This window comes from Macrotis lagotis, chromosome X (assembly GCF_037893015.1).
Source record: "Macrotis lagotis isolate mMagLag1 chromosome X, bilby.v1.9.chrom.fasta, whole genome shotgun sequence".
Lineage (NCBI taxonomy): Eukaryota > Metazoa > Chordata > Mammalia > Peramelemorphia > Peramelidae > Macrotis > Macrotis lagotis.
In genome coordinates, this window is record NC_133666.1 from 134,158,954 (window position 1) to 134,303,132 (window position 144,179).

Consider the following 144,179-nt stretch of genomic DNA (forward strand, 5'->3'; position numbering starts at 1 on the left):
CTTTGATCTTGAGTGAAACAATTATTGGAGAGTGAGAAAAGGATCTGAGAAGGTATAAGCAGGGACTTCAGGTCACAGTGGTCTGTGTTGGGGTTTTTTACCCAAATATGGAGCTAATCTTCTGTGGAATGTACTAGGCAGACAAACTGAGATCTGGGGAAGAGCTTAATTTAGAAAGGTCAAGGTTACCCATTGTGTCCTAGGTCATTGCTATTGTCTTGACCTTTTTTGATCCACTGGACTTCAATGACTGGAGAAGAGACTGAGGCTGAAGACTTTGTATAGCCCTACCTCACTTACATCCAATTTGTTAAAAAAAAAATAGGTATCATTGGTGCTCCTCAAGAATGAAGGACAAAGGGGTGGCTAGGTGGCATAGTGGATAAAGCACCGGCCCTGGAGTCAGGAGAACCTGCGTTCAAATCCGGCCTCAGACACTTAATAATTACCTTAGCCACTTAACCCCATTTGCCTTGCAAAAATTAAATAAATAAATAAATAAATAAAAAGAATAAAGGACAAGAAAATAATAGTTTTATCTAAATTAAATTATTCGGTGACATACCAATCAAACTGCCAAAGAGCTAAAAAAAATTTTACCTAGAGGAACAAAAGGTCAAAAATATCAAGGGAATTAATGAAAAAAAAATGCAAAGGAAGTTAACCTAGCCATACCAGATCTAAAACTATATTATAAAGTAGCTGTTATCAAAACTGTCTGGTACTGGCTAAGAAATAGAGTGGTGGATCAGAGGAATAGATTAGGTACAAAAGAAATGGTAGTAAATTACGATAGTAATCTACTGTTTGATAAATGCAAAGACTCCAATGTCTGAGATAAGAACTCACTATTTGAAAAAATAACTACTGAAAAAAACTAGAAAACAATATGGCAGAAACTAGACATAGACCAATATCTCACACCCTATACCAAGATAAGATCAAAATGAGTACAGGATTTAGACATAAAAGATGATATCATAAGTCAACTAGAAGAATAAGGAGTAGTTTATCTGTCAGATCTATGGAGGGGGAGGGGTTTACAATCAAAGAAGAGAGAGAGGATATGATAAAATGCAAAATGGATTATTTTGATTACATTATATTTAAAAGATTTTGTTTAAGTAAATAAAGGCAACCAAGATTAAAAGGAATGTAGAAAGATGGGAAATGATCTTCACAGGTAATGTTTCCGATAAAGGACCCATTTCTAAAATCTATGGAGAACTGAGTCCAATCTATAATAATACAAATCATTCCCCAACTGATAAATGGTCAAAGGCTATAAGCAGACACTTTCAGATAAAGAAATTAATCTATCTATGAGCATATGAAAAAATGCTCTAAATCATTATTGATTAGAGAAATATAAACTAAAAACAATTCTGATGTACCACCTCATACCTCTCAGATAAATTAAAATGACAAAAACTGATATTTGTTCTTTGTTCTCAAAAAATGCCATGACATCAGAGGCATATGAATTGAATTTGAGTGAGGGGGTGCTATGCTAACTTATCTCATTTTTCTCCTTTGGAGTCATCTAGGTCCAGTGGCCAGATATGGATCAGGACAACTTGGAGATGGTCCTAGTTGAGAGGCAATCAGGGTCAAATGACTTACCCAAAGTCACACAGCAGGAGTGTCAAGTGTCTGAGAGCAGATTTGAATTCAGTCCTCCTGACTCCAGAGCTGATGTTTATCAAATGCAAAACAAAAAAGGAAAATGATTAATATTGGAGGGGATATAAGAAAATTGGGACATTAATACATTTTTTTTAGGTTTTTGCAAGGCAAATTGGGTACTTTATTAAGTGTCTGAGGTCAGATTTGAACTCAGGTACTCTTGACTCCAGGGCCAGTGCACTATCCACTGTGCCACCTAGCCACCCCTACATTAATACATTCTTGAATGAGTTGTGAACTGATTCAACTATTCCGGAGAGCAATTAGGTACTCTGCCCAAAAGTTCATAAAACAGTGCATGACCTTTGATCCAGCAATACCACTATGAGAACTGTATCCCAAAGAGATAATTTAAAAAAGGGAAAGGACCCACTTGTACAAAAAGCATTTATATTAGCTCTTTTTATAGTGGCAAAGAATTAGAAAATTAGGGGATGCATATCCATTGCAGAAAGGCTGAACAAGTTATGGTATATGAATGTGAAGGAATTGTTCTGTAAGAAATCATGAGTGTGGAAACAATGTAAAGACTGACAAATTGCCTTCTGGGGGTGGGGGGGAGGGAAGTAAGATTGGGGGAAAATTGTAAAACTCAAAATAAATAAAATCTTTAATTTTAAAAAAATTAAAATTTAAAAAAGAAAATGCTGGGTTTTGAGGTTTTTATCTTTAAGATTGGCAATTAGATTTTTCTGAAGCTTATCAATGATTAATCACAGTCATCTTATAAAATGAATGAAAGTGATTTAACAGAAAGACAAATGATTGGGGAACAGCAGCACTGGAAACTCAATTCAAGTGAACTTACATACACAGGAAAACAAATCTGTTTTTTATGTTGCTTAGGTTTGAGTCCCATTAAATGCGAAGCTCATCAACATATTCATTCTTTAAATAAAAGAATTTCCCTATCTCAAAAAAAAAAGAAATCATGAGTGTCTAGAGTTAAGAAAAGTGAAAAGACTTGCATGAACTGATGCTGAGTGAAGTGAGCAGAGTGTACACATTATGATCAGTTGGGCCAGACTTAGCTCTTCTCAGTAGTTCAGTGACCAAGGACAATTCAAAAAGACTTGTGACAGAAAAGCCATTCACATCCAGAGAAAAACTATGGAGTCTGAATGCAGACTAAAACATACGATTTTCACTTTTTAGAGCTTATTCTGTCTCCCCCCCCTTTTTTCTCATTCCCCCCCCCTTAGTTCCAATTCTTTTTTCATAACATGACTAATATGGAAATATATTAAACAAGATTATGCATGTAAAACATATCAGATGGGATGCAAGGTGTATTCAAAGAAGAACTAGTACCTGTGGTGTGAGAGTTGCTTTCAACCTTTGATGTCCATCTGAGCCACCTAACTCTCACCTGTGGCTCCAAGAAGCCGCATCATCTTAGCAGGCAGGTTAAACAGGTTGCAGGTAACTCAGAGAATGTCAAATTAATCAGTGACTTGGGAGGGTATGAGGAGCAGTGTATACCCTAACCATAAGAAGTCTTCCACCAGTGGAATGGGTGGGTGAGAACACTTCAATTCAACTACCATTAAGGCAACTGAAGAAAGTGCTGTGGAGTCCTTAGAGCTTGGTTAGACATCCACTGCATTTAAAGTCATCACCAATTGTCTTGACTCTTGTCTTGTCACTGGACCATGATGACTTTGGAAGAGAGAGTAAGGATGAAAACTTCATGCAATTCTGGTTCACTTGAATCCAATTTACCCACAAATCAAAAGACATTTCGCATATAGAAACATGAGATTCATAAGTTTAGAATAAACACTCCAGATGTTCACTTGGATTAATTGTGCCCAACCTGTGGTAGATCATTCCAAGCTTGTATCTGATCAGCCACTGCAGGACACGCTGTAATTTGTTAATAACATAGTGATGTCATTTTAGTCTTCCTCAATAACAGGACAAGAACCGATCATATCAGATTACTAGCCATCTTGGGGAGGTGGGGGGAGGAAAAACAGGAAGGTAGAAAAAAGTAGAATTCAATAGCTTACAAAAAGACGAATATTGAAAACTCTGCATATGATTGAAAAAATAAAATAATGTTCAAAAAAAAGAATGAAGAACCAATAACAACAAAAAGGTAGAGTGGTATGGTACAGTAGGAAAAGCCTTGGTCTGAGTGAGTCTACCTGACTTCCTTCATGTCTCAGCTTGAAAAAGAATGAGAAAAAAGGCAGTTCAGTAAAATTAACCAACACATCAGTAGAATCCAACAATATTCAACCTACTTCTGCACAGAGGGGAACCCCACTTTTTCACTGGGATCAGGCCCATCAAGTTCCATCTTCTTCAAGAAGCTTTTCTCAGTCTTTATCTTGTTTGTAGATAGTTGTTTGCTTATTGTCTTCCCCCTACACTGTGAGCTCCTTAAGGGCAGAAACTGTTTTTGTCTTTCTTTGTTTCCCCCCATCACTTAGCTCAATGTCTGGCACATAGTTATGTGTCCATAGTTCTTAAAGAAGATCATGACATGGGGCGGCTAGGTGGCACAGTGGATAGATCACTGGCCTGGGAATCAGGAGTACCTGAGTTCAAATCCAGCCTCAGACACTTAATAATTACCTAGCCGTGTGGCCTTGGGCAAGCCACTTAACCCCATTGCCTTGCAAAAAAAAAAAAAAAAAAGAAGAAGATCATGATATCAGGGAGGTGATGTCATAGTAGTAAATGCTAGTTAACTGACTGACTGACTGTGGGACCTTAGGTAAATTCCTAGACTTCACTGGTTCTCAGTTTCCTTCTCTTGAGAAAACTGAAATATATAAGTTTCAAAGGTCTTTTCCAACACTAACATTCTGATTCTAGAGTTCTATGTATGTCTTCTCTTTTCTTCATCCTCCTTCATTAAACATGGACTTGAACTGGTTGAAAAGTTTTGAGTCCATTGATAAGAAGAAAGAAAGAGAAAGAAAGAAAGAGAAAGAAAGGAAGAAAGAAAGAAAGAAAGAAAGAAAGAAAGAAAGAAAGAAAGAAAGAAAGAAAAGAAAAGAAAGAAAGAAAAGAAAAGAAAGAAAGGAGGGAGATAGAGAGGGAGGAAGGAAAGAAGAGAAATGGGGAGGGAGGGAAGGAGAGAGAGGAGGAGAAAGGAAGGAAGGAAAAAAGAATGAATGAAAGAGAAAAAGCATGATAGCTAAATAATAAAATAGCTATCTATGAATGTGCTATACTCTTAAGAAATTATCTTTTTGAGTGATTCAGAGAAGGATGTGAAGACTTATGAATTGATGCATAGTTCAAGAAAACAGAAGCAAGAAAAATAATATACATATTATGTTTTATATATAGAGAAAACTATATATAATAAATGTATACATATATATATTGGAATCTGTATTTTTTTTTATCAAGCCTGACTCTAATGAGAAAATGTACTTCCCTTCTTTGCAGAAGTAGGAGACTATGTAGAGTGTAGAGTATGATGTTTTGGTTAGTTTTACTGTACTTTTTTTTCTTTTTTTATTCTGTTACAAGGGATGGCAACCTGAGAAAGGAAAGAAAAGGAATATATTTAGTAATGAAAGTGATGTTGTTTTTCAGTCCTTTTTCAATTGTGTCTCACTCTTTGTGACCCCAATTGGAGTATTTTTGGTGAAGATACTGTGCTTTTCCATTTCCTTCTCCAGTTCATTTTACAGGAGCTGAGGAACTGAGGCAGACAGTTTAAATGACTTGCCCAGTGTCACACAGCTACTAATGTTTGAGGCTGGATTTGAACTCAGGAAAATGAGTCTTTATAAACTACAAGAGGCACTCTCTCAATTGTGCCACAAAAGTAAGGTAAAAACATCTACTTATTTATCTATCTATGCATATGTGTATATACATATATATATATATATATATACATGTGTAAATAAATAATTTATATTAAATATCATATTGTGTTATATTTATCGACATTGATTATTAATATTAAATTATATTCAATAAATATAAATAAAAATTTCAGCCCTTGCTCAGGAGGAAAGAGGAAACCCCATTAATTCACTCAAGACCATAAAGTCAGTCAAAACTAATGTTTCTGAGTTCTCCTCCAAACCATGCCTGTATCTGAAATTATTAGAGTTATTAAAGAAGAGTAGGAAAGTATTCCAAGTGAGAAACATTCTAAATAAAGGTATAACCCTTCTAAACAATCCTGAGAAGTTGATGTTCTTATTATCCCCATTTTACTAATGGGGAATGAAACTCCGAAAGGTTAAGTGACTTGACCTTATAAATGTCTGAAGAAGGATTTGAACTCGGGTCTTCCTGACTCCAGGAAGTCCTCTGTGTCACCTAGGCCTTCTGGGTAAGATAGAGAAAATACAAATTCCTCTGTTGGCATTTGAAGCCATTATCTAACTGACTCAAATCTCTATTGCCAACTTATTTCTACTTACTGCCCAGCATATGTTCAATGTTCCAGTCAAACTGGGCTACTTACTGGTTAGCTTGGGCTGACCCCCCCCCCAGCCTAGAGGACTGTCCATTCTCATCTAAGCCTCTTAAATCTCTAAACTTCTTTAAGACTGTATATTAGATCCCTTCCCTTGTCAATGTTCTCTCTGCCTAGAGATCAATTTGTATTTCCTTTTTGTGTGTGTGTCTATGGAAATATGTGTGTGTGTGCATGTAATGTTTACGTGATGTTTGCTCCCATTAGAAGGCAAGCTCCCTGAGAGTAGGGACTACATGCTTTTGTCTTTGTAACCCCAGTCCTAGACCTGGCACATTATAGGTGATTAAGAAATACTTATTAAATTCAATTTAATAACTAGACTAGAAAAAAATGGAAATGGGTAGAGGTTGGGGGAAAGATGAAAACTATATTAGGACCTGTATCATCCCCAAATCCCCAGTAAATGCCCAAGGAAAGCTTGAAAGGCAACTAGAAGACTTTATAGATAGAATTCTTGGCCTGGACTTAGAAATCTGTTAGTCAGTCCTGTCTAACTCCTCCTGACCCCACTTGGGGGTTTTCCTGGTTGGTTATTTCCTTCTCCAGCTCATTTTACAGATAAGGAAGCTAAGACAAGCAAAATGAAGTGACTTGTCTAAGATCACACAGCTAGCAAGGATCTGAAACTGGGTTTGAACTAAAGAAGATGAGTCTTCTCAATTCCAGACTCAGCATTCTATCTCCTAAGTCACCTAGCCACCCTAAGGAAGTCAGGGAGACCTGAGTTCAACTGTTTCCTTTAGTTTCTTCATTTATAAAACACGGTTAATAAGAGCACCTACCTCCCAGGTTGTTGAGAGGGTCAAAGGTAAGGCAAATACTTATTGACATACCAGCATATAGTAGATGCTATATAAATATTAGCTATTATTATTAGCTATCACAAGCCAGACTAGTTAGAAGTTGAAAAGCATGGGGCAGCTAGGTGATGCAGTGGATAGAGCACCAGCCCTGGAGTCAGGAGTTCAAATCTGGCCTCAGACACTTAATTACCTAACTGTGGGACCTTGGGCAAGTCGCTTAACTCCATTGCCTTGCAAAAAACAAAAAACAAAAAAAAATTTAAAAAAAAGAAGTTGAAAATCTCAGTCAGAAAAGGAGACACAGCACCCAGGCAAGGCTTAATCATCTCTTCTCAAATTGCAGAAAGAGATAGAACCAGAACAAGATCTAGTCTTCCCAGTCCCCTACCTCGATGGCACAGTGGGAAACAGAAGCCTCAGTAAGAGAAAGGATCAGGGTGGCACCTGGGAAGCAAGACAATGGGATCTTCCAAAAGGTCTGCTACCAATACAAACAGCAACATCTGGACCCAGTCAGGCTCCTTGCCAGGGAAGGAGCCAGCTCTGCTTTGGATCTGGTACAGAAAAGGAGCCAAGGCCAAAATCCAAGATGAGTCACTGAGAACTGGATCCCAAACCTAGAAATTGCTGGGGTCTAATAGCAGCCACCCACATGAAAGAACAAGTAGGACCTGCCTGCTTCAGCCAACAGCTTGAAGAGAGACAGACAGATAGACAGAGACAGAGAGCAGAGTAGAAGCCCAGCACAAAATCCTGAGACTGAGGTTGGAGATGAGTAAGCAATTAGGAAATAAAAGGAGGACCAAGAAAACCAGGGAAGAATTTAGACTATTGACAATAAGATGACATGGTAGGTTTTGGGTTGTTTTTTTGTTTTGTTTTGTTTTGTTTTGCAAGGCAGTGGGATTAAGTAACTTGCCCGGGGTCTCACACAGCTAGTAAGTGTCAAAGTGTCTGAGTCTGGATTTGAAGTCAGGTCCAAAGCCGGTACTCTATTCACTGTTCCACCTAGCTGCCTCAGACATGGTAGATCCTTGAGAAGGAAGGGGACTTGATCAGATGTTCATGAAGAAAATGAATCTGATGGTCTATGAAAAATGAATTGAGTGTGGGAGTGAAAATGGAGAGACACTAATGGTGGAGAAGTTAGTAGGCAGGATGCCTTCCAGGGGGGAAATGATGAAGTCATGGACATGGGGGCAATCAAGAGAGTGAATTGAATAACTACTGATCCCCTCTAGGCATAATAATAATAAGGTTTGTCATTCATTTTCGAAGTATATTAGACACGAGTTAAAGGAATCCATCAATCTCAAATCAGATGTATCAATATGGATGTAAACCTTCAACTCTTCTGACTGATGGACACTGCTGGGATATAGAGAAGCAATACAAATGCAATCTTATGTTCTCCTGTGTGCAGGAATATTTTTATGGTAATATTTGTCAATCTGTCTACTCTCCCCACCTATTTTAAGTAGATGATTCTTGAGAAGAGAACCATCTTGCTCTCCTTATTCAGTGACTCTCCATCATACTCTAAATAGTCAAATACACTTAGGGAAGGAAGCTCTTGACAAGAATATGAGTATGATACTTCTGATAGCCTTAAATGTCTCCCTGCCACCTTTGGGACAAAGTCTAAACTCTTAGACTGGTAAAAGAGTGTACTTCCTCTTCCCTGTATCCTCAAAACCTCCATTAGCAAAAAAGAAAAAAAGAAAAAATCTAGTACTTGTCTCAGGGAGGAAAGAAAAGAAGAGAGGCAAAGAATTTGAAACTCAAAATTTAAAAAAAAAACTTTTCTAAATTGTTTTCACATGCAACTGGATTTTTTTTAATTTTTTAAAAATCTGGTACTAACCTAACTTTTCAGCCTTATCCCCCTTGCACAGCCAAATTAATCTGCCACATATATTTATTATTAGCTTTATCTTATATTTTCCTAGATTGGAAATCTGCCCTGCTTGAAATGCCTTTTTTTCCCCTCCCTTATTGGATTCCATCTATTTCCAAACCAAGTTCTTGTCTCATCTCTCCTATGATGTCATCCCTGCCCACTTCACATCTTTGTCCTCTCTTCCTCCTCTGAATTCCTCCTCTACTGTCTAAGTCACACATTTTGGCCTCTCCTGTACATTTATTTCTTTAAGTTAATGAGCATTTATTTTCTCTCCCTCCCACTCACCCATTCACTCCCATTGAGAAAGAAACAAAAGAAAAACAAAAATCCTTACAACAAATGTACAGTCAAGCAAAGCAAATTCCCCAATTGACTATGTCCAAAATTATGTGTATCCTTCAGCACCATGAGTCCATACCCTCTATATCAGAAGTTACACATAATTTCATCTTAGCAAGTTTTTTAGTGACTATGTTCAAGATACTATGACAAGGGACGGCTAGCTGGCGTAGTGGATAAAGCACCGGCCCTGGAGTCAGGAGTACCTGGGTTCAAATCCGGTCTCAGACACTTAATAATTACCTAGCTGTGTGGCCTTGGACAAGCCACTTAACCCCGTTTGCCTTGCAAAAAAAAAAAAACCTAAAAAAAAAGATACTATGACAGGCATTGTTCTTTCCTCAAGAATCTTATATTCTACTGGGTAGGGAACACAAATATTTATAAATGAATCCTGTACAATAAATGAATACTGGATAACATGGGGAGAGAGAGAGAGAGAGAGAGAGAGAGAGAGAGAGAGCATTAACTATACCTGTCTTGGATTGTTAGTTACCCTTTCTTGTATTATAAACATATTGTAGATCATAAATACTTAGAGGTGGGAAAGTCGATTTATCTTGGTATCTTCCCAGTGCTTTGCTCAATAAATGTTGATTGATTGGTAAATGATTATTGATAAATGGTTATAGATTATCCTCCTAATTGGCTGAGTATCCTTCAAAGTTTTCTTATCATCCAAGTACTCCTGAGCTAGACTCATCATCCCCACTCTTCCTGGGCCCACAACAACCTCCTTCTTTTCCTTCCCATCCTCTGCCATCTGCTCGGAATGGAGCCAAATGTGGATGGATAAGTATGGAGAAGGGACAGGCAGCACATTAGGTGGAAGGAGAGCCTGGCTCCTTTAGGCCAGATAATACCATAAATAATCAATCAATCTTAGCTTGATCCTTAAGTGCTTGATGTATCCTCCAACAAATTGAATCACCTCCTCTACCAGGAAGTTCTCTCTTGTAAATAAATGAGAACAGAAATGGCCCATATTGAAAAATAATGTTGTTAAAGCTGCTGATTAAGTTTTACACAAGCATATGAGAGCAAACTAAAAGGTTTTAGCTTTTTAATTTAAGAAATGAGGAATATGATATAATTTCAATTTGTGATGAGATAAGATGTTCTCGATATTGTGGTTTCAATTGGATTACATCCTAATGTACTTTATAAAGTGTCAGGCTAGCTGCAGATTAAGGTATGTGTGTAATATTCTTTATTAACAATTTAATGGACTGGCTTTCACTCTATCTATCTTAATCAGTGTTTCTAGCCCACCTGGGAGGCCTCGTTAGTGCAGAACCTTAAACTCCAACCTGATGAAAGAGGGAACAGAATGATCCATCAGTGTCAGGGATGAGAGGGGGGCATCATCAGTTGGGCCCAACACCCATGGTTACAACATCAACCTCCAGCTTCTGGCAACTGAGTTGGCCTCTCATAGAGTAAGGCTTCACAGGTTGGGTTCAAGGCCTCCCTTCATACTCATTCCCAGTCCTTCTTAGAGGATCATAGATTTAGAACTGAAAGGGACCTGAAAGATCATTGAGTACAGTATCCTCATCTTAGAGATAAGGAAACTGAGGACAAGGGAGGCTAAATGACTTGGTCGGGTGGTATAGCTAGTAAGTATATGAGGCAGAATTTGTGCTTTGTGGGAACATAGCAAAAGGGGAAAGAATGGGAATTGTAGATACAGTTCTTGGAGGGTAGTTGATTTTTAGAATGTATTGTCCTTCATTGGGGTCCTATTCAGGGTGCTAGAAGATGATAAAGAGTTTCAGTAGCTGAAGAAGGGCATAGTTCTAGAATTTGAAAGGACTCCAGAAGTTATCAAGTCTAACAACTTTATTTTCAGACAAGAAATTGAGACCCAGAGGGATTAAGTTGCTCAAGGTCCCACAGGAAGTACCCATCAGAAGCATGATCTGAATCCAGATCTAAAACTCTTACTTATATCAGAAGTAGCCCAGAGGACTGATAAAGAAATGTGCCACTTGGGGCAGCTAGGTGGCTGTAGAGTACCTGGGTTCAAATTCGGTCTCAGACACTTAATAATTACCTAGCTGTGTGGCCTTGGGCAAGCCACTTAACCCCATTTGCCTTGCAAAAACCTAAAAACAAACAAACAAACAAACAAAATAAATGTGCCACTCAGCTCCTGACAATGAGTTATGAATTCAAGATACAGTGCAAGTCACACATTTTTAAATATGGCCAATGTGGGAATTTGTTTTGTTTGGCTATGCATACTTTTACAAGAGTTTTTTTTCTTTCTTTTTTTAATGAAGGAAGAATTGGAAGAGGGATAAAATAAATGTTAGTTCATTGAAAAAATACAATAAAAAATTTAAATGATCTATGATATAAAGGCCTAGATTAATACAATTCAAAACAATAAGACAAAATCAAGCATGGCAAATTCTAACAGTCACGGTGTCAAGGGAGACAAGAAGCAACATAGTAACATAGCTCCTCATAAATTATTGTCTCAAAGTTTATGAGATCTTGTATTCTAGGTAGCTCAGAATAAAGGTTGCTCTTGGGTGCCCTATGATCTTGGGGTGGGAGTCATCAACTAATTAAGGTGTATTCTTATTTCCTTGAAGAGAAAAGCCTTACTAGGAAACCCAAGTGTTTTCATTGTTCTTGTCTGAAACCAAATGGGATGCTTCACAGAGTGATCCAGAATCATGGGGAGTCCCTAGCAGGCCAGATCCTTGGTTTTTTCCCTTTGAAGACTCTTCCCTGAAGGTTCTTTTCTGAGCATAAAGTCATAGCAGAATGTTTTCTCTCTCAATTTTTGAAAGTAGTTTTTGTTAGCATAGGTGTTAATTGTTCTTTAAACATCTGATAAAATTCATCTGTAAATCCATCTGGACCAAGTTTCTACCCTGTCCTTCCCCAATCCCTTTATACTAATTCAATTTTCTTTTCTGAAAATGGATTATATAAGAACCCTCTTTCATGTTGTTATAATTTGGTTATCTTATATTTTGTATTTACAGTAAATTTGTATTTAAAATTTTTAGAATTCTCCATTTCTTTTTAATTCTGTTTTGCTGGTATATAATTGTATACTATAAATGGAAATGGATCTCTGTAGGCAACATATTGGCATAGAAAATGACAAATTAATGTCATCTATTTAGTATTGCATTCTTATTTATTTTGTCAGACATTACTCAATTGCATTTTAATCTGGTTAATGTCTCACTAAGGAGGAATTCTGAACTGGACACCTCTGATCTGATGGGTAACATCTGAGGAAACATCTTATCCATGGATGGCTTGCCCAAGGTCACATGTGTGATATTTGGCAAATGGGGAATTTGAAATCTAATCCTCCAACACCATAACTAGAATTCTTTCCACTGTATCCTACTTCTCTTCTTCACTCAGGGTTCTCTGAACCCTGTAGTGTCAGAAGTAAGATTTGAACTGAGGTCCTTTGACTCCAGGGTAGGCTTTTTTCCCCCCAGTTTGAGGTAGAATCTAAAATTCCATAGAAATGGGAAATGTGTCACTGAAATAGAAGCAGAGTATGACAATGACTGATAGCAATAACTGATAGCTTTTATATAGGACTTTGCAGATGGGGAAATGAAGGTAGACAAAAGTTAAGTGTGACCTTGCCCACAGATAATAAGTGTCTGAGGCTATCTTTGAAGGCTGATTTTTCTGACTCTGGGTCCAATTGTACCTCCTAGTTGCCAACTGCACCACCTACCTGCCTACTGTGACATCATGAAATCCAAATCTTCATTTTTAGAGAGAAAGAAACAGATCCAGAAAGGTTGTTGATGATGTTGTTTGTCCTTCATTTTTTGAAAAGATCCAATGACATCATGGGTAATGTCTTGACTTTTGAGTTATGAGAGCTGAGCAAAGTGGACAGCTTCACTCTCTTTTGCAGAGATAGGACAAAAGCGATGAGTAGGATGGTTATGACTTGACTAAAGCCTTACCAGGTAATAAGCATGGGATTGGAGTTGGAACTGAAATTTGAACCTGGGACCTCCAGCTCTGATTCTCTCTCTCTCTCTCTCTCTCTCTCTCTCTCTCTCTCTCTCTCTCTCTCTCTCTCTCTCTCTTCTTTATATATATATATACATTATTTATGAATATATTAAAATGAGCGGATAAATGTATTTCTCTAAAGTACATAGTAGAGCAAAATATATAGGAGCAAGAAATGAAGGAAACCGTAGGAACATGAACATCAGAGTTTCAAATACAACAAATCCTATAACCCACAGAAAGGCCCAAAATATAAGCTGCAAAGAATTTTCCAAATCACAGGTATCATAATTAGTTATTTTGAAAATTACTGAAATTATTATGATCATCAAGCAGCAAGCCTCAGTTAAGTGCCTACAGTTTCTCAGAGCCATAGGTGAGAGTTTGTTGACAAGTGGACACCAAGAGTGGAACAATTTGTTCCAAAATCCATCAAGAAGGCTGAAGCAGGTGCTATGGAACCCTTAGCCAAGGTCATCATCTGCTGTTACCTGGGTCATTGCCACTCATCTTAATTAACCTTTATCTCACCCTTGAACTTCAATGATTCTGGAAGAGAGAGACTGATGACTGTACAATTCTGCCTCACTTAATTCCAGTTCACGTGCAAAACAAGACATCTCCTAATGTCATTGTTCCTCTTCAAAATGAAAGATGAGCAACATCAACAACACTACATGCTAGACACTGTGCTAAATGATAGGGATAAAAAGACAAAAAAAATTCCCTGCTCTCAAGAAATGTACATCTAATGGGAAAAATTACAATCAATTGAATTCAATTCAATAAACATTTATTATAGTAGGCAATTCGCTATTATGTGCTGAGTGCTGGAGGTTACAAAATAAGGTAAAAGACAGTCCCCACCCTTAGGAAGATTACAGTCTAACAACATAACTATGTTGTAATAGGTTTAATCATTGAGGGGAAAGCACTAGCTTGAAGGGACACCAGAAAAGGCTTTTTATAGAAAGTGGAATTTTAGCTGGCATAGAAGAAAGTTAGGGAAACCAATAGACAGAGATGAGGAAGAAGAGTAAACCAGGTATGCAAGATGATCAGTGAAAATGTCCAGACTAGAAACATGGAGTGTTGTGTTCTGGGAACAACAAAGAGGGGAGTGTGACTGGATCACACAGTAGAGTTGTAAGGTGTAAAGAAGACTAGGAGAGTAAGAAGAGACTGGGTTATTAAGGGATTTAAGAGTCTTCACCACTAACACATCAACAATCCACCCAACTCCATATGATAATAGCAATAAAGAATCATAACATTTTTTAGCCCTTTGATGATAGTAAAATATTTTATATACATGACTTACCTGATACTGAAAACAACCCAATGAAGAGATACATTAGTTTTCATTATTACAGATAAAAGAACTGAGGCTTAGAGAGTTTAAGTAATATGTCCATGCTCACACAGCTAATAAATATTGGAGACAATATTTCAACCCAGGTCTTTCTGATTCTAAGTCCAGTCTTCTTGTTTGTCAAACTGCCCTTAAATGGGAGGTAGCAGAGGAGAGCCAGATGGCTCAGTGGATAGAATAACTGGAGTCAGGAAGACCTAAGTTCAAATATGATCTTAGACACATAATAGCTATGTCACCCTGGGCAAGTCACTTAACCTCTATTTGCCTTAACCCAATGGAGAAAGAAATGACAAGCCACTCTGTTACCGTTGCCAAGAAAATCTCGTGCACAGTATGTTGTATGGGATCACAAAGAATTGGACACAACTAAATGACTAAACAACAGAGGATCGAGTTGTGGTTTAGTTGATAGAAGAGATAATGGTGGCAGCTTCTTTCCTGTGGCCAACGTTTAAACTCTGGTTCTTCACCCAGTGGTTGCTTAATAAGTGTTTGTTGATTGACTGTTCCTGACAAAGGAACCCAGGATGTAGTCACCCCAGCTGGCATATTAATTAACAAAGTAAAATGGCAGAGATAGGATATAGAAAAGAAAGTGAACAGATGTCCCAAGATGGAGCTAGGAAATGGCAATAATAACTCACATTTATATGACATTTTAACATTTACAAAACTCTTTGCTCACATAATCCTGTGAGGTGGGTAATGCAAATACCATTATCCCCATTTTACAAACGAAGAAATCAAGGTACAGAAAGATTTGGGTTTCTCTGTCTTGACTTTCTCCCTCCCATTAATTTGAAAAGGAGACAAAAAAAAAAGTCTCAGGGTTGTAAAAAATTGGGAAGACAGAGTTCAGACACACAGAGTTTTGGGCAGCTTGCTGGAAGGGTTTTTGTCTTTAACAAGAGATTCTTAACCTTATTAAGGATGGCAACCTGGTGAAGTCTATTGACTCCTCAAAATAATATTTTAAAATAATTGAAGAAATTGTTTAAATTTCAGTAAAAGGTTAATGAAAATAAAAATGGTATGTTTTTCCTATCCAGATTCACAGATACCCCCCCAAAAAAACTTACCCATGGATTCCTTCTGTCGAATCTCTGCTCTAAAACTAAATGTTCAAATACTAATCTGCACTTTAAATTTCAAAGAATTTCTGACCCTAAGTTATAGAGCATCTTCTGATATAACCCCTTACTCCTCCCAATTAAGAAGCAGAGCTTTAAAAAATGTTGAAAGCCAGTATAGGTTACTTAACTAGCTAGCTAGCTAGCTGACTGGCAGTACTATGTCCTGTAAATATAACTGCCCGGGGTCTGGAATCTCCTTTTGGAGAGGAAACACCTAATAAAGCCAAGTATCTGAGAATTGATAGACTCCCCTTATATGGAGAGAAAAAGAACCAAACCACTACAGGTTTTCTCCTAGTCCTTTGGATGAATTTGTGAAGATTCCATCTTTCAAAAACATTTGTAATATAAGCTTCTGGTCCTTTAACAAAAAGATAGATGTGAAACCACATTCTTCCTCTTGGGAAAAAGATTGCTCATCAACTAAGGATTCTAACTGAAGCCAGAAACTAGAAGCAGAAAGAAAATTTCAAAAGTCTAATTTCCAGGGATATATTGTCTGGCATGGTATTGCAGTGAACAGTGGACAAGTTCACCAGACTAACCATCAGTGAATCAAAAGAATTTAATGGACTATTGTGTCCTGCTACAGTCTGGGGATAAAAGTTCAAAGAATGAAACAATTCCTCCTCACAAGCAACAGATGGGGAAGGCTAGAATTAAGCAACAGCTACCAGATGGGTGACCTTGTTGTTTTAGGAAAGTTAGTAAATGTTAGGAAAGTTGTCCCTATTTACTTCTTACCTATAACCACTCTTCTTATTGATGGTAAATATTTATGGGATAATACTTCCCAAGTCAATAAAGGAAATGTTCTATTGCTTCTTTTCTTACAATTTTATTTCAATAAATATTTTATCTTTGAACTAACTGAATGATTAAAGTCAATTCTCTGGCTACTAACAGCTCAGTTCAAATTTGAGCCATTTTTGAGTAGACCTATGGAATACCTTGAATCGGAAGAAATTTGTCTTGGGAGGGCGGGGTCTCACATATGAATTGTGAGAAAAGGGGATTCCCCATGTGCTCCTGGGGGAATATTAATGAAATAATTTAACAGCAGAAGAATTTGAAGAATTCAGAGAAGTACAGGATTTGCATGCAGCTACGAAGAATAAAATTGTAGAGCCGGGAGACTAATATATGTACTATATTAATGTCAATGAAAACAATATCAAAAGCTATTTGAGGGGCGGCTAGGTGGTGCAGTGGATAAAGCACCGGCCTTGGAGTCAGGAGTACCTGGGTTCAAATCCGGCCTCAGACACTTAATAATTACCTAGCTGTGTGGCCTTGGGCAAGCCACTTAACCCCATTTGTCTTGCAAAAACCTAAAAAAAATATTTGAATTCAAATTAATTGTAATGTTAACCTTGAACACAAAGAACAAATGATAAAATAAATATACTTTTCTTCTCTTGGTAGAGAAGTGGGGGACTATAGGTATAGAATATGGAATACATTTGATCATATGGTGGTCAGTTTTGCTTAACTATTTTTCTTTGTTGCAAGGATAGGATTCAATGCAGGGGAAGTTGTATATTGAGAAATAACTATGATAAAATATTTTTAACAAGAGAGTGATGGTAGTGAATAAGCTATTAGAACCTTGTCCCAACCCCCCCACCCCAGTTACCACTTTCTAAATAGTCATTAGCCTTGAACTGAATTTACTAATCTCTTTTGGTCCTGCCCAGTCTACTACCCGGTCCCCAATTTCCTCTCTATTATCCACCCTTCCATTCAGGACCTACATAGTTCTCTCTGCCTCCCTCCCAGTTACTTTTTCATTCAGGACTTGTTGAAGTCCATGATTCTGGCAGCTTGTAGTTGGAAGAAACAGGCTCCTTTGAAATCCCCCAGTTCCCACCCTTTTGGTGCCCACCTCTCAGCTAAGGGGGTCTGGCCAGAAGGGGCTGCAGGTGCTTAGAAAGTGGGGGGGGAGTGCCCAAATGAAGTTGTTTGCGGCTTTTGCTGCCATCCCTGGAATTATTTACAGCTGCAGGCGGTATTAAACTATGTCGAGCAAGTGTCCTCATTTACATGCTAATTCATTTATACCCTCTGGATTGATTTCTCCAATTCATTTTCAACCCACTAACTCTTCTGATATGAATTATATTAACACCTCCAGAATGGCAGTGGGGGAACCCACTGGAGCTATAGTCTTCTTCCTGCCCTTCATGCTTTCCTACTTATTTCCCTTGTCTTCCCATCTGGAGAGCCCTTTCCTGGATCGCTTCTCTCCCAGGAGGCCCCTGGGACAAGTCTAAAATTATAATAACAGCTCACGTTTATATAACGCTTTAAGGTTTACAACCTGCTTTCCTCTCTAGAACCCTATGAAGCAGAGAACCACAAATATTTAGACCTCCATTTTACAGATGAGTAAGCTAAAGAATCAAAGGGTTAAGTGACTTACCCATATTTACTTAGGTAGTAAATGGAAGAACTGGAACTTGAACCCAGGACTTTTGACTCCCAGGACTTTTGACTCTTGCTCTAGAGCTCTTTTTGATAAACCTACACTGTCTCATAATAAATGACAAATATATACTAATGGGAAGCAGTGTGATATGGAAGAAACAATCAGACATTGGGAGACCTGGGTTCCAGTTCCCTGTCAGTCTCATTTTCCTCAGCTATCAACTAAGGAAACTTCATGTATGTTTATTGAAGGATTGTCGGAGGGGTTTATGTGGGATCCAGTAAAATAACTGTTAAATTTTCAGTGTGAGCATTCACACCTCAGAAATCAGCATACACTACCAATCAGGAATTGATTTATTGTTCTGTTGATTATCTAGATTTAAGAAAGTGATGGGAAAAAAATTAATAATTCAGGTTAAACTGAAAAGTATGTCCTTCCTACATTTTTTCTCCAAAGAACTGGTTGTTAAACATTTATCTACACATCCATGAATGGATGGGAGATTTATTACCAATTCATTACCTAGGTGGCAAAATGTAAGGATGATGAGGGCCATCAAGGCAGCATAGAATAGAGGCTAGAGAGCTGACCACAGAGTTTGGAAAACAGGAGTGGAACTCTAGAGTCAAAAGCCCTGACTTCAAATGCTACCAGGGATAGGATACTAGCCATATAATCTTGAGTAAGAAACTTGATAACTTCTCAGGTTTTCTTTCCTCATCTGTAGAATGAGGGGGTAAGAGTATTTAATCTATCAGTTCTAAATTTATGACCCCCTGAAACCTACTGGCTATGTGACCATAGGCAAATCACTTTACCTCTAGGTGTCTCTTTTAAGTCCCTGAGACTTATCTACAAAATGATATATAATGATGGTGTCCCCCATGTTTAGCATGGAGGTGTCTTTGTATGACTTGAAGGGAGGTAGAATAGACCCTTCCTCCAGCATTTGTTTGGCTACTCTGCTCTCCTCGGAGAGTACGGAATTCAGAAAACTGAGGTGCCAGACTAGAATTACATCTATCTTCTCCCTTAAATATTACTAATCTGGGAAATGTGATTTTCAGGTTCAAGCTAAACTTCTGATCTCTATTTCATTAATGGGGAAAGAGCAGGATCCTGATTTTAACTTCATATTTTTTTTAGGTTTTTTCCAAGGCAAATAGGGTTAAGTGGCTTGCCCAAGGCCACACAGCTAGGTCAATATTGAGTGTCTGAGATCGGATTTGAACCCAGGTACTCCTGACTCCAGGGCTGGTGCTTTATCCACTGCACCACCTAGCCACCCCAGGATCCTGATTTTAAATCCAAGATTTGACTCCCCATCAAATAGCAGTTCCATAATGAACACATGTAGCAAATAGCAAAGCAAACCATTGTTCAAGTTGATAGGAAAACAGTAATCAGAGAAAGTATCCATATGAGACTATATGCCAGACAATACAGAGTGAAGAAGCTCTCCCATTAGGAGTGAAGGTAACTCAGTTCAGCCAAGAGAGTCTCATATCTCACTCAAGGGGAACTTCCCTGAAGTCTCTAGAGTAGTAAGTTGGGGATAGAGACATAACAGAGACTGCCAGCTCCTCTCATTTTGGCTCCAACTCAGTCTTACTTTCCTTTCAACAACCTGAAGTAGGGATGGCATCATCTATCTTCTTTTTCAAAACTGGAAGCTAGACACTACCTAAGAGACTATAGAATATAAAGAGACTGAAAAGACTCGAAGACCACATTCATCTCTTCTCTTCTACTCTTACCCACTCAATCCTGACATTCAATCAGGAATACTTGTCTCCACCACTGAGGAGATTCCCATACCAATAGACTTGGGACTGAGGTTGCACATATACAGGTTAGGGATGTATATCAGTAATTGATATTCCTGCCTTATCCCATGATGATACCCTTCATATTCTCTGGAATTATTCCTACTTCAAAAACATAGCTACTTACAAACTCTAGAAGACTTTCCTAACAAATAGAGGGGTGAAGAACAGTAAGGCATCTTCATGAATCTGGGCTCCACCACCAAAAGCAAACCAGACCCTAAGATGAAAACAGATCAGGGTCAAAGCTTAGGCAGTTTAAAGATGTGGCTTTGATTCCCAGCACTGTTACTGTTTCCAGGTATGATCTTAGGTCAGTTACTTAAACATCTTTGGACCTCCATTCCCTCTTGCAAAAAAGAGAACTGATCCCACTCTAAATCTATGACCCAATGAGATTGGTATCCAAGACCCATTTCAGGAAATGAAGAAAAGAATGATCTGTACTCAGCCCAGGCACAGACTCCAAAGATCTGAAAATAGTGGTTAATGTTATGCTCTAATTCTGAAATTCAGATTTATTGGCCAAAGATCTTCCCATTCAATCTAATTCAATAGGCATTAATTAAGCTTTTACTGAATTTCAAGCACTGTGTTAGGTGAGAGAGATAGGTTATAGGTACTGGACTTATAATTTCATTCATATAGGGATCTCCTGGATGAAAAAAAAATGCTGGTGCTCACTTTTCTTTGTAATTTATAGTCTTAGAGAATAATTTAGAGCACTGAGAGACAAACTGAACAGTACCTTTGATTAATGAGTCTCAGATCAAAAGGGTCATAGGCAGGGAAATACTGGTAAGTGTTTAACAATCAGCTCTTAAAAAATGTATTCATGCCTTTTAAGTTTAATCTGCATAATCAAAATTTCCTCTGTAGCTTTCTTAAATCTAGACAGTCAACAGAACAATAAATCAAGCCCTGATTTGTAGCATTTGCTTATTTCTGAGTTATTCACACTGAAAATTTAACAAGCAGGTTGGATCTGGCTCTGGCACACCCTGATACAGGCTAAGGGTGTTGGGGAAAATATAGATAAACCAGTGTGATTCATCAGTCTTTCTACTAAGCAATTCCTGACCACACATAAAGCAAATTCATTGTTTCTTCCCTTGACTTTGGTAAGATTTACTCCTTAAAAAAGGAAAATGACAAATACCATGAGACTGCAGGGAAATAGGTATAGCAATGAATTGTTGTTTTAACTGTGAATTGGTTTGGCCATTCTGGAAAATAATGTGGAATTATACTCCAAAAGTTATTAAACTACATACCTTTTAATCTAGTGATAGCATTACTAAGTTCATGCCCCAAAGAAAGAGGAAAAAAGAATGCAAATATATTTATATCAACTCAACAACTGGGGGCAGGCTGAATAAACTATAGTTATTTAGTGATATCATACTACATGGTAAAAGGGAAATTTTCAAGGAAACTTGGACTCATATTAACTGATGCAAAGCAAAATGAGTTAATGAGGAAATGACCTAATGAGGAAAATAATTTTTATAATGACAATAGCAATAGCTATAAACAACTCTGAAAGTCTTAAGAACTCTGATCAATGCATTGACCAAATTTAACGTCAGAGGACTGATGATGAAGCATGACACTGCTACCTCTGGACAGATGGAGGATGGACTGCAGATGAAGAAGGAGACAATCATGTTTGGACAGTCAACATGAGAATTTGCTTTGTTTTGCATATTTTAACAAGAATTTTTTGTGATTGTACTTGAGTTTTTAGTTGTTTAGTTCTTTTTTAAATTTTTTAAATTTATTTTTAGAAAGATTTCATTTATTTTGAGTTTTATAATTTTTTCCCTAATCTTACTTCCCTCCCCCCACCCCCACAGAAGACAATTTGCCGGTCTTTACATTGTTTCCATGCTATACATTGATCCAAATTGAATGTGATGAGAGAGAAATCATATCCTTAAGGAAGAAATATAAAGTATAAAAGATAGCAAGATCAGATAATAAGATATCAGGTTTTTTTCCCCCCTAAATTAAAGGCAATAGTCCTTGGTCTTTGTTTGAACTCCACAGTTCTTTCTCTGAATACAGATGGTATTCTACATTGCAGACAGCCCAAAATCGTCCCTGATTGTTGCACTGATGGAATGAGCAAGTCCATCAAGGTTGATCATCACCCCCATGTTACTGTTAGGGTGTACAGTGTTTTTCTGGTTCTGTTCATCTCACTCAGCATCAGTTCATGCAAACCCCTCCAGGCTTCCCTGAATTCCCATCCCTCCTGGTTTCTAATAGAACAATAGTGTTCCATGACATACATATACCACAGTTTGTAAAGCCATTCCCCAATTGAAGGGCATTTACTTAATTTCCAATTCTTTGCCACCACAAACAGGGTTGCTATGAATATTTTTATACAAATGATGTTTTTATCCTTTTTGATCATCTCTTCAGGGGTATAGACCCAGTAGTGGTATTGTTGGATCAAAGAGTATGCACATTTTTGTTGCCTTTTGGGCACAATTCCAAATTGCTCTCCAGAAAAGTTGGATGAGTTCTCAGTTCCACCAATGTATCAGTGTACCAGATTTCCTACATTCCTTCCAACACTGATCATTGTCCTTTCTAGTCATATTGGCCAATCTGAGAGGTGTGAGGTGGTACCTCAGAGATGCTTTAATTTACATTTCTCTAATAAATAATGATTTAGAGCAATTTTTCAACAAGTATTTTTAAAAATTTTTTAGGGAAGAAAGAGGAAAGAAAGAAAGAAAGAAAGAAAGAAAGAAAGAAAGAAAGAAAGAAAGAAAGAAAGAAAGAAAGAAAGAAAGAAAGAAAGAAAGAAAGAAAGAAAGAAAGAAAGAGGAAGGAAGGAAGGAAGGGAAGAAGAAAGGAAGGAAGGAAGGAAAGAAGAAAGGAAGGAAGGAGGGAAGGGAGGAAGGAAGGAAGGAGGGAAAGAGGGAAGGAGGGAAGGTAGGGAGGGAGGAAGGAAGGAAGGAAGGAAGGAAGGAAGGAAGGAAGGAAGGAAGGGAAGGAAGGAGGGAGGGAGGGAGGGAGGGAGGGAAGGAGGGAGGGAGGGAGGAAGGAAGGAAGGGAAGGAGGGAAGGGAAGGAGGCAGGAAGTCAGGAAGGAAGAAGGAAAGAAGGGAGGAAAGGAAAGAAAGGAGTAAGGGAAGAAGGGAAGATAGGACAGAGTGATGGAAAAATATGATCTATGTATTTTTAAAAATAAATAAGTGAAGCAGGAAAAAAAAAGTTCCTCAGATTCTGGTTCCATTGACCCTGAATCCAGCCTTACCAGTTCAATGCTATTTGCTTCTGCCTGAGAAAGGTGTTAGAAGGTGGCATTGGGTATGGAATTTGATCGAGTCATTCAACTTTTACACTTTGGATGATTCCATTTTCACCTCCCTGGGACTAACTTAAAATTTCTTTAGGCTTATTTAGGCTTATTCTCTATGAACTTTGAAATCTGATTTACTACCATGAAGCACATTCCCTTCTTGGGCTCAGCAAACTCCATAGTTCATTTGTGGAGGCCTCAAGTACTTCACCTCCAAAGAACAATTCTCTTTTACCCATCTTTCTGGAGCTGGACCATGCCCACAAGTTTCATCAGCACCTTAAGAGAAGGGTCCTAATGGCTACTGTGGTTGGACTGGAAACAGGGTCTTTGGTCTATGGGGCACTTTGAATCCCAGGATGACCTGCCCAATGATGGCAATTGGTTAGTTTTGTGTTGAGGATGTTGAGGGTGACAGACCCCGTTCTCTATAAGGATAGCTCCTGGGATGGGGTCCTGGGAGGGTGGGATACCACTATACCAGGGGCTTTTGGTCTCAGGGTTCTTAACTGCCTCCACTATGATCTAAGAATAGGTGTTGGTCAAGGTGATTGTGGTGGTTTGAATTTCCTGGCACATGTTACTTCCTACCTCTCTCAGGTTTCCTTGCTATTTCAGTAAATGTTTATTAAATAAATGAATTGATGGGTCAATGAATCAATGAATGAAGAAAAAGAGTCAAACAAATGATAGTTGAGTTACTGATCCCTAGTCCCACATTTAGTGCTACGCTTTCACAGTTAATTACTTTTTTTTCCTTTGCCAGTCAGTAATCCGGTTTTCTCTAAGTGGGAGTCCTACTTGACCCCTGACATTTGAACAGACCCCATACATAGCTGGAGTAGAGAGCCACCTAAAAAGGATGATTTAAGAGTTGTGGAAAGGTCTTCCAGAATTCTTCCACCATGTTGACATGTTGCTTGAAATTAACAGCTGTTAAGCTTCTCCTTGGGATTGATGTCCTGGGTTTTATGAAGTCAAGATGCAGATGTATTGCCTATTGTAACACATAGTAATAACCCAATCATAATCAACAAGGACTCTTGGGGGCAACTAGGTGGTGCAGTGGATAGATCACCAGCTCTGAAGTCAGGAGGACCTGAGTTCAAATCCAGACTCAGACACTTAATTACCAGTGTGACCTTGGGCAAGTCATTTAACCTCATTGCCTTGCAAAAGATAAAAACAAAAAACAAAAAAAAAGAATTCTTGTTTTCATTTCCTGAGATGGGATGGTGTATAGAAGACAAGAGGTAGGCTTTGATGGGAGAAGGAAAGGAGAAAAATATCTGGGTGGATGAGGAATTTTATACCCTCCTCTTCTCCACACGAGTCTGAAAAAGACAAAGAAACAGAAAAGAATGAGAGATACTAGAAGAGTGAGAAAGGGAAGAAAAGATGTGGAGCATTGAGTAGAAAAGAAAGCCAAGAAAGACTCTAGGACATTAAAGACACAAATAAGCTAATTCTCAGTATTGCCTCAAGCACGCCTAAATCAGGTCCTCCCCGGGGCTGAATGGGGCAGATAGTGGAGAAAAAGGAAGGCTTCAAAACTACTTCAGAGTAGCTCCAAGGTCAGACACCTTCTACTTGGGGAACAAGAGACATTGGTGTCCTTAATGCCTTAGGACCAGGACCCCGGGTAGATGAACTCTGGGGTAGGAAGACCAGAAGCTGCATGATCAAAGTCTCCTTTTCTTTGTGTTCACAAAGAATCACTCTGAGAAGCCCCTGTTTATTCAGAGTCGTTAATGATCCGTCAGCAATTACCTCTGAGATTGTAATTAAAGGGAGCAGCAGCAGAGAGAAAGTGGGACTGAAAAGGGAGGGAGGGAAACCACCATGAAAGGAGAGTAAAAGAGATGCAAAAGAAAAAAGGAGTGATTGAGAGAGGAGAAAGCAGAAGCGGAGATAGGGAAAGCAGGAGGCAGAGACAGATGAATAGAGAATACTGGAGAGATTGAGGTGGTAAGAAATAAGACAGAGGGAGGGTAAGAAGAAAGATTAAAAGTCAGAAATTGAGTGGCACATTAGAAACAGATGGATAGAAATGCCAAAATAGAGGGATAGAAAGGGAAGAAGGAAAGAGGAAGAGAAGGGAAAGAGGAAACAAGGAAGAAAAAGAGAGAGGAACAGGTACATTGTATAGTTTGTGAGAAGGCCTAGAAGAATGGGATTGATTAGATGAAGTAGATATTTGATCTGGAGAAAACAGTCACTAAAAAATGGGGAGATAGGAGATTTAAGTTCTAGTCTCAATTCTGTCACTAATAGCTATGTATCTTTTACCCCTTTATGGGTCTCAGTTTTCTAATCTGTAAAATGAATAGGTTGGTTTTTATAATCTGTCAACTATATAATTTATAATCTATGTAATCTATAAAGCTACATTTCATGTATTCTACCTCACAAGATGAGAAATGTACTTTGGAAGTCTTAAAGAACTAGAGAAATGTGAGCTATTTTAATTATCACAGCTCTAATAGCTTAAGTAAATTCTTTCAAAGGTAAATCCAACCTGAACAGCTACAGGACAAAAACACATATTGGAAGGTTGTTTGTCTAAAAACATCAAGAGTAGAGACATCTTGGGCTGCTAGGTGGCACAGATGACAGAACACCAGCCCTGAAGTCAGGAGGACGTGAGTTCAAATTCAGTCTCAGACACTTGATACTCACTAGTTGTATGACCTTAGGCAAATCATTTAACCCCATTGCCTCTCCAAAAAAAAAAAAAAAAAAAAAAAGAGGAGAGGGCTTCTCCAGGAAAAGACTATAATGGTCAGAAAGTCACAGGGTGACAATCTTGGATAGAATAGAAATGGCCAATATCACCAGTGTTCAGACAGAATAACCCAGTCACTCAAGGGCTTTGAGGCTCCTAACACACTATCCTAAGACCTCAAAGAGGATCCTGATATCCATTGCTCTGAATCTCAAAAATCCAGGTGTGCTAAACCCCTGGAGGTGAAGACCAATTCAGGAACCCAAAAGATTCCTGCATATTCAATGATCCCATCCAAAAGCACAGCATGGAATAGATTTTTGGCCTGTCATAAAGACTCAGAGAAGTAAAGCTTGAGATTAACACAAACCAAGCTTATTGTAGAGCTTAGAGAGCCCCCAATGGATGGCTAATAACTCTGTAACAGAACAAGCAAAAGTTCAAAGGAAAATAGATTTTCCATAAAGGTTACATGAATATTTAGAAAAAATTAAGCAAGAATATATTTTTAAATTCTTCCTAAATTCAAATCTGGCCTCAGTCTAGTTGTGTGAACCTGGGCCAGTCACATAAGGAACTCTTTGCCTTAGTTCCTCATCTGTAAAATGAGCTGGAGAAGGAAATGGCAAAACATTTCAGTATTTTTGCCAAGAAAACCCCAAATGGAGTCATGAAGAGTTGGACATGACTGAAATAACGAAGCAATCCTATGCCAATGAAATCACAGGTCTAGACTAAAGAATTCTTTATGAGAATTTCCTTGATGAAAATATCATCCTTCATGAAAATATGAAAATCATACAAGTAGGTTTTCACATAATTGATTGAAAGTCAGATCATAGCCATATAGATCTATAGATGAAATGGACCTCAGGGACCATGTGGTCCAAGTTTCTCATTTTGAAGAAATCAAGACCTAGAAATGTTATACAATTTCCCATAGGAAGGTTTAAGAATCAGAAGCCAGATTTGAGAAACACAAGGAAAAAAACCAAATCAGTAAAGGATGCCAATATCCAGATTTGAGTTGTAGATGTATGGACAGTCCAGAATCTACATCTTGAAAGAAACTGTAGTTGGAGAAGAGTTGAAAAGAGTTGAAAACAGAATTAAATAGGAAGAGGAGAATGGGTTGGATTGCATTTGGGAAATCATACAAGATTCTCTTTGTTTCAAAGGCAACACAGCAATACCTATAGAATTTTTGAGAGTGAGAAACACAGAGAATGAACAAATATGAGTGACCCTCAATATGCAACATTGGAGGGAAGTGTCATCAATGAAATCACTCATTCTTTGAAGTGAAGAATTGTCAAATATTCTATGAATGTATTCTAATTGCTTAACTCATTAGTTTTTCAGAATCCAAATCACAAGAAAGTTAAAATAGCCAAAATTTTAAAAAAATTCTGCCAATACTAATTGTTATTTAAAATAATAGCAGCTCATATAAATAACTTATGGCTATATTTTTAAAACTTTATTAGCTCATTTTTATTTAGCTACATGAGGTAACTAATGCACATATAAAGTTATTTCAGTTTTATGAATGGAAAAAAATTGAGACTTAGAAAAGTTAGTCACTTGCCAAATACATTTAGCTGTTAAAAGATAGGACTCAAAACCAAAACCAGTGTAGTAGAAAAAGAACTGGATTTGGAGTGAAGAAGACCCAGGTTCAAATTCGAATTTAGACATTTATTTAGTGTGTGATTCTTTTTGTCTCATTTCTTCATCTGGGAAATGAGTGAGTTGGAGCAGCTGGTCTCTAAAGTCCCTTCCTGATGATCCTATGATCTCTAGATAACCAAAGTTGAATGTAAAAGTTCTGTGATGATAGCCTGAAGTGTCCATTCAATCAGCAAAGTTCTTAATAATAACTTTCATGTAGAGTTTATTGTTTTCCCACTGTGCTAAGTGTTTTATAATTATTATCTCATTATCTCACAACAAATCTGGGGGACGGGTGCCATTATAATCCCCACTTTACAGATGAGGCTTGAACTGGGACCTATTGTAAGTCAACCAAAGAGAGTCAGAGTGATTTGAGTTTAAGGCAAGGTCCTTAAAAAAGAAATCTAGCCCAGATGGTTTCAAAGAGAGTGTGAGGTACCTGGTGACTTTGCACAGTCCCTCCTCACTTAAATCCAATTCACTTGCAAGTCACATCACCTTCCTGTTGTCATGGTCCTCTTCAAAAATAAAGGACAAATAACAATGAAGGAACAGTGAACAAAAAGATGAGGAAATGGAAGTAAGCCAGAAGTCAAGTGACTTGCCAAGGGTCACACAGCTATTACATTTCTAAAATCAAATTTGAACTCAATTCTTCCTGATTCCAGGCCCAGAATTTTAACTACTGCACTGCCTAGCTGCCCCATCTTGATCTAGTTTTACTGTTGCATATTTTCTTGTCTTCTAATTATTTGAAAAAAAAAATCCATGTTCAACAGAAGTTACAGAAAATGACTCTCAATTAACCAGAATATTTAACTAATCACATCCTCCTATTCCCTGACCCTCCTAGAAAAATTGGAATTGCTGGATATTTGTTTTAAAAATAGATTTCAATAAAAGTGCTGAATAGAATGGACAGATAGGAATTTGGAGAACTGAATTTAATTCTGAGTTTATAGCTTGCTTCATATAGTAGTAATAGCAAGCATTTATATAATACTTTAAAGTTTACAAAGCACTTTACAAATATAATTTCATTTTATCTTCACAATAACTCCAGGTGCAATTATTATTCTCTTTTTATGTATGAAGAAACTGAGGAAGACAGAGGCTTAAGTGGATTGCCCAGGAAGTGCTAGTAATTATCAACACTTCTTGATTCACATTCAGGGTTCTAGTCACTGTTGTCTAAGCTTCCCAAGAGCCTGGCACTGTAGTTGGTAAATAGTAGATATTTTATAAATGCTTGCTGAATTGTATTGAATTGAATTTACAACAACTGAGCACTAGGTTAAGCAGTAAAAAACAGGAAGCGCTTTAAAATTTAAAGACAGAACAGAGACTTTAGCCATGAGACAATGTTATCTAAAAAAGGTAGGATTTAAGTATATAATCCCCCTACTTGGAATAAACTTTCTTCTTATCTCTGCCCATGACACTCTTCTCTTTCTTCAATAATAAAAATAATAACTCACATTTATACATCGATTTAATGTTTACTATCCACATTGTTTCCCCACCTTAATAAAAGGCTAATATTACTTGCCTTCTAGGTTTACAAAACTTCCTCCTTGGGAGAGCTTTTATTGGAGACTACAGGACAGGTCTTAAACCCACAACAGCTAAAGAGCTGGACAATTTCAGAAAAATGTTCACACATTTCATCTATATCTTTTCTACTAATCAGTTTGGCTGAGTTGAATAGATGTTGTGCCCTCCTAACAAGAGCTAGGCTAGGTCTTGAAAGGGAACAAGAAACTGGATTAGTCACAGTCCAGGGTTCCCATCTAGATCCCAGGTTTTATGATTACAAGAAACAAATGGAGAGTAAGAGATATACTACTCTTCACAAAGATGACACTCCTAATTCATCATCAACAGAATGTGAACTTTGAAAGTTCTTCTAATAGCTGTGATAGGTTGAATAATCCAGACCATCTCATCTAGTCCACCATGTATCTAAGGGTGCATTTGCCTGATATTAGAGATTTCTTATAAGAATAGCTTATTATCATTATATTGCTTTCTATTACTTATATAGGGTTTAGAGACACAATGTTACCAGACTTGGATTCTGGAAGACCTGGTTTCAAGTCCCACATAAGACAAATATACTAGCAACTTTCTAAGACTTTAAATTGCAAAATAATTGAAGATTTGCATTGGTAGGTGTTTCCTTCTGATGAAATCACAGCTCCAGACAACCCATCTGGTTAGCTAGGAAGTCAGTTACCTTCATATACATGGATTACCTCACAACAACCTGTGAGGTGAGTGCTAAAAGTATTAATTTAATTTTACAGATGAGAAAACTTGGAGATTAAATGACTTGTGTAGGAGATGAGGGGTGGGGGTGGGGTGGTGAAAAGAAAAAGAGAAAGAAAGAGAAAAAAAGAGAGCAAGAGAGAGGAAGGAGAGGAAGGGAGAAACAGGACAGAGAAACAAATACAGAAGATGGGTGGAGTGAGGGTGGAAAGAGAGAGAGAAAGAGAGAGAAGAGAGAAGAGAAGAGAAAAACACAGAAAGAAAAAGAGCAAGATAGAGGAAGGAGAGTGAGAGATAGAGAAGAAGAAGAAGAAGAAGAAGAAGAAGGAGAAGAAGAAGAAGAAGAAGAAGAAGAAGACAGTGAAAGAGAGGAAAGCAAGGGAGAGAAACAGAAAACAGACAGAGAATTTTGATATGTGATTTCATTCATGAGGGAAATTTTGAATAGGAAAAGCACCCACTATATGTATGTCATGGAACACTATTGTTCTATTAGAAACCAGGAGGGAGGGGAATTCAGGGAAGTCTGGAGGGATTTGCATGAGCTGATGCTGAGTGAGATGAGCAGAGCCAGAAAAACATTGTATACCCTAACAGCAATATGGGGGTGATGATCAATCTTGATGGACTTGATCATTCCATCAGTGCAACAATCAGGGACAATTCTGGACTATCTCCAATGGAGAATATTATCTTTATCCAGAGAAAGAACTGTGGAGTTTGAACAAATACCAGGGACTATTACCTTTAATTTAGAAAAAAAACTGATATTTTATTGTCTGATCTTGCTATCTCTTATACTTTATGTTTCTTCCTTAAGGATATGATTTCTCTCTCATCACATTCAATTTGGATCAATGTATACCATGGAAACAATGTAAATTGCCTTCTGTGGGGATGGGGGGAGGGAAGTAAGATTGGGGGGGGAACTCAAAATAAATAAAATCTTTTAAAAAAAAGAAAGAAAAAGAAAAGCACCCCCAATCTAGCATGTCTTCGTCATAAACATCTTTTTGCTATCTTCTTATTGGGATGTCCAGAAAGATGAAAGTCCCCCATATTTTAGTTGGACTCTTCCTTCCTCAATCATCTTTCTCTAGGAAGTGACCATATTAACACAACTATAGCTTCAGGAAAAAGTGACTTAATCAAGTACCCTATTGTTTCCATTGACCATCCCACTGACTTCCCAGTTCAAAAAGTCCATTCCTAGTTTCTACTCACCTAGATGTGCTCTGTTCCTGATTATAATATAAAGTAATTGAGGTCAGGTACAGAGCACATCTACCAGTCAAGGTCTGGTACACAGTATGCATTTGATATTTTTTGTTATTCATCACTTATTCATTCATTCCAATGACCACACAGTAATTGGTGGAAACTAGATTTGAACCTAAGGATTCTGTCTACAAATCCAATGGTAAGCAAAACATACTAGTCCATCTGGGAGAGAAGAGTAGGTCCCTCATCAGGTACTATTAACCATAATAATGAATCAAGCTTCTCAACACAGCAAAGGAAAAAGGGAATAATTAGCACTGTAGTGCCATAAGAGAATGAAAGAGACATTGCTTGAGACAGGGCATAATTCCCACATATCTACTGCTTCCATCATAGTGTTTTCCACGAACTTTGCTGGGCAGCTCTCTCACTATGTAGGCAATGGAAAGAACTCTAAAGTTGGAGTCAGAAGACCTGGGTTCAGATCCTTTCTCTGTTGCTTCCCACCTTACATAAGTTTTCTGATCCTCAGTATCTTTATCTGTAAAATGACAAGGTTGTAAGAATTATAATGAGCCATCAACTTATTTATCTTTTGAGACATAACTCAAGACCCACTTCCTCCAACATACTTTGGCCAACTCTTCTAATTCCTACTGGTTTCCTCCAGCTGTGAGGTCCATCAGTACTAGAACTTCTAGCAGATTTTGTCCTATATAGTATTGTTGCTTGGTGTGTGCTTCATCCCCCTTTAGACCATAATGTTCTTTAAAGACAGAGACTATCTATTCTCCTCTTGTATCTCCCAATGTCTAGTTCAGTGACTTGTACCTATTAGACAATCAGCTATTGATTAATTGATGCCTCCAAGGCAAGAGGAGGAGAGATATAGCTGCCCAGAGTGTCCCCAACTATGACCTCGGGTAGAATCTGAAATAGGGATCTGAACTCATCTTGATTCCAAATTCAGGGTTCCATCTATTATGGAACAAGGTCTTCCAGAACAGTCTCTGGACTCTAGTTTCTGGCTCTCTTTCTCCCATACCTATCTTTGTCCAGGACAAATTCAGAGAAACTCAATCAAATTAAGAGTAAACAAAATATAGGGCACAGGATTCTTGGGTTCCAACTAGGAGTTTTGTCATTTTGTCACCAAAAAATCACATATTGACACTTGTCTGGTATTGCAGGAGCAACACGTTGCCTCACTGAAATGGGAGGGAACCATATCCATAAGACCAAGGACTCCCATAGCATCGAGGCCTTCACCAGAAGTCCTGTTTCCTATCAAATCAGACCAGTTCTTCCAGTTCTGGGAAAAAAAAAACAGTGAGAAGAATATCTTGGCACAATATTCTCCTCACCATAATAAACATAATGTGCAAATCATGTCATCATTCACTTGATGCCATGGTCTTCTCCGATTTCATTGAAGACATTAAATTTCAGAAGTCCAAGATACCATATGGATCATTTAGGTTAGTCCAACTCTCCCCATTTGACAGATAGGGAAAGAGAGGAAAAGTGATATGAGTAAAATCACACAGCAAGTTGACAGCTGAATTTAGTTTTTGCATGGGGGTAAATATTGTTGGAGTATATATTGTTGGAAGGACTTACAGAGAAATTTGCCTATTTCTATTTCTGACCAAGTCCTACCAGGACCTGTGCCAGAGACTAGAATATGAGTTGCCAGAGGTTCTGAAGCACTAATTCTTAACTCAGCTGCTGAATGATCATTCATTCAATCAATACACATATGTGGTTCACATTTATTACCCATACATAAGCTCTTTGTGGACAGTGACTATTTATTTTTGTCCCAAGTACCAGGCTCATAGGTCAAGTGTAACGCACCCACCCTGTGAGGAGCACTATTCTAGATGCTGGGGAATCAAAAACAAAAAATCCCTTCTGGGCAGCTGGGAGACAAAGGGATAGAATCTTGGCCTTGGAATCAGGAAGACTCACGTATATGAGTTCAAATCCAGTCTTAGGTACTTGCTAGTTGTGTGACCTTGAACAAGTCACTTAACCCTATTTGACTCCGTTTCCTTATTTATAAAATCAGAGAAAAAAGAAAATGGAAAACCACTCCAGAATCTTTGTCTAAAAACCCCAAATGGAGTCACAAAGAATCGTGTACAAATGCAATGACAACCCTGCCCTGAGCAGGGGGGTGGTATGTCACTTGTTCACAGATAGGTACAGGTCAAGTGAATTTGAAGAGGAGAGAGCATCAATGACAGTTGGGTATGAGGGAAGTCTTCATGGAGGTAGTGGTCCTTGACCTGGAAAAGAGATAAGGAAGGAAAGCATTCTGGAAATGATGACAACTGTTCATTATTGGCCTGTTTGTCTGAATATATTCTTCTAAGACTGTGTGTGCCCATAGATACAATATAGAGAATGGAGGCAGTGATGCAATGATGTGACTCTTTGTCCCATTGATCAGAACTTAGTTAAATGTTGTGCTTCTACAGGTAGTACAGAGCCCTAGAACTGGGGTCAGGATGATCTGAATTCAAATCCCACTTATGGACACTATGTGACCCTGAGCAAGTTCTTAATCTTTCCTAGACTCAGTTTCCTTAACTATAAAATGCAGATAATAATAGCATTTACCTCCCACAGTCATTGGGAGGAGCAATGAAATATTTTTAACACTCTTGGTGAAGGGCCTGGTAGCATTTAATTGTTTCTTCCCTCCTCCTACTGTGTGCTCTGCAAACAGAAAGAGAATATTCACGTTTACTGAATGGAATTATCTGTCTCTTCTAGACCTGTAACCTTATCTTTTCAAATCTTTTTGTACCTATACTTCCCAGACCTCCCACAAAGCACTATTTTGGCATCTCTCTTATATTCTATTTTGTATTAAAGTTATTTATATGTGTATCCTAGCCTCCCTGCTGGACTTTAAGTGCCATGAAGACAGGCATTTATATAAACTTTGTGTCTCCCCCAGTCTACCACAGTGCTCCATACAAAGAAGGTGCTTCATTAATATGTGTTTAATTTAATTAAGGAAATTGATTTAAGCCCCAGCTCTGTTTGTTCCCCTCCTCCAGATGGGAACAGATGGTATAGCAAAAAGGATGCTGCATTTTGGAGTCCTCAGACCTGAATTTGAAACCATCTCTGTCCTTTTAGTATTCTATGTGACTTTGGGCATATCACAGACTTTCTCCTTTTATAATATGGGGAGGTTGAACTGGATGGCTCCTAAGGTCTTTCCAAAATCTATGACCTAGCTAAGTCTAGCCCATGCCTCTGATTCCCTTGGTCCTGTGTCTTTGTACTTAATGTATTTGTTGTCATCGATCAATTCTTTCAGTCATGTTCTGACTCTTTATGACTCCATAAGGGGTTTTCTTAACAACAATTCTAGATTAGTTTCCCATTTCCTCCTCCAAGTAATTTTGCAGATGAGGAAACTGAGGTAAACAGGGTAAAGTGATCTGCCCAGGGTCACAGGGCTAGAAAGTGTCTGAGGCTGCACTTGAACTCAGGTCTTCCTTGGCCTTCAATCCAATGCACCACCTAGCTTCCATACTTAATTCCTCCTCTGTTATTCCATGTATCACTTTACAAGTTTTCCTTTGTTGTTTCTGTTCTTTTCTTGTTCAGATTGTAAACTCCTTGAGGGTCAAGAGTCCTCTTAGAGTTCCCCCAATCAGTTAATGACCATACTGTTGACGCTAGGAACTCAACAACTTGTGAGGGACAAGATGGAATGTTTTCCTAGCATTCTTAATCAATGAAATATTTGCGAAGTTCTTAGTAAAGGACCTAGTACACAGTAGGCAATTAATTAATGTTTGTTTCTTCCTTTCTATAGTGCCTCCTACTGTGTGCTCTGCAAACAGAAAGTGGATAATACATGCTTGCCAAATGGCATTATCCTCTAAAGTTGACCCCATTCCCAGTCTCCTGGAGCAAGAAGTCTTGCAACCAGTACTCACCATAAGGTTACCCTAGAGTTATTGGCATCCTGGGTTACAAGAATATATGTATCTATACATATATATGCATATATATACACATATATGTATATATATATACCTATAGTACATTACTTTTGGGGAGGTTTCTATCTATCTGGTACCCCAGATCAGGCCTCTAGTACACATCTACTTGCCCTGAGCTCAGTACCCATAATGCGCTTCGCATGCTCAGCTGGGGCTTGCAACTAGAATGTCCCATGGGGCCAGGAAGGGAGCGGGAGGGAATCAAACACAACGCACAGCTGGGCAGGCTGGGCTACTGGATTGCTTCCCAGCAAGCTGGATTAATTAAACCACCAGGCTTCAAGTTTGGGAAAGAGAGCTCTACTTCCACCTGGTGATGAAAAGACAGCACTACAATAATAATTATTATTGCTATAATCACATGGCCCTATCTCTTTAAGATTTACATCTTCCTGTCTTCCCTGAGAGTCAAAGTATAATTAACTTCATTTAATAGTTGGAAACTAAAGATCAGAAAGTTGAAGTGATTTGCCTATGGGTACACAGCTAGTAGGAATCCAAGCTGGGACAGATTCATAAAGCATAGGACCAAAGATTTAGAGATGAAAGGTATTTTTGAAGTCATAGAATTCAACCCTCTCATTTTCCAGATGAAGAAACTAAGGCAATGGTATAACCAAGGGTCAACAGCTATTAAGTGTCTGAGGCAGAATTTGAGTCTTCTTGACTTTAAGGATGCTAGAAAAGACAGTGGATAGAGTTCAAGGCTTGAAGTCTAGACAACTCATCTTTCTGAGTTCAAATCTGGCACCAGACACTTACTAACTGTGTGATCCTGGGCAAGCCACAGCCCTTTTTACCCCTGTTTTCTCATCTGTAAAATGAGATGGAGAAGGAAATGATAAAAACACTGCAATATCTTTACCAAGATAACTTTGTGGAGTCCCACAGAGTCAGACACAACTGAACAATAATTCTTGACTCTAGGTCCACTGTTCTAACCATCTAGCTATCTTCCAGATGAATCTATGGACTCCAGGTCCAATACTTTTTATAGCACCACTCTGTGTTTCTGTGTCTCTCCAGAATCCTACATTCTTCCTTGGAATGAATTATGAAAGCAGGGGTGGACACCTCAACCTGTCCCTCAAAGTACAAAATGAGCTTACCCCAAAACACACAGAGAATAAATTGCAAAGTCAAGGCTTAAACCCCAATCTTTTGATTCCAAAGCCATTCTTTCTCTGCCATTCTCTCCTGGCCAGGCATTCTAATATGAAGAGTCATTCTTAGTCTGTGAACTGCACAGACTCCAGGTTAATATCAGAGCAGACAGGAGTAGCTTCATGACAGATAGAACCTCTGTCTTAAATGGTATCAAACAGGGCAAAGCAGCCCTCCTTTTTTTTATTATTAACAATCTAGTACTAGGTATTAGAGCAACTGATGCATGTCCTCCTGCCATAACAAACAGGAAGACAAGAATCCTCCTTTATGCTGATGAAATGACTTTATTGTCTTAAATTAGGAGTGGTTTTCAAGGAACAGTTGGAAACGCTGACTATCCCTATCAGAATAATAATTTGCTACTTGTGCTTCCAAGTAGCAAATTATTATTCTGGCTAGGATAGTCAACAGATTTATAACCATCACCACCACCACCATCACCCAGATAATAACCAGCATCCCTGATATATTATAGAGTTCACTATAGTTTCTCACAGTACTCTCAAGTACATTATCTTATCCACTTCACTACCTTGACTTTGTGTTGGTTGTTGTTGTTGATGATGAGCCATTTCAGTATCCAATGCTTCATGACCCCATGGACCATGGGGTTTTCACAGTTAAAAAAAAACTGGAGTGTTTTGTCATTTCCTTCTCCAATAGAAGGCAAACAGAGGTTAGGTGGGTTAGAAAGGTATTATTGTGCCCACTTGAGATGAGGAAACTGCAGCTCAGAAAGATTCAATGATTTGACTGTGGGTCACACAACTAGTAGATGACAAGATGAGGATTATAGGGATTATAGGATTTATAATTGGGAGAGACCTTTTCTTTATCCCAACCCTCTCTTTTTTACAGAGGAGGAAACTGAGGTCCAGAGAGGTTAATTGATTTTTTTCCTAGACCACAAAGTCAGATTTAATATTAGGTCATTTCAAATTTTTTTTGCAAGGCAAATGGGGTTAAGTGGCTTGCCCAAGGCCACACAGATAGGTAATTATTAAGTGTCTGAGACTGGATTTGAACCCAGGTACTCCTGACTCCAAGGCCGGTGCTTTATCCACTACGTCACCTAGCCGCCCAGGTCATTTCAACTTAACATGACTGTTTCATCTCAAAGTCTTCTGACTTCCATTAATTACACCAAACCTATATTATACACTTTACTGAGAAGGCATTTGCATGTAATTTCATTGGTTCAGAGAACTCAGGATGAGCTTTAGGGAGCTCTATCAATGGACATCAGCAACTGTTTTGCAAATCATAGTTTGAAAGGGTTGTGGGGGGAACTGATGGGTTAAGTGATTTGCCCAAGGTCACACAACCAGAATTTGTCAGAGGTAGATTTTGGCTCTGAAGATGACTCACTATCCACTACACTACAATGCCTCTCCCTCTGAAATTTCGTGATCAGTGCTAAATATTGTCTTCCAAAAGATCAATTCACTCAACCAGAGGCAAATTTTGTGGCCAACTCCTCTTGAGTCTATCAGGATACTTTTTCTTGATTACCAGATTGATTACTAGAGGCTATCCATCTAGAGCCACAATAAGGCATCTAATTGGCAATACTAGCCCCAAGAACATTCAAGTTAAAGTCATCTCTTCCACGTTACTCTGGGGAGAACTTTAAAGACTCAGTCTCAGTAGAGCTGGCACTTAAGAAAAGTCAAATTGCTTTGCTAAAAAACAAACAAAAAATCCAATGTTGACTCCAAACAGAACCCCATACTGATCATGGCCAGGATGCACTATCCAGGTGAGAACAGAAGTCTGGCTTTTTAACTTTCACAACTAAACTTTCACAAAATCAACTTTGCCAACCCTCACACCTGTTTCCTAACTTTATGGCATTGAATTTAGCCAGAACTACAGATTATAGAATCAGAACCATAAAATTGTCAGACTGGAAGAAGACTTTGAGATCCTCTAGGGAATGGCAGGGAAGGGAATATAGTGGAAAGAACAATAGACAAGGACTGTGTTACAGCCTGCAACAGCCCAGTTAAGGTGAAACAGTGAATAATAGCATGCTGGCCTTGGAATCAGGAGGATGAGAGTTCGAATCCAACCTCAGACACTTAACATGTACTAGCTGTGTGACCTTGAGCATGTCCCTTATCCCTGACTGCCTCACATCCAAGACCATCTCCAGTCATCCTGATCCATATCTAGCCATTGAACTCAGATGACTCTGGAGGAGAAAGTGAGGTTAGTGATTTAACACAGCATCCCCTCACTCAAATCCAATTCATGTGCTTGTTATGGCTTCACCTCCCTGATGTCTTCGTCATCATCATCATCCCCCCATCATTCCCAAGTGCCACTAGAATCAGATTAAAATATAGTAGAGAAGTAATCTGCAAAATAAAGAAGACTATAATAAAGTTGTTGGTGGATGTTGTTGTTGCTGTTGTTATTCAGTTATGTCTAACTCTTCATGACCTTGTGGCATACAAGGTACTCCCAATCTGATGTTTTCATCTTCTGATATCACATCTTTTAGCATTTTAACACTATCCATTGAGTTTTCTTTGCAAAGATACTAGAATGGCTTGTCATATCTCTCCAACTCTTTTTACAGATGAGGAAATCAAGGAAACAGGGTGAAATGACTTATCCAGAGTCACACAGCTAGTATCTGAGGTTACACTTGAACCCAGGATGATGAGTCTTCCTGATTCCAGGTTCAGTGCTCTATCTACTGTGCCACAGAGGTGCCCTATAGTTGACAAAGCTAGATGTCAAATCCAGGGCATCCGACCCCCCAATTCAGTGTTCATTCCACCATGCCACCCTGTTTATTGGTACTCCAGGAAAAAGGAAGCTCTTTTAGAGTTTTGGAATTTGATTATGAATTGCCAATCTAATATCTGCCCAAATCTCAAGACATAACAGCAGCAACAATAACAGTCCTTAGATAGTATTTTAAGGTTTGCTAATCACTTTACATGTTATATTCTTTGATCTTCACAACAGCCCTGGGAGGTAAATGTTATTATTATGTCCACTTTGCAGATGAGGAAATTGAGGTCAAGAGAATTTAAATAATTATAAAAATAATTACTAGTATTTATAGTTATTATAGCTATAATAATAGCACATTAAGGTTTGCAAATCACTTTACATATACATATTACACACACTTATGTGTATATTTGCATATTGTCTGTATCAATCCTCTGTCTTTGTCTCTAACTCTATGTTGTTTTTCAGTCCCTGTCTCTTCATTTGTAAAAATGCAGATAATAGCACCTACCATCTAGGTTTACTGGGGATCAAAAGAAATATATGTGTTTGTGTATATATATATATACTTATTTTATTAATTTATTAATAAATATAAAAATAAATTATATCTATCCTTTTTCTATTTTACACTAGTTTAAAATATGTGTTTTTAAAATTAATTATATTCACATATATAATATCATTATTTGATCTGCATTTTACATGTGAGGAGACGGAGACAGAAAACACACAGGGACAGAAGGACAAAGATAGGGACAGATAAATAGAAACAAAAAGATAGACAGACAAATAGAGATACAGACACAGACTAAGAGACAGAGATACAGAGAAAATGAGATAGACAAACAAGGACCTAGGTTTTGGTTAGTTTACTTTATTGAAGTCCCACTAAAACCAAGATTTGAGCTTAGCTGACCCCAGAGTTTCGGTCTTTATGTAAGGGTGAGCCAGGTGACACATTACAAGGGCACTGCCAGTATTTTTTTCATCCAACCTTCCTTTGGCAATTGTAAGAAATATTCCTAAGAGGTGTGATTTGGGCTAGGTCAAGGATGGGTTAGTGTGCACAATGCACACTTTTTTATATAAGTGGTGGCCACAGGATAACTTAAAATGCCAGAAATTAGGGCTTGTAATTAGTTATGCCACTTCAGAACTAGCTGGAAAGAGTATAGGGGTATTATTTTCTATTGTGGCATAGTGAAAATCATGCTATATTTGACGTTAGAAGACCCAAATTCAAATGCTAATTCTGCTACTTACTGTGTAATCTTTGACAAGTTACTGAACTTCTTTGAGACTTAGTTGGTCATCTGTAAAATGGGAAGGGGGTTGCCCTAGGCAGTTACAAAGGTTCCCACCAGTTCCATAGCTATGATCCATGATGGTCTATGAACTATTTTATCATTTAATAAATATTTCTAGACTTGTCTCTTGTAATCATCGGTCCCTTGAAATTAGAACTCTAGTGATGACTGATTTACTGGACTAATACACCTTCACTTTAAAGATGAGGAAACTGAGACCAAGAAAATGTTAAGTAATTTGTCCAGGGTCACCCAGATATATAGCAAAGCCAGGTTCTCTGACTCCAAGTCCAACACTCTTAACATCCCACATCTCTGTCTATCCCTGCTCATTTCTGGGTAAACAAAGAAACTAAAACCTCTGAACTATAGGCTCTCAGGACCTCCCCAGAAATGCCTTCCCTGGGTAACAATGCAATGGAAGTAGGGAGAATAGCACCTCTTACCTTTTGCGAAACCAGAACTGAAGACATAGTTCCATTGTTAGTTCTTGCCCTTCATTATGAATCTAGTCAACTGGCCTTAGGAATGTTTAACCCAGTGGATACACTTGCCTGTTCTCTCCCTTCTAAAAATGAAACAAATGTAACTGTTATTCTCCTTTCCTCCCAAGTTCGCAGGAACTCTGAGAGCTGAATCCCATCCTAGCTGTCATGATCAACTCATTCCAGGTACCTAGAAGCTTCTGTTCCCTTTAGATGGACCCTGTTCTATTTTTCTCCCAGGATTTTCTGGTCTGGATTTTATCTAGCAGCAGTTTCTGTCTTCTTGGAAGAAGGCAGGGCATAAATCTTAAACAAATTAACTAATCTTGCAGGGGGTGGAGGGTGGAACAGTAGGGAACAACTTGGGAAAGGACTGGTGAGATCCATAACCCTGATCCCTTGATGCCTCATTCCTTGGCAACATGGTGAAGGTAAATACTAGCATGGTATTATTTTCCTGGAGAGACCTGGGGGAATGTAACTAGACCCTAGCATCCTCTCCCCTCCAAATAGCACCAGTTACTACCACTGTGGGAACCTGAGATCTGTTTTATCCTCACATTTTAACAATGCTTGCTATATTTCCAAAAACACTTTCACATCCATCATACCTCATATTATTCTCTCACTAATCTGAAATGCTCACAATTTCATAGAAACTTAGGAGAAGATAGGTTTGATGACTTTTTCAAGGTTATATCATTAAACTTACAAGATATTAGATCTTCTGATTCATAGGTTTCATCGTGGTAGGGGTAAAGGAAGTGTAGAAAAGGGAGAGAGAAAAGAGAGGAAACTGAATCTGGATCAGTTTGTTTTTATTATGATGATCTCATAGAAGACCTCACTTAAAGGCAAGAGGGCTTGACCTTCTCTGGCCCTGGAGTCCAGCTTCTACTTGCCTCCCCAGAGTAAACTGACCACAGAGTTCCCCCCTCTCCTAAGGAGTCAGAATTTGGAGTCTTCTGTCTCTCAGTCCCTTCCTTCCCATTGTGGGAGGAGACAAGCTTGTCACTCTCTGACAAGTGCCGGATTCCACATTCTCTCTTGTCCTCTCCATTCTAGGAAGTGGGGGAGGCTTCCAGAATGGATGAAGTTGGGAAATGGAGACACAGAATCATCCCATCTGCTTTGGCTGGGTCCTTGGAGAGTGGGAGCCATCATGCTGATGTTTTGCTCTTATTCTTCTGCTTCCAAATTCTGAATGAACGGGACTTGGGCTTCTTCTTCTCTGCTCCATCCTTCTGGAGGTCTGCAGGGAAGAGAAACATAGCTGAATCCTTGGCTAGCCAGACTATCGACTATCACCTACAAGAGCAGAAATACATGGAAAGGCAGTTGTCTAAGTATATGCCCATTTTATAGGACATGAGTCCAATGTGCTCATTTTATAGATGAGGAAGGAAGACTGAAGCCTAAAGAAGGAACATCCAAGTCATATAGATACCCAAGTCTTCTGGCCCCAAATCTAGCCTCGAGTTCTCCATCCTCTGAACCTCACATTCTCTCCAATATTTTACTCATCTTTGAATTGGAGATAATAAATGCACCTACCTCCCAAAATTGCCCTTACGATGAAAGCAGACAAGGGGTGTACAGTTATATATCAAATGCTATATAATCAGGGATAAATGACTTGGCCAGGGTCACACAGCTAATAAGTCACTATTAATTGTTCATTTTAAATTATCCAAATCCTTCAAAGATCATTTTTTTAAAAAATCTTCTTTCCCTCATTACTATCTCTTCATCTCTCTCACCATAAATGTTGCTTAATGCATTCAATCAGGTTTTATTATTATATGTATAATATATTATATATATATATATATTATATATATATATATATAAGTCTAACATGATTGGATTTTTTTTCATGTTACACTAGTTTTACCTTCTTAACTGAACAATAAGGACTTTGGGTTTTTCCTTGTCTGTTTTTACCAGGGTCTAACAGGGCTTTGAATACATAAGGCCATAGTCAACTTTTGTACATTTGACATGATTCTCTATCTTTTCCTTCTGGACACTTCTCAGGGTTTTCATCTCCTGGTTCTAATCACTTACCTTTCTGACGATTTCTTCTTTCTCAGGTTCCTTAATAGGACCATCATCTATTTCACACTCCCCAACCTTGAACACTCCTCATATTTCTGTCCTAGATTCCCTTCTCTCTTCTCCCTCTACAGTCTTTATTGGTAACTTCATCAACATACAAAGGTTGAACTATCATGTCTATGCAAATGATTCCCAAATCCATATATCCAGCCCCAGTCTCTCCCCTGAGTCTCAGGCCCACATCACAAACTACAAATTGGGCATTTTAAAACAGATGTTCTGAAGTCATGTTAAACTCAACATGTCAAAAACAACTCAGGCATCATCTTTTGTACAGAGCCTTTTCTGCTTCCCCTCAGCTGTGAGTTCTCTCTCTCTCCCTTTAAATGACCTTGCATATGTTTGCACAAATGTTTGTATATGTTTGTGTTTATTCATTCATTTGTGTTCTATATATTTTTATATGTATTTGTTGTCTCCTCCATTAGAATTTAAGCTCCTAGAGGGAAAAGATTGCTTTATTCTTTGTACTTGTGTCTCCAGTACCTTGTACAATGCCTTCATGATGTTCAATTATTCAATCCTTTTTCAGGCATATCTGACTTTTCATGCCCCCTTCTTTGGGGTTTTCTTGGCAGAGATACTGGAATAATTTATCATTTCTACATCACTAAAAACAAAATCAGCCCTAATCTGATTTCAATTACATTAAATTAAAAAGGGTTTGCACAGACAAAAGCACTGTAACCAAGATCAAAAGAAATGCAGTAAACTGGGAAACAATCTTTACAACTAATGTTTCTGACAAAGGACTCATTTCTAAAATATACAGAGAACTGAGTCACATTTTAAAAAAACCATTCCCCAATTGACAAATGGTCAAAGGATGTAAAAAGGTAATTTACAGATGGAGAGATCAAAGCAATCCATAGTCATAAGAAAAATTGCTCTAAATCATTGCTTATTAGAGAAATGCAAATTAAATTTTCTCTGAGGTACCACTTCACACCTCTCAGACTGGTCAATATGACCAGAAAGGATAATGAGCATTGTTGGAAGGAATGTGGGAAATCTGGGACACTATTACATTATTGGTGGAGCTGTGAACTCATCCAACCTTTCTGGAAAGAAATTTGGAACTACACCCAAAGGGCAAAAAAATGTGCATACCCTTTGATCCAGCAATACCACTACTTGGTCTATACCCTGAAGAGATGATGAAAAAGGGTAAAGACATCACTTGTACAAAAATATTCATAACAGCCCTGCTTGTGGTGGCAAAGAATTGGAAATCAAGTAAATGCCCTTCAATTGGAGAATGCCTTTACAAACTGTGGTATATGTATGTCACAGAACACTATTGTTCTATTAGAAACCAGGAGGGATGGGAATTCAGGGAAACCTGGAAGGATTGGCATGAACTGATGCTGAGTGAGATGAGCAGAACCAGAAAAACACTGTACACACCAACAGCAACATGGACTTGCTCATTCCATCAGAACAACAATCAGGGACAATTTGGGACTCTCTGCAATGGTGAATACCTTCTATATCCAGAGAAAGAACTGTAGAGTTTGAACAAAGACCAAGGACTATTACCTTTAATTTAGGAAAAAACCTGATATCTTATTGTCTGATCTTGCTATCTCTTATACTTTATGTTTCTTCCTTAAGGATATGATTTCTCTCTCATCACATTCAATAGTATATACCATGTAAAGACTGACAAATTGCCTTCTGTGGGGAGTGGGGGAGGGAAGTATGATCAGGAGAAAAATTGTAAAACTCAAAATAAATAAAATCTTTATAAAAAAAATACTTTACCATTTCCTTCTCTAGCTCTAGGAAACTGAAGCAAACAAGGGTAAATGACTTGCCCAGGATCATGCAACTTGTAAGTGTCTGAGGTCAAATTTGAACTCAGGAAGATTAGTCTTCCTCACTCCAGGTCCAGTGTCCTATCCAATGTGTCACCTAACTGACTTTCTAATGCAAAAAAGGAAGGGTCCCTCAATTTCTGAATTCAATACAGTAATAGATTTGGAAACAATAAATAGAAAAGAAATTTTTTTTTGTTTTTTTGTTGGTTTTTTTTTTTTTTTGCAAGGCAATAGGGTTAAGTGGCTTGACCAAGGCCACACAGCCAGGTAATTATTAAGTGTCTGAGGCTGAATTTTAACTCAGGTACTCCAGGGCCGGTGTTCTATCCACTGCGCCACCTAGCTGCCCTGAAAAGAAATTCTTTTTGGAAAATACCCTAAAATTCAGACTAGGAATGTAAAAATAGAAAAGATAGCTGCTATTTTCTCTTGATACGATCTTTATTGGTAGAATTCTAAATTATTTTGTTACAATTACTAGTATGCTGAATTCAGTCTGGGGCTACAGAATAGAAAGAAGAATATAGGTGTCTAATAAGTACTTGTTGATTGATTTGCTGATTAACTGATTTTTTTTTTTTCCAGTGGTTAGAGGGCTATATTAACAAAGCTAAAGTCAATTTGGATGCAAATTTTGACTGGATAGCTTCCCTATGCTTCTGGGTCCTCACTAACCAGGCCTAATCTGATCAAATGGTCTGTCAAGTAAACCAAGGAAGAGTGTATATGTGATTGTCTCAATGTATTTAGATTATGACAACTCTGGTTGAGGGAGAGAAAGGAGGTGTATAACCAAAATGGTGGCCTATATGCCTGACCAACATGGCAGATCAAGGGAAAGGCCCAGTCAATATTTTAGAGCTTTTGATATCCTTCCTTCCCATCTTTTCCAACAGGTTGTTCTCATCAACACTCCATCTCCTCCTCTTCTTTCTCCTCCACTACCCCCACCCCTGTCTCCTTTACTGCTACCTTCTCCTTCCAAGTCTTCCTCCATCCTTTAAAAACTCTCCACAAATAGGGGCGGCTAGGTTGCTCAGTGGATAGAGCACCAGCCCTGGAGTCAGGAGTACCTGAGTTCAAATCCGGCCTCAGACACCTAATAATTACCTGGCTGTGTGACCTTGGGCAAGCCACTTAACCCCATTGCCTTGCAAAAAAAAAAAAACTAAAAAAAAACCTCTCCACAGAGCATACTATGACCATTAGCCATTATCCTCTCTCTCCTTCTAAATTCTCTTAGAAAAAGCATCTACCTTAAAGGACCTTTTCTTCTTACTCTCTTCTAAACTCTCTGATAACTGACTTCCATCCTCATCATTCAAGTGAAACTGCTTTCTCCAAAGTTACCAATCATTTCATAATCGCCAGATCTAGTAGTCTCTTCTCTAGTTTAACTTCTGTATTCAACACTGTTGTTCTCCCTGTGTTTGTGGATACTTTCTCTTCTCTGTGTCATATCATAACTGTTCTTTATTGATTGTCTCCTCCTACCTGTCTGACTGTTAGTTCTCAGTCTCTTTCACTAGGTCTTCAAATATATCATGCCTATTAGCTGTAGGGTCCCTCAAGGCTCTATTCTGGACCTTCCTCTCTACTTTCTTTATGCTCATTTACTGATCTCATCAGCTCCCATGGGTTTAATTATCATCTCTATGCAGATAATTTCTAGATCTATTTATCCACCCCTAGTTTCTATCCTGACCTCTAGTCCCACATCACTAACTGTCCTTTGTTCATTTCAAACTGATTGTCCCATAGGCATCTCAAACTCAACATGTACAAAGCAGAACTCATTATCTTTCCTTCAAAACCCTCCCCCCTTATGAACTTCTTTTTTACTTTCAAGAGAATCATCATTTCAAGAGAATCACCCTGATTCTCAATCTTGTATCAACTTCATCTCCTCTCTCTCTCTTACCCCACAAATCCAATCAGTTGCCAATTTCTTTCTTCTCAACATCTCTCACATATGTCTCCTTACCATTCATATAGATACCACCCTGGTCGGCTTCTCATTCAATCTTGCTTAGACTATTGCAATAGTCTTCTAATTGGGTCTCTCTGCCTAAAGTCTCTCTTTTACAATCTCTTTTCTACTCAGCAGAGTAATTTTCCTAAAGCGGAAGGCTCACCATGTCACCCCCCCGATCAGTAAACTCTCTCAGCAATCTGTTACCTACAGGTTGAAGTACAAGCACTTTCTTTCATGTTTTTTGATCTTCAGAAACTGGTTTTTCCCTACTTTTACACTCTTCTGTTTTATTCCTCTCTACACTCTCAACCATACATGCATATTGATCTTTTTACTGTTTCTCAGATATGACATTCTATACCTGCTTTCTTTAGATCTTTGCACTGGCTGTTCCTCCTGCTGAGAATGCTTTCTCCCAATTTCAGACTCTTGTAATCCTTGGTTTCCTTTAACACTCAGCCCAGTGGGGCAGCTAGGTGGCACAATGGATAGAGCACCGGCCCCAGAGTCAGGAGGACCTGAGTTCACTAAGACACTTAATAATTATCTAGCTGTGTGACCTTGGGTAAGTCACTTTACCCCATTGCCTTAAATAAAATTTTAAAAAAGACTCAGTCCAAGTACCATCTCCTCCAGGTCATTTTTTTTATTTATTTAAAGCAATGGGGTTAAGTGACTTGCCCAGAGTCACACAGCTAAGTAATTAAGTGTCTGAGGCCGGATTTGAATTCAGGTTCTCCTGACTCCAGGGTTAGTACTCTATCCACTGTGCCACCTAGCTTCCCCCTCTGGGTCATTTCTAATATCCCCCAGCTGCTAGTGACATCCCCTCTAAAACTTCATTCCATCTACTCAAATTTATTGCATGTTGATTTATATTTGTAGTTTTCCTCATTGAATGTAAGCTCCTTGAGGGTAGGGGCTATTTTGGCCTTTTCTTTGTATCTCTAGCTTTTAGTACTGGGTAAGTGCTTAATAAATCCTTCTTGATTGAATATTTGATAAAGATTATTATCTTGAACAAGGAAGTGGCATAAGGTATTCAAATTTCATCAACATTTTTGTGGTTCTACTTGATTAACCTACCCAAACTTAGAGGACTATTTCAGACTTCATTTCTTCCCACCCTCTAAACTGAAGTCACATTCTTAATGGACTTTAAAATGACCTTTGATTCACTTCCTCAGATCATCGTTTGGACCCCCCCCCCCAGTTAACCCCAAACTTTTCCCAAGAGGGATTTGCCTTCAGATCCTAATTACTGCCTTTTTGAATAGGGTAGGATGGTCTTAAACATGTATAGATTACCTAATTTCTGGATCATGTTTTGGATCACCTGGTCTTCCTCCTGCTCCCTGAAAAAAAGAAAGAAATGTTAAGGTAAAGGTTAAGTCCAAAATGCATCCTGGCAATGACAATTGTGGGACAGATTCCTTAGGTCTGGACATCACTCTGATACCCAGATCCACTTTATAAGATTACTGGACATCTGAAGCAGGAAGATACCAGCTCTAGACTTTTAACATCTACAATTGCTAGGAGTAGCCCTGGGTTAGAAGATTAGAATTGGTTAACTATACTTGCCAGTTTTAAAAAGATAAAAAGAAATTAAACCAAAACAAACAGGAAATACAGGCATACACACATAAAAACCCCTCCAACAATGCATTTACTGGCAGAAGAAACTAGCAACTCACAAATGACCCCCTTGGCCATTTTAAGAGAGGTCGGGGGCCAAGTGGTGCATTTTCCTCACAGTTAGTGCAAATCGGCTGATGTATTAGCTGACTATGTTTTTAAAGGAGTCTATGGAGAAATATTAAAACCAGAAGAAAAAAATCTTACCAAATTAACCTCTCACCCCTGATTCTCCCCTCCCCTTTCCCAGGAGACAAGGAACTAGAATTCTACAAAAACAGGGCTTCCAACCTTTCATAGAGACCTTAAGAGTCCTTCTTCATACAGGGGGAAGGGGGAAACTTGGGAAGAGGCTGAAAACAAGACAATCTACCTAGAAGAATGATTTCCTGTCTACCCATCTCCCTGCCCCCCAACCCAGACTGACCCCTGACTACTTCAAACAAGTTTTTCTCAATCCCTTTCTCACGGCCTGCCAATGGGTCTAGTTCTGTCATTCTCCCAGTTACCAAGGCTAGAAGCCTGGAAGTCTAGCAATGTGGTTCCTCCCTCCCTTCCCCAGTCAACAATCCTATCCTTTTCTTCTTTTTCAGCATATGGCAGCTGCATCCCTTCCCCCCCATTATTTGCAATTTGCTTCTGGCCCTCACTTCCCCTGAATATGAATTATTCTTGCAATAATCTTCATATTGGCTTGTTGCTTTTAATTCATCTAGCACATTGCAATCAGTTCATCTTCTCTAGCTTTCTTTGTCACTCACCTACTCAAAAGCATTACAAGGCTCCCTATTGCCCTTCCATTCAATCTAGCACTGTCCATGTGTGTTATCTATTTACAGATATGTATACACATTGATATCAGCAAGCTTTAAAGATTGCTTATTCATCTGTATGGTCACTGTTTTCTAAGGAAAAACAAGGTTTGGAAATCACTTCACTTCTTACACCTAGCTTTGTTACATGGACAAGCCAATTAATCTCTCCAAGCCTCAGTTTCCTCATCTGTATTATAGGACTATAGATTGTAGCATTTTCTTCACATGGATTTTATAAAGATCAGATGGAAAAACTATAATCTAAAGAATAGTGGATAGACCACTGACTTTTGAGACAGAGTACAGAACTTCAAATGACACTTGTGTCATTCAGGAAGACCTGAGTTCAAATCCAGCCTCAGATACTTACTAGTTGTAAGAGCCCAGACAAGTCACTTAACCTGTCTGTCTACTTCAGTTTCTTCAACCATAAAATGGTATTTATAATAGCCCCTACCTCATAGGGTTGTTGTGAAGATTAAATGAGATAATAGCAGACAGTAGTACCTAATTAACACTTATTCCCTCCCCTCTTTTTCCTGACACTTAAGACCTTTGTGGACTTATGCAAGTCACTTAACCTCCTTGAGCTTCAGTTTCCTCATCTAAATGTGGAGGACATTGATTTTATCTCTTCTACCTCTGCTTTGTGAACTTTATTATGCTATACATATTTCTATTTATCAGTTGTTTCTCTGGATGCAGAAAATATCTTTCTTCATATGTCCTTTTTGTAGTTACTTTGAGCATTTATAATAGTCAAAAATGATATATTCACCTAAAGTCATATAAATAAAAAGCCTGATAAATAGAAGTATATATATATATAGAGAATAATATTACACACACACACACACACACACACACACACACACACACACACAGATACCACTATTTGTTTCCAATTATAGCTATCTCTAGTGTGAGGGGGAGGATAAAAAATAAATTTGTTATACATAAGCTTATTATATATAAATAGAACAGCAAGTTGTACATAATAGATTTTCAGTTTCATATATAATCATTTTAAAAATTATACTGTTATGGAAATGCTTGTTTTATCCCATAAATTAAAAATAAAATATATGTTAAAAAGAGGAAAAACTTTAGTATTCCATATAAATGTTAGCTATTATAATTTAACCCTTATCCTATACAATCTTGTGTAGTCCTTAATCAATGTTGTTCTTGCTTTGTAATGCTTTTTAGGTATATTAATATTGCCACCCTTACTAGGGACAAAACTACAAGACTGAAATAGTTTTTATCCCCTTCTAGAAATAAAACTATTAGAACCCTCTTGAGGTCAGGGCTATGTCATTTGATATGTGCATTTTGCAGGGTCTTGAGATCTCCTCTTCTCTAAGTCCACCCTTGAGGTCTCATTGAATCGTGAAGGCAATCATAGGACTTATATTAGTGGAATACCAGCTGTGCCTGATGACTAGGCAGCTATTCTCTCTTAGGGGATCAGCCCTACCAAGTTTCCAAGACCAGCTTGGAAATGGTGTTTTGAATTCTTTAGTCCAAGCAGTTCTCAGAAACTATATTATAAAGAGATTATAATCTGCTTCAGTGGAGGGAATACAGGAAGATAAAATCTCAAAAGATAAAAGATAAAATCCTTGGGGAAGCTAGGTGGTGCAGTGAATAGAGCACAGGCCCTAGAGTCAGGAGTACCTGAGTTCAAATCCAACCTTAGACACTTGTGTGTCACTGTGTGACCTTGGACAAGTCACTTAATCCCGTTGCTTTGCAAAAACAAAAACAAAAAGATAAAACCCTTGAAGTAATGATATAACATCCTCAGGGTCCAGGACATCTAAAATAAGTACTTTTTTATTTGTTGACTTGAGTTAGAATCAAGTACCTTGCCTAAAGAATAGGGTTGGTAGTAATGCTCATCCCAGTCCTTGCCTGCACAGTTGAAAACATCTCTGGGTATTGTTGTTGTCCTTTTATTTGTTCAGTTATACCTGACTCTTCCTGATCTCATTTGGGGTTTTCTTGACAAAGATACTAGAGTGATTTGTCATTTCCTTTTCCAGTTCATTTTACACATGAGGAAACTGAGGGAAACAGAGTAAAATGACTTGCCCAAAAATAAGCCAATAAATGTCTGAGGTCAGATTTGAATTCAGGAAAACAAGTCCTAACTCCAAGCCCAGCACTGTGTCATCCAGGATCTTGAAATTGTCAGGCTAAGCTCCTATTTTCCCCAAAGCCCTTAATCACTCAGTGTCAACTCCCCACACTACCAGTCTCATAAAAGGGGACCATAATGGAACTTGGCTAAAAGCTTACCCTATCTTAACTTTGATTTCCCCATCTGTAAAATATGGATAATTGTTCATATTGTCACATTCTTTATTGGAGCTGGGGGAAATTGAAGGGATGAGTGAAACCACAATCAGAAATAACTTTGGAAAGACTGAGATAGATATAAGGGATGAAAGATATGAAGAATCCTTGTTTTCCCACCCTGCCTCTTGCCCCATTTCATTACCCAGGTCCCCTACCCCAGACTAGATTGTCCAAATCTCCCCTTTTTGTTCCCAGTCCCCTCCTATCATTCACCTTGCCCACCCCATCCTAACCTGATACGATCTTCGTCCAGACAGTCCACGATGTCACTGCGATCATTCACCGTGTTCACATACTGTTCCAGAAGCTCCTGCTCCCTTTTTTTCTCCTTTGGTGTCTTCAATGCCTCTGTAGGTTTAAAACAGCAGTGGTCCTACCTATTCTGTGTTTCCCAAAGCGAGTAAGCTATTCTTTATCAAGTGGTTAATCCCTACTTCTCCTGCAGGTGGCAGCATCTCTTCTCTCTGGTGGTAGCATGGAAGCCAAGAAACTGGGACTCTATGACAAGACATGTTTCCAAAGCCACAGAATCACAGAATCTTAAGTGTTAGAAGGAACCCCAAAGGCTATCTAATTCAAACCTCTATTGCTGGCAAGATTAAGACCTCTTGACTCTGGAATTGAGGGTATTTTAAATGCTTTTAGCTAAGTAATAGACACTTCAGAATGGTGTAGAGCATGGGTATACAACCTTTTAGCTCTTCTTGGCTGCATAGCCCAACAAAAAACTTATCAAGGGATACATATAGAATTTAATATTTATTTATGACTACAATGTAACCCATGAGTATAATTTTAAAAATATAATAACACACAAATAGACTTGAGGGGCTCAATGTGGCCTTTGGGCTGTGGGTTAGACACACCTGAGGAAAGGACACAGGGCAATGGAGAATACCATCTGCATACAGAGAAAGAATTATGGACTTTGAACAAAGACCAAAGACTATTACTGTCAAATTAGAAAAAAAAAGCATTATATTATGCAATATTACTATCTCATACTTTATTTTTCTTCCTTAAGGATATGATTTCTCTGTCATCACATTCAACTAAAATCAATGTATAACATGGAATCAATGTAAGGACTAACAGAATGCCTTCTGTGGGGGTGGATGGGGGGAGGGAAGCAAGAATGGGGGAAAAATTGTAAAACTCAAAATAAATAAACTCTTTCTTTAAAAAAAAAAAGGACACAGGATAAGTTGATAAGTCACTCCATCTCTCTAGACCTCGGTTTCATCATCTGTAAAATAAGGGGCCTGGGATATACTCTTCAAGGTTCCTTCCAGCTTTAAACCTTATGATTTAGATGCTAAGGTGAGAAGACTCAAGACCGGGAGCAGCAACTGAGTAGCCTAGGGAAGATGTGAGGGTGATGGAATAGCTATCTTTATGAATTTTCAGGGCTACTATATAGAAAAGGGATCTGCTCCTCAAAAACAGAACTAATAATAATGGGTAGAAGCTGTATAGAGACAGACTTAGGTTTGATGGAAGGAAGAACTTTTAAAATTGAGTTATCCCAAGTGGAATAGAAATACTGGATCCTCCCTCATTGATGGTCTTCAGACAGACCCTGGATAACCTCTTCTCTTCAGATACTGGAGGCTGGTTCACTATTAGGTTGGATGGAGATTATATAGCATTTGGGGTCCCTTCTAACTCCCTAAGATGTTGTAATTCTTCAATTCCATTCTAGCCTCTTCTGCTCCCTGATGGGAACATTGATGTCAAGTAACTGGGAGTCAAGACAACCTTCCAAAACCGATCTCTGTTTCTATGAATTCTGGCATTGTCTTTTTATATTCATTTTTTAATGTAAGCAGTTTTGTTTTTACATCACCTCCACCTCTAGATATCCTTCTCCCTCATCTGAGAGAACCATGCCTTGTAACAAAAGAAAAAAGATTAAAAAAAGAGGAGAGCACTTCAATTGACTTATTTCACATCTCTGTGTTTCTTAGGAGGATCCTTTGAGCAATGATGCCCAGATTTCACATGAGCAGATATCCTTCTCCCTTTCTTTAACTGGGGCAGTGAGGAAGCTAAAAGACTTGGTCATCTACTTACCAGGTTTTTCCAATAAGTGGCGAAGTTCACCAGCAATATCAAGCTGCATCTCCTCCAGACGCTGCTCCTTAGCTCTGGAAAAATTCAGCAAAGAAACAAGTTTCACAGCTGAGTTCTGAGTGACCTGAGCCTTATCTTTCCCACTCAACTCAGGGTTAAAGTCACCAGGGGATCCTGTTCTCTCAGGATGTCTTCCCCAATTACAGTCCAGTTCCAGGTCGCTCTTTCATTAGAAAAGACTGGGCTAAGAGGAGGATCCTGCTCAACCCTCCAACCCCAAGTGTATAAAGGAACAAGCAGAGGGTTATATGCCACCACCCCCACTCAATCAGCCATCAGGTGGGGGGGGCGGGGGGGGGGCAGTAATGAGTTAAAGATTCATCAGATCATACTCACTTGTACATCAGTTCTGACTCCTGCCTCAATAGCAGCTGCTTCTCATGGATGAGTTTGAACCATTCTACCATGAGAGCATCTTCAGAGTCATCTAGACAACAAGAGGAGAACAAGAATAATCTTAGATCAATATGGTCTGGTGAACCCTAAATACCATAGGTAACCAAGCAGGACTCCACTTGGGTGCAACTAAATGTTTCCACTGTTCCCTGCCACCTCAAATAGTGTGAACCTCTCCTGTTCACCTAATTAAAACAGATATCTAAAATCCCTTGGTGTAGTCCACAAACAATACAGCAGACTCCTCAGTCAAGGCAGCTTTCTTCTACCCCATATTGCAATATGGTCCTTCAAAGCTTCTGAACAACAGAAGCCCCTCCCTTTGCCCAAACCTTGTTTTCCTTAAGGGAAAGAATCAGAGTTGAGCATCAGAAGATGGAACCTGAGATGAAAATTGACAGAAACTGAAGCAGGGGACAGATTTCAAGGTCCAAGTAAAGAGTGAGGAGAGGGAACCAGAGAGAAAAACCAACGGTTCTTAGAGTATTAAACATTGGTCCCCAAACCACAAAGAATAATCCAAATGGAGTTAGAAAAGAAATTAGAACCCAAAGCTTGAGTCACAAGTCAGAACAAGGGTAACTAGAGAAAGTATCAAGCCACGGATCAGCCCTTCTCAGCTACTCCTCACAAGAAGAGTGACTAGACCAGTCCCCTTCCCAGCAGGTAGATGTGGTTAGCAGGTAGCTAACCAATTTCCAGCCAAGAAAGCATTCCTGGAAGCAGCCCATCCCTGACCCTACCCAACCTGAATCCATTCTCTTCTCACTTGAACTTGGAGCACTCCTGCTAACTTACCTCCCTCAGCTTCCCGAAGCTTGCTCTCTAGGTCTATGCCTTTCAGTTCTAAAGAGTCCAGTTCTCTCTCAATGCCCTGAATCTTCTTCTGGATCTCTTCCTCTGACATATAGTCAGGGTGGTTCTAAGAGGCCGAAACAGAGAAGAGGAAAGTGATGAGAAGGGAAGAGATGAGAAAGTATAATTAGACTTGGAGTCAGGATGATCTTGGTTCATTCAGCTCCTGCCTCTGACACTTGCTAACTGAAGTGACTTACTCCAGGGTAAATCACTTAAATCTCTCTAAGCCTCAGTTTACCCATCTATAAAAGGAGGAAATTGGATATGATGGCTTATAAAGTGCTTTTAAGTTCTAAATCTATGATCCTATGACCATTGCTTTCTCCCCTTCCCCCACACTGCCCCTTACCATTCATATCCTGAATAATCTTAAACGTGGATGGGATTCACATTTATAAATGCTTAATTCCTAATGTGAAAAAAATAATGTCAAGCCCCATCCTTTCCCTATAATAATGGTTCTTTCCATTTGCCCTTCATTATCCTCCTCTCTACCCCCCCCACCCTAAATTTTCCCCTGATTCTCAATTTCTTTTGCTAACAATTTCTCTTTTCAAACATACCTGGACTAAAGATTTCACCTCCTTGTTCGATGAGATGGGGAAGCTTGTTTCTGAAAAGGAAGCAAAACCTTTAATACAGTGAGACTTGGGCTCTTATCTCCTGATGCTGGGAATTTCAATGACTGTCCCCCATGTCTGGAATTCTCTCCCTCCTTAGCTACATCTCCTTGCTTCTCTGGCTTCCTTCAACTCCCAGCAAACATCTTCCAAAACTCATAGGGTACAAATAGACCCCTTGTAGCCTATGTCACATTCATTCCCTCCCCCCCTTACCTTAATTGCTTATTGACTCAACCAACCCCTCAGGTCCTGACTATAATCTTTGATATTCTTTGTTTAGGGTCTGAGCCCTCTCAATGAGCAAACAAGACCACAAAAATACTCCATACATGTCACAAGATTTCCATGCCTACAAACATCAAATGACTCATGAAATTTTTCTTTGGGCTATTTCCCTTGGGGGAAAACCAAAAAGCTGTGGGTGGGAAGATAGGAAAAGTATTAGAAAGATTGAGGAAGGGGAATGGAAGGAGGAAAGGAGGGTTTGAACCCCCACTACAGGCAGAGAATGCCTCAAGCTGACCTGGCTTGTTGAGTCGAACAGGTTTCTCTGGAGGGATGGTTTCTTCCCACTTTGGCTCAGGCTTCATCCAGTTGTCAGAAGTATCCAGGTTGGATGGTATCAAGAGCTTCTTCCGGCCTACTGATGAAACAGTTGAAGCTATATAGAGAAAGAAGAGATGGACAGACAGGGACTGATGAGGACCAAGTGGATTCGTAGTCCATTTAGGCCCACATCATCCTTAGTTTTCATTTTTTTTTTAGGTTTTTTTTGCAAGACAAATGGGGCTAAGTGGCTTGCCCAAGGCCACACAGCTAGGTAAATATTAAGTATCTGAGATTGAATTTGAACCCAGGTACTGCTGACTCCAGGGCCAGTGCTTTATCCACTGTGCCACCTAGCCACCCCCTTAGTTTTCATTTTTAAAATGAATCTTAACTCATAAACCCACTGGAATTCATCTTCCTTCATTCCTCAATCACACAGATTTTTTTAACCTTTTTCTCTTAGTTATAATCACCAATCCACCCCAAACCTAAACCAAAGACCCAAAGAAATAGAACAGAAAAGAACTCTAAACCCTAAGAATTAGTGCTTGTTGAACTGAATGGAATTTTTTTCAATGGTAGAGATGGTTTTGCATTTAAACATTCATACTCTCACCTAGGCTCCCTAAGGTTGAATGGTATATACTCCTAACAAAGTTAGCAGATATCATGAAACTTTGGTGCAAAAACAGTCAGTTATGAGAAACGAATTTGGATCTCAGTTGTGCCAACCTGTCAAGTACCTGAGCTCAAATCTGGCTTCAGATACTTTTTTATTGATTTTTTATTTTTCCAAATATATGTTTTGAAAGTTTTTTTAACATTCATTCAAATACCTATGTATATTTTTAAATCACAAAATTTTCTTCTACCCTTCCTTCCCAACCCCCCCCCCCCAGCAGCTAATAGGTTAATATTGTACATGCACATTTGTGTTAAGCATATTTACAGATTGGCCATTTTTGGTATGAAGAATAAGGATTAAGGGAAAGAAATACATAAAAGATTTTTTAAAAAGTGAATGTAGTTTGGTTCTGTTTTTCTTCCTCTGGATGGGGATAGCATTGTCCATAGCTGATCTAATACAATTGTCCTAGCTCTCTGAACTGAAATTCATTGCCACTACAAAAAAGAGCTGCTATGAATATTTTGGAACATGTGGAATTCTTTCCCATTTTTTATGATTTCTTCTGGATGTAGACCTAGAATTGGAATTGTTGGATCAAAGGGTATGAACTATTTTATTGCTCTTTGGGCATAGTTCCATATTGCTCTCCAGAATGGTTGGATCCGTTCACAACTCCACCAGCAATGCATCAATGTCCCAGTCCTCCCACAACCTCTCCAACACTGATCATTTTCCCTTTTTTCTCATCTTGGCCAATCTGATAGGTGTAAAATGATACCTCAAAATTGTTTTAATTTGCAACTCTCTAATCAATAATGATTTGGAGCATTTTTTTCATATGATTATTTTTAGCTTTCAATTTCTTCATTGGAAAACTGTCTATTCATATCCTTTGACCATTTATCAGTTGAGGAATGACTTTTAACCTTATAAATTTGGTGCAGTTCTCTATATATTTAAGAAATGAGACTTTTATCAGACTTGCTAGTTATGTAGATTGTTTCCCAGTTTTCTGTTTTCCTTCTAATTTTGGCAGCATTGATTTTATTAGTGAAAAAACTTTTTAATTTAATATAGTCAAAATCATTCATTTAGCAGTTCATAACATTCATTTAGCAGTTCATAACATACTCTTCTTGTTTGGTCATAAATTCATCCCCTTTCCATAAATCAGATAGAGAATTTTTGGTTTATTAATTTATCTATGGTTCCCCTTTATGTCTAAGTTCTGTTCCCATTTCAACCATATTTTGGTATAGGGTGTGAGATGTGGATCTATGCCTAGTTTTTGACATACTATTTTCCATTTTCTCATCAATTTTTGTCAAATAGTGAATTCTTATCCCAGAAACTAATGTCTTTGGGTTTGTCAAACAGTAGATTATGAAGTCATTTACTACTGTTTCTTTTGAAACTATCTTAATCCACTGATCCATTACTCTATTTCTTAACCAGGACCAAGCAGTTTTGATGACTGCCACTTTACAGTATAGTTTTACATCTGGTAGAGCTTAGGCTATCTTCCTTTAATTTTTTTCCCATCAGTTCCCTTGCTATTCTTGACCTTTTGTTGCCCCAGATGAATTTTGTTATTATTTTTTCTAGCTTGGTAAAATAATTATTTGGTAGATTGATTGGTATGGCATAGAATAAGTAATTTAATTTGGGTAGAATTGCCATTTTTATTATATTAGCTCAACCTAACCATGAGCAATTGACATTTTTTCAATTATTTAGATCTGACTTTATTTGAGTGAGCAGTGCTTTATAATTGTGTTCATACAGTTTCTACATTTGACTTGGGAGGTAGATTCCCAAATATTTAATGTTGCCTACAACTACTTTACATGGAATTTCTCTTACTATCTCTTGCTCTTGGACTTTACTGTTCATATGTAGAAATGCTGATAATTTATGTAGCTACTTTGCTAAATTTGTTATTTGTTTCAAGGAGGTTTTTAGATGATTTTCTTGGGTTCTCTAAGTATGCCATCATATCATCTGCAAAGAGTGAAAGCTTTGCTTCCTCATTGCCAGTTCTGGTTCCTTCAATTTCTTTTTCTTCATTTATTGCTAGAGCTAACAGTTCTAAAACTATACTGAATAGTAATAGTGATCCTTGTTTCACCCTTATTGGAAATGTTCCAAGTTTATCCCTATTACATATAATATTTGTTGATGGCTTTTTAGATAGATACTACTTATTATTTTAAGGAAAACTCCATTTATTCCTAAACTTTCTAATGTTTTTAATAGGAATGGATGCTGTATTTTTATCAAAGATTTTTTCAGCATCTATTGAGATAACCATAAGATTCCTATTGGTTTTTGAATTGATATGTTCAATTATGTTGAATGTTTTCATAATATTGAACCATCCCTGCCTATCTGGTATAAATTCTTCCTGATCATGGTGTATTATTCTAGTAATAACTTGCTGTAATTTTTATTTCAGATTTTTACATCAATGTTCATTAGGGAGAGTGCTCTATAATTTTCTTTGTTTTGATTCTTCCTGATTTAGGTATCAGTATCATGTTGGTAGTATCATAAAAGGAATTTGGTAGAACTTCTCCTGTTTTTTAAATAGTTTATATGGAATAGGAATGAATTGTTCCTTAAATCTTTGGTAGAATTCACTTGTAAATCCAACTAGACCTGGAGGCTTTTTCTTAAGGAATTTATTGAAGGTTTCTTCAATTTCTTTTTCCTCTTCTTTAATCTGGGCATTTGTATTTTTGTAAACATTCATCCATTTTATTCAGGTTATCAAACTTATTGGCATACAGTTGGGCAAAGTAGCTACAAATTATATCTTTAATTTCCTCCTCATTGGTAGTTAGTTCACCTTTTCATTGCAATTTAGTTGTCCTCTTTCTTTTTTTTATCTGGTTTATCTATTTTATTGGCTTTTTTTCATAAAACCAACTCTTAGTTTTATTTATTAGATCAATGGTTTTCTTGCTTTCAATTTTATTAATCTCTCCCTTAATTTTCAGAATTTTTAATCTGGCATTTAATTGGGGATCTTTAATTTGTTCTTTTTCTAACTTTTTTGGTTGCATACCCAATTCACTGCTCTCCTCTTTTTCTATTTTAATCATATAAGCATTTAGAGATACAAAGTTTCCCCTCAAAATTCACCTTGGTTGCATTCTAAAAAATTTTGGTATAATACCTCATCATTATCATTTTCTCGGATATAATTATTATTTCTACAATTTGTTGTTTGATTCATTCATTATTTAAAATTAAGTAATTTAGCTTCTAATTAGTTTTTCATTTCTCTTTCCATGACTCTTTATTACATGTAATTTTTATTGCATCATGGTCTGAGAAGTATGCATTTATTATTTCTGCCTTTCTGCATTTGATTAAGAGCCATGTAATGCCAAGAAAAGTGTATATTCCTTTCTATCCCCATTAAATTTTCTCCAGAGGTCTATTACTCCCCTTCCTAGCTTCCTTCTTGCTTATTTTGTGGTTAGATTTATCTAGTTCTATCTAGTTCTGAGAGAGGGAGTTTGAGGTCCCCCATTATTAAGGTTTTGCTGTCTATGTCTCCTTGTAATTCACTCAACATTTCCTCTGGGAATTTGGCTACTATATCACTCGGTGTAGTTTCCTTTCTTATCCCTTTTAATGAGATCTGTTTTTGCTTTTGCTTTATTTGAGATCAGGATCACTATCCCTGGTTTTTTACTTCAGCTGAAGCATAGTATATTTTGCTTAATTCTTTTACCTTTACTCTTTGTATATCTCATTGCTTCAAATGTATTTCTTATAAACAACATATTGTAGGATTCTGATTTTTAATCCTTTCTGCTAATCACTTCCATTTGTTTAGGACAATTCATCCCATTCACATTTACAGTTAAGATTAGTAATTCTGTATTTCCCTCCATGCTATCTTCCTCCATTTATATTTTTCTCTTTCCATTCCTCTTATTCCTCCTCAAACAGTTTTATTCCCTTTCCCTTTTAACTTTTTTTTTAGGTTTTTGCAAGGCAAATGGGGTTAAGTGGCTTGTCCAAGGCCACACAGCTAGGTAATTATTAAGTGTCTGAGACCGGATTTGAACCCAGGTACTTCTGACTCCAGGGCTGGTGCTTTATCCACTAGCCACCTAGCCACCCTTAACTTTTCTTTTAAAATTTAACTTTCAGTTTATTTTCACTTATACCTTCACCTTCCCTTTTATCAGTCCCTTCTTCCTTTATCTTTCCCTTCCTCTGCCCTGCCCTTTCCTGTAGTGTAGGATTGATTTTTAAACCCAAGTGAGAATTTTATCCCCTCTCCAGCCTCAGACAATACTTACTAGCTATATGACCTTAGGCAAGCCACTTAACCCTAATGCCCCACAAAAAACAACACCAACAACAACAAAAGAATTATTATCTCATTTGATTGTTATTATCCAAATTTTACAGATGAAGAATGGAGGCAAGTAGTGGTTAAATGACTTGTTCATGATCTTACAGCTCATATCTGAGACTGGATTTGAACTGAGGTCTTCCTGTCTCCAAGTCTGGTGCTTTATCCATTGGAATTCAGGTCTCAACATTTTATCTCCAATGACACATTTACCTCTAACATGAAATGATTTGCCTGTTCACACAATTATGTTGGAGATGTCACTCAAATCCAGGCAATTTACCCCAAGGTAAGCTCTCTCTCTACTAAACCAAGGAACAGAGAATGTTCTTATATTTGAGAAGCAAAGCTAGAAGAAAAGAAGACTGCCATAAAATCTGTGGCAGCTACCCAAAGTTAACCCCTTTGTTCAGTCATGTCTGACTCCCCATAAGTTCATTTAGTTTTCTTGGCAAAGATACCAGAGTGGTTTGTTATTTCCTTCTCTGGTTTACTTTACAGATGAGGAAACTGAGGCAAGCAAGGTTAAGTGATTTGCCCAGGGTCATACAAGTGTCTCAGACCAGATTTGAATTCAAGAAAGTGAGTCTCCCTGACGCCAGGCCCAGAGCTCTATTCACTGCACCACTTAGCTGCCTAGAAGAAAGGAAGACTGCCATAAAGACCTGCCATAAACCTCCCAAAAGTCAAACTCTACCACCCCAAATACATTCTACTGGAAGATCAACCTATCTCCTCTAAATGTTTCTCTGGTGCCTTAATTTAGGATCATCCTGTATTTGGTTTTTTCTCAAGTCATCAAAGCAAGACCTAAATGCCCAGTCTAAAGAAGGAAGTGAGATACCTAAAAAGAAAACTAATCAGGGGGAAAGGATATGAAAAAAGCTGCAAAGCAGAGATATCAGTCCCAGCCACAAGTCTCTCTCTGCATGTTTTCATTAAGGAAGGCTTGAAATGAAAAGCATATTACACACAGAAATATACATGTACACACACATAAGAAGACACACAAACACAAGACATAAGAATTTAGGCACTAAAAAACCACACCTACAACAAAGGAGGACACAATAAAGATACATACAAACATATACACATTAAAACATGCACACATGTGAGGATGCAAAGACATAGAGATGAATGAATGAATTGAAAAGGCATAGAAAAATGTACATGGAGGGCTAGAACTATAAAATGATTGTATTACTTTTTCTAAAAAAATTATTCAAATATTTTCATAGCAGCATTATGTAATAATTGCAAAAAATATATAATAAAATGAAACAAAATTAGAAAAGAGCCTAAATGTCTGGAAAGAGGGGAAAAGTCCAATAAATTGTATTTTAATATAACATAATACTGTAATACAACTGAGATGAGAAAGTATGAGACATCAGAGAATTAGGGGAAGACATCAATGAAATAAAAAGTAAAACCAAAAGAATGGGATTTATAATTAACCATGGTCGCAGAATAGAAGATACAAAGGAAAAAGGGTTAGCTTTGAAGTTAGAGGGCCTGGATTCACAGCCTCTACTAACTAATTTGACCAAAGGAAAATCACTTTATCTCCTTTGGTCTTCCTTTCCCAATCTGTACAATAAGGAGGTTGGACTAGAGATAGCCTTGGGGAGAGTGTCTCTTGCAACTCTAGATCTATACTCCCATGAAAAATGAATGAGGGCCAGCTAGATGGTACAATAGATAGATCACTGACCCTGACACTGATCTCAGACATTTAATAATTACTTAAGTGTATGATCTTGGGCAAGTCACTTTAACCCTATTGTCTTGCAAAACAAAGAAAAAGAAAAAGAAAAAAAAGAAAAATGAATAAGAACAAACAGATGAAGAATCTTGATAGAAACTTTAAGATATATAATGTATCTAAATTAATTTAAATGTAAATAGTTATTAAACAAGTTTCTTGTACTAAAAGTCTTAATGTAGTTATAAGCTATTACAACTAATTCAAGCTATTAAAATTGCCCTATGCTTTTAGGGACACCCTGCCTAAACAAAGGCAGCTAAGTGACCCAATGAGATTCATCTTCATGAGTTCAAATCTGACCTCAGACACTTACTGGATGTGTGAGACTGAACAAGTCACTTATCTGCTTGCCTCAGTTTCCTCATCTGAAAATGAGCTGGAATAGGAAATAGCAAACCATTCCAGTATTGTTATCAAGAAAACCCCAAAAAGAGTCATGAAGAGTTGGACACAACAGAAAACAACTGTTCAACAAGACAAAGAAACAAAGAAACTTGCTTAATTTTTTTACATTTAAACTAGTTTAAGCATTAGTAGTTCAAAAAATTGCACTGAGATTTTTAGAACACCCAGAATTGTTGCCATTTTAATGTTGAGATTATTAATAAATTATTTGATTTTTTAAAAAGTAATCATTGTTGAAGGTTAATACTTTTTCAGCTGTTTTCATGAAAATATTTTATTTGTTCAAATCCTTAAAACAACACATGGAAAGACTGCATGACTTCAAAACATAAAAAAACCTCTCACATTAGTACATGTAGCAATGAAAGCACATTCACCAACATTAGAGGACAGAAAAAACATTCTAATGAGGGAGCACACACCTACTTACACACATACACACACAAATTAAAAAAACCTCTTACTCCTTCTAAAAAACACCTTCTCCCTTTAGTCACATTTGAGTTTTTCAAAGTTAAGAAATAACCTGAGACTCCTGTAACATAAGCTACTCCCCACAAGCCAGGGCCTGCCTCAGCTCTCAGGGCTTCCTCCAACCTCTCCCATGATAGACAGAATAGTACATAATAAACTCAAATTAAAAGTAACTTAAGGAAAGGTCTGTGTCAAACAGGGTCTTGTAAGCATACACATGGTGCCAGGCCAGAGACGTTCCTCCAAGTCGGATCATTTCAAGTATTATTTGCTCAACAGTGGTCCTTGATCATGCCAGCTCCTTGCCACTGAGTTGCCACAGAAAGAAGGCACTTAACAAATCTTTGAGTTATATCAACTGAGTTTTTACAACAGAGAGATGATGGGTTTATCCTGAGTCTCTCCAGGGATAGATGGCCCAATTTTGTGAGATACTACATCAAGATTGGGGTAATAAGTCCATAACCATGGACAGGTCACTTAATTTTCTGGGCCTCAGTTTCCTCATTCGTGAAATGTAGGCATTGAACAATATGGTCTCTAAGGCCCCTTTTAAACTCTGAATCTATTACTCTTTTATCTTTATAGCCAATTCCTTTTTATAAAGATTTTTTCTTTTGCAAGGCAAATGGGGTTAAGTGGCTTGCCCAAGGCCACACAGGTAATTATTAAGTGTCTGAGGTCAGATTTGAACTCAGGTACTCCTGACTACAGGGCCAGTACTCTATTCACTGTACCACCTAGCCACCCCTATAGCCAATTCCTTAATGATTAAAAACATTTTTCCTTTTTTAGCCTTTTCTCTACCAAACTACCTTGTAAAATAATGTGTGTGTGTGTGTGTGTGTGTGTGTATGTATAGCACCAACTACATGTCAGACCCTGCTCTACATACTTTATAATTATCTCATTAATTCTCACAACAACCCTAAGAGGTAGGAACTATTATCTCCATTTTCCAGGTGAAAGAAATGAGGCAAACAAGGAACTTTCCCAGGGTCACACCATTAGTAAATGTCTAGGGGCAGATTTGAATTCAGGTCTTCCTGACTCCAGGCCATTGCTCTCTCCTCTATTCCACTAGCCATCTGTCTGGAAGAAGGTAAGGCAAGGGGGATAAGAAAAAGTGATTCTGAACAAGGAAGTACATTTGCCTTTACAGGTCAGGGATCATTGGCAGGTCAACAGCAAGGAATGTCCCAAAATACTAGAGGAGAAGGCAAAAGAAATAGATAGCATCCTTCTACAATCCCCTCCAATAGATGCTGTCTCCTGGACCCCAGCAATATCAGACTAAATGATAAGCCCTATGATTGCCAAAGCCTGGCCTGACCCTAGGCACAGCTGGGAGGAACTTAGTTCATGTTGAGATTATGCCCACATCCATTTTTTCCCCTCTGATGAAAGGGAAAACTCAAAGGATATTTACCTTTGGGGTCAGGGGTTGGACTCTTGTTATTACTTGGAAAGGTGCTGGCTGAAGCAGGGGTTCTGTCCTTCAGGTCTGGGCTCAGGTTATGCCGGATACCTGCTGAGGAATTTTCCAAAGGCTTCTTGGGAATGACCAATCCCCTGGTCTCTACTGGAGCTGCTTTTTCTGGAACCCTGGAAGGATAAAATGAGATGAGAGTAGGAAAGAAGGGATATATATTCCTCCACCTCTCATTATTTTCATTCTCTTTCCCTCCTCTGTCTCTCTGTTTCTATCTTTGTCTCTCTCTCTCTCTCTCTCTCTCTCTCTCTCTCACACACACACACACACACACACGCACACACACACACACACACACACACACACACACACACACACACACAGCCCTGACCTTCCTACCTAGCAAGGAACATATCTCAATTTTTTTTTAGGTTTTTTCAAGGCAAATGGGGTTAAGTGGCTTGCCCAAGGCCACACAGCTAGGTAATTATTAAGCGTCTGAGACCAGATTTGAACCCAGGTACTCCTGACTCCAAGGCCAGTGCTTTATCTACTATACCACCTAGCTGCCCCTTATATCTCACTTTTCAATAGACCCATTCCCAAACCACTATGTGCAAATTAAAATTTTCTAATTTGATTACATTGCAAATGCACCACAAACCTGCTGTATGGGAGATGAATCTTTGGTAAAATGGTGAATCATTTTCTTTAACACATATAATCATCCCCTGATTCATTTGCTTTGTAAATCTATAACTTTGTATGAATTTATTAGGTATTCCTAAAGTGGAACTGTCCTGAAGCAGTTCCTAGTCCAATTATTACTATTAATAATGATGATAATATCTCTATAACATTTTGAGCATTTGTAAAGCTCAGGTACTTTTACAAATCACTTAATATTTATTACATATATGTATATAACACACACACACACACACACACACACACACACACACACACACATTTCTAAACCATTTTATCCATACTACAACCCTTAGAGGGAGGTACTATTATTGTTCCATTTTACTGGAGGAAATTGAAACTGAAAGTTAAATGATTTGCACAATCACACAGCTAAGAAGTTACTGAGTCTTCCTGATTCCAAGTCCCTACACTCCATGCCACTTGGATGCCAAGTTGAGTCCCCATCCAAAGGATTTGTACCTTACCCAAAAGAACTTTGTTCTGCATCCTAGAGCTGTTTCTCCCCCTCCTCATTTCCTTCCCACCCCACATTTCGTGCACACACTCACACACATACTCACATACACACACTCACACACATATTCACACACTCACAATCACATACACACATACACATTCACACACATACACACAAACTTACACCACACACTCACACATACTCACACACACATGCACACATACACAAACTTACTCAAACATACATACATACTCACATTCCCACACTTAGTTATACATATTCACACACAGACACACACATGCATACTCACATACACACTCACACACATAGACTCACACTCACACACAAATTCATACACAGAGACACACGCATACATGCACAGAAACACACATACACATTCACACACATATGCACACACACTCACACTCTCACATACACACACACACACACACATACACACATACACACACCTCCAAGTTGAGTCTTCCAAGCCTTTCTATGCCAGCAAAAACATATACCCTAGGGACCTCAAAGCCCTTTGCCTGTTTAACTCAGATATACCCACACCCAGATACCAAGATAATGTATGGGTACATAGATATCCACATGTACACAGGTGAACACAAATACACAGAGGTGTATATAGGCAAACATACATATGAACACACATGCTAAACATTCATACCATTAACTCTGGGTGTGCACAGTTGTGAGTATCTTACACATAGTAGGTACTGATTGAACTGTGCATGTTTGCATGTCATCCATGTCATATCATGTTTCATGCGTGTCTATCTATAAGTGGGCACATGTCAGTAATATGTGCTTGTGTATGGTATGAGCAAATCAATATGCATCAATGTGTACACAACTTTATACACTAACTTAGGATAGATGTCTCCATAAATGCATGGATTCATACTGTATATAACTAAACATAGATGCCCACCTATTTTCATAAAATACCAGAAAGTAGACTCCTATGCAGATAAACACATGACACTTATTTACATACTACATGTGCCAGCATGCAAGCACACCAAGATATGCATATGTCCTATGGCTAGGTGTGAGCAGGTTCCCTTTGTCATGTGATACTTTGGAATTTCCACCCCACACTTCATAAAAACTTGAGACACCCCTGAGTTACTCACTTGTCCACAGAAGATATTTTCTCCACCGGCTTTAGTTTGGATCGCCAGCCTGCAGGACCCTCCAGCTGGTTTTCCATAGAACTAGGACCCTGACCTAGGAGCAAGAACACCAAATGAACATCCTTGGAAGGGCTGAGGACTCGAACCACCCCAGTCCCAACTATGGGACAGGATCTTCACTCAGGACCCCATGGTTTCTGCTCACAACTGGTCCAACTCCATTATATAGAATTCAGGATGGACAAAGTTGCTATTCTGGACTTTTTCCTCTGGAAACTGAGAGGCTGCACTAGCTGCTCTCTCAGGCCCTCCTCACCCTTCTAATTCCCTGTCATACTCTGAAATGGCCTTGCTCTCCCAAAAAAAGAGAAGCAAAGAAAATAATAGTAAGAGCAAACATTTATACAGCACTTAACTATACTCCATACAGTGTTTCAGAATTATTCTCATTTGATCCTCACAACAACCCTAGGAGACGGTGCTATTCTTACTCAGGTAAGGAAAACGAGGCAAACACAGATTAAGTGACTTGCCCTAGGTCACATAGGTAGTGAGTGCTTGAGACCAAATTTGAACTCAGGTCTTCCAGATTCTATCCAGACTATGAGTATCCAGTACATCCAATACAAGTCTCTCATGTTACAGTTAAAGAAATAAAGGCACCGTGAGATACAATGACTCATCCAAGGGTTACATAATGAGTCCTCAGCAGAGCTAGGTTAAGAACCCATATCACTCTCTAGGTAGTCACTCTACACCTATATCTCAGTGGTCTCCCTTGAGGTCAGGTTGCTTGCTCCAATTGTGAGGGAACATCCCAGCCAGGGATAACCCAGTTAAAGGGGTTTAGAAGAAGGGAGTGTCCATACACACCTTCAATTTGTTCCCATCTCTTTTTCCCCGACTCTCCTCTTCCCTTATTCCTTCCTATTTACCTCTGTTTCCCAGAATTCCCACTAGCAGTGCCCTCCCCCACCTTTTTTGCCCAAGATCAAACCTGGACTCAATCTGGTTTCTCAAATCACCCTTTTTTTTAAGACAACAGATACAGAACTGGACTTGGAGTCAGAGAGATTTCAGTTTGAATCTCATCTTTTTTTACTATTTGTATAATACTGGGTATCACTTCTTCTACCTCAGTTTCTTCATTTGTAAAATGAGAATAATAATAATGCCTAATTCCCAGGGTTATTGTGAGGACCAAATGAAATATTTGCAAAATATTTTGCTGACTTTAAAGCATTATATAAATGCAAGCTATAACATTATTAACATTCCCCCTACTTTCAGGGTCTTGCTACCTAAACTAATAAATTAATATTCAAGTTTAAATGATCCATAAAGTTATCTCTCATGGGACATTTTGCTATAACTAGGTGAAACAGAGCACCAAAGTCTGGAGTCAACTATGTGACTTCAATTCTGGCATCAGACATTTATGAGTTGTGTGATCCTGGGCAAGTCATTTAACCCTATTTGCCTCAGTTTCCTCATCTATAAAATGAACTGGAGAAGGAAATGACAAACTACTCCAGTATCTTTACCAAGAAAACCCCAGATGGAGTCACAAAGATGGCTGAACTAAACAACAATATGGTATATATTTGCATTTTAACAGGGTCCCCCTGGTGAAAATTAAGAATAGCTAGCATTAAAATGGAATGTCCCAAAAATCTTAGCACACATCCAAACTCTTAAAGCTTTCAACTGCACTAAAAATTTTGAGAACCCCCAAAGAGCTATTCAAGGATTACAAAGTCAGCAGAGTAATAGTTAATGGTGGAATTTCAGGCATCATGACAGACCATTGGGAAAGCTCTACTTTATCTACTGTGGTATTCATCTGCCAATCTGACTCCTCACTAAATTAATCTGTGGAAAAGCAAGCTAGGAGATATATAGAGCACTCCATCACTTTGTGTCCTAGCTAGTTAAATACCACTCTGAGGACACCTCAGTCAGTCAATTGTCATTTTTAAGTGTCCACTAAGGGCTGGGGATCATGCTAAGTACAGAGGATTAAAAACTTTTTACAAAAAAGCAAAATAAGTCCCTTCTCCCAAGCAGTAGTCTGTGCTAACTTGGAAAGTTCCAGATTTTACTAACATTGGCATAATAATGTGAAGAAAGAAGATATTAGGAAATAGTCTAACATTACAACACAATGAAAACATACCCTGTCAGAGAGGAAATGAGGTACAATGAATTGTTCCTGATGAATAGTCCACGATGACTCATCTCTACCTGGATATGTTGCCATTACCTCCAATTCAGCAGATTCAAAAACTAAAATCACCCTTTTTTTTTAAGACAACAGATACAGAACTGGACTTGGAGTCAGAGAGATTTCAGTTTGAATCTCATCTTTTTTTTTACTATTTGTATAATACTGGGTATCACTTCTTCTACCTCAGTTTCTTCATTTGTAAAATGAGAATAATAATAATGCCTAATTCCCAGGGTTATTGTGAGGACCAAATGAAATATTTGCAAAATATTTTGCTGACTTTAAAGCATTATATAAATGCAAGCTATAACAACAATTATCAATAATAATAATAAATATCATTATTAACATTCCCCCTACTTTCTAACTTCATTAACATTTAGGCTCTAATCTTCATCATCTGACTTTTCACTTTTTATCACTCATCAAGTCCAGTCAGCAGTCCACTCTTGTTGGCAAACTCTTCAACATGGATGATATCAGCCCCCTCCTCTTAACTCTCACTATTGCCATCAGAGCTCATTCAGATCCTCATCTTTTCTCCAATAGGCACTGTCTCCTCATTGGTCTCTCTATCACCAGGCTATTCCCCTCTCCAATCCAACCTTTACAAATGATAGCTAAGTAATCTTCCTAATGTAGAGGATCGTAAGTTAAGAGCTGGAAGGGACCTTAGAAGTCAATGAGTCCAACTTTTCCAGCTGCAAGATGAGGCAGTTGAAGCCCAGAAAAGTTAATTACTTTATCCCAGTTCACACCAGTGATGTTGGCACCATTCTGTGGAAAATTCATTTTTTTGTACTGTATGTTCCCCACAAGTTGCCCTAGATCTCTCATCTCCATGCTTTTGCCCTGGCAAGTCCCCCTCCTATAATGCAATCTCTCCTCACCACTATCTCCAGGAATCCTTCACTTCCTTCAAAATATACCTTTTATATAGAGGCTTTCCTGATTCCTCCCATCCCAAACCACTGGTAAACTCTTTCCCTAATTACTTTGCAGTTGTTGTTCAGTTGTTTCAGTCATCTCCAATTTATCCCATAACCCCATTTGGTGTTTTCTTGGCAAAGATACAGGTTTGGTTTGTCACTTCCTTCTCCAGCTCATTTTACAGATGTGGAAACTGAGGCAAACAGGGTGAAGTGATTTGCTCATAATCTGGGAAGTGACTGAGGCTAGATTTGAACTCAGATGATTCTTTTCACTGATTCTACATATATGTTTCTACACATATATATGTTATATCACCCTAATGGCAAAGTAGATACTGGACAGCAGAAATGGTTTCATTTTTTGACTTTGTATTCCTAGTAACTGGCACATAGTAGATGCTTAATAAATCCCTGTTGACTGATTAATCAAATTATTAACTAATCTTGGGCAAAGTTATGTTCTATTATATGCTATGGATTTACAGAGAGATTCTGCATGTAGATTACTGAAGAGAGGGGTCAGGTGAGGCTTTGTGGGTGTGGTGATTGGGAAGCACCTGGTTTGTGGGCCCATAGGCTTTGCTATTTGTCCTATTGGCACAGCAGAAAGAGCAAGGGTGGGTGTGTCCCTATGGCGGGGGCAGTGTTTGTTCATGCCTGTGATGCCCTCCTTCAGGAAGATTGGTCCATTTGCCTCAAAGGGCAGTGCTATTGCCCAGGGCCAATGAATGCCCAGAAGAACATTCTCTGAATCATCCCTGTGCCTGTAAGGACAGCCTGTACTAGCAGGTGTGGGACCCTGGCAATGAAAAACTGAGAGACCCTGCAGTAATATTTCAAAGCAGAAGAATAAATGGAGCCAAATAATATTGTGAAAGAGTATAATACTTCAGAGCAACCTAATAAAAGAGGGAGGGGAGGGCAAACAGGGGAGTCTCACCATTTACCACTGAGGTGTCTGGCTTCTGTCTGGTGTTTATGAGCTCGTTGCCTAGATGAGAGAAGGCAGGGCTCTTCCTTGCTTTTTGAGGTGACGCTGGCACAGAAACCTTGCTCTGGGGTGTGAGTTCTGTCACTACTTCAGGCTGGGAAGGTGCAGGGTCCAACTTTGTCTTGGGGATCCTTCTCAGCCTTTCAGCTTTAGGATCTGGTGTAAGAGCATTAGAAGGGGTAGGATATGACCTGGTGGAAGCAATAAGACAAAGAGGGAATCATAGGAAATATATCTAGGACACTGCCAGGTCCTTCTTCCATCATTTTCTCAAAACCCACCCTCAGAGAAGGAAGCATTAGATGATAAAATTACAAATCAAAGGTTTAGGTTGGTTCTCTATTAGTTATGGGGAGGAGTTTTGATGTGGGAGGAGTGATTCAGCTGCTTATTTTGCCAATTATATTTGGGGTGAGCTGACTCGTTCATTTGGGTCTAGATTCCTCAGTATACATCAACTGATGATTTCTGGAAGAGGTCCAGAAACAGACTGGGGGACAAGCAGGGAGAAGACAACCTGGGGTTAAAAACATTCTATGATAATCCACATATGGCAAATCCACATGCAAATAACCAAGAACTGGCTGCAACTGAGGGTGTGTTTATTGAGTGTCCATGTGGATGAATGAATGAACTTTTAAAGCTTTGTTTGAGTTACTATTTGTACAATAAAAATTGCATTTCTTAAAAAAAAAATCCTCTACACACAGAGATTTACTACCTGACAAGGCCATGCCTGTTAGAAAGTAAGATCAGAGATGCACTGAAGACACCTTCCCTTGGGGTTCCAAACAGTTCAAGCTTAGGGGTAGGGATGATAAGATAGGAACTATCTTAAATTTCTCGAGCTGGATATTGGTCTATTGTTTCTTAATCTGCCATCTTTCAAAACACCAAATATTCCCACCTTCTTACCTAAAAGGGCAAGAACATTAAAGTCTTATTTTGACCCATCAAGGAAGAGAAATACTACCCTGTGCACAAAAGCATTTATAGTAGCTTTTTATTTAATGATGTCAAAAAAGTGGAAATTAAGGGGGTACCCATAAGGAGAAGAAACAGAAATGTTGGACAAAGTATGATATGTGAATGGAATAGGATAGAATGTTATTGTACCCTCAGGAATGATGGAAAGCGATGGTTTCAACCTTGTGAAGACTTGTATAAACTAATATACCAAGTGAAAAGGACTAAAACAATTTACACAATAACAATAAACTTACTAAATGAACAACTTCAAAAGACTTAAGAAATCTGACCAAGATATGGCCAATCATAACTCCAAAGGACCAATGATGAAAAAATACTACCACTACCTCCTGACAAAGAAATGGTAGACTCAATATGGAAAATGAGATGCACATTTTCAGATAAGGTCAATGTGAGAATTTGTTTTGCTTGACTATGCATATTTGTTGCAAGGGTTTTACTTTTTTTTCTGAACAAAGAGAAAAACAAATGCTTATTAGCTGATTTTTTTTAATTGAATGTTTAAAAAAACACTCATTAATCCCAAAGGGTGATCCAACTTGCAAGATTGAAATTTCAAACTATGGGCCTTTCCAAATTCATGGATATTTGCCAGAACTTCCAGGACCTTTGGATATTACCACAGAAATCAAATACTAGAGAATGTTTGTTTTCCATGTAGACTCTTACCTGTCTGGACAAAGCCAGTCCCTTCCACAATAAAAAAAAAAAATTACCTTGTACACCATCTTGTATGTATCTCTGTCATGCAGGTTTTCAAATCTTAGCTTACATAAACACAGTGTTTTCTCCATAAGTAGGAGGAGAAAGAATGGGTCCTTAACCTTTTTGTGTATTCATGGATCCCTTTGGTAGTCTAATAAAATCTATGCACCACTTTATCTGAATGATGTTTTTAAGTGCATAAAATAAAATACACAGACTTATCAAAAAAATCATTGAAATAATTATAGAAAATATTCATTTTTAACAGGTGTTTGGACCCCAAGTAAAGAACCCATGATCCAGAGCACATGTAAGAAAAATTCCACTTACCTGCTAGAGCCCTGGGCAACAGTGCCCTCTTGACTGTTTGAGGCATAACCTGATCCTATCAAAAGGTTCTTCACAAGGAAGTTGCGAGCTTTTTCCTTTGGGCTTTCCTCTGTAGACTGAGCAGTTGTGAGCCCCAACAATGTTTTCCCAACTGCCTGAGAGGAAGGAAAAGTCAGACCGAACTCCTTGGAAGCTAGGGGTTTGTCAGCTGAAGTCCCAGAAGACTGGAAGAACTTTTCCCGGGTTTGCTGTGTCTTGGATGCAGATGAAGTCCAGCTATTGGGGCTTGAGTCTGTTTTGTGCTGAGAAGCAGTTATACCTGAATTTGTTTGGATTTGAGGACCTTCACGCAAGTCAGATTTGATCTGAGAAGTGATGCTCTGGGTTGCTATTGGAGAGTCTAATTTGCTCAGAAGAGAGATGCGTGGGCTTTGAGATGTTGCACTGTAACTTAATTTACCCTGAGGAGAAGTTGTAGGAAAATCTAATTTACTGGAGACAGTAGTAGGTGGGTCTGATTTCCTTTGAGAAGATGACCATCCTACAGGGGAGTTGTTGGTAACACCACCAGGCTTGCCTCCTGATGGGGAAGAGTTCTGGGTAAATCGGTTGAGGAAGGAGTTTGATGTAGTAATTGTGCTAGAATGTGACTTCTGGAGGGCTGGGTTGATGGGGCTGAGGGAGTTAGTGGCATTATTGCCCCCAGAAGATGGGGTCCATACAGATGCCTGGGCAAAGCCTTTGGGAGAGGAATTGCTAACAGGGTCTTTGCCTGGCTGGTTGGTTTTCTGCCCAGCTTCCCTTGGTTTGTCTGGTTCCCGGCCCCTCCAGGATGTGGTGTCCATTGGAATAGGGTTGGTCCGGCTTGGATACTTGGCTGCTGGCTGCTTTCGATCTGTGCTAGGGGACTTGGAGGGTGGGACATAAGCTTTGGTGTGGTGGTTCGTGCAGACAAAGACACCAGGCTCTCCTGTAGACTTGTAGGCCCCTGAGTGGAGGGTGTTGGAACACTGCTTGCATCTGAGGAGTTAAGAAAAATCAATTGGGGGGGGAGTACCCCAAGAACCTAAGCTTGTAAGCAAGCTCCCATCTTGAAGCATCAATTCCAACCAATTCTCCCAACTCTGAACAATCCATTGATGTATTCTATGACTACCTACTACTTTGCTAAGTTTCTTGGGAGAGATAATGTTTTGTCCTTCATTCTCAAAGAAGATCATGGTTGTAGCCATCTGACTTGTTTAGTACCACTTTAGAAGCTTTTAAAAATTAAAATGACCAACATCAAACCTGGCAACATCCTTGAAAAAATATGAGATGGGGGCAGCTAGGTGGTGCAGTAGATAAAGCACTGGCCCTGGAATCAGGAGTACCTGAATTCAAATCCAGCCTCAGACACTTAATAATTGCCTAGCTGTGTGGCCTTGGGCAAGCCACTTAACCCCACTGCCTTAAGTTAAAAAATTTTTTTTTAAAAAGAAAGAAAAGATATGAGATAGCTTTGGATATGGAAGATATAGCTTACCCTCACTTCACTCTCCTATGCTTCCCAGAAAACATATTATTCCTTTGCTCAAGAATTTTACTGGACCTCAGTTTCCTCAACTGTAAAAGGAAGTGATTAAACTACAAGGATTCTGAGATTTCTTCCAGCCCAATGGTTATGATTTTATTTATCTTCCATACTAGCAGGCCATTGGCTCCTGTTTTTAATCCTAGGGATGAACACTCCAGAACCTGATAGACCAGAACTCTCAATTAACTAGGTTCTTGCCCTTCGATATTGAACGATATTCTACTTTTAAAAAATGTCCTGAGGCAAAAATAACAACAAAAACAACCATCTGTATAAAGGCTTTAGTTTTAGTTTGGTTTTTTGAACTTTATTGAAAGGTAATCAGGGTCAAGTGACTTGCCCAGGGTCATACAGTTAATAAGTGTCTGAGGCCACATTTGAACTCAGGGCCTCTTGACTCCAGGGTCAGTGCTCTATCCATTGCATTATCTAGTTGCACCAATTTTTTTTAAAAACTTAAGGCAGAACCGTAATGTCAGAGATGGAAAGGGACCTTAGAATTCATTTAATGCAATGGTTTCTACTTTATGGGCTGAAGAGTTTTTGTAAATCCATAAATAAGCAAATTTATTTATTTCCTACATTTAAATAATCTCTCTCTCTCTCTCTCTCTCACACACACACACACACACACACACACACACACACACACACACACATTTTTTGTCAATAAATAGAAGCTGTGATGAAGATGTAAACTCTTTCGAAAGTATTATTGAATCATTGCATATAATCTCAGTCAAAAAATATTGTTTTCAGATAGAAGTTCCATCAAAAAAATTTTGATTAGACTTTTTTGAAAGTTTTTATGTTGTTTCGAAATTTGAGAAGGTTGGGAGCCACTGACTTCATCAGACTCCCTACAGTCAGAGAAACTAAAGTCCAAGAGAAATTATTTTCCCCAAAGACCATGAGGCTAGTTAGTGGCAAAGTCAAGTCTAAAAGAATCTCTTCCAGGGTTCTTTTATAAACCATATTATTTCCATGAGATGTTCTGGGTTCAATCTTAGTTATTATTGTTGTTCAGTCAAGAGTGATTCTTCATGATCCATTTGAGATTTTTTTGACAAAGATACTAGAGTGGTTTGCCATTTCCTTTCTCCAGTTCATTTTATAGATGAGAAAATAGGATTAAGTGACTTGCCCAGGGTCATACAGCCAATAAGTGACTGAGGCCAGTTTTGAACTCAGTCTTCCTGATTGCAAGCCCAGTGCTCTATCCACTGCACCAGCCAGGTTTAGTCTCCCTTCAGGCCAACCTCCCAAACCATCAACTTCTGCAATTCTCATTAAACTTCACCAACATTCAGAGTAAGGACTCTTGAGACTTTGCAACATTCTTCAACACCAATTTATGCTCAATATACTCTCTCCCTAAGGCATACATTTTAGAAATCTTCTAAACAGTCTGGAATTAGTCTTCAAAAATATAATTGATGAGAATCCCCATTTCCAGAGCATTCCAGATTAATCAATGTCTGACTGAACTTGACTTAAGTCAATGAGCCAAGTGACCAGGAGTTGAGTTTCTAAGCTCCTCTACTGGTCACTGTGATTAGGTAAAAAAAAGCACTTGGACCTGGATTTGGCAATGAACTTGCAGTCAGTTCAAATCCTGCCTCAGACAATTACTGGCTTTATTACCTTGGGAAAGTAATAGAAACTTCCTTAGTTTCCCTTTCTACATCTATAAAATGAGGAGGAGGAGGATGATGATGATGATGATGATGATGATAATAATAATAATAATAATACTTACCTCCAGGCTTGTTTTAAGATTGCATTCAATAAACTAATCTAAATAAAACATTTTATTAAACTTAAAATACTTTATAAATGTGAACCATCATTAGGATTATCTGTGTGACCTTTGGTTTTCTCATCTGTAAAATAGAAATTAGGCAGCTAAGTGGTACAGTACTCATCTTCCTAAGGTCCCTTTCCATCTCTGACATTACAGTTCTGCCTTGATGATGATGATGATAATGTTTGTCCTTTGTTCTCAAAGAAAACTGTAATATCAGAGAGTTCCATGTGAATTGGATTTGAGTGTGTATGGGGGGGGGGGGGGTGCTGTTCAGTCACCAGCCTCACTTTGCAAGATATAGATCAGAATGACTGGAGATGGTCCTGTTCTCTCTATATTATCTCCATTGATAATCTTATCAGCAATCATGGGTAGTTATATATATAAAGAAAAATGGCCTCATATACTTACTGGCTATGTGACACTGGGCAAGTCCCTTAACTCTGTCTCAGTTTCCTCATCTGTAAAATGAGCTGGAGAAGAAAATGGCAAACTATTGCAGTATCTCTGCCAAGAAAACTCCAAATAGAGTCATGATGAATCGGACACAATTGAACAACAACAATATAGAGATGATAATAATTGTACCACTTATCTTCTCAGGTTAGGATAAAAGAAAAAAGCCTTATGAAAAATTGAAATCACCACAGAAATGTATGTTAATATTATTGAACTACATGATCAATCTGATCCCTTCTAGTTTTCAAGGTACAAAGCTATAAAACTCTACCTGCTGACCAGAGAGGTAAAATGGACCTACCTGAAACAATTCCTATGGTAGAGTTTCCCATCGACCAGGTGCCTCTGTACCAGATGTACGTGCTTCTTGCATAGAGCACAGATGCTGTTCCTGGAACCCCAGGGACTTTCACTGCCCACAGATACCTGGCCCTAAGGGAGATGGAGACAGAGCCCACGAGGTCAGACTCATGAGCCAAGAGCCTGGCAGGGATCAAAGCCAGACTGGTTGTTACTGGTAAGGGCAAAAAGCATGAGACAAAAGTTGGGAAAGTTGGGAAACCATATTGGGAGCCAGAAATAAAGTAGATGCCCATCACTGGAGATATGGCTAAAGAAAGGTAAATAAATGTGATGGAATATTATTATTTTGTAAGAAATGACATTGGCTGGGGCCAATTCCCCCCTCCACCCTTGGCTTTGTTTATCCCACTCTGCAACAATAACAATCCCTTACCCACTATGCTATCAGTCTTAAGCAACTTAGTTTTCTAATTTGCTCCTGTAACTTAGTTCAACAATGAACTTTGGACTTTGTTCTCCATATCCAAGTGGCTCTGAAAGTACTAATAATGGGTTTGGCTCAATTGTACCATGTTCTCTAATCTCTCCATCCATCAAAGGTTTCCTTTCCACTTAAGAGCTGAAGGATAATGAAAATGTGCCCTTTGTTTGGATTTATCAAGAATAAAAGTGTCACATCCAGACTGATCCTGTGGGAGGAACCACTTACTATCCCATCCACGTTCCTCAAATTGAAACCCAAGAGGAGTTTCCACCAATAGTCACCAACTAAAGCAAGGGTTCTTAATCTGGGCCAATCTAAGTAAAGTACTTTGCAAAATTTAAGATACTTAATAAACAAACCATCATTAAGAACTTTTGTGAGACTTTTGATTTTCTCATCTGTAAATTGGAAATGAGGCAGCTAAGTGATTCATGAGTTCAAATCTGGTCTAAGTTAACCTCAGTTAATAGGGATTTTTAAATATATTTTAATATTTTTAAAACCACATTGCAATATAATTTGGGGTTTACAACCTGCTTATTTTACTTTATATATTTAAAAACACTTTCTGAGAAGGAATCTATAGATTTCCCCAGACTGCCAAAAAGGAGTCCATGATATGAAAAGTTAAGAATCCCTAACCTGGGAAAAAAATAATTCCAGAAAGATCCAGAGGCATGATTTGTTGTTGTCCTTCATAATCGAAGAAGACTATAACATCAAGTGAATGATGGTGTGACTTGCATAATATTAAATATATTAGAGTGAGAGGAATGGTGTGCCGAGACATCCTTCTACTGCCTTTTCCAAATAATAGCACCTACCTCCCTGGAATAGTTGCTAGGATTAAATGATATCATAATTGTAAATCTAAAACTTAGCACATAGGAAGCACTATATAAATGTTAAGCTATTATTATTATTATTATTATTATTATTATTATTATTATTATTATATCATTATTGTTGTTGCTTTTGAATTAGGAAATTCCAGAAGGAAGCCTGCCTTTGTAATTCCATCCTTGGATGTAATGAGAAGTAAGCCCTCTCTCTTTCTGGACCATTCTGAAGACTTCATATACTGAGATGTCAGACTTTTCAAGTCTTGGATCCTATCAGACATTTTATAGAAATGATAGAAATGGAAATAGAATCATGAGTTGGACATTAAGACATTTGTTTTTATTTTTTTTATTTTTTTTGTAAGGCAAATGGGATTAAGTGACTTGCCCAAAGCCACACAGCTAGGTAATTATTAAGTGTCTGAGGCCGGATTTGAACTCAGGTACTCCTGACTCCAGGGCCGGTGCTCTATCCACTGTGCCACCTAGCTCCCCCAACATTAAGACATTTGGTTCTGATACTGGAGGGCATATTATAGTCTCTCATCTATTTTTAAAAAAATCAGGTTTACAATATCTAACCCTCCCTGGTGATGAAAACAATCCATATTATGCTTTGAACTCCTTAAAGAAAAGTCTTTAGGGGTGGCTAGGTGGCATAGTGGATAGAGCACCGGCCCTGGAGTCAGGAGTACCTGGGTTCAAATCCGGCCTCAGACACTTAATAATTACCTAGCTGTGTGGCCTTGGGCAAGCAGCTTAACCCCACTTGCCTTGCAAAAACCTAAAAAAAGTCTTTAGACAAAGGCAGAATGTTATCATTATTATATAGTATCAAATTTGTGTAGGCTAACATAATAGTTCATAAGAGGAAGAGATCTGGGATGCTTACAGGTTTTGCTGGTGGGAATTCTGTCACTGTGTTCTTCTCTTGGACAAAGGGGTTTGTCCGGACTGGAGATAGTGGATGAACAGGGACTGGAGCAGCAGGCTTGACAGGCTGTGAAATGACTTTCTTCCCTACAGGCTCCTCATTCAAGTCTGAAGGAGGCCTCTTCACTCCAGCCATGCCCCCAACTAGTATAGAAAACACAAAGAACAGAGTCAGTAAAATCAGCCCCTTTGGTGCCCCAAGCCACTGCCATCACCAAGAGGCAAGGAAGCATGGGGGCAGCTAGATGTTGCAATGGATAGAGACTGGCCCTGGAGTCAGGAGGACCTGAGTTCAAATGTGACCTCAAACACTTAATAATTACCTAGCCGTGTGACCTTGGGCAAGCAACTTAACCCCACTGCCTTGCAAAAACAAATAAACAAAATAAAAAGAGGCAAGGAGGCTACAACCATACTTTCCTCCTTAAATCAGAGGTGCCAAACAACCCAACCCATCTGTCCAAACTAGATGTAATTGGGAAATGTTTAACAAAATAAATAATTATATGATACAGCATAAATAAAGTTAGTTTGTGGTTTCTTCAGTTAATATGTAGCCCTCAGGGATCAGTTTCTATTTGAGTTTGGTAGATAGGGGCTTCCTCAAAGAAGGAATTCACTGCTCCCCAAATTTTTTTCATCTATGAAAATGTGCCAAGACAGAATGAAACAAACTTGAGGGGCATTTTCTGGCTTCCCTCACCCCCAGCCATCCTCTGATCCAGTCACTGGTTCATCTACACACTCCATCACATTAGATGCACAGATTTCACTGTTAGGATTCTTAGAGACAATGGGATGTGATGGAAAGAACACTGCATGTGGAGTCAGGTTCAAATTCTGGCTCTGACCTTCATTAACTACATCAGCAAGGCCAGATCACTTCCTTTCTCTTAGTCTCATTTCTCTGTAAAATGAATGGACTGGACTTCATGACAAGTAAGACCCTTTTCAAATCCAAATCTATTATTACTATTTCATTGTTGTTCAAATATTTCAGTCTTGTCTAATTCTTTGTGAACCCCTTTGAGATTTGCTTGGCATTGACACTGGAGTGGCATTGATACTTTTCCAGCTCATTTTACAGGTGATAAAACTGAGGCAAAGAGGGTTAAATGACTTGTGTAGTGTCACATAGCTAGTAAGTGTCTCAGACCAGATTTGAATTCACAAAGGTCCTGAATCCAAGTTCAGTACTCTATACACTATACCCCTCACCCAACAGACTACATGCAGTTTGGGGACTACTAATGCTCAAACAAAACAAAGAAGACTCCCAAAAATGGGTGATCAGATTGCTTCTCTAATCATATCTCTACTCAATTTAATTCACAAGAATGAGAATTTACTAAGCATTTACCGTGTGTCCAGCACTATCCTAGGTACTTGGGCGTAGATAATAAATTCAGAGGCAGAATTACCAAATTAGGCTAAGAGGACCTGTGATTCAGACACAACTCTGATGCTGGTTACTATTACAACTGGGGACAAGTCATTTAGCCTCTCTGAGAGTAGAATTTCCTCATCTGTAAGACTTTTATCTCACCTGTACCATAAAGTTGTTGAAGGGAAAACATTTGAAAAATTATACTCTGGTACAGAAAAGTAAGATATTTGATGCTAAACTAGTTCAGAGAAGAGAGAGTTTATTGTGGCTGGAATGATCAGAGAAGGAAGGTTTCTTTTTTTTTTTTTTTGCAAGGCCCAAGAAGGAAGGTGTCTTGAAAGATATGGGTTAGGGCAGCTAGGTGGTGTAGTGGATAGAGAACTGGTCTTGGAGTCAGAAAGGACCTGAATTCAAATTTAACCTCAGACACTTAATTTTTACCTAGCTGTGTGACCCTGGGCAAGTCACTTAATCCCATTGCCTTGCAAAGAAAAAAATAGATGAATTAATTGGACCTTGAAGGACAAGTTCAGTTTGAATAAGAAAAAGTAAAAGATTAAAGAGTATAATGAGCTCGAGTGCAGAGACAACTAGATGGCATAGTAGAAAGACCTGAATTCAAATCCAGCATCAGAAACCTCTTAGCTGTTTGATCTTGAGCAAGTCATTTTATCCTATTTGACTCAGATGTAAAATGAGCTGGGGAAGGAATTGGCAAACCACTCTAATACTTTTGCCAAGAAAAATCCAAATGGGGTCATAAAGAGTCAGATACACTGAAAAATCTAAACAATAAAAAGAAATGTGGGAGGCTCTGTGCTAAATGCTTCACAAATATTTAGCTTACAAATTATCTCATATGATTGCTGGACATTAACCTATTCCTGGATATTAGCTAAAACACATACACATTAGCAGCTCTCCCTTTTCCTTCTACTGTGATCAAATACCCTGAAGCAATTATGGGACCCCTCCAGTGCAAAATGAGCAGGTGAAGGAAATTCAGAATGCCATTCCATAGAAGACCTACTAGATGCATTAAAAAGCTAAGCAGTGGCACATTAATCTACCATCAAAGGGTTTGAATGAATAAATCCAGAGGAACATTCACAGAGAAGTGAAAAATGAGGGAGGAGAGAAAGGAGTGATGGGAAGAAGAGGGAGGAAGATGGGAAGGAAGGGACAGAAGAGCAAGATAGATATTCAGGAATTGAATCAACATTCAGTACCATAAAGGAACTTAGAGATCATCTAGTCCAGCCCATTTTCTAGGGTCACTGAGGCAAAGCGAACACAGATAGCAAACATTAGACACAGATGATATAGGAATAAGCACAATCACTAGGATTCCACAGAAGGTCTTTGGGCACCAAAGCCAATACTCTTTCCACGCTACCAAAATGCTTCTCACAAATGCATCTTCTAGGAGAATGGGGAATTCCTAATTGTGTTGCTGGAGCTCAGCCACCAATAAAAGCTCATAGTGAATTGCACAAAGTCAAAAGAATCATACTATGATCCTCCTCCCCCAAACCCCATAGGCTCAGCCTAAAATCTTATCAAGTCAGCTCCTGGTGGTTTAGCAAAGATTAGACTCAAGGGAAGATCACAGAGGACCATAAAGGAATGTAGATTTAGAGTTGGAAGGGACTTTCTGGGTCACTGAGCTCCAACCTACTCCCATCATTTCAGATAAGGACACAGAAAATTTAAGTGACTTGCCCAAGTGTCTACGTTAGAAAACGAACCCAAGTCTTCCCTGATTCCCAAGACCAGTGTCCTATTTAATAGACCACTTTCTTTCATTATAGTACCAGAGGTCAAGGGATTTAGAGCTTGGATGATACAGAACTTTCTAGAGTGGGTGAACTTTTGTTCTACCTCCCCACAACAGTAAAAATACACAATGGGTCACAGAGGTCCTAAAGAGGGGATTTTTCTATTTAACTACAATAAAGAAAAATAGATTTCCTCAGCGCTGGAAAAGTGGCGGTGGGGAGAAAAAAAAGAATAAAAGAAAATGGGGAGAGCAGGGAACACAGAGGTTGGCATAACTCCCAGAGTCACTGAGTTTTGAACAGGAATTTCTAAACCTCAGATTAGGAATGTGGCAAGGGGAGGCAAGGAGGGGGCTATTCATAAAAGGCTGAGCCCAGTATAGCTGGAGAGGAAATCATGGGTGAGTGGAGCACAATAGTAGTTGAAATAGAAGCTTTGGGAAAGGTCATGCTACTTGGGCGGTGGGGGGGGGGGGGTCCCAAGGACTCCTGTCTGCCTTGTTCTGAGAGCATAGCCCCTTCTGCCAGGCTCCCCTTACACAGCACTTTAAGAACAGGACCTCCCCCCCATTCCTATTAAGACTATATCTCTCTCTTAAACAGCCAAGGTTAACAAAAAAGGTTTCACAGAATTTATATCAGAAGTCCTAAAAGCATACTTTCAGTGTCAATAATAATAACATTTATATAAAAATTAACATACATATATGTGTTGAGTTGATCTTCACACCAATCAGTAATCCTGTGAAATAGCTATTATTGTTAACCCCTCCCCATTTTACAGATAGGAAACTACATGGGCACACACAATTAATAAAAGTCTGAAGCAGAATTTGAACTCTGATCTTACTGATTCCAAGTCCAGCACTCTTCCCACTAGATCTCCTAGCTGCTTAAATGTTCATTGTATGGGATATAAGCACTCCTTTCAGTAGGAAGGCAGGGTTATTGTGAGAATCAAATGAGAATAATTATAAAGCACTTGGCACAAGGAAAGTTTATATAAATGTTAACTTTTGTTATTGCTATTATAATTTTGCGGGGCAAGGCCATCAGGGTTATGTGACTTGACTAAGGTCACACAGTTAGTAAGTGTCATGTGTCTGGAGCTGGATTTGAACTCAGGACTGACTCCAGAGCTGGTGTCCTATCCATTGCATCATCTAGCTACCATTATTTTTGGTGTCATCATCAATTTTTAATGAACTGTTTATAAACCAGAGAGAGAGAGACAGACAGAGACAGAGACAAAGAACCAGACAATTCATTCATTGTTTAAATGGGATGATAAACAAGGAGAAGAATGTTTTGTACATTCCTGTTTTAAGTAGAGAAACAGGAGCTTTTTTTTACTGGAAGACAGATAGGACTTCATCTGCTTGGCCCCAGAAAGCAGAGCTCTCTTCCAACCTATGGTGGAAGCTCCCTATTATCTGAAAAACTCAATAAGCTGCCTCATACAATCAAGAGTCCTCTATCCCTGAGTATAAAGACAGAGACTAGCCATTAGAAGGCCAGCTCATTGAGGACCTATCTTTCCTTTTACATACCCAGGGTTTAGCACAGTACCTTACTTAATGGATATTTTTTGCTTGCATGATCAGGGAAGTCATTTGAACCCAGACTCACACCACTATATGAAAGTTATTGAGGGGGTAGTAAATAGATATAACACTAACCCAGTTAGAATTAATTTTAGCTAGGTTGCACAGTGGATAGAGCACTGGGCCTGGAATCAGGAAGTCTCATTTTCCTGAGTTCAATTCTGACCTCAGACATTTACTGTATGACCCTGGGTTAGCCACTTAACCCTGTTTATCTCAGTTTCCTCATCTGTAAAATTAGCTGGAGAAGGAAATGGTAAACGACTCCAGGATCTCTGCCAAGAAAACTCCAAAAAGGATCACAGAAAATTGGAAATAACTGAAATGACTCAACAACACCCAACCTAGACCCCTCTAATAGACCAAAGGCAATATCTTCTAGCCTCCATCCTGGACCCTGAATTTCTCTTTCATCAGTAGGGCTGCTGAAGGTATCAGCATGGTTTTCTTTCTTTTTTCCTAATAAAGGTGAGGCAGATTCCAAATCCCATCTATCCATGTCATTCATAAGGTATGTCTTTATCTATCTAAAACAGATAATCTTCTACTAAGTCCCTTGTAAGTATGCATCTTACAGACACAAAGCAGGTTAGGAAGCATGGTTGAGGAAAGGGGAGTTGTTGAATTAAAAAAAAACTTAAACAGTTTTCCTAGGGTTTCAGTCAAAACAAGAAAAAGAGCAGCCCCACCTATGGGGTTATGGGAAAGGTTCTGAGGAAGATGGTGAGAGAGAACTGACTACTCACTGGGTGAACGGCCGTGGAAATAATTGTAATATTGGGAGACATAAGTCAGAATGCTCAATCGATCTGGCACCTTAAGAGCCACCATATCTTCTGCATCCAACAGGGCTGGTATCCCCAGCTGCTCTTCAGCCACCTGGAATGCCTATAACAGATAGGAAGGGGGACAAAAGTATAAGACACCTATTAGAGAGATAGGAAATTGCCCCTAAGGGCACTTCAACCTGATAGCTAAAGTTAGACAAGAGAATAGGAAATGTTGCCTTCTCTGCCTCATGCTCCCTTCTACCTTCTCTTGCTTCCAAGGCTTATAACCCTCTAACATTAATGAACTATGATTCTATATAAGCTTTTCTCATTTGCATCAGATCACCATGATCTGTTCTCCATAAATTTACAGGACTTAGTGTCTTTAACACATCAAATATGTCCATAATACATCACATAAAAGTTTCATGGGGCAGTTTTCTCATATGAGAATGCCCTAGATCAATGAATCCCCATCCCTATTCTTGTCATCCCTGACAGTGAAAGGGAGGATCAGACATCTGCCCCCTTGAATGCAGGTAGATAAATTTCTAAACAATTTCAAACAGATGGAAGGAGGAAGAGGACAAGAAGTGCAGTCAATATTATCTAGCACCAATCTTGATCCTAGGGACAAATGACTTGCGAGTTTTAGAAATTTTTGGCCTAACAGTTGAATAATCTGGATATAAAAGGAAGTGAAGGGGTAGAAATTAGAGAATAATCTTCCAAATGGCCCGTTCATTTTTTTTTTTTGGCTCTTTCAGTGATTTTACCAACACAGATCAATATCCTAACAGCTCTTTTTTGGCACTGGGCTAAAGACACATTCTTTCTCAACACTAATCCTTATATGGTCAGTAATTGCCTAGAATAGCTTCTCTGAAAGAGGGAGATGCATGCTCCAATATACCCAAGAGAGCCTTCTCACTCACAAAGCACCATGTCAAATAGCACCCCACAACAAAAATGACCCATTGCTTTTTCTATTCCTACCCTCCTGCCCTTTCCAACCCAGTGCACACAGAGAATGAATTATTTTCTCATAACTGGAGTGATGGAAGAGAGTGAGACAAGTTAGAAGGCATGGGATGTGTGAGAAGCAAAGAAAGGCAAAAGGAAAGATAGGACAGGGAGAGACACAGATGTCTTCATTCACCAATCTCAAAGGCAAGACGTGTCAACAAGTCAACTCAGTAGGGAGAACCAAGTGAGTCATCCCCATTCCTTTCTCTTTCACTGAAAGCAAGGTCTGTCTGTCTTTCTTTTTGCTTTCATTTATATCTCCAGGGCTTATCACCCTGTCTTCACTTAGAAAGGGCTTAATAGGTATTTGTTAACCTATATGATCAGGGAAGCAGGTTTCATTCTGAAGCCCAACTCATGCCCCTACACTAGAGTTGTTGAAGCTCTCTCTCCCCACCCACCCCTAGCACTGCTAACCAGATACCCCTCCAGTCTCTGGACTCTTTTCTGCAACTATCAGGCCCCAGTATCCCAGCTAGAGTTGATCTAGCCACTGGGAAAGAAGGAAAATTTCCAGAGTTGGTCCAGAGTGCTAGTGTTACCTAGAAAAGATTGGAAAAGCAACCAGAGAGAGAATTAAAGCATAAGGTCAAATGCAGAAAAGGGAAAGGAGATTACATAAAGAGTTAAAGGAAATAAGGATGAGCCTGGGCATGATCTCTATTCTCATCTCAAAGATAATGACAAAACAGCCCCAGATCCTCAGGAGCTAAATTGATCCTGATAGGGTTATTGATGAAAGGCAGGATTTTCCAGTCCTTTCCAGTTTACCTTTCCAGTCCTTGCCCACCTCCCCTAATCCCCTGTCCACATTCTCTGATCCACCCAGCTTCTGTCCCAGCCTCTCTTCCCCTGCCTAATCTCCTCTCCTACCTTCTCCCCCTTTTCTCCACTGTTCCCCACATTCTCCATTAAGTCTCACATTTCCTAAGCCCAGGAGGCTATGTAACCCCAAGCAGGAAGAACACTTCATTAGGGGATGGGAAAGGGGATGGGGAAATAGTCCTGAAAGAGAAAAAGAGCCTGAGCAAAATCTCCTTTTATAACTCCCCAAAAACATTATTAATTCCAGCTTTCATATAAGACAGTGAAGCAGCATAACATAGTGAAAAGACCTGAGTTTAGAAGAAGAAGAAGAAGAAGAAAGAGGAAGAAAAAGAAAGAGGAGGAGGAGAAAAGGAAGAGGAGAAGAAGAAGAAGAAGAAGAAGGAGGAGGAGGAGGAGGAGTCAGCTAGTTGATAAAGATTAAGGGAAGTAAGGGGTGTTGATAAGGAGAGAAAGTGAGCAAAGTCTTTGGTCTCTGAAAGAAATAAGGTTGGAGATCAGGAGATAGGTCCATGTCCCTGGCCTGTTCTGGCTATGGGTCAGCTCAGGCCGGATCCATCCTGGAGAATGAAGCAGCTGAAGTTCATCAAAGTAGACATGGACCCTCTCTGGAGTCAGCCCACGCTCCCAACAGATGGGTGGTCTGAGCTTCTGCGGCAGCCTTGGCCAGAGGAGAGGCTGCTCCCAAGGGAGCCAATTCCTTTCTCCCACCTGCTTCCCCTGATTCAACCCCAACACCACCTCACCGGAACCCTCCCTACCCTCAGGAACTCTGGGGGAACTGGAACGTCTGGCTGGCACCTAAACAGGAGGAAACAGGCTGCGAGGAATGAGAAGCAGAAAATATGAACAGCCCAAGCAGTCTGTGACATGAGGCTGAATGAGAGTCATTTTTTTCTTCTAAGAGAGCAATATTTTTTTTCCAGACACTTCTAGGCAGGAGCTCAGATTCTGGCCTCACTTGTTAGTTCAGAAGGACCTCTCTCAGTCTCAATTTGCTCATCTGCAAAATGGCAACAATACTCCATGGGATGTAAAACCCCTCAGAAATCTAAAAAAAAAAGTGAGGTGGTATACAAAACCAAATGCAACCAATATGTTATAGGCACTGATTCACAACTTCCTTAATAACATGAAGGACCAATGGAGGAACTGGAAACAGAAGGGAAACCAATAAGGGGTCAACTGTCTGAGTAAGAAGATGGGAAGAGTGTCTCAAGCTCCAAGATTCAGTCTGACCTCAGCTATGCAGAACTAATGACTGAGAAATGCTCCTTTCCCAGCTGGCCATGATAACATCTCAAGGAGACAACATCTCAAGCCAGCTCAATGAAAGAAAGAGGACAGAAGAATAGAGATGGGGGAATATAACACTTACCAGCTTGTTATTTTCATAAATATTTTCTTTTCTGAGTTTGCTAAAGTCTCTGAAAAAGAAAAACAACATAAAATAAAGTCCCTAGCTAGTTGGCCTAGCTTTCTCTAAAATCTTCAGCCCCCCCCTGCATTCTGCCCACTACTCTAATGCAAATTCTGCCCACCACTCTTCAGGTGGGCATCACTAAAAGAGTGGAGGGACAGGTCAGAAAACAAGGCCAAAGAACCTTGCTTGCCCAAACAAGGATTAGAACACTGGAAAAAAAAATGATCATGGTAATCTTTGACATTTACAAATTACTTTATGGTTTTATAAAGCATGTTTATGACCCCATGAGAACTAAACCAGAGAAGTTTAAGGTCACTCGATAGTAAGAAGTGAAACTGAGACTAGAATCTGAGTCTTCAGTCCAACACACCAGGCTGCCTCCAGAACAGGTCTGGGCACTGACTCTCACACATTCTCTCTTGAGGATAAACCTAGGTCACTTCAAAATTATTAGCCCCAGAAGCTAATCATCCCTGGCAGGGCTCAGGCCATCCTTTGAGCTAACAACCCTCAGCAACAAAACCCACATAGATATGAGTGTACCAAGCTAAACAAGTGACCTGGCCCCTGAGGAGCTCCCAAATCTTACACTTATACACAGCAACTCATCCAAGAGACCATAAGTCATTCAACAAAACATTAGAGTAGCAATGACCCTTAGGTACCCTCTAGGCAAGGGACCCACATAATTCTTAGTGAGCTGTTGGAACCAGATTAAAATGGAATTAGGAAATGAATTACAAAATAAATAAAAATACAATGTAACATAGATGACATTAATTTGTGGTTTCCTAATTTAATATGTGGCAGGGATCCTTTTCTACTTGAGTTTGAAACCATGATCCTTTCATTTTTCATTTCCTTTCTGACCTAGAGTCAGGAAGACCTGAGTTCAAATGCTGTTTCCAATACTAGCTGGTATGACACTGGACAGACCACTTAACCTATGACAGTCTCAGTTTCCATCTTCACAGGGATATTGTGAGAATAAAATGAGAGAAAAGATAAACTACTTAGTAAAACTTAAAGCTTTGTATAACTGCTTTTGTTGTTGTTCAGTCATTGTGTTTGAATCTTCCTGAACTCATTTGGGATTTTCTTAGCAGAGATACTGGAACAGTTTGCCATTTTCTTCTCCAACTCATTTTATGGATGAAGAAACTGAGGCAAACCAGGTTAAGCACCTTTTTTCAGGGTCACAAAGTTTGGAAGTGTCTTAGGCCAGATTTGAACCCACAAAGATGAATCTTCCTGGTTCCAGGTCTAATATTCTATTCATTTTGATACCTAGCTGCCCTAATCACAACATAATCACTTCCTAATAACTTCTTTCCACTCCTTCCACAAAGATGAACAAGGCATTTTGTTATATATTTGTATTAAATATTATCATACTATATGTATCATGAATTATATATTATAACAATAAATTGTATTATTATATACGATATAAATTCAATAGTGTTCAATCCTTCATGATCCCATTTGGGCTTTCCTTGGCAAAGATATTGGACTGGTTTGCTCTTTCCTTCTCCAGCTCATTTTATGCATGAGGAAACTGAGGCAAACAGGGTTAAGATATGTGCCCAGGATCATCCAGCTAGTTAGTGTCTGAGGCTGAATCTGAACTCAGGAAGATGACTCCAGGCTACATGCTCCATCTGCTGTACCACCTAGTTTCCCCTATAAATGCTTGCTGCTATTACTACTACTGCTGCTGCTGCTGCTGCTACTTCTTTACTACTACCACTACCCCCTATTGCTACTACTGTTACTAGTGTTACTACTACTACTACTACCACTATTACCACTGCTACTGCTGCTACTACTACTACTACCACCACTGCTTCTACTACCACATTATCACTACTACTATTACCACCACCACCATCACCACTACTATTACTACCACCACCACCACCACCACTACTACTACTACTACTGTTGCTGCTACTGCTACAACTACTACTACTATTACTACTACTACTACTACTACTACTACTACTACTACTACTACTACTACTACTACTACTGCTGCTACTGCTGCGGCTGCTGCTACTATTCTTTTCATTACAGGAGAGAAACCAAAACCTGGACCATTTAAGAGTCTCACCCAAGTTCACAGGCAGTAAAATACTGAGTCAAGATTTTATCTTAGACACCTAGAATAATTTTACAATTTTGGATCAAAAGGTAAAAAGATTAATTCCAGTTCACTTTGATTTCCCCCCTGCATACACCAACTCTCTGAGTAATGAATACTGGCTTTGATGGTGGTTGGAATATTGGCTTTGAACTCAAGGAGACTTGGGTTTCAGTCCTACTTCAGACTTTTACAAGCTACCTGTCCCTGGGCTAGTAGTTATCTCTTAGCTTCAGTGTTTAACTTGATAGCAACTAAGGTCCCTTCCAGCTCTAAATCTATGACCTAATAATCTCTCACTTCCCTGTGGTCAAGTTGATACTGGACTGGCCATGAATTCTTAAAAGCAAAGAGATCAGAGGACTTTTGCTAAGCAGCTGGAATCAGGGGATGGAAACTTGGGAATTCTGGGTTCTGCTCTCAGTTATCCAGCTGGCCTAGGGTCAGGTGGATACTTAACTACAGGCTGATCAACCAAAGAAAAAAACAGAATTTCTATGTTAAGTAAAAAAAATGGTGACTTTTTTTCAAGATGCCAATAACTCATTCTTTCATTATCACAAATAAATTTTTATTTTAGATGTGAATTTCCCTATGGAATACTATCCTCACAAAGGACATAACAAGACTTTTCATTACAGTACCAATACAATATAGAAAGCCTTCCTGATCCACCTAGGTTCTGAAGATCCCAAGTCTGTCCACTCCAGAATAAACTTGTCTTTGCTACATTCCACTGTAGCCCTATCCTGAGGACATCAGGGACATGATGATATTGGCTGTCTGGGTTGCCAGTAGCCACACCCTCCTTAGGTGGGCCTGAGGGGCTGATAGCAAAACACTGTGGGATCCTTAGAAGTAGAAAGCAGGCAAAAAAAAAGGGGGCATTTGTGATTTGGCAGCTTGGAATGGGGGGGTGTTGAGATGGAACTAAGATGAGGCTGAATTTGTATTTAAGTCTGACTTTAAGTCCAGTGCTCTATCCATTATTTGATTAATTCAGGGAAGGCCAGGCCAAGTCAGCAAAGAATAGAATTTACATTTTAAATAAAATAAAACTTTATTTTAAAATTTGAAAAAAAAACCTCATTCTTAGTTCTCAGGTCATATAAAACCAAAGGATATTGTCCCCTTACTTGCAGCTATTTTTCAAATACATTGGGCTGTTATTGTTATGATTAATAAGGCACAAATTCATTTAAACATATACTGAGTTTCTCATGGTGTTTTCATCATGCATTTTCACAATAGATAGCAATTATATATATATATATATATATATATATATATATATATATATATATATATATATTATCACATGTAAGTCCACAATTTTTTTTTATTTTAAAAGGGGAAGGAGGAGGTCAACATTCTCAAAAAGTTTGGAAGTCACTGGACTGGAGTAAATCAGTACAGGCCAGTCTTGACTCAGGAGCAAGTTTAGCCCATTCCAGTCTTCTACTTTGAAGTAGGCCCACACCCCCAGCCAGGGTGTCAGAGCAGGGGAAAGCACCGCCCCAGAAATAAAACCTATAATACCCAGTATCTGGGTGCTGTATAAATACCCCCCTGAGGCATTACTTAAACAATACAAAATCTTCAAAAAGCAACTAGACTGAACAGGAACTTGGATCTTAAATAAACATCTGATCATCACCACACCCACCTATAGAAATATAATGACCACAAATGGGTGCGAGACTCCACCCTACCCCCTTCCAAGATTTGCAGTCCCACAAAGAGCCACCCCCTGTCTCTTCCAGGTGTTTCCTTTCCAAGGGTCTCCGGCTGTTTCTCCAACAATGAGAGATGTCAAGGCCCAGAAAAAGGAAAAAAACCAGGAATGATCTCATAGGACATCAAGTCCTATGCTCCTAGAGAGATTAAATGATTTATCCAAGGTCAAACAGGTAACCAGTGTTTGAGTCCAGGAATTTGAGTCCAGGTCCTTTGACTTATGAGGCAGCTAGGGGGTACAGTGGATAGAACCCCAGGCCTGTAGTCAGGGAAATCTGAGTTCAAATCCAGCCTCAGACATCACCTAGCTGTGTGACCCTGGGCAAGTCGTTTAACTTTGCCTCAGTTTCCTCATCTGTAAAATGAGCTAAAGCAGAAAAGTATCCAGTAAATTTGCCAAGAATACCCCAAATGGAGCCACAAAGAGAGTCAGACACAATTGAACAACAACAGTAAAAAGAACATTTGTTTAACCTCTCTGGGTGTCAGTTTCCCCATCTGTAAAATGAAGGGGTCAGATTAGATGATCTCTAAAGTTATTTTTCTCTTTTTTAATCTGAAGCATCCCATAAGGCTTTCAAAGATATCTACCTATGTGAATTCACACAAGATGACTACAGATCCAAGTACCCTCAGCTTTAAAATAAAGACTTTAGTCAATCTTTAACATTAGAAAACCCAAGATACATCAAGTGAACCAGAGCTAGAAGGATCTCTTTTTTTCTTATTTGACACTTGATGTACCTGGTCTTTCTAATTAAGATCCCTTACTGTTCTAATATTATGATTACATAGGTAATAATGTAGATAGAGTTCTGGACCTGGAGCCAGGAAGACCTGGGTGCTAGCATCCACCCTCTGATATTTATTAGCTTAGCTGTGTAATCCTGGGCAAGTCACTTAACCTCCATCTAAGATTTTTCTGATCTCTAAGTTTTCTCATTTCTAACAAGGGAATAATAACAGTACCTACCTCTGAGGGCTGTGAAGATAAAATGAGATAATGTTCTTAAAGCATCTTACAAATGTTTAGGTGATATATCAATGCTAGATATTGCTACAAGATGATACTGGTTTATCAAGTGTTCTATATATGTTATCTAATTTTACAGATGAGGAAAATCGAGGCCAAGAGAGGATAAGAGACTTGCCTGTAGTCACATAGTGTCTGAGGTCACATTTGAACTCAGTTCTTCCTAACTGCAGGGGTAGAACTCTGGCCACTACCTAATGGCTTGATAAAATCACTTAACTCCTCTTGACCTCAGTTTCCTCATATATAAAATGAGGGTTTGTACTGTATGATCCAGGCTTCCTTCTGCTGACACCATGATTCTAGACCAGGGCATGGGATTCATCCTGAAAATGAGATTAGGTAATCCCAGACAGGAATTGGATGTCTGAGTAGACAGATAAAAGGAGAGATATACCTGGGAGGGGAGGAATGGGATGGGGATGGAAGTGAGGAATGAAAGCTTAACTACGGAGAATAAAAAGGTCAGGGTGCTAGGGAAAGGAGCATTCAAGATCGGAACTACTACCAATGGTTAGAGACTGAGTACTAAGGATGAAGAAAGCAATAATTAATAATAAATAATTATTATTTAAAATATATTAAAATAGACATCAAGGATGAAAGGCTAAGGTTCTAGGAACTAAGGATCAGAGATGAGGACTAAATACTAAGGATTCAAGCCTAAATACTAAAGAGAAAATGTTGAGGTTTTAAGAATGAGAGATCAAGTACTGAGGATGGGAATTAAGGAACTGAGGCTTTGTTTTTCAGAGATTTTGAGACTTGAAAGGTTTGGCCAAATAATAACAATCCTGCATAAGCCTGGCAACATGTAGGTAGGGCTCTGCTACACAAGACACTAATGAATTAATTTAAAAAAAAACTCAACCTGTTGAGTACAAAGTTCCTTCATCATTTTTGAATTAGCATAGCTGAGGAAAGGCAGTTGACTTTTCAGCAGAAACATCATCAACCAATCCTAACTATCTGAATACACTGGACGCCACAAGGCTACAATGGTATTGGGTGTGTTCTCCTAAGCTCTCCAGTCTTGTAAGATAAGGCCTTCTGGGGAGGTGAGATCAGAAACAGAAAGGAGGGAGAAGCCTAGTACCCAATGTCTTATAGTCTTAATTCATAAACATTCTTAATTCTTCCTAAATGTTGTTCTTAGTTCTTTTTTTTTAAGGTGTTTGAAGGCAAATGGGGTTAAGGGGCTTGCCCAAAGCCACACAGCTAGGTAATTGTTAAGTGTCTGAGGCTGGATTTGAACTCAAGTACTCCTGACTCCAGGGCTGATGCTCTATCCACTGAGTCATCTAGCCACCCTCTTAGTTCTTTTTTAATACATTTTCCCCAATTGTTGTTCTTAATTTTTTAGATTTTTTTTTTCTTTTTGCAAGGCAATGGGGTTAAGTGGCTTGCTCAAGGCCACACAGCCAGGTAATTATTAAGTGTCTAAGGATGGATTTGAACTCAGGTACTCCTGACTCCAAGGCCGGTGCTCTGTCCACTGCTGCTCTGTCTACTGACTGCACCACCTAGCTGCCCTTTGTTGTTCTTAATTCATAACATTCTTAAATTCTTTTTAAATATATTTTCCCAATTGTTCTTAATTCTAAAATATTCTTAAATATTGTTCTTACTTTTTAAATATATTTCCCCAATTGTTATTCTTAATTCCCAAACGGCATTCTTAAATGTTGTTCTTACGTTTTTTAAATATATTTTCCCCCAATTGTTATTCTTAATTCTTAACATTCTTAAATGTAGCTCAGAATTTAAGTGTTCTGCTCAATAACTTTTCCCTGCCTTCCCTCTACTGACCCAAATCTCAAATATTTTTCAAGGATCAACTTAAGGCCATCTTCTCTTCGAAGTCTTCTTTCACTTAAAATGAGGAATTTTACTCCTCAACTTAATCTCTTCTTAGCTCTAAGCTTATATAGCCTTCATTGATTGCACCATTATATTTAGTATATAAAGTAAAAATCACTTCAATGTTCATGACCATAACTTTTGATCATGAGATGGCCCTTCCCCTCCAAGTCATCTAAGCTCATTTAAATGATGAGAGAAATAAGTCCAGGAGAAATGAAATGACTAGCCTGTAGTCATGCAGCTCCAAAGAAGTAAAGCTAGGACTGGAACTGAGGGATCTTCTTTTCATTATGTCATGCTTCCTCTAATTTTCTGAAGGTTCTCTTTAATTGTACAAGATCAACCTACTTGAGCCTGATTGTGGATCCTGTAAAATGTGCATTGCTGACCAAAAGTACCAAAAGGAATTCAGACACTGAAGATATCAATAAAAGCCTGAAAATCAGGGAATGCTTCATGGAAGAGGTGAAGATTCCTTGAAACCTTGCCTGAGTAGAGAGGGGCCTTAAATAGTCAGAGAGAGGCTTTGGATTCAGATCTAATTCAAGGGTCCCCCATCCATCTTTATCTGACATTTATCTCTCATAGGACCATAAGAAGTTCCACATTGAGTTAGGCCCATAGTTTTCCTTTCCAGAGTTCTGCTACTCTAATGACCCAAAGGCATGCCATGGAAGGTCATGGTTGTCCTCTCCAACTTAATGCTGAAAAATGACGTTTATCCCAGTTTTTCTTACTGATAGTAGTAGTTCTGTCATTTAGAAACTTTGGATTCTATTTATTACAATGATCCTTGATGTAGGTTGAAACCCTGAAAAGAAATCTTTGGATGAAAAATATAATTGTATGCTGAAAAATAACATAAAAGCAACTTTCCAGTTTTATATGATTAGATTTCAGGAAGAGAAAAGGTGTGATATTCATAACAAGAGAGTATAGAATGCCATGACTTATTACCTATTGGATGAAGTAGGAATTCTTTTAATTTTTATTCTAAATTTATTCAACTCAAATCCTAAAGGGGTATTTATGCATTCTAATATTTCAGAGTTTGGAACCCAGATCCATGTTCGATTTCAATTATTAAGGACAATATTTTTTAATCATGAGGATTAATGTCAGCTAAGAAGGAAGTTTTTGAGGGAGTTCTGTCCCTTGACCTTGAATAGGTCAATATTTTTATAATGACTTTGATGAATGTTGAGATAGTATACCTATAAAATCTGCAGATAACAAGGTTCAAGTAAGGAACAGCTAAAATACTAAGCAGCAAAATATAGAATTAACAGTATCCTGATAGAATGGAAAAGTAGATTGAAGTTAACAAAATAAAATGGAATAAACCTCTAATTCAGTTCCTTACTGTGTACAAAGTACTGTGCTAGAAACACAAAGATGCTGTTTGTTGTTTAGTAATTTTTCATTTGTCTAACTCTTTGTGACTCCATTTGAGGTTTTCTTGGTAAAGACACTGAAGTAGTTTGCCATTTACTTCTCCAGGTCATTTTGCAGATGAAAAAAGTGAGGCAAACAAGGTAAAGTGACTTGCCCAGTGTCACATGGCTAATAAGTGATAGAGGCTGGATTTAACTGGGAAACTGCAGGCTCCACTCAATCCCCATCCAGTCACCTGAGAAAGAAACCAAGTCTGAATAAGACATAGCTCCTCCCTTTGACTTTGCATTCTTATAGAGATAAATGTCAAGTTCTACTGTTGGGTTCAAAAAAATCAATGACCAAAGATGGAGTTATAACCTATTAGTTTTCAGTTAAACATCATCAATCAATGAGTATTTTTTAAGTACCTACTAGGAGTCAGACATTATGCTAGGTAGGGGGGCACAAGTACAAAGAATGATACAATCTTTATTGGCAAGGAGTTCATATTCTAATGGAGGAAGCACCATTATACAAGGAGCTCACATTGAATGGTCTCAATTTTCTTAATATTTTCTTAATAGAGTATACAAAGTTCCTAGCTAAGGTGAGAAGTGGGGGGGAGGGATGAGGTGGGAGGCAGAGGTAACAGAGGTTTGAGAAGCAAAGAAAAATTTTTAAATCATTTCTGGAAAAAAAAATCCCTAATTTGGGGCACCTAAGTGGCACAGTACATACAGCATCAACCCTAAGAGTCAGGAGAAACTGAGCTCAAATCCAGACTCAAGACACTTAACACTTACTGCTAATTTAACCCTGATTGCCTTACCAGGAAAAAAAAGAAAGAAAGAAAAGAAAAAACCCTAACTTTCAAAGATAAACAAAAAAAGTAGACCACCAACAGGAGTACGGATTTTCCTATCACTGGAGGTCTTTAGACAGAGGCTGATGTCCAGTTGTTAGGGATATGATAGATGGAACTCCAATTATCTAGACTGATAAATAGATAGACAGACAAATGTAAATATATAAATTTATGTAAGAGTTGAACCATAGAGGTCTCCATCAACTCCACATTTCTTGGTCATATGATTCCCATCACATCCTTTGTCTTTGCAACCAGGCAATGCATTTGATTCCCGGCCTGAGTCTTCTCATCTGTAAAATGAGAGGCTTGGAAATTATCACAGGTCCCTTGCCATTCTTAAATACTGGGATCCTGTGACTGACTAGGTCTAATTACTACCGTCTGTCTTTTGTAGATGCTCTCCAGCTTTCAAATCATTTGCTCTTCTAGACCATTTCTAATCCTGCAATCCAGAGGGATCCTTTACTTTGAAGTCTGTGAACTTATTTCTTAAAAATATTCTTACTTCAATATAGTCAGCTTCCTTTGTAATCCTACTTATTTTATTTTATGCATTTAAAACGTTATTCTGAGAATAATGTTCCCAGACTGCCAAAGGGGTCTCAAAAATGGTTAGGAAACCCTGTATACTCATGATCTCTAAAAGCTTTCCAGGTGCAAATACCCAGTTGTTTCATATAAGGGGATAATAATGCTTTCTATTTTGCTTCCAAATAACACTCATTCCTTCATCAAGCATTTGCCCCCATTCATTCATTCAGTAACTAATTACAACATACCTACTGTGTGCTCAGCACCCTATTAGATAACTTCCCGGCAAGTAGGGCTTAAGCAACCCTGATTCCCACCAACTTGGTAAGCAGGCATCCCCTCTCTCCCTGCCAAGTTGCTATTGCTCTGTCTGTAGCCCCTTATGGCCACGCACAAACATCTGTTGAGAAATGAGAGCCAGCAGCTGCTCCCAGATCTCCAGTCCCAACCACCTCTCACTAACCAGCCCTGGGGCTCCTGGGGAGTTTATACCCACTTCCAAATTCCTGGAGTGCTGACCTCACGCTGCTTTATGGCTTGGAACAAAATCCAACCACTAAGGGGGCAGAAGGTTGAGGTGGGGGGGGAAGTTGAAGGGGAGGGGGAGGGTATTACCAGAGGAAGGAAAAGTGCTTCATCAAAACCTTCCCACCCCAGCTTCTCTACCACATCTGGAGTTAATCCCACAGAGAAAAAGAGAGCAAGCAGCCCCCTCTGCTCACACACCATACTCCAATGGATGGTTGCAAGACGATACCAAAAAAGACAAAGGGGGACAGAGAGACATGAAGACCTAAAGAAACTGATGCACAAAATCAACACAAGGAAAGAAACCAAAGGAGACAGATAGCCATTCAATCAACCAGTCCTTATTAAATTCCTACTGTGAGCAAGACACTAGGTGCTAGGTTGGAAATAAAATTAGACAGAAACACAAAGAAAAGGAGACAGAGACTAAGAAACTTGTGTGAGAGACAAAAAGAGACAGAAGAGGTTATGTCTAGGAAAGAGTTGCTCCATTCATTGATGCCACGTCTACAGAGGGGAAAACTGCAGTCTTTTGCCTCCAGGGAATTCCCTTCTGGACTTTCTCAGTCACCCAGAAAACTCTGGCACAATCAGAACAAGCCCTCTGCTGCAGGGCTCAAACAGGGCTGTTGGATCTGATTCCCCTAATATAAAAGGGTTAGATGAAAGTGGGGGGGGGGGTGGTAGAAGAAAAGGGGCAGAACTGCTCGATATTGGGACATTGTACAAAAGTGTCCAAGACTGCTGGAACAAGTTTCTATTTCCCAATAGTCCCTTCACCATAGCCTGAGGCTGGGGAAAAGAATATCCAGACTTTTTCTTTTCTCGCAGTGAAAAAAGCTGGGAAATTGACCAAAGTTTCTCCTCTCCCAAGGGAAAAGAATTCAAGTTCTCTCCCCAAGGGGAATTTTCACATTGGGGTTTCAACACACCAGTTGCTTGACACCAACTGATTAGGGGAAGAAAAAAATGTCCATTCCCTTCCATGAGCTTTCTGGAAAGAAAACAACAGGAAGGGGAAAAGGTCATTGGAGCTGAGTACCCCCTAGCCTTCAGAATAGAAGGCCACTTGTCCACTCAGCCGTTGGAAGACAGGCTCCAGGCTTCCTGCTAAAGGTCTTGTGTCTTCGTGTGGGAAGTGAGGTCAACCACAGCCCCCTTTTTCTCCTCCCCCGATCTCTCCATTAGTTCTAGTGAATCTTGATGCCTTTGCAAGGAAGACAAGTGAGGTGTCTAACCAGAAGGCAGGCTGGATCTGGCACCACATAGCCATCTTGGACTTCCGCCCCATCCCCATCTTCATTCCCCTCTTCCTAGGCCCTATAGATTCCAAAAGAAGCAAGAGAAGAATTTGGGGCTGGAAGTTTCCACAGAAGATCATGGAGTCTGTCCTCCTATCTTTTGGCAGAGAAAGAGAAACAAAGCAACCCAGAAACACATTCCTCTTGCTCCATGACATGGTCAGGGTCATGCACATTCAGAAGTGTCTTCTAACATCTAATTTTAGCCCCTCAAAGCCTTCTTCTCCCTCAAGTGCCCTTCATTCTAATCTTGCCTTCAGTGAACGATCCATTCATGTGTCTGGATATGACTTATTAAATCCTTTCCTTCTAGTTCTTCAATCTTCCCTTCTCTAGGCTTTAGAAATTCAGCTCCAACCTCTTCTCTTCCCAAAGAAGGGTGGGGGAGACATGGGAAAAATGCAGAACCCTATCCTGAAACACTTGAAATTTCTAATTGGCAATTCTAGAGTGGCAAAACAGTATTTCCAAACTTCTGAGGTGCCTTTTAAATGGTTTTAGCACCTCCGCAGCAGTGGCGAGGCCCTCCCTGTAAGGGTGGGGCAATTTTTTTGTCCAGGCAGCTGTTCACCTGGGCCGGCTAGGGAAACAGTCGTCATCATTCAACCTGCACACGTGGGCTAGAAGCTCCCAATCCTGGAAAGCCCTCAGGCAGGGCCTATTCTCAAAGTTCTTACTCAAGTGTTTATGGACCCAGCCACTCCTACACCTTCAACCTCTGGGCAAAGCCAGTAGGCAGAGGAAAGAGCTTAAGGGCAGCTGCCTGGGCCACCAAGAGAATGTTGGCATAGCTCCAATGTCAGGCTGGAATCATTATCCTCAGCTCTCATCTTCACAGCCTGACCCTCCTACTCCCCCTTCAAAAAAAAGAAAAATTCTCCCATCCTCCCCCTACTCAGAAAGCAGCCATCCAATTTTGTCCCAGTTCCAGGTTCTTCCCTAACTACCAGGTTCTCTCTAACTACCTCCAGTCTCTTCCCTTCTCCCATGCATTCTTTCTTCACCTATCTGCCAAAATCATTTTAATGTACATGTCTGATGTCATCATTCCTCCACTCAAAAATCCTCAGGAGCTTCTCCTAGTGCTTATAATGTATACAAGCTCCTAAGCCAGGCTCTGAAGATTCTCCAAATGCTTCAAACTGGAAAACTTACTTCCTCCTCCAACACACACTTCATATCTCCTACTTCCAGGCTTCACAAAAAGAGTGCCCTAGGCCTAAAATATATTTCCTCCAGCTCTCTGACTTCTGAAATCCTTTTCTTCCCTCCAGGCTCAGCTAAGAGGCTACCATGAAGTCTTTCTAGATTTCCCCTCCTCTCCTGCCTAGATGAAAGTGATCTCTTTGTCAAATTTTCCTGGAAGACTTGGTTTAATCTCTCCTTTTGGAAGAATATAAATGCATTTAAAAAATCATTTATTAAGCATTTACTGTGTACAAAGCAATGTGCTAAGTCCTAACTTTCTAATGTATATAGGTCATGCTGTCCCTTTTATCACACTTCCTTCTATGGTTTGTGATCCTTCTTATTTATTTATTTATATATGGCTGCAAAGCTTAGTTTTCCTTAGAGGGAACTAGTGCAAGTGTTATCATCTCCACTTTATAAATAAGGAATTTTTGAATCTGGGTTTCCAACCTAGGTCTCTTCTGACTTCAAAGAGTCCTTCACACCACACCTTAAGGGCAGAGACTGTTTAATATTTTTCCACTTTGGCATCCCAACACGTAACATCACAATTGTATTCAGTAAGGGCTTCATAAACGTTTACTGACTTTAGAGTCATTTCAGAGGAACCACCCATGAGGAAAGGTTAGAGGAACAAGAATTACTCCATAGGGTTAATGGGGTGACTCAACATCAGTCTTCAAGACTACATTAAGTTACTATTCAGAGATATTCTCCATTTCCACTGAGGACAGACCAAGAGAGAATTCGAAGGAAGATTTCCGAGATTTAAAAAAAAGGGTGGGTTTCCTGATGGTGAGGGTGTTAGATACTAAAACAGGATGTCTCCTATCCTTCTCCCAGGGATCTTTAAAAGTAAGAAGGATTATCAGTGTCCCCAGATGGTTCCAGTGGGACTAAGCTTGGAAACAAGACAACAGACTCAAAAATTCCCTTATATCTCCAGTCCTTGTTTCTTTTCTACTTTGTGAATTCTCCTGGGCAAAAATCTGAAAAATTTAGCTAGGTTCCTTTTGTATCCTACACACTCATGGACCACCTGACCTCTGTGAGGCAAGCCAGAGCAGACTCAGGTGATGTGAGCTAAACTTATCACCAGTCAAGATGAAAAATGAAATGCATATTTTTGGACACAGATAATGGAGGGAATTTATTTTGCTAATCTATGTATTTGTGTTAAAAGTTTTGGAGGTTTGTTTTTCATATAGAAAGGGGAGGAAGAAAAAACAAAATTATTCACTAAAAAAAAGTAATTTAAAAAATTAAATAAGATTAAGATGTCATTCTTAAGATAAAATAACTCACCCCCACACACACATCAGAACAGATCAAATAAAAAGACTTTTAAAAAATTATTGACATATTTATGGAACTTGGGGACACTTTCATTAGTGAAGATAGTTGGGAGTTGAATGTCCAAAACTGACAATGAGTGATTGGCCATCTTGAAGGTTAGGAGAGTATTCAATACCCTGAGGTCTGGTTGAGCCAGTCATAACCAAAGAAAGACATTGTGGATCAATGGCTGTACAATGGGGTCTCAATGCTACAATGACTAGAGGAATAAAAAAGTAGTGGTAATTCTGGGAGGGACCATGTAGAAGAAGGACCCTCTCCACTTCTACACACATACACAGTCCTTAGGGTGTTTTTTCATGAGTTTTAAATTGCTTTAATTACATCATCTAAACAGAAATATAGGGGAAGGAAGAAGAGGAAACAAAGTTTTATTTGGTTCAGACATTGGCATCCCCTAAGGATGTCCTGGTTACAGGTTACGCCAATAGCTTAGAACCTTCCACCTCCCTGCCCTGCCAAGCTTTACAACCCTCCAAGAAACTTTAAAACACACACACACACACACACACACACACACACACACACACACACACACACACACATACACACAGACACACACAAAGCCCTACTGACTGAGGGTCACTTCCAGGCCTTCTCCAGGTGTTTCCTCATTGACAAGTCCTAGAAAGGGGACTCCCCCTCAAGAAAGAACAGAGAATGACTCCAAGTTACCCAGCAGGCAACTTCCCCAGCAATCAGGAAAGGGCAGATAGCTTGTGGCTGAATAAGGCCAGGGGCACCATTGAGAGCCAGGCTCCAGGGACCTGAGAAACCCCAATAATTTAGGAAGCTTTGCTGGTGCCTTAAAGAAGATGGAGAGGAAGAAACAGGGAAGCAGCAGGGGAGAGATGAGCGCATGTGGTTCAGGAAATTGGTCTGGTAACACACATACAAGCTGGCCTACATATGTACACAAACCACCATGATGTTCCAAGTAGCAGCAGAGAAGGGAAGCCGGGCAGAACTCAAGGAACCCAGAAGAAAGCAAAAAGATTCACTTTGTACTGTGGTGCTGCACAAAGATGAACACACTGTAACAAGGCAGCTGGACCAGGTTGGACCATCCTACCCTTTCCCTTACACTGTAAGAGGAATCTGAGGATATTAAGTAAATGTCATAGAAAGGAAGGTGAGGGAAATTCCCAGCACCCATCAGGTAATCCTCAGTCTATCCATTTGGGTTACACCAGCAAGGTAAGCACCTGGACTTCTGGACTATGGAGCTCTAGGTCACTGGCAAAGTGTTTTTGTCCAGCTCTGTCCTCATGAGAACCATGGCTTTGTTTCACTAGTCACTGGAATATAGGATCATAGATGGAGAGACAGAAGAGAAGTTAGAGATTATCTAGTATGATCCTAATTTTACAGAGAGGGAAACTAAGATCCAAAAGCAGCAGGGACCTGCCTAAAGCTCTCCCAGATAGAAAATGGCAGAGTTGAGATTCAAATTCAGGTCCCAGGACTTCAAGTTCAGGGTACTTCTTACTTAACAAAATTAACCCAAGGGATCACAGGAATATTACTGTTATAGTCCATTTTTATCACTCAAGCACTATGACATTGATAGATCACAAAACCAGAGGTGGAAAGAATCACACACAGTGGTCCTTAGCACAGTCTGGGCAATAGTAGGTGTTTGATAAATAAATGTTTATTGAATTGAATCAGATTGACCTCAGAGGTCCAAACATTCTCATACAGTCCACAATGACACTAGGACAAGATTAAAATGTTAATTGGGAAACACTTTAAGAAAATAAATAAAAATACATTATAACACAGATAATGTTACATTTTAGAACAAAGTTGATATGTTACCCACAGTGAACATTCTGTGCAGACTAATGTCCTCTGTTTCTATTTGAGTTTGACACCATTGGTCTATATACTAAGGAGAAGAAAACTTGAGCACAAGGGCAATCAAGTGACTTGCCCAAGATGATTCTGAGGGTATGCAGCAGATGCAGTTCAATCCTCTTTGTACTGTACCATACTGCCTGGAGAGTGTGTGTGTGTGTGTGTGTGTGTGTGTGTGTGTGTTTGGAGGGATCAAATAAAATCTTAACACCCTGCTGAAAATTACCATTTGTAGGAAGCAGAGCCTAAATAAACACTTTTGTTTGGTTTTGTATTTTCTGTTGTTATTTTTTAAGGGAAAAAGCAATCCTCTTCAAATTCAAAATGTATTTTAGAATAGAAATGACATCTCTGAGCATTTCCAAATCTGCCATAAGGAAGTTCATGGTCAGGATTCAGAGGAGGGAACAAAATAAATGAAAGCCTTTTTCTGAAAGGGTTTCTTGCCTTTTCAGCATGAGCTGGAGCAGGAGCCAAAGAACAAGTCTCCACGTGACCAGCCTAGCATGGGGTAGCAAGGACCGGTTGACTAGTTACCATTCATTCCCAACTCCTGGGCTTCAAAGCCACCACAGACAGCCTTTCTCCAAATGAGTTGTACCACAGATTTACTATGGCAATGCCACATCCTACTATAGTCCTTAACAGTTTAGCACTTCATTCCTCTTTCTCCAAACTCCAGATTGGGAATATTTAAAACTACTCTTAGTTGGGCAGTTACACCTCTGGAGAATTGTTTTTATCTAACCTCCTCCATACTCAGTATGGCCTTGGTTTTCACTAGGGAGGGTGGGAAGGCTTCACTGGCTACTCTCTATAGTCCAGGAAACTCAGTGCTTAGCACTAGCAGCAGGAATCTAGTCTCTTTCCAAACAAAGCCCTAGAAAACCATCTTCTGGTTCAGATTTTCCCTGAGGCACATTTATACAAAGGGGTTATGGGGTTAGAAGTTTTCCTTACTCTAAGCCTAGAGGGGGAAATGCTTTGGTTCTATTTCCTCCCCAACCCCCTCCCCATGTCACCAGTGGGGAAACAGGATTCTAGTTGAAGAATTGGGAGTTTCTCACTTCAGCTCTGTATTCAGACCCCGCCTCTCCCCACCCCCCTTCTTAGGCTTGACTGGCCAGCAATAACCCACTGTCTCCAGAGCTCCTAAAAGAGAGCAGGCTCTGGGCTCCCAGCCAGTCTCCGGTCTGATGGACCAGTGTCTCACACTTTCTGCAAAGTCCCATCCCCACCCAAACTGAGCCATTCCTGACCTGACCCATCTGGCTCCAGAGGAAAGAAGGACTTTTCCACCATCCCAGCATCCCTCTATCTCTGGCTCTGGCTCTGGGCAAATCAAAACTTTGGTCTCAAGACAAAAGAAAGTTAAGGTCCTGAGAGTTTCTGAAAGGGTGCTGATGCCTTCTCATTTATCAGAGGGCAGAGAGAGAGAAATGAAACATGGGAATAACAATTAGAGAAAGATCTGAGGTCATTAGGATCAGATCATTCCAGAGAGCTGATGAGGATATATGTCAAGTGACTCAAGAATAGATGCTTTTTGCATTTTTTTTTCCCAGGAAAGCAGAGGAAAGAGGAGCCTGAACTCCTGGAATCTGTCTAGTAGCCCAGCTTCTTGGGCTACTAGTAATATTATATAATAATAACTGACTTTTAAATATCCCTTTAAAGTTTCCAAAATTGTTTACGTACACTCATTTACACCTCAGACAAACTTTATGGAGTACGCATTACGGCTATTATTGTCTCCATTTTACAGACAGGAAAACTGAGGTTAAGAAACCTCATAATTACTGAGTCCTAGGGAAGGGATTTGGCCCCAGGTAATCCATCCTCCGTTACCAGTACTCTAACCGTCACTGCTTTCCATAGAGGTGTATCTGACTGTGGTCATGTCCCCCCACCCCCGTCCCTTTCTCGTTGGGGGGGAGGGGGTTCTGAAACAAAGAGACTTGAGAATCAGGAGGCAGGAGACTTCACTTAAGGTGAAGGCGACCAGCGCCCGGACCTTGGTCACCCCATGCTGAGCTGTGCGCCCCTGGAAGGTTCGGGGCCCCCCACTACTCACATGAGTTCTGGTCTGTGCCGGTGCAGGATGGCACAGAAGGCCAAGCCGTCCCTGAAGGAGGTGGTCATGTTGGTGATGTTCACCTCGGGGTAGCCCTCACACTGCTGCCGGCACCACTGCTGGAGGGCCTTGATGGCCGCCATCCTGAGTCAGGACTGGGAACGAAGCGGGGACCAGGCGGAGCTCCCCGAAGCTCTGAGGCTGGGGAAGCCCCTCTCGGGCACCCTGGAAAGCCAGAGCACCTTTAGGCGAGGCAGAGAATTCCAGGGAAACTCCGGCTTTGCTCCCCCCTCGCTCCCCGGCACCCCGTCTCCGGCTCCTTAGTCCAGGCAGAGAGACCCCCCGGGGCCTCCCCGGAGGAGGGGGCGACGACCCCAGGTCTCCCAAGCAAGCTGGCCGCCACCGGGTCCGGATTGCCAGGCGCCGTGCTCTTATCTGCCCCAGTGGCTCGGGAGAAGGGAAGCGGACCGGCCCGGGAGGGCGGAGAGTCCCGGACAGCGTGCAGGGCTGGCCTGGGCAGTCCGGCGCTCCTCCGCCGCCCGCCCCGCGCCCAGAGGCCGGCCCCCGGGGCTCAGGTCCGCCGGCTCCGGGAGGTGCAGCCGGTGCCCGCGCCTGGCCAAGGCGGCTTCTCCGCGCCCCCTCCTGCCCCGGCCGTCGCTCCCCCCGCGCGAGCCCCACGCGAGCCCCGCAGCCTCTCCTCCGTGACCCCGACCAGGGCGAGCGACAGCGCTCCCAGCCCCAGAAAGCACCCGCAAGCCAGGCCCGGCCGCCGGCCCCCACTCACTCTCCGACGGCAGCTTTCTGGGTGTCCGGGAAGCTCTCAGCCAGCTCTATGGGAAAGAGGAGGCGGGCAAGGAGGAGCCGGAGGGAGGGGAGCAGGGAGAGGGGCGGGGCTGGCCTGGGGAAGGTGCGGGGTGGAGGCACCCCAGGCTCAGGCAGAAGAGTTGGGGAATCAGGTGTGGGGCCGAGGTCTAGTGAATACTGGACTTGGGCAAGTCACTGCCACATCCCTGGCCTCGCTTTCTCACCAGTAAAAGGAAGGCGTTGGACTAGAGCAAAAGCTCATAACCTTTTTAGTGTCCTGGACCCTTGGGCAGACTGGTGAACCCTCCTCAGAATAATATATTTAATGCATGAAATAAAACACATAGGAGTACAAGGGAAATGAATTATATTGAAGCAGGTATCCAAACTTTCAAAAAATTTTACAGATCCCAGACCAAGAACTCCTGGGGGGGGGGGGGAGGCAGTAGTGAAGAGGGGGAAAGGGTGAGACAGATATAAGGAGACAGAGACAAAGACAGATAGAGAGAGACAGACACAGAAAAAGAGACAAAGAGAGAGATAGAAAGAGACAGAGAATCAGTCCCATTTGTGGTGGAAACTAGAGGTCCTTGGATTTCAGGGATTTGTAGCAACCTAGCATAATCATCTTCTGAAAACCAGTGTTTCTAGCCTGTAGGGATCTTTTTGAATGCTGACTCAGCTAAGTATCAAGCACAGGCTGGATCTCACTTATCCAGCACCTTATGGAATGGGTTCCTGCAATAAAGGAGAGATTCAACTAAATGACTTTTAACAACCCTTTCAACTCTTAAGATTCTATGACTTTATACTGAGCAAACAATAAGTCTTTAATTCGCTTAGAAACAAAGGCTGATTAATGTCCACTTTCCTGAAATGCTTGATTCCAAATGTTTGATTTGGGTGTCTCATATGTGACTTGCCCAGGATCCCAAAGCTTTTAAGTGTCTGAGACTGAATTTGAACTCAGCTAGTCCTGACTCCAGGCCTGACAGTCTATCCACAGTGTCTACCTAGCTGCCCCTGAAATGCTATAGAATTTTAAAAAACCAATCATAATAATATACATAATTTCCATATGAAATTCTAAGTTATGAATCCCTTGCTTAGCAAACTACAAAAGCTAAAACTTGGATTGGTAAGGAGGGACCAAGGGTCTCAATTAAATAATAATAATAATTAATAACTATATATATATGACTTTGTAATTAGAAAGTATTTTCATATGATCTTATTTGATCCTCACAAGGGTCTAACCCCTTGTTAGGTAGATGATGTAAATATTTCCATTTTCAGGTGGGGATATTGAGACTTACAGAAGTGAAATGAACTAATTATATAAAATTGAAAACTAGTAAATTGTTGGAGACCCAACACCTCATTTTCTGACTTGGAATGAATCACAGAATTTCAGAGTTGGAATGAATGCCAGGGATTTTCTACAGCAAGGGTCCTTAACCTAAGGGTTGTGGACCCTTTTTTTCTTTAACTATTTTAAATATAATTTTTGTCATCCTATGTATTTTCTTTTATGCACTTGGAAACATTATTCTGAGAAGAGATCCATGAGATTTATCAAAACCCTCAAAGGAGCCCTTGGCCCTCCCCAAAAAAGTTTAAAAACTCTGGCTTATAGTTCAACCTGTAATTGAATAGAAATCTCTTTGCAAGTGTACATTTTGCATTTGATTGAGGATGTTTAGGACAGGGGAACTCATCACCTTCTTAGGTGACCCACAGTTCTCTTGGACCACTCTGATTATTAAGAGCTTTTTCCTTGCATTCAATGTGTTGCTAGTAAATGTTTAACAGTGAATCTCCAAGGGGAAAAAAATGGATACACGACATTTTTAAGGTTGATATTATTAACATTTTCTCTATCACTTTCGTAAAGTCAGGCTATCAAGAAAATCTTAAATCAAGCCCTGATTTGTAGCTCTTGCCTATTTCCAAGGGAAATTTTAATAATCAATCCTTTGGGGCAGCTAGGTGGCACAGTGGATAGAGCACCGGCCCTGGAGTCAAGAGTACCTGAGTTCAAATCAGACACTTAATAATTATCTAGCTGTGTAACCTTGGGCAAGCCACTTAACCCCATTTGCCTTGCAAAAACCTAAAATAATAATAATAATAATAATCCTCAATAAGAAATGGGTGCCAGCATATCCTTGAGCATCCCAAATCCACCTTGATGCAATTTCTACCCACTGGACTTGTTTCTGTTCTCAGAGGCCAAAAAGAAGTAAAATATCTCTTCCACATGACCTTCAGATACTTCTAGACAATTACTACATATGCCTCTCTCAGTTTTCTCTAAATATACTCAAATTCTTTCAAACAATCCTCATGAGATATTATCTCCAAAAATTTCTAGGGAAAACAAGAAAGGGGAAGGGATTTATGAGAACTTATCCTATTCATTTTCCATTCTTTACAGGAACTTCTTTGTGAGTAGCACCTAGGGCAGCTTGGTAGCACATTGAAATCTAACTTCAGACACTTATACCTGTGGAACCATGAGGAAATCACTTCACCCTGTTTGCCTCAGTTCCCTAATCTGTAAAATGAGCTGGAGAAGGAAATAGCAAATCACTCCAACTTCTTTGCCAAAAAAACCCCAATTGGGCTTACAAGGAAATGGCAAACCACTCCAATATCTTTGTCAAGAAAACCTCAGTTGGGCTTACAAAGAGTAGGACACAACTGAAAAATGACTCAACAGCGAGAGCAGCTCTTATTCCTTTGAGTCATGGCAAACAATGTGAAATTTGCATTTGACTAGAACAGACTAACTTCAGCTTTTTAAGCCAGGAAGAAATGAAGAGAAATAATCTCTCAAATGTGATAGAGCCTTCAAAGTTCTAAAAATACCTCTAAACTTTGAATGCCAAAAGACTAAACATGCTGCCCCCATCCAGAAGTGATGTAAATTTAATTCAACAATCAGTAAGCACCTACTAGACACAGGGCACTGGGCTAGATGCTGAAAAATACAAAGATAAAATAGTCTTATTTCCTGCTACTCATTTTTCAGTCTACAGGCATTAGCTTCCCCATTTTTCAGTCAGCCATTTCCCGTTCCTGGAACACTCTCCATCTTCCACTCTGACTACTAACTTCCCTGGCCTCCTTGAAGGCTCAACTCAAATCTTACCTTCTACAGAAAACCTCTGCCAACCCTTCTTAATTCTAATGCTTTGACCTCTATTAATTACTTCCCTCCTATATATTACATGTCTCTCCCATTAAATTGTTAAGCTCCTTGAAGGCAAGGACTGTTTATTCCCTCTATTTTGTAACCCCAACATTTAGAATAGTGCCTAACACAATAAATGTTTATTGTTTAATTGATTATAGAAATTGAAGCTAATTTTTTTTGAGAAATGAGGTCTTTATCAAAGAAACTTGTTTCAATATTTTTTCCCACAATTACTAACTCTCAAAGGAATTAGCAATTTTCTTCCTCCTCTTCCCCTCCACTCCCATTTATTATCTCTCTCCTCAAAAGAGTTTTGCATCTGACTACCCCCCCAATAATCTTCCCTCCTTTCTAACACCACCCCCTTTCCCCCCCCCCACTTTCTTCCATCCCTTTCCTGTCCTATTTTCCTCTAGGGTAAGATAGATGCCTATACTTAATTGAATGTGTATGTTATTCTCCTCTGAGCCAGTTTCAATGAGAATAAGTCTTATTCCCCCTCACCTCCCTCCTCTTCCATTCCACTGCAAAGGCTTTTTCTTGCCTCTTTTATATGAAATAACTTACCTCATGCTACCTTCCACCTTTTCCTTTCTCCCAGCACATTCCTCTCACCCTTTAATTCCATCTTTTTAGTATATAATACCTTCAAATTGGGGCGGCTAGGTGGCGCAGCGGATAAAGCACCAGCCCTGGAGTCAGGAGTACCTGGGTGCAAATCCGGTCTCAGACACTTAATAATTACCTAGCTGTGTGGCCTTGGGCAAGCCACTTAACCCCATTTGCCTTGCAAAAACCTAAAAAAAAGGAAAAAAATAATACCTTCAAATTCAATGTCCTCCTGTAACTTCTCTAATATATACTCCTTCTAACTGATCTAATAAATGAGAAAGTTCACATGAGTTATCAGCATCATCTTCCCATGTAGGAATATAAAGAGTTCAACAGCATTAAGTCTCTTATGATTTGCCTTTCCAATTTACCTTTGTATGCTTCCCTTGGTCTCATATTTGAATATCAAATTTTTTTGTTCAACTCTGGTCATTTCATTAGGAAACTGTGAACATCCCCTATTTCATTGAATGTCCATCTTTTCCCCTGAAAGAGTATGTTCAGTTTTACTGGGTAATTGATTCTTCATTGTAATTCAAACTCTTTTGTTTTCTGGAATATAATATTCCAAGTCCTACAGTCCCTTAATATAAAAGATGCTAAATCTTGTGTTATTCTGACCATGGTTCCAGGATATTTGAATTTTTTCTTTCTGACAGTTTGCAATATTTTCTCCTTGACCTGGGAGTCAGGTTGAAGTTTGGCTCTGATATTCATTTTGGGATCTCTGTCAAGAGGTGATCAGTGGATTCTTTCAATTTCTATTTTACTTTCTGATTCTAGAATATCAGGGCAGTTTTCCTTGATAATTTCTTGAAAGATGAATCTAGACTCTTTTTTTAATCTAAGCTTTCAGTAGTCCAATAATTTTAAAATCATCTCTGCTGGATATGTTTTTCAAGTTGGTTGCTTTTCCCATGAGATATTTTATATTTTCTACTAGTTTTTCATCCTTTTGGGGTTTTTTATTGTTTGTTGATTTCTCACAAAGTCATAAACTTCCTTTTGCTCCATTTTATATTTTAAGGACTTATTTTCTTCGGTAAGATTCTGTATCTTCTTTTCCATTTGACCAATTCTGCTTTTTAAGGCATTCTTCTCCTCATTGTCTTTTTTGGACCTCTTTTCCCATTTGACCCAGTCTGGTTTTTAAGATGTTATTTTCTTTAGTATTTTTAAATATCTTCTTCTGCTAACTCAGTTTTCATGATTTTGTCCACATCATTCTCATTTCTCTTCCCAATTTTTTTCTCTACCTCCCTTACTTGATTTTTAGAATCCTTTCTGAACTCTTCCATGGCCTGAGACCAAATCATATTTTTTCTTGGAGGCTTTATCTTTGTTGTCTTCTTCTGAATATGTATTTTGATCTTCCATAAGATCATAGTAACTATCTATAGTCAGATTTTTTTTTCCTTCTGTTGTTTACTCATTTCCTCAGCCTCTGACTTAACTCTTTATTAAGGTAGGGCTCGGCTTCCAGGGTGTAGGATGCACTGCCCCAAATTTTTGAGGATTTTTGCAGTTGTATTCAGAGGTATTTCTGCAAGTTTTCAATTCTTCCAAGTTCTCATGAGTTGTGACTACTCTCTTTGCCTATGCTCTGCTCTTATAGTCACCTATAAGCCCTCCTTTCTGCCTTGGAACCATGAGGAGAGTCCCTACTCTGCTTAGGCAGTAAACTCTGTTGTACTATTGTTCCTCTCCTTCCTAGGAGTGTGACCCAGATCTGAGTATAGGCAAAGCAATAGAGTCCTGTCTCAGTGATAATAAAGAGATCCCTATAATCTCCTTCCAAACCCCTCATCTTCTGTAGGTTGAGAATTCTGGAAGTATTGCTGATGATGAATCAGTGACTCTGGAGTCCTACTCCTGGTCTCCTGGGGTCAAAGTCGCACTACTAAGGCTTTCCCTGGGCTGTGCTCCAATGCAATGAGATTTTCTGCTGATCTTCCAAGTTGTGCTTGGCACTCTCTAGGCTGAGAGGTCTGGAAGCCACCATTGCTGCCAATGACCCAGGCACTCCATTGCCTCCTGGAGTGCTAATGACAGTTAGATCTGCCTAGCTTACTAACTCCAGAGCAGCAGACTTTTCCCCACCCCATCCCCATTTTCCAAGTTGCCTTGGTCTGGAAATTATTTCACTCATATTTTTTGTGGGTTTCTCCTACTCTAGAGTTTGGTTACAGTTATTATTTAAAGGTATTTGGAGAGGTTTGGAGGAAGAGCTTGGGTGAGTCTCTGACTTTACTCCACCATCTTGCTGAAGTTGATATCTTTTAAGTGGTTTGCCCCAGATCACAAGGAAAGAAATCAGGAGAGTCAGTGTGTGAAACCAGTTCCTCTCCCCTAAATTATTCACATTTTCTTTGGTGGTACCATTCAGTGATGTGGTGCAAAGAGGACTGAATTTAGAGTCAGAAGATTCTAGATTTAGAGCTGGAAGAAATCTGAGATATTGTCCAGTCAAACCCCTTTCTTTTTACAGTCAAAGAAACTGAGGCTTAGAGCTGATAAGCAACTTGCCCAAAGAATATGGTATAAAATGACAAAGCCAGGATCCAAAATTGGGTCATCTCATTCCAAATCCAGGGATCTTTGCTCTTTTGAACTATGCTTAACCAAAAAAGTTGGGTTGGAATACCAGTTCTATTATCAATTAGGATTCAAGTTTGCTGTTTGGTATTGTCACTTTCCTTCTCAGTTTCCTTATCTATAAAAGGAAGGGATGGACTAATAGTTCCCTTCCAGCTCAGACACAGAAGACATTAAATGTTTCTCTCCTTCCTTCCTTCCTTCCTTCCTTCCTTCCTTCCTTCCTTCCTTCCTTCCTTCCTTCCTTCCTTCCTTCCTTCTTTCCAATCTTTCTCCTTTCTTTCTCTTCTTTCTTTTTTAGGTGGTAGAATGGGGAAGGGTGACTTTTGCTGTTTTTAACAGTAGGCAATCCACCCAATGGATAGAGTACTGGAGCTGTCCTATTTACCTCTGTTTCCTCATCTGTAAAATGAGCTGGAGAAGTAAATGGCAAATCACTCTGGTATCTTTGCCAAAAATATCCCAAATGAAGTCACAAAGAATTAGTGACAAGTGAAACAGACAGAACAACATTTATATAGTACTTCACAACTTGCAAAGCACTTTACATTATCTCATTTGATTCTGACAACAACCTTATAAGGTTTTACAGAGGAAGAAATTGAGGCTGATAGAAGTGAAGTGACTGGCCCAGGGTAACACATAGACAAGATTTAATCCCAGATCTTCTTGATTCTAAGTCCAGCCCTCTAGTCAGTGAGTCTTCATTATGACTCAAATTCTAGCCCAGGTGTTTTCATTCCAAATCTGACTTTCTTTCCACCACATCAGTTCCTTCCAACTCTAATATTTAGGAATCCTAAAACAAAGATAATAGTTAAATTGGACTTCTCCAGAAGACTGTGAGATGGAATCAAGAGAGAATTATGAAACATTGACATATATTTTCCATAGCACCTTTGAGTTACCCTTGTAGTTTCAGGATAGAAAGCTGATGGCTATTTAAAGAGTTTGAGATAGTATCTGCTGCTGTCCTTCCTAGAAGGAAATAGCTGAGTTATATAAGATAAACAGATGAGTAAAATAATATCTATTGTAATGAGCATGAATTGCATCCTTATCCTCTCCCTGTAATGAGAATGATACCCAAGTCATAATGAGGAAGATGCAGCATACCGTCTTGCATGCAAAGGAGCCACAGTGACTCATGATACAAGAATCAAAGTCTTATTGAATTATATGAAAGCTCAAAGTCAGAAAGTATTACTTAAGCATCTAATATATTATGAGCTGATATGGATATAGTACTTTACACATTTTTTCCTTATTAAACCTCATTGTGATTCTGTAAAGTAAGTATGCAATGATGTCCATGGCTGCTCAGCTGATATATGAACAAGGCAACATTTAAGCATGAGTCTCTCCTGCCTCCAGGTTCAGATTTCTTTCCGCTCTATCATGGAGCCTCATCTATTTTATGCAAAGCGCAATATTAAGTGGTAAAGATACAAAGAAAAAAATTGACATAATTCTTGACTTCCCAGAGTTTACAATCAGGAATGAAGGAAGGAAGGAAGGAAGGAAGGGAGGGAGGGAGGGAAGAAGAGAAAAGGAGAAGGGAGAGAGGGAGGAAAAGAGGAAAGGAAGGGGGAAAGGAGAGAGAGGAAAAAATGATAGAGGAAGGAAAAAGGAAGGGAGGGAGGGAAAACAGAGGGAGGGGGAGAGGAAAAGAGGAAGGAAAGGAGAAAAGGATCGAGGAAGGAAGAAGGAAAAGAGAAGAAGGAAGAAGGAAGGAAGGGAGGGAGGGAGAAAGAAGGAAAGAGGGAAGGAAGGGTAAAAGAAAGGGAGGAAGGGAAGGGGAGAGAAGGAAGGAAAGGAAGACAGGAAAGAAGAGGGAAAAGATGGAAGGAAAAAAGGAAGAAGGGAGGAAAAAAGAGAAGAATGAAGGGAAGAGGAAGAAGGGAAGAATTAGGAAAGAAAGAAGGAAGAAAAAAGAGAAGAAGGGAGGAAGAGATGTAGGTAGGAAATGAACATTTGTTAAATCTTATTATGACTTAGACACTGGGCTTAAGGCTTGAGATATATAAAGATGAAGAAAAATATAAAAAAGTCTCTGTCTTTGAAGGGGGATTCTATTGGGCCATGATAGCATACCAAAAAAATAAAGAAAGCAGAGTAGAAGGGTGGAGGTAGGGAGGTAACTGGTTTTAAAGTCTAGAGGAAATGGAGAACTGAGCTGGAAGATCCAGCAGGAATTTAGAACATAAGTATGATTCCAGTAGAAGGGGGATCATTCAATGGAGATAATTCATCTTACAACCTCATTTTATAGATAAGAAAACTAAGATTTAACTTTTTTGTGTCATGGCACTTTGATGAAGTCTTTCTGATCATTACCCCTTTTTAGGATAATGTTTTTAAATGCATAAAATAAAATTACAAAGGAATCCAAATATATTGAAATTAAGATATAACTTTTTTGTTTTACCATCCAAGTTTACAGACTCCTGAAATCTACCTAGAGATGTTTAGGGGCCTCTAGACCCCATGTTAAAAATCCTTGAGGTAGGAATATCTTAAGAGCAAAGGTAAATACAGACAAAGTATGCTAGAAAATTTGAGGATGAAGGTGACACTTCAGCTAGATAGTGGGTTGGGAGGGAAGGAAGCTCAAGGAAAACTTCAAGGAGGAAATTGTACCTGAGCTGGGTCATGAAGGAAGACAAAGATGTAGATGGTCAGAAGTAAGATAAGAGTATGTTTCAGGCAAAGGGAATAGGTTCCAGAGATCAGTTTACTTTCAAAAATCCAGTAGGGCTGGAAGCATTAATTAGAGAATAATTTGAAGTAAATTTGGAAGGATAAGTGGGAGCCAGATTGTGGAGGTGTTTAAAAGTCATAAAGAGTTTTTATTTTTATCCTACAAACAATAGGGAACCAGAGAAGTGTTTGGAACACAGGAACAGCAAGACCCCTAGGTTTGAGCTATGAAACAAAGCCCCTGCCTTCAGGGAGTCTTCAATCTGAAGGGGAAGAATAACTCAAAAAACAGTGTCCTTGGGGAGTCTCCAGATTAGCTTCCCTTATTCTGGAGCACCATGAACATAATATATCATATTATTTCATCATTGGTCTCAAGCATTAGTCATCATTAGCATAATGTCTCACTCCATTACTTTTTAGTGATTGAGTTTATCAGTCATCTATTGTCAACAGGCAATCATGTCATGAGACTTATGTGAAAACCAGGTTTATTATTAGAGAAATAAACAGAAGCTGCATATTTATGATAATTAAAATACTTATATATTTAGCACAACAAAAGGAGGAGGAGAAAACAGGAAGGGGCATGGCATGGGAGAAAAGGTACAGTAAAGGAGGGGAAAAGGACAAAACCCTGTATGAAAGGGGAGGAGCAAAGTCAAGGCAAAAGTTCAATTGCTTTCTCTTGGGAACCTCCATATGTGTCCAATCTTTTAACTTTTCTGTACCCCATTACCCAAAAAACTTACAAAAGGTTACATATAGAATTTAATATTTAGGACTATAATGTAACCTATATGACGAATGAGTATACTAAAATATAAAAATGTAATAAAGTATAATAAAATGTAATGAAATATAATATAAAAATAATAATAAAGCATTTACTTTTTAAACAAAAATAAGAACATGCCAATTTTGATGTAAACACTAAGCCTGCTTTTTCAATTACCAGTACATCTATATTTAGACAGTTTACAGTGATGCGAAGAATATTTTCAAGATGCTCATCTGAAATCTTTATTCTGTTTTTTACTTTTTGTATGCTTAATATGGGGAAAAAAACAGCTTAAATGGATGATTTTGATTATACTAAATTAAGAAGTTTTTGCACTAATATAATCAATGCTGCCAAGATTAGAAGGAAAACAGAAAGCTGGAAAACAATTTTCACAGGCAGGGGTTCTGATACAGAGATCTTATTTCTAAAATATATGGTGAATTGAATCATTTACAAGGTTACAAGTCATTTCCCAATTGCTAAATGGTCAAAGATATGAACAAGCAGTTTTCAAACAAAGAAGTTAAAGCTATATATATATATATATATATATATATATATATATATATATATATAAAATCGTACTAAAAAATGTTCCAAATCATTACTGATTAGAGAAATGCAAAAGATTATCACCTCATACCTATCAGATTGGCTAAGATGACTAAGGGAAAACAATCTATGTTGGAGAGATTGTGGGAGGATTGGGACATTAATGCATTGTTGGTGGAGTTGTGAACTGTTCTAACCATTCTGGAGAGCAATATGGAATTATGCCCAAAGAGCAATAAAACTGCTCATACCCTTTGTCCAAGCAATGCCAATACTAGGCCCATTTCCAGGAAAAAAAAACACAAAAAATGGGAAAAGTCCCACATGTTCCAAAATATTTATAGCAGCTCTTTTTGTAGTGCCAAAGAATTGGAAATTGAGGAGATGCCCATCAATTGGGAAATTAGCTGAACAAGCTATGGTATATGAATGTTATGGAGTACTATTGTTCCATAAGAAACCATGAATGGTAGGACTCTAGAGAAGCATGGAATGAATTATAGGAACTGATGCTAGCAAAGGGAGCAGAACCAAGAGAACATTGTAAATGTTAACAACAGCATTGTGAATTGATCAGCGTTGATGGATGCAGCTTCTCTCAGCAGTTCAGAGAATTTGAACAACACTGGGAGATCTGTTAAGGACAATACTATCCACATCAAGAGAAAGAAAAACAAAACAAAGTAAAGCAAAGCAAAACAACACAAAGCAAAAAACCCCTACAGAATCTGAATGAATGCTACATTAACTTTTTAAAAATTTCTCTTCTGTTTTTTTTCCTCTTATGATTTTCTTTCTTTTCCCTTAGTCCTAATTCCCCATACAAAAAATTATTAATCTGTAATGTAAACATATTAAACACAAATATATATGTTCACTAGACTACTGTTGAGAGGAGGTAGGTGGGAAGTGAGGGTGGAAGGAAAATATGTAACTTATAAATATGAATATACATATGGATGAATGTTGAAAAACTATTATAACATGTAGTTGGAAAAATAAAATGAAATATCAATTGTGGAAAAAAATAAAATGACAAACAAGGAAAAAAGAAGAAAAAACATTGTTCGCAAATATACATACTCCCCAAAAAGGGTATGCTCATGAAATGTTGGATATTTTTCTTTAGGCATGTTCAACTTAGAAAAGTCCAATTAAAAACAATTGAATAAATTTTTCTTTCATTTGCATCTGGTTGCAACTCTGTTTGCAACTTACAGGCAATGTGTTGATGTCAACTGAGAATAGAGTAGCAAATATACTGAAATGTATTTTGAAATCTATTCTCAAAGTCCTGTGATAAAATAGAAATTAATGCTGCAAAAGTTGTCTGTTGTAATTATGTCATCTAATATTTTAAAATAAAGATCCTATTTTCTATATGCATATCATATATATATATATATATATATATATATATATATATACATATTAAAGAACTGTTAGTCTATGAGACTGTAAAATGTTAATGAAACAGTGAGCCATGTTAGTTAAGTTTAAGCTGATCTGTAATGTTGCAAATTTGGTGCATGCACTCATTCATTCCTTCATTTTCTGGTTACATGTTGCAGACTGAATGAATAAACTTCAAGGTTCCCATGGGACCCATGGGCCAAGGATTGGACACACCTTTAGACTATGAATGATACTTACCTGCAAAGAACTCCAGCTGCACAAGCACTATCCTAGGTTGACATAAACTGGCTGGCATCTGTTTTGCTTCCCAAGAACACACAGAGGATCTAACTTGAGGTACAAACAATAAATTACATGGCAGGGAGAGGGGGTCAGTGCTTAATCCTTGATCAGATCAAGGCCTCCTGCACGCTCTGAAGTGAATTGCTTTTGGAAAATCTGGTAACTCAAAAAGATAAGTCCAGGGAACTCCTGAACATCCATTAACACCATCAATAAGCATTTATTAAATATTTAATATGTACAAGGTACTGTGCTAAGTACTAAGGTTTTACAACTAAGGATAAAAATTATTTGAAGTCAGAAAACTTAGGTTCAAATTCTAATTCTTATATCAATGTTACCTTGGGCAAGTCATTTTACCCCCTAGAGACCTGGGCTTCATTACTCTTATTGGACTAAATAATCTATAAGGATGTATTGAAGAACAGAGTCTAGGAACAAGGAGACCAGTTGAGCAATTATTACAACAGTCCAAATGAGAGGTGATGGTATTTTGAACTACAGTCATAGAGCAAATGGATTAATCAGACATAATTATTCATCTTCCCATTCCAGGCATTTTCACTCTCTTTCCTAAATGTCTGGAATTCTCTCCTACCTCATCTCCTTCCTGGTTTTGCTGACTTCCTTCAATTCTCAGCAGGAACAGATAAAAGGAGAATGAAGAGAGAGAAGTATCAGGAAAACAACAGAGAAGAGAAACTTGTTTTCTTCATTTATAATTGGTAACAATGATTGAATCACTTACCATGACAGGTTATTATGAAAATCAAGAGATAATTGATAAGAGTATCCAGGAGGAAAAAGTGATCAATAGTGTCAAATGCTGAAGGGAGATTAAGAAAGATAAGTATTGAGAAAAGATTATTTGATTTGACAATTAAGAGATCAGTAACATTTTAGAGAGAGCAGGGATGATGATATCAGAAGTCAAATTACAGAAGATTTAGAAGAGGAAGTAGATACCAAGATAAGGTTGAAATGTGTAAATGATTTAGACATAAAGGGTGATACTATAAGTCAATTAGGAGAACAAGGAATAGTTTATTTGTCATATCTATGGAGAGAGGAGGAGTTTAAGAACAAAAACAAAAAGAGATAGAGAACATTATAAAATTAAAAATGGGTATTTTTGATAAATTAAAAAGTTTTTGTACAAATAAAATCAATACAACCAAGATTAGAAGATATGCAGAAAACTGGAAAACAATTTTCATAGCTAGTGTTTCTGAAAAAGGACTCATTTCTAAAATAGAGAACTGAGTCAAATGTCTAAGAGTCCAAGTCATTCCCTGATTGATAAATGTTCAAAGGATATGAACAGGCAGTTTTCAGAAAAAGAAATTAAAGCTATCTGTAGTCATACAAAAAAAATGCTTTAAGTAACTATTAATTAGAGAAATGCAAATTGAAACAACTCTGAGTTACCACCTCACAACTATCAGATAGGTTAAAATGACAAAAAAAGGGAAAACGATCCATGTTGGAGGGGATGTGAGAAAACTGGGACAGTATTCACAGTTGGAGTTGTGAATTAATCCACCTCCTCTGGAGCAATAGGTTTGTATCCCAAAGAGATCACATGTACCAAAAATATTTATAGCAGCTCTTTTTGCAGTAGCAAAGAATTGGAAAGTGAGGAGATGCCCATCAATTGGGGAATGACCCAACAAATTATGGTATATGAATGTGATTGTTCTGTAAGCAATCATGAGGAGCTGGATTTCAGAAAAACCTGGAAAGACTTGCAGGCACTGATGCTGAGTGAAGTGAGCAAAACAATCCTACACATTAGCAGTAACATTGTGTAATAATCAATTTAGCTCTTCTCACCTGCATAGTGATCAAAAACAATTCCAAAAAGCTTGTGATGACTAAAGCCATCCCAGTTCTGAGGAAAAAACTATGGAGTCTGACCAAAGCATACTATTTTCACTTTTTAAAACTTTTTTATGAGTTTTTCTTTCTCATTGTTTTTCCTCTATTTCTTTCACAACATTACTAATATGGAAATATATTAAAAATGATTATACATGTATCAGATTACTCACTGTCATGGGGAGAAAGGAGAAGAGGGAGGGAGGTAGAAAAATGTGAAACCCAAAAGCTTTCAAAAAGATGAATGCTGAAAACTATCTTTGCATGTAATTGAAAAAAAAGAATAAAAATAACATCCAAAAAAAGGAAGAGGAAGGGGAGGCAACCAAGTATACATGATTATCTCAAAGAGTTTAGTCATGAAGGGGGTGACAGATATAAATTACTAGCTAATAAGGATGATGATCCCAAAGGTTTGCCTTGGTTTGGTTTGGTTTTAAGATGGGGAAGATGTGAATATGTTTGTAGGCAACTGAGAAGTCAATTTATCTTATTTCACACAACAATGCTATGAGAGAGATACAATGGATATTATTCTCATTTCACAAGTGGCAAAATTCAAAAGCTTATAGGGATGCTTAGGAAGTGGTTGGGTTTTCTGAGATATCCTCTGGTAATATAAGTGGAGCTTAGGTTGTAAGTTATGCTTGGAGCTTGAGTTCAAAACCACTGGATGAAGGAAGAGATTGGCCAGTACCATTTTTAATCCAGGTTGAAAGGAATCAACTATGAAGCCCAGAGAAAATAAATTAGTGGTCAATTAGACAATAAGTATCAAAGTAGAATTTGAACCATTTTTCCTTACTCTAGATCCAATGCTCTTTCCATTATGCTGTATGATTATAATGCACTATATAATGCTAGCTTTTGTTATTAGTTGTTACAGTAGTAGTAGCAACAGCATTAGAATAATAATATTATAAGAATAAAAAGAAATAGAAAGTGCAAATTACATGATCAAGGGTTGTCATTCTATGATCTGGGCCCCAGTGAATCAGCACAGGCAGGTTTTCTGTTTCATCTGGCCTTCTGCCTGCATTCAAGGTCCACACCCAACTTTTGAGAAGTCTTATCAGCTACCTCTTCAAGAGATTCTGAGGCATTGAGTTTAGGCTGAAGGTCACATAGCTAGTAAGAAACTATTAGAACTGGAATTATAATAGTTCCTTCTTTTTTTTTTTTTTTTTTTTTAGGTTTTTGCAAGGCAAATGGGGTTAAGTGGCTTGCCCAAGGCCACACAGCTAGGTAATTATTAAGTGTCTGAGACCAGATTTGAACCCAGGTACTCCTGACTCCAAGGCCAGTGCTTTATCCACTACGCCACCTAGCCACCCCATAATAGTTCCTTCTTGAAAGAGAAACAGAGATTGCATCCTCCCTTTATAAAAATCAGCCATAAACCATAAAGAGTGAGGCTGACCTTTAAAGACTAAAGAAGAATATAAATAAAAAAAATACATTAATTATACTTAATTATAAGTATAAATTAATCATAATAAATAAAAGAATATAAAATATTAGAGGTGACTAAAGAGGGGAAAATATTGTCCTGTTAAATAATCTTACCCCAAAACTGTTAGTTAATGTTAAACTGAATGGAAACTTCTAGTCATATCAGACAAAGTTCTGCATCTAGGGCCATTTCAGGTTATCCTGATCCATATCTGGCCACTGGACCCAGGTGACTCTGGAGAAGAAAGTGAGACTAGTGGCTTCACTTAGCCCTCCCTCACTTAAATCCAGTTTGTTTTCATCTCATGGCATCACCCCTGATGCCAAGGTCTTCTTCAAGAATGAAGGAGAACTGCCAGGAGCTTAATGAAAAAAGTGCAAAAGATGGTGCCTTAGCCCTACCCAATCTAAAATTATATTATAAAGCATCAGTCATGAAAACTGTTTGGTATTGGCTAAGAAATAGAGTGGCAGACCAGTGGCATAGACTAGGTGTAAAAGCAGGAGATGATTATAGTAATCTGCTGTTTGATAAACCCAAAGAGTCTGGCCACTGGGATAAAAACTCCCTCTTTGAGAAAAATTGCTGGGAAAATTGGCAGATAGTATGGAAGAAACTTAGATTAGACCAACACCTCACACCCTTTACCAAGATAAGATACAAATGGTTACAGGACATAGACATAAAAAACAATACTATAAGCAAGTTAGAAGATCAAGGACTAGTCTACCTGTCAGATCTATGGAAAGGGGAACTGTTTATGACTAAGGAAGAGTTGGAGAATATCACCAAAAACCAATCAGATGATTTCGATTACATTAAATTCAAAAGCTTTTGCACAGATAAAACCAATGTAACCAAGATCAAAAGAAATGTAGTAAATTGGGAAACAATCTTTACAGCTAATGATTCTGACAAAGGACTCATTTCTAAAATATACAGAGAACTGAGACATATTTTTAAAACAAAAAGCCATTCCCCAATTGACAAATGGTCAAAGGATATGCAAAGGCAATTTACAGATGAGGAGATCAAAGTAATCCATAGCCATATGAAAAAATGTTCTAAATCATTAATTATTAGAGAAATGCAAATTAAAGCTTCTCTGAAGTACCACCTCACACCTCTCAGATTGACCAGTATGACCAGGAAGGATAATGATCATTGTTGGAAGGGATGTAGGAAATCTGGGACACTATTACACTGTTGGTGGAGCTGTGAACTCATCCAACCCTTCTGGAGAGCTATTTGGAACTATGCCCAAAGGGCAACAAAAATGTGCATACCCTTTGACCCAGCAATACCACTATTGGGTCTATACCCTGAAGAGATGAGGGAAAAGGGTAAAAACATTACTTGTACAAAAATATTTATAGCAGCACTGTTTGTGGTGGCAAAGAATTGGAAATCCAGTAAATGTCCTTCAATTGGGGAATGGCTTAGCAAACTGTGGTATATGTATGTCATGGAACACTATTGTTCTATTAGAAACCAGGAGGGATGGGATTTCAGGGAAACCTGGAGGGATTTGCATGAACTGATGCTGAGTGAGATGAACAGAACCAGAAAAACACTGTACACCCTAACAGCAACATGGGAGTGATGTTCAACCTTGAAGGACTTGCTCATTCCATCAGTGCAACAATTGGGAACAATTTCGGGTTATCTGCAAAGGAGAGTGCCATCTGTATCCAGATAAGGAGCTGCGGAGTTTGAACAAAGTGCAAGGACTATTCCCTTTAATTTAGAAAAAAACAGATAGCTTATTGTCTGATCTTGTTACCTCTTAGACTTCTCTTCTCTTTAAGGATTTGATTTCTCTCTCATCACACCCAATTTGGAACAAGATACAACATGGAAACAAAGTAAAGACAGAGTGCTTTCTGTGGGGGGGAGGGGGGAGGGAAGCAAGATTGGGGGGAAAATGTAAAACTCAAATAATATCTTTAATAAAAATAAATTTAAAAAAGAATGAAGGACAACTGTTCAATATTTTTACCAACAATATAGTTGATAACACCTATGTCATATTTATCCTTTTTTTAAAGCACAAAGCACAAGGGAGATAGTTAATAAATTGGGTGATGGAATCAGCATCCCAGAAGATCTTAATATAAAGGAATGAATAAAAGATGAAATGTAGCAATGGCATAATAGATAAGAGCTGGCTTCAGAATTAAAAAGACTTGAATTCAAATTCAGTTTCACACTTTTATTAACTGTATGATTGTAAGCAATTTACTTAACCTCTTAAAGCACTGGGCAATTTTCTAAAATTATAAGTTATAGACAAATAACTAATCTTCATTGAAAGAGAAAGTTTCCATGCTGATTATTCCCGAAATTTCCTAAAATCATAGATCCAGCCTCTTTACTCTTCCCTTCCCCAAAAGAGTTACATGAAAATCCAAAAACTCAGTGGCAAAGGAACAAATGAACTTAGCAATTTCTTGTGGAAAAGGTTCTACCATTTCCTACCTGGGCAAAGTAGAAACTAGAAATTTCAACCCCTGGAGCCAATACTTTGTAGGGAGAGATTGAAAGCCTGGAAGATCCTGAGACTTTTTTTTAGGTTTTTGCAAGGCAATGGGGTTAAGTGACTTGCCCAAGATCACACAGCTAGGTAATTATTAAGTATCTGAGACTGGATTTGAACTCAGCTCCTCCTAACTCCAGAGTCTACTCTATTCACTGTGTCACCTAGCTTCCCCCTGAGACTATTTCTGATGAGGCCAGGGTTCTTTGACATTGTTTATTTTGTTTCCTATGACATGGGTCTCTAAGTTGGGAAACATGATACAAGCTGTCAACTTGGGACAGGTTTATTCATACCAATGTGGCAAGAAAGAAAGCCAGGTCCTGGGAGAAGGGCATAACAGCCTCAGGATCCTGGGTATAAATGCAAAAGAGCAACCTAGGGCACAATGCAGGCCCTCTCCCATCCCCCCAGATGTCAAAGCCCAGAGGCAAAATCCTAGTCACCTTTATCCAAGTTGCAGCTATGTATTTGAATGAAGTTAAGCAAGAAACTTCCCTTTTGTAAACCAAATTTCCTTCCCAGTAAGAGGAGAGGGTTGAACTGGATAAACTCTCTGCTAGTTCTAACATTCTGTAGCTGACTGATCTTATGATAAGACTAAGGAGGGAGCTGATTAATTAGAAGCACAATAGAAGCCAATATGACTGAAAAGAAAGTTTAACATCATGTTATTTTACATTCAAGAGGTATGGACTCCAGAAGAACAGAAGTGGTTGGCAGTTATCATAACACAATAGAAAACATACTAGCTCTGAAGTCAGAAGATCTAGGCCCCATCTCTATCTCTGATGCATAATGTATGATTTTGGACAAGTCATTTAACCTCCTTAGGCCTCAGTTTCTTCAGCAATAAAAGAGGAGGATTGAACTATTGGCCTCTGGGCTTCCTTCCACCCCTCAATCAATGAACCTATGTTTATTCCCACTAAACTCTGTCCTGGTCACATCGAATATTCTGTTCAGGTTGGGGTACCACACAATTTAAAGAAGGATGTTAACAAACTAGAAAACACTTAGAGCAGGGATTCTTAAACTTTTTTTGTTATGAGTCCTTTTGTTAGCATAGAAAGCCTATGGACCCCTTCTCAGGCTAATGTTTTTAATGTAAAAAAATGTAAGATGACAAAGGAAATCAATTAAATTGAAATGAGTTTTAAAATGTCCTTTGGAAAAAAACAATTTTTTTTAAATCTTAAACTAGACCTCATGATGTTTGTTGTTCAGTCATGACTAACCCTTCATGACTCCATCTGGAGTTTTCTTGGCAAAGATCCTGAAATGGTTTGCCATTTTCTTCAGTTCACTTTATCAATGAGGAAACTGAGGCAAACAGAAGTTAAATGATTTACCCAGTCTATGTACTAGTAAGTACCTAAGGCTGTATTTGAACTAAGATCTTCCTGACTCCAAGTCTAGCTCTCTGTCTACTGCACCACCTAACTGCTCTAGACCCCAAGTAAGAACTCCTAATCTAAAGGAAAGTAGTTAAATAAATAAGAAGTCTGTCACAAAACTATATCATACAAGGAATGGTTGAAAGAACTGGACAGAGAAGCCAGGAACAGAACAAATCCAATCAAGGTTAAAGAATGAAGTTTTTTCTGTTTTGAAAGATGTATATCTCCCTTTTGCAAAATATAAACCTCTCCATTGATACTCCCATTGACTTTCTCTAGAGTTAATGAAGTCTCTTTCATGGATTGTGGCTTCACACTCTTACTAGCTGTGTGACCCTTTTTGCCTCAGTTTCCTTATCTGTAAAATGAACTGGAGAAGGAAATGCCAAGAAAATCCCAAATGGAATTACAAAGAGTTGGACATAACTGAAAAACAATAGAACTACATTTGACTTATTTAGTCCTTGATTTATTGATACCACAATGAAGATGATTTATTCATTTATGACCAGTTTCAAATTGCATGTCTACATCCTTGGATTAGCATTAAAAGGGGGAGGGGGATTTAGAGAGAAAGGACCAAAGCTAAGAAGGAAGGCTTGGAGAGGAGACCTTACAACCCAGATTAAAATATTCTCAAGGTCTTTACCAGTCATACACTTCCTCCCTCTCTCTCAGCTCTTCTCTCTTTCAGTCATTCATGTGGGCCCTAGAGATGTCATCTGAATGGTAAGTATAATTTTTGCTGTCAGAAACTACAGGAACACAACCTAGCCATAGCAGTAGATCAGAGGAAGAGTTATTAGGGAAGGGTAAGAATTCCAGGACCAAGTCTCCTGAACACTGAGAAGGAGTTCCTAGGTAATGTTAAATTCCTGGACCAAGCAGAGATCTGGGACCAAGCAGAAGTAGACCCAAAGATCAGTAAGGGATGGAGCCATAATAGAGAAGAACAAACCTGTATCTTTCCTTCTACTAGTACTATGAGTTGTGTAGCCTAGAAAGGTCTTTGGGGAAGTAAATTTCTCCTAGAGGGGAAATCAACTCCAGAGAAGTCTAGAAGATTAAATATGACTCTGGGAGAGTTAAGGTTTGCCAGCAGGATGGTTTATAAGACCCTCCTAGTTTAATTTTTTTTGGAAGTAGTCATTCTTTACCTCTTCTCATTTCTTTCTTCTCTAACCTTATTGCTGCCTGGGGACTGACTCAGTCAAACTGTGATCTGGGAAGAATCTAGCTTTTAAAAGGTCTGGGTCTCCTACTACATTCAGGGCCATCCTGATCCATATCTGGTCACAGGAGCCAAATGGTTCCAGAGCAGAAAGTGAGGCTGGTGACTTTGCATAGCACCCCACCCCCATTCAACTACAATTCTCTTGTATGTCATGGCATGATCTTCTTTAGAACAAAGGACAAACATCACCAATCAACCACTCCCAAAGACTTTCCCATTCCAGAGGTCCTTAACAGGAGACAGTGAAGTTGGAGACTTTGCACAGTCCTCCCTCACTTAAATCCAATTCCCAATTCATTTGCAGGTCATGGCATTATTCCTCCTGCTGTTATGGTTCTCTTTGAGAACGAAGGAAAAACAAGAGTGGTAGCATAAAACTGGGGCTGGGGTGGGGGGTGGGGCTCACCAGAAAAAGAAAAAGAAAGGTCAACTATCTATCAACCCCACTTTCCCCTTGCAAGGAATGGGGCACAGAACAGAACAGAATGGATGCAACTTTAAACTTGAATAATACAAAAATCTGGAAGACTGTATAGCTCCCTGAGGAGATGGTAGAGAACCACCAGAGAAAGTAGGAAGATCTCTGGACTCTGAAGGACTCAAATGGGTTTTGCATTTTTATTAAATACAGCCTATTCTGTGCCTACCCAGAGGGCTTGTGAGGGAGCTGAGATTTTTAACTTTTCTTTAGAGACCTAAATTTGAATTATAGTTCGATGTTCCCAGGGGAAATCCTGGGTGGGACCATAAGCATAACAGTATGATTATTGGGAAACCCCCAAAAATGAGCCCCAGAGACTTTGTTTTGATGCCAAGGGTTACAAGGGGCATGTAGTCTAGAGAATGGAAGATTTAGGGAGAGATTATGACAGCTATCTTCAAATATCTGAGGGATTTTCTTGAGGAAAAAAAGTATTAGCTACATTCTCTGTTTTTGCCAGAGGGCAAAATTGAGACCATTAGGTAAAATTACAAGAAACCGATTTGGACTCCATTTATCTAGGAATTAAGAAGCCCTAAGTTTTGCAAAATAGGGCAAACATTTTTGGACATGGCAATAATATGGATTTGTTTTGCTTGACTAGGTTTATTTGTCAGGAGGATTCTGTCTTTCTCTTTATATTTTAGAGAAGATTTGGGCAGAGGGAAGAAGGAAGCTATAGTGTTGCCAAAATAAAAATAAAAGAAAGTTATTGAAGCATATTTCAAAATACCCAAAAGGGAACAGGAGGAAATTCAGAGGGAAACCCAGAGAAGCAGGACAACTCTGAAAGTAACATGTTGAATTTATTATATACTTTGGAAGAGAAAAGCAAGCTGTATATAGTAAGGATTTAGAATTTTACATATAATCTGTTCTAATTTATAAATGGAAATGTTCTCTGTCTCTTTTCTGTCTCACCTTATATGTGTTAAATTCAGAGTAAAAAGCATTATTTAAAAGAAAATTTAAAAAATTAAATAGGTTCATCATGGACTAGCCAACTCTTCACATCCCTGAGCTTTGATTTCCTCACTTGAAGAATGGAAATAATAAATATATGCACTCCCTACCTACAAGGTTGTGGTTATAAGATGCTGAGTAAAGTGATGCCCAGGCAGGTGTGTGTGTGTGTGTGTGTGTGTGTGTGTGTGTGTGTGTGTGTGTGTGTGTGTGAAAGAGAGAGAATACACTAAATCATTATAAAGAGAGTAAGGCATGGTAGGTGGCTTGGTGGATAGAGCATTGGACTTGGAATCAGAAAGATTCATCTTCCCAAGTACAAATCTGGCCTCAGACACTTACTGGCTATGTGACCCTGGCCAAGTCACTTAACCTCATTTGCCTCAGATTCTTTATCTGTGAAGTAATCTGGAAATAGAGCTTCGAAGAAAATCCCCAGTGGGATCACAAAGAGTCAGACACAAGTGAAACGACTTAACAAAACAAAAGCATGGCATGGTGCAGACAACTAGCCTTTGAGTTAAGATCTGGATTCATCTTTTACATCTGATACATACCAGATCCATGTCTATAGACAAGTTACAATTTTTCTGTGCCTCCAAGAAACTTTTAAGATTATAACATACTATCTATTTCTGATAGACAATATGTAGCTATTCTATTTAATTATATAACATACAAGTAGAGAAATACAAATTAAAGCAATTGTGAGGTTCTACTTATTCCTATCATATTGGCAAAGGTGGGGGCGGCTAGGTGGCATAGTGGATAAAAGCACCAGCCTTGGAGTCAGGAGTACTTGGGTTCAAATCTGGTCTCAGACACTTAATAATTACCTAGCTGTGTGGCCTTGGGCAAGCCACTTAACCCCATTTGCCTTGCAAAAACCTAAAAAAAATATATATATATTGGCAAAGGTGACAAAAAAAAGAGGAAAATGATAAATATTAGAAGGATAGCAGGGAAAATAAGCATATCAATGTACTGTTGGTGGAACTGTAAATTGATCCAGCCATCTTGAAAAGCCACTAAACTGTGCATTCCTTTTGATGTGGCAATACCATTACTAGTCCTAAAGAGAAAAGGACCCATATGAACAAAAATATTTTTATCAACTCTTTTTGTAGTACCAAAAAACTGGAAATTAAGGACATGTCTATGACTTGGGGACTAGATGAACAAAATATTTTATATTAATATAATGGAATAGTGGATAGTTATGTGGTTCAGTGGGTAGAGTGTTGGGTCCTGGAATGAAGAAGATTCATCTTTCTGAATTTAAATCTGGCCTCAGACACTTACTAGCTATGTGGCTAGTATGAACCACATACTAGGCAGGCTGGTTTCTTCATAAGTAAAAAGAACTGAAGAAGGAAATGGCAAACCACTCTAGCATCTTTGTCAAGAAAATCCCAAATGGAGTCAAAAAGAGTCAGACAGTATTAAAGAAAATATTGCAACTAAAGTACAATAATTTTTAAAACCCAACACTCTATCCATTAATCACCCTGCCATCCAAACCCCTTAATTTGGTATTCAAGACCCTTGATAATCTCTCCTCAAATAACCTTTCCAAGCATATCTCCACCAGCTTCCAAGACTTTGCTCCAGTTAGACTGAACTCATGATACCTTTATTCTCATCATTTCCTCTCCCTTCATGGTCCTCCATTCCTCTGTGCCTCTATGAATCCTGACCAATTTTTTAGGCCCAGGTCAAGCTTCTTCCCTGATAACCAGGTCAGTTCTCCTTTCTCTGACCTACTGCAGTATTTATTGCTATTTAGCAATTACCATCTGCTGCCTTAATTATACAGATATCCCTTCCGCATTTTGGGGTTAGGAACATGGCAATACCCACCCCCCACCCCAACCTGTAATCTAGAAAATCCATGTAAAATTTTTTGACCCTTCCAGAGAAAAAGTTTGAGTTTTTATATATTAAAAAATAAAATGTGTTGATATTAAACAAGATTATACACATATTTTATGCATTTCTGAGTTTCTAAACTTATTCTGTCATTCAATGGCTTTCATGGGTTGTCTGTGGATTCTGCAAACTACCCCCCCAAATTTCTATTTAATTTCTTATACTGGCCTAAAATATATTGAAATCACAATGGAGAAAAATTGTATTTCTCATCTGAAACTCTAACAATACAATTTTAGATTCCCAGAATCATGGAACCTTAGAGCTAGAAGGGACTCTAGTGGTCATCTACTTAATGATCTCATTTCGCAACTGAGGAAACAGATTCAGAACTTGCTCAAGGTCACACAACTTTGATACTACTAGACAAATGACTACTTGAATATAAGACACCTGGGTTTGAATCTCATTTTCTTTTTTTTTTTTTAGGTTTTTTTGTTTGTTTTAGGGTTGGTTTTTTTTTGCAAGGCAAACGGGGTTAAGTGGCTTGCCCAAGGCCACACAGCTAGGTAATTATTAAGTGTCTAGACCAGATTTGAACCCAGGTACTCCTGACTCCAGGGCTGGTGCTTTATCCACTAGGCCACCTAACCACCCCTTGAATCTCATTTTCAAGGGATTATTTACTCTTATATTGATCAAACTCAATAGAAACAAAAGGATCCTTTGTAGACTGCAGATTGACAGAAAACCACAAAAGCATCAGCCCTGAGGTCAGGAGGATTTGAGTTCAAATGTTGACTTCAGACCCTTGGTACTCACTAGCTTAAACTTGATTGTCTCACATCTAGGACCATCTTCAGTCATTCTGATCCATATCTGACCACTGGACTCAGATGGCTCTGGAGGAGAAAATGAGGTTGGTGATTTACCACAGTACCCTCAGATTCCATTCATCACCTCCCTGATGTCATGGTCTTCTTCAATAATGAAGGATAAAAACATCATCATCATGTTGTTTTGTACTTTTATTCATTGTGCTAAACTTTTCCCAATTACACTTTAATCTAGTTTGGGTCATGCTAGGGAGTAAAAAGCTGCTGGCTGGTGAGTTTAACACCTCTGTGTCTTCAGATTTAATTTTGCAGCTAGACAAGCTGAGGTTCAGAAATGGAAAGTGACTTTTCCAAGATCACACATCAACTAAATAGAAGAGCTGGGATTCAACCCCAGGTCTCCTCACTTCAAATCCAATGCTTAAAGAAAAAACTTTGGGGTTAGTGATGGTGAGGAGTAGACAATATGGAGGGTTTATAGGCGTTTGAAGGACTGTCCTGAGGAAAGAGGAATTAGATTTCAGATAAGGCACAAGTAGGAGAAATGAGTAGAAAATACAAGATCTTAATGTAAAGAAAAATTTTCTTTTCTATCATCTTGGCATTCTCTGCTGCTGTTCTATTGTTTGTGGAAAGTCTACAGGGTTCTCTTTTCATTGATTGATAAAATGATTTTTTCCATATCATAATACTTGCTCAGTGGACTCTAGCTTCTCTTTGAGATTTAACTCATTCTTCATTGTCTTTATGATACTCTCTGTTGGTTTATTGGCTTGTGAGCTGGATTTTTATCTCACCTTTATCTCCTTGAACTTTGGAACTTTCAGCCTTTTTCTTTTACTATAGCTACTTACAGTACCTCCAATTTTCCTCCTCCCTCTTGGTCCCATCCTCCTTCCACTGCTGAGCAGACGAGGCTGGTTTGCTGGCTGTTCTCAACCTCTTGAAGTTGAGGGATAGGGAGATCATCCCCATCCACAGTAAACCCTGGAGCAAGAAGACTGCCACTAATCCTCTTTCCTCAAGTCAAATGAGTCCTCTCCTTCTCCTTAGGCCTCTACACTGCTCCCATCTTCCATCCAACCCCCTTCCTCCAGACCCTATCCCTTTTCTTCATCAGACTGGGAAGAATCAATGTCTTGTCACTTTTTGTGAGCTCAGAGAAGGTTCAGACTGTTATTGCTGTAGGGTGGGGGAAAGGGAGAGAGAACCTTATAAGGTTTGGGGTTTTTTTTCAATCTCCTGGATAATATATATTCTTTCCACAGTATCATAGATGAAGGGAGGGATGTTAGAAGTCATCAATCTCATTTTTACAGATGAGCATAGTGGGACACAGAGAGGTTAGGTGACTTGTCCAGAGTTATACAATCAATAGCTTGTCATTTTGTGGATTCAGAAGAAGGTCAGGCCAAGTTATTACCATGGGGGTGGAAGGAGAGTGAGTAGGGATGCCCACAGTTATTCTGGAGTCACAAATCTGTTTATATTCATTTTATCCATAGGATAGGATTTTGGGTAGGGAGGAAAGGGAAGCAGTAGTCAGAGTTCTAAGTATTTAAATTCTTCACTGTAATTCCATGAATTTTTTAAGAGTCTGAGACAAGATCTGAACTCAATTCTTCCTAAATCTAATGACATCTAGCTATTCAGAGAGGTTGATTGACTTTGATGTGGAGTGGTTGGGTTCCTTCCATCCCCAAATTTCATAATCCTTCTTTGTACCTGTCACTAATGTTGATAAAGGGAAGATTTGTAAATTGGATTTGGATTTAGATTGTAAAGAGAGGTGATGATTCCAATGAATAGTGGAGTACTATCTAGAGACCTGCATCCAATTCTGGAAACTATGTTTTTTTTCTTCTTTTTTTTGCAAAGCAATGGGGTTAAGTGACTTGCCCAAGGTCACACAGCTAGACAATTATTAAGTGTCTGAGGCCAGATTTAAACTCAGGTATTCCTGACTACAGGGCCATGTTCTATCCACTGCACCACCTAGCTGCCCCAGGCCACAGTGTTTCAGGAAAGGCATTGACTTGATGGAGCAAGTTCAAAAGGGGGCAACCATTTTAGTTAAAGGAACTACATATACTTAACTTGAAAAAGAGACAACTATGAGCAGACATGATCATTGCTTTTCAAATGCTTGGAGGGTTGTTATGTGGAAGGGAGATATGATATTTTTTATTTGATCCTGAAGGGCAGAATGGCCTGAAATCAGAATCAGAAGACCCAGATTGAATGTTATTTGATTTCAGAAAAGTTCTTGAGGGATCTAAACTCATAGGTTTTTCAGTTTTCTCATCTGTAAAGGTGGATGAATAAATGCTCTCTGACATCCCTTCCAGTTCTAAATCTATAATCCTATAATCCATCATCTTACCTATCACAAAAACTTTCTAAGAATGATGTAATCTACACATTGGAGATCATCATGGAAAGGCTAGATGGTCAATAAGGTTATCCTAGAGAGGGAATTCTTGTTGAGGTAGACTAGCAGTTTGTGTTCTATTATAAACTAGAAAGTCTGTGTTTGACTCATTCCACTATCCCCCCCCCCACTTACTACCTGGATATATCAGTCTGAATCTCCCCAACATATTATTATTGTCATTGGTCCTTTGCTCTCAAAGAGGATCAATGACATCATAAGTGTGCAGTCTTGTCTTAAATTAGATTTAAGTGGTTTTCTGCCATCAACTTCACCATCTCCTCCAGAGTTATCAGTTCAGTGGCAAGACAAAGGTTAAGACAATGACAAATATTTGAGGAAGGGTCTTTATCTTGCACTCCTCTATGCAACTCAAAATGCCTGCTTTTTGAACAGATTATCACTGGGCATCTGATTATTGATTAAATCCCCATCTCAGCCTGCATAAGCAGGCCAAGTTTGCAGGCAATAGATCCCCAGGGAAGCCTATGACCAGTCAGCCCCAGTCCTAGCCTTTCCACTCACATAAGTCAGATACTGACAGTTCCAGAAAACACATCATGGATTTGGAAGCCCGCAGCTCTTGCTCTGTCCTGAGGGGAAATGAAAATAACTGATTGCCATTCTGGATTTAATAACCTTTGTGGCATTTGGTTATATGGAAACCCCGAGAGGACAAGAACCCCAGCAGTACAACTGAACAGCAGTCCCATTAGCCAGGACTAAGAGAGCAAAATGTCAGACTGCACAGTGAAGGGCCTGGAGTGGCAAAAAGCCAGGGTGGGTAAAAGTAACATTCTCTCACAAGATACTGGCCCTGTCCTCAAAGTTTCCCACTGTCCTTGGGAAAGAAGAAGCTGGAGGAAATTGTTGGCTGCTGCCCTCCCTTCCACTATTAGCTGGTCCTCTCTAAACAGAACACATGATCAAATAAGCTTGGGCTTTTTTCCACCCTACCTAGTCCTGGATGATGTTTTCCAAGCAAAGAAAAGAGGAGAGATTGCTCTGATTACTCCCAAGTCTCTCTCTCTCTCTCTCTCTCTCTCTCTCTCTCTCTCTCTCTCTCAGATAGTGCCAGAGTCTTGGAGGGGCAGAAACCAGGACAAAGACAGACAGAGATGACAATAACAATGCAACCAGGGTGAGACAAGGAGGACTGTCCAAGTCACAAGGATGGATGGAGTAGTTATTGCGAGCCCTAGTAGTCATTAGTATAGTGTTTGATATATACAAAGTATATTATTGTCTTTTTTTGATTGATTGATTTAGTAGCATAAAACCCATGATGTCCCAGAAATGTCTTTCTTCCCCAAGGGATTTCTTCCCTAGCTTTCTCTGAACCTCCCAACCAGATCTTCATGGCAACCTCCTTGTGTGATTTCCCTCTATCCATTCATTGCCTCATTTTGTTCTGATTATCTTATGCCTAAATATAAATAAATAAATAAATAATTCTAGTTCTGACTCAGAGACAGGAACATGGGCAGAAAGACATGGAGAGACACAATGCCAGCCAAAGAGAAGGAAAGGGGAGTGAGAAAGACAGACAAAGACAAAGAATGAGAGACAGAAACAAAGAGAGAGTCATGAATTAAGTGCCTAATTTGTGTCATGTATTGTCACCTAGTACCAGGTACTAAGACCAGTACTAGACTATTGTTGTTGTAACAACAACTGTTCTAGGCCCTGGAAATACAGATAGAAATATAACATTACATGGACTCAAGGAGTTTAAAATACAAAACTATATGAATTAAAAAACCCAGAAAAGGAAGGTAGTAAGGCAGAGAATTTAATGAACTAAAAAATTCACTTCACGGGATTTCCTAAAGTGACTTAGATCCAATCAGATTGCTGTGGATTCATCCAAAAGCAGGACTTCTATATTCCCAAAATGTCAGAGTTGGGAAAGACTTCAGAAGTCATCATCTGATCCATTATTTTACATATGAGGACACTGAGACCCAAAGAAGGAGGCCTTGTCCAAGACCGTGCAGCTAGTTAATGACAACCCTGAGTCTAGAACCTATTATCTCCTGCCTTCTTCTCCCTGTTTTTTCCATGTCTTCACACTATTTCCAACTCAAATAATCACAGTTCCTTCCCTAGGGATATGAAGGATTCTGGAACCCAGAGATCAAGCCTAGGGAGCAACTGGGAAGGCTGGCTTTGCTCAGGGTTAGTCATGTTGGCTTTACTGCAGCAAAAGGCTCTCTCGATGAGGTTCACAGCCCTCCCACAAACCTTCCTAGCTGAAGAGCAAACAGCATAAATTATCATGACCCATTGAAAACAAACAGGTCAGGAAAACGAACTCCCTCTGAAGAAAAAAATATTTGTTGAGCTGACAGGCTAAGAAAGAATGTTGTTTTTCTGATGCTTTGTTTTAAAAGGCTGCCTATAAATTAATTAGAAAAAATTAATAATACATACAATATATAATATATTAATAGCATATTTATATGACATGATATGGATAGTATACATTAATGTCTGAATACCTCACAAATAATTTACAATGCATTTTCATTTCCAGTGCGTCAACAATAACCGGCCAATGCATTTACTTTTTTTTTTCTTCTCTCTCTCTCTCTTTTTATTTTAACAACCCAAATTTTACATTTCATTATAAATGGCTTTGCTGGGCATGTCTGTAACTTTTACGCTTCCATTCACTTTATTATTAATGGCTTCCTGAACAGTAACAGCGTAACGAAGCACACAATGCGTTATAAATATTTGATATGGCATCTATAGTCGCCCATTTATCATTTATAACGGGTTACAAAAACATTATAAAACATTTACTACGCATTTATAGATCATTTTCAGCTACCACCACGATGTGTTATAAATACATTATTAATCCTCAGTACGCCATTTATAGGCACCCCTTGTAATGTGGCTCATCCCCTAGCTACTTGCCAGCAAACAGAACCAGGACATTGATGGGGGACTTGCTTTCCAGGGGAAAGAACTGCACCAAAAAGCAGAGAGAGAAATAGCTCTAATCAAGCCTGGCCAGAAAGTAGTCACCCTCTTTAGACACATGATATGATGAATGGCCCTCTCTCTCTCAGAGATCACTGGGGTGTTGACGGGAGCAGAAGTAGATGCAAGGTTCACTGCAGCATAGTTGTTCTATTCTTTCTCCACAGCCCCACAGAAGTGAAAAGAACCTTAGTTCTGAAGTCAAATAACACAGGTTCTGCCACTTACTACCTGTGTGATCTTGGATACCAGTCTCATTTTTGTCAGCTGTAAAATGGGGAGTTCGTAATTGGTGATAGCCATTTCTGAGTGTAACCTAGTAGTTCATTCAGGTGGAACCCTAGCTCTCAGCATCACAGAGAGCCAACCCACAGCACAATTAGGAAAGAGGTTACCTTCTGAGGCAATGTGATGTCTTAACCCAATTAAAATCCAGAGTTCTTGTAAAATTCCTAAAGGAGTCACAATGAGAGTGGGGATTTAGGTGCCAAGACCTAGTCTGAGAGGAAAGATAGAATCTAGATTTGTAGGAAACTTTGAGGTCTTCTAAGGAGAACTTCAACCTTATTCATATTATGGACTCCTTTGGCAGTCTGATAAAGCCTAGAAGTCCCTTCTCTGAATGTTTTTAAATGCATAGAGGAAAATACATAGGATTAAAAAAGAAATCAATAACATCAAAATACCTTTATCAATTTTCTCCAAAGTTCATGGACATCTCAGGATAAAAACTCACTTTACAGATGAGGAAACTGAGGCAAAGTGACTTTCCTAAGATCACAAAGATAATAGGTATCAGAGTTGGAATTTGAAACCCAAATCCTTCAACTCCAAGGTAGGTATTCTAATACCATGAATGGAGTAGGGGTTGGAAGGGAGACATGCGGTTTTTTAGATCTTCTTCAATCATACTACAAATTTTCACTGAGAGAGTAAGACTTGGAAAATGAAACAAGAGCTGCTTTCAGGTATATGAAGAAAATAGATTTCTTATCTGTGTTTTAAGAAGGGAAAAGTTAAGGTCAATGAATGGAAACAGGAGGGAAATCTATTTCTACTCAAAATAAAGAACTTCACAGAAAAAGAAAATTTTAGAGGTAGAAGAGTCCTGTTAGGCCCTCTAGCTTGGCATATTTTCCCAATAGAATCTCTACTACAATTTACCTGATAATTGGTCATTCATCCTTTGCTTGAAAATTTCCAGTGAGAGGAGCCCCACAGCCCCACAAGGTAACCCATGTTACTTTGAGGGAGCTCAATTGTTAGTCTCAGCAAACCTAAATTTGGCTCTTTACAATTTCTTCTCAGTGCTCTGAGCTCTGCCCTCTAGGGCCAAACAGAATTCCAATTCCTCCACTACGAGACGTTTCTTTCTCTCTTTAAAAAAAAATTTAAATTAATTATTAAATAGATTTTGTTTAAAATAGTTTTTTTTTCTTCCTCCTACTTTCTTCATCCAATTGGCATTTTATTGGCATTGACAGCATTTCAGATACCACATCAGGGTCCTATTGAGTTTTCTTTTCTCCAGCCTAACCCTTCTTAGTTCCTTCAGATGACACGGACTCAAAGTCATTTCCTATATTAGTTACTCTCCTGTTGATCTCAATAATGTATCAAGATCCTTTCTAAAATGTGGAATCTAGAACTGAACCCAATACTCCAAATAAGGTCTGACCAGAGCACAGTGGGACTATGACCTCCCCATTCCTGGAAACCATGCACCAGTCAATATGACCCAAGATTGCATTAGCTCTTTAGCCTTTCACATCAAATTGTTGACTCATTTTGACCTTTCAATCCACCAAGACCTCCAGAACTTTTCCACAGGAAACATGTTCTCTAGACATGCCACTCTCATTTTAGACTCATGAAGCTGATTTTTTTCTTAAACAGAAGTATAATGGGGGACTGGTCAGTGAAAGCCCAGTTTTAATGAGCATGTGATTGTCCAGCAACAGCGATCCATGTGGCCTTGGAACATTTCTCTGATTTTGTTTATGGTCTGCTAACCACTTGATGAAAATACAGATGTTTGGCTGCTGAGTGGGAACTGGGTATGAATTAATAAGGCAATAGAGAATCAAATTGAACCTCGCCCTCTCTTTTTCTGCCTGGCTGCATTTGGAGGAGGAAGTAAGGACTATGGTAAGCCTTCAGGTAGAGGGGAGAAAAAGAGAGAGAGAGACAGAGAGAGAGACAGAGACAGAGACAGAGACAGAGAAAAAGGATGAATTGGTGCTAGAGGTCTATCCTCTCCAACCTGATAAATATGAAGCTATGACTACACGTCCTTTTATCACATCCATTCTTTCCTGCTTTGGGTCTTGATGATGTATTTGCCATAAACTGTGATGGTGAGTTCTGAAAGGTAAGCTCCCTGAGATTCATTAAGCAGAAGTTCATATCAGGGATTGCAAGGAGCCAAACCCAGTGAAGAGCAAAACCCTAGGTGATCCAGTGTAGCAAATAAAAAGGAGTGACTGAGAGCAATTTATTCATACTTATGCCACATTCAGAAGTGAATCTGGTAGAACAAATACTTTGTTATTATTTAGTCATTTCCAACTCTTTGTGGCTTCATTGGGGGTACAGATGAGGAAACTGAGGCAAACAAGGTTAAGTGACTTGCCCAGAGTCACACAGTAAATGTCTAAGGTCAGATTTAAACTTAGGTCTTCCTGACTCCAAATCTGGTACTCTATCCACTACATCACCTAGCTGTCCCAAATACTTTGTAACAGACACTTTAAGGTTTAGCCAATTCTTCACAGGGATCAAGGTGGTATAGCAGAAAGCATGCTCCTGTTTTGGGAAAGTAGTTTTGTACTTCTGTCCTTGTCATGTCTTCTCAGTATATATATATAGAGTCTACACCCAGCTTATCTCTGGTGGACCAGAGTGCATCCTGGGATGAGGACTCCCATTATTTATAAAGGGCAACACAAATATAAGACTTTACAACTATCCCTGTTAAATTTCATCTTCTTAGACTTGGTCCAATTTTTTTTTAACCTATCCCGATTCTGCCACTCAGTTTATGAACAGTTCCTACTAACTTAATGTCATCTAAAATTTTAATAGCCATGCTATACACACTGATACCTCATAGTACCAGATCCTTGGGACAATCCATCAAAGATCTCCAGCAAAAATAACATGTAACCATTAATAACCACTTTCTAATTCTATCTTTGAGACAACAACAGCATAGAAACTTTATCAAATGCTTTGTTAAAATTATAGAATTTTCCTTGTTCACTGGTTTATAAGCCTATCAAAAGAAGGAACTATGGTTTATCTGGCATGGCCCTTTCCTGAACAAGTGATGCTGGCTCTCTAGGATTATTACATCTTTATCTAGAGCAATGGTTCAAAAATCTTTTTGTTAATGACAAAGTATTAGGATTTGTTATTGAGAAATGAAGGGCACAGTTTCAAGTGTTAATTCCATATAGTTCTCCATATACCTACTAGAAAATTTAAGGCACAATAGTATGGCTAAGTACATCTTTTGAGAACTAATCTAGGTATTTATTGACTTCTTAAGGGCTGCTGAACCAGATGTTTTGGAGTCCTTAGACTTTGATTGGACATTGAAGGCACCAATCCACTGTCAGTTATCTTGACTTTTATTCTACCACTGGTCTTTGGGAATGAGGCTGACAACTTTGTTCAATTCTGCCTCACTTAAATCCAATTCATGTGCCAAGTCAAGACATCACTTGTTTCATTTGGTCCTCTTTGAAAATGAAAGATGGATAGGTCATCTGGGGAAGAGCCAAGATGGTGGCGTGAAGCCAACATGCTCTTGGAGTTTTTCCCCACCAAAGATAAATGAAGCCTCTGATCTGACATTCAAGTTATATATACAACCAAGAAAAAGAGAAAATTCAAAGAAGTTTTCAACTGTAGACATCATGGAGGATCTTCAGTTAAAGTACATCTCTCCTTGGAGGAAAAGGGGAAGTGAAGCCCAGGAAGCAGGGAGGCTTTTAGCCACATCAATCCAGGTCCTGACAGCTTAACACCAGCAGAGGTACTGGCAGCTAGATAGCAAGTCAGTAGGGAGGATCCCAACCCCAAATAAAGTCTGAGCCCTGGGAACACCTCAGTAAAAGACAACTAGGTTTGGAACAAATCACTACTAAGTCAGAACCTGGACATAAAGGAGGAAACAAACCTCTGCAAAGGTAAGGCCTGAACTGCATAGGCAACATCTTGGCCAATGACAAGCCAGGGATCAGACTCCAACCCCAGTAAAAAAAGAACTTAGATCTATACTCCCTATACCAGGAGCAGATCTAAAACAACAAAGATGAACTAAAAAGCTACAAGAGCGCTCACTATAGAAAACTACTTTACAGACAAAGATGATAACAATGCCATGTCTGAAGAAGAAAGCAATAAAAAAATCACTCATGGGGGAAGTATCAAAACAGTTCATAAATTGGACTCAAATACAAAAGCTCATCAAAGAGCTTTAAAAAGAATTTAAAAACCAAAGAAGAGAGGAAGAGGAAAAATGGAAAAAATAAATGAGAGTCATGCAGTAAAGTTATGAAAAATTGATGAAAGAAGTCAACCTCATTAAAAGTAAAACTAACTGGAAAAGGAAACACAAAAGCTAAATGAAGAAAATAAAACCTTAAAAATTAGAATTGACCAAATAGAAACCAATGATTCTATAAGACCAGAAGATTCCATCAAACAAAATAAAAAGGCCAAAAAGATTGAAGAAAATGAAAAATACCTTTAAGGGAAAACAAATGACCTAGAAAAAAGATCCTGGAGAGGCAATCTACGAATCATTGGACCACTAGAAAGTCTAGATCAAAAAAAGAACCTGGAAAACATCATGCAGGAAATTATAAGGGAAAACTGTTCAAATCTACTAGAACAAGATAACAATATAACCACTGAAAGAATCCACAGAACCCCTTTGGAAAGAGACCCCAGGATAAAAACTCCAAGGGCTGTTATAGCCAAATTCCAGAATTCTCAAATAAAAGAGGGAATATTGCAAACAGCAAAAAGAAAACAATTCTAATATAAAGGAAGTACAATTAGACTCACACAGGAATTATCAGCCTCAACAGTAAAGAACAGGAAGACCTGGAATACCATATATTGGAGAGCAAACAACCTGGGATTACAACCCAGAATGTATTACTCTGCAAAATTCAGCATATAATGTCAGGGAAAATGATGGATGTTCAATGAAATAGAGGATTCCTAGAATTTCCTGACACAAAGACCAGAACTGATCAGAGAATTCAATTGCCAAATATACAACTCAAGAGTTGCATAAAAAAAGGTAAATGAAAAGGGGAAGGAAAAAACAATACAAAACAAATGTTGGTTAAGATCATCAAATTGTATAAAACCCTAAATCAATTGTATAAAAGGGAAGATATAACACTTCTAATTCTTTAGAACTTTACATCTCTTATGATAATTAAAGGGTTGAATATAATTGAAGATAGTACTTAAAGGATATGGGTAAAGTTAAGTCTTATCTCTCCATTGAAGGGGTCAAAGATGACATCACTATGTCTGAGGCAAAAAGCCCTAAAGAAAAACAGGGGTGTTAACTCTAGACTTAAATGTCTCATTATCTTTTGACCCACTTTAATCTTACTGTGTTTAGCACCTTGTCTAATGAGGGCACCATAAACTGGATGGTCCTAAATCTGTGTCTCTGTAACAATACCATTTGTAAATTTCTCAGGAGAAACCTCCAGAGTCTCCTAGTACTTAGAGATCTTTAAGATTCTTGCAGTTAATTAGATCAGGGTATGACTTAATTCATGCTTCACTTAACAAAGGGTTAATTATCCTGGGTAGGGGAGGGCCAGGTAAAGTGTGAGAGAAAATAGGCTGGGGGAGGGGCACAAAATGTTCAAGAAATGGTATGGCTTTGGATATTTGGCTCATGAGGAGGATTGTGTGTATTTGAAAGATACTTGAAAAGGGGATAAGGTAAAAGATGAATATAATTATAATTTGATGTGATTTGAGACAATGCTACTTATCAAGAAAAATCAAGCAATCTATGATGATACCTTGAAAATAATATGAGCTTATCATGCAATCAAATAATCAAACTATGATTGATGATACCTGATTAATAATACTAGAGCAATAAATAACACCAGGGGATGAAGCACAAAGATTTATAATTTTAGAGGAAAAGAAGGGAGAATATGAATGCTGAGTAAATTCTATTCAATAGATTTAGCCCAGAGGGGGAATAAGATAAATTCTCACTTGGGTTTAAAAAAAATAACT

The 144,179-nt window shown here is 38.8% G+C and overlaps 1 protein-coding gene across 2 annotated transcripts; it reads right to left on the minus strand.

Moving 5' to 3' along the window:
- Positions 1-41,646: 41,646 nt before the first annotated feature.
- On the minus strand, positions 41,647-107,726 carry MICALL2 (MICAL like 2). 2 transcript variants are annotated; one of them, XM_074207756.1, is made up of 18 exons: positions 107,657-107,726; positions 106,873-107,097; positions 88,963-89,011; positions 85,710-85,851; positions 80,154-80,338; positions 77,934-78,064; positions 73,791-74,810; positions 71,715-71,956; positions 67,616-67,709; positions 65,291-65,466; positions 56,183-56,320; positions 55,600-55,649; positions 54,977-55,100; positions 54,119-54,209; positions 53,723-53,796; positions 51,883-51,997; positions 48,141-48,187; positions 41,647-42,171 (listed from the first exon to the last, which is right to left on the minus strand). In XM_074207756.1, the coding sequence occupies exons 2-18, from the start codon at positions 107,013-107,015 to the stop codon at positions 42,080-42,082; spliced, it is 2,913 nt and encodes a 970-aa protein (XP_074063857.1). In that variant the 5' UTR covers positions 107,016-107,097; positions 107,657-107,726; the 3' UTR covers positions 41,647-42,079. The 2 variants fall into 2 exon arrangements, with proteins under 2 accessions (XP_074063857.1, XP_074063856.1); XM_074207755.1 differs by lacking the exon at positions 107,657-107,726 and having other exon boundaries at positions 106,873-107,509.
- Between the last annotated feature and the right edge of the window lie 36,453 nt (positions 107,727-144,179).

Bases quoted from the DNA above. Each gene is read 5' to 3' on its own strand.
- MICALL2 (XM_074207756.1), bottom strand. From the start codon at position 107,015: ATGGCGGCCATCAAGGCCCTCCAGCAGTGGTGCCGGCAGCAGTGTGAG. The intron at 55,101-55,599 runs GTATGTTTGAAA...TCGGCCTCTTAG, and splicing joins AGGTGAAATCTTTAGTCCAG to AACCACCCTGACTATATGTC. The intron at 48,188-51,882 runs GTTAGGATGGGG...TCTTTTTTTCAG, and splicing joins CTGGACGAAGATCGTATCAG to GGAGCAGGAGGAAGACCAGG.